Raw genomic sequence first — 132,259 nt, forward strand, 5'->3', positions numbered from 1 at the left:
CTTCATTTGACTATAATTGCTTTTATATCCTTTTATATGAAATATTCTAAATCTAAAGTAAAATTATATAATGGCCTTCCATTAGATCTTCCTAAAAACATCCAATAACATTACATCTTTATAACATGTTCTAAGTAGACTGTGGGAGCGCCTTCCCTCTGGAATGAGCTGCCCCCGGAGCTTCGTATAATCCCTGTCCTCCAGTCCTTCCGACGCACTCTAAAAAGTTGGCTTTTCCAGCAAGCCAGCCTGGCCTGAACAAAACAAAATAAATTATTGATCATTGTTAATTTTAATCGATTTTTAAAAAAAATGTTATTGTTAATCCTAATTGGGTTTGTTTGGGCTATTCTATTTAATTTTTTTTAACTTTTGTAATATGTGTTTTTTTAATCCGCAAAAGCGCGGACTCTGTATTCTTGCTGCCTAATCTTGATCTCTTTTAGACCATCCAACCCCGTATTTTATTCAACAATACTTCCAAAGTTATAATGAACAATAGTGGGGACAAAGGGCAGCCCTGTCCTCCGATTTGAAAAGGATCTGTTAAACTTCTGTTGACTATGATTTGGGCTGTTTGCTGTTGGTATATTGCTTTAATTGCCTGTAAAAAGCTATCTCCTATCTGCATTTTTTGCAATATCTTCAACAGAAATTGCCAGTTAACTCGATCAAAGCTTTGATTTTTTTTTAAGTAGTCTCTTTTCTAATAATAAAATTTCCTCACCAATTCAACATGCTTTCTCTTTCTGCTTTCTTTCCATTCTGGAGCTGTCCCAACTTCAGCAGCTTCAAAGGCTGCATTTCTGTCCTCAGAAATAAGAGCTTTTCCTGGATCAATCAGGGACTTGGCGGTGTCCCTGAGATCAGCAGGATGTACTCTTCACTATCACCATTTCTGTGGGACGGTTTAGGTCCAAAAGGATCATCCAGTGGCAGAAATATCGACTGTGATCTTGGAGCTCCAAGATCAGACGTCGTCCCGTTGTGATGTCAGCTCCCATCTCCCCACCAAACAAACTTTAGATACCTTGCAGATTTCTCTAGGAGAAAGCCAGAAGAAGAGGAAAAATATTTCTCTAGAACTGGATTGCCTATCTCTCTTATGGGTTGGGATAAGATGTCAATGTCATAGCAATATGGCCAGGGCACATTTATACCATGATCAGAGACAAGTGATAAAGGCCCTCCATCTGATTCAGTTTGTATTTACCATTGGTAAATTCACACACCATGCCCTTTTTCTAGATTGGGTTGGTAGAAAAATTGAGCCATCTCCTAAATTTATTAGCCAGCCTAAATGTCAGGTTAATATCACCTGTAGGTTATATACTGAATGATGTACTTGGATTCATTGGCCTGATCACTATCTGTTGCTTAACCAGTACTCCAGGGGTGGGTTCTAGCTGGCGTTACTTCCAGTTGGCTCGCTGAATGTGCGCTGCGCACGCATACACAGTTCAATAGAAAATGTTCTGCACATGTGCAGAACTCAAAAACAAGATGGCGGTAGTGACTGTGGCAACGGAGTAACTGGTTTGGAGGCATGGCCAGACTGGATCGCTGCCGGTTCTGCAATGCAGGCCAGCATACCACTACCGGTTCAGCCGAACTGGGCCAAACTGGTAGGAACTCACCTCTGCAGTACTCTAAATAAAACAACCAAAACATCTTGTGCAGCAGGCAAAAAAGCTTCCTTCGGCTGCTTGGTTTCTCTTTCAGATTTTTTTTTTTTTAAAGAACATTCTGCAGGACACCTGCAGCCTGAAGTGGGGAAATACGTTTGATTACCTCAGCTTTTTCCTACCTCACGTTGCTTAAGGTAACCAATAAACTGGGAAAGGAAAAACAGCGACAACTGGACCAGCTGTTTTTCTCTCAGGCTACTTCCAGAAAAACAAGGAGCGAAGACAGTGCTGTCTCTTTGCTCATAACTCCCCACCCCTCATTTTAAGTAAAAGCAGCAAGCCAGCTATGGCAATGGGCTAAACTCTCAGGCTGGTTTTAAAAATAGCTATGCTTTTCTAGGCTCCCTTCCCACTTAGAGTAGTCACATGCTCCATCCCCAAGCCCATCCCAAGATACTAGGCACTGAAAATCTGAAATACGTTACATAATGCGGGAAGGCGTTGCTTAAGCTGGCCTTCCCTAAGCATATGCCATCCAGATGTGTTTGAACTGCATTCCCAGTAATTCCAATGGAACCCTACTGCAAAAGTTTAATCCCTTTTCGTAACTTATATTTTGCAGATTGTAGAGGAGAGATTTATGCTAAGCTTTAAGCTATGCAAGTTCCTGTAATACCTCTGCAAGGAAAGCAAATTTCTGCTTTTATGAAATTCAGTAGTGGGGGTAGGGACCAAGTTTGAGAAACCTCAGATTTCATGTAGTGTTAAAGCAGGTCGTTGCAAATGTTCTTTGTATGTTATCAGTAAGAAAGATTAGAACTGCTGGCCAGGAGTCTAATCCTTTTCTATGACAGTCCTCATGATTATACAGGTTCCTACATTGGGATGGAACCAAAGCGCCTGGGAAAAGTCAGACAAAGACAGGGAGAAGAGAAACAAGCCATTTGCACACCAGAGGTTTCCAAATAGAATTTATTTTTATTTTCAAAACAAACACAACACGTAAAATCTTCCTTCTTTACATAATGTAAAAAGTGTATCAGTTGGTTTCAAAAGGTTTTCATGCATCTCTTCCACAGTCTTCAAGCATAATTCATATTAACTCAAGTATCTTAACTCAAATATTTATACATGTTACCCTTACACCTCCATTTTTATTTGACTATAATTATTTAAACGTCCTTCATCATAAAATATACCAAGATTTAATACATAACCACATACTGGCATTTCATTTAATATTTCTAAAATCCTCCAATAACACTGAATCCTTATGTCCTATTTTAACTGAACACACACCAGAGGTTTCTGACTTACATCCGAAAGTCAAGGACATACCTTTAAAAATATTTACTGAATTCTGTTTACCGTTGATAGTTTATGAACCTGAGTGTGTGTCCTCCTAGGTCATATTTCCCCCTCGTCTCTTTACCTTTCACCCCTTGAATTTCCCCAGACAACATGATTTGTGTTTTGATAGTATTTTTTTTCTAGGAAATTTAGTGGAACTATATATATCAGACCCACCCAAACAAGGCTATAGCATGTTTTCACAACTATACCATGGTAATTGTTTTGTACATATTACACCAGAAAACAGTATGTGATCAACCAAATTTATAAACAGTTGTGTCCATTTCTAATCTCCTCAATCCCAGTTTTCCCTTGCTACGCTGAGCTAATAATTAAAGTATGAGAAGGATATGTATATTTCTTCAGGTTTTTAAACACGTCTCTATCATCACAAATGAAGATTAGAGACATATGTTTAAAAACCTGGAAAAATACATCCTCCTCATGCTTCAATTATTAACTCAATGTAGCAAGGGAAAATTTGGATTGAGGGGACTAGAACTGGACACAACCTTTTAAAAATTTGGTTGGTGACATACTGTTTTCTGGTGTAATATGTACAAAACAATTACTATGGTGTAATTGTGTTTTCCACAAAAGAAAAAACAAAAAACCAACAGTGCTTACAAAGGGTAGTTGTAAAGCCATCAAGCCACCTTTCCCCTGAAAAAAATGAAACCAAGAAACTAGCATAATCAAGCATAATTCAAGCGTAAATGAACATAGAACAAGCATAAATGGGACAATGAACTATTGACATGACCTTTAATCTTCATTTGTGATTTTTTTTTAAAGGTCCTATAGATAGTTCATTGCTTCACTTATGCTTGATCTATGCTTATTTATGCTACCTTCTGGGTTTCATTTTTTTCAAGGGAAATGTGGTTGATGGCTTTACAATTCCCCTTCATAAAAATGGCTGGGATTTTTTATTTTGCCCATAACTGGACAAATGGACTCAAGTAAGCATATTCTGTATGATGTACGCGCATATTCTGTGCGCGGGCACTATAAAGCAGGATCTCTGGGAACTTGCAAGATTTGCTCCTTGGCAGTATTTTGACATTACTCATTTAGGATGATCATGGTTGCTCAGGGAAGAAATAGCAGCTGGTATAACAACTGTGAAGAATTTCCCATACAAATGAAAGAGACTCCAGTCCAATATAAATCCTGTCAGGATCTTATTAGCAGACGAGATTATCCCTGAAGGTGAACTGAGGGATTCACAGAAAAGATATGTGTATCCATTAAGCCACTACGTATTGTTTAACCATGCTTGCTGAATTAATCATAAATAGCTAGATTTGCACAACATGCTACTCCCAAACCAAACCCAATTAGGTACTTTTGTATGAACCAGGCCAAGATTTCCCCATTTTGACTGAACAGTGACATATTCATTGCTTCCTGCTAGCCTCAGTCCAATCATGCCCCGTTTTTTAAAAAAATGAATTCTTGCAATTATTAATTGACCATTGCTTTGTTCTATTCATCTGAATCCGTTCCTGATTTCTCATCCCTGGTTAAATTACTAGTGTTGTATTTGACAGACAATATTATTAATTTATAGACTCCAGATGAATTTATATTTTGCCCCTTGTAGAATTGTTCTGATACATCGTTCAGCTTCCCTGGTCAGGAAATGCACAACAAGTCAGCCTACCAGAGGTGGGTTCCTACCAGTTCACACCTATTCGGTAGAACCGGTTCGTCAAATCTACCGAACCGGTTAGAAGAGGTTCCACTAGTGGACCCGGAAAGCAGGCCACACCTACAGAAGAGGTTCCAAAATTTTTTGAAACCCACCACTGGTCCTTGGATATGATTATTCTGCACTATCATGCTCATATTTATAAAACTCAGTGCCTCTGTGAAAGGTAAGGATGACTACTGCGTTTGTGGTACAATCAGAACATTACGTGTGCTGAAGTTGTTTTAATGCAAACCAAAGATGCCTTTTAAAAAACAAGTTTACATCATATTCTTATGCATGCCAGTGCTGTGTGTGAGGTAATTTAAGGTGGTTCTGACAAGTGTCGTTGGCATCTTCATATCCGGTCACATGGGCGGCAAGCCACTCCCACAAAGGAGACCACACCCACAGAGTAGGTTCGAACAATTTTTGAAACCCACCACTGCAGCCTACCCACTGCTAAAAGTGTGAGCATCTAATCAAGCTGAATAAAAAAGGAGGTAACAGGCCAGTGAAGCAGGATGGAATAGTGGCCTCAGCTGCACAAATCAGTAGTTACTACACATCCTCTATGCTTGTTTCACTATGCATGTAGCCAGCCAATTATAGTTGTGTGTGCGTCTGTGTGTTTGAGCATTAGAGAAAATAAAATAACATACATTTCTTAGAATATAAATAATGTGGTTCCAACAGAACATTGCTATGCTTTAAACTGAAAGCTTTAATCTTCCACAATTTCGGGGGGGGGACGGGACCCAAACATTTGCATAAAAACTATTAGAAAAAGAATGAGTATGCATTGGGGAACAGAAATCAGAAATGTGAATAATATTGTTTCAAAAATTGACAGAAATACAATAAAATATTTCAGAAGCCCCAACAATTTACTATGGACTGAGAGCGGGATATAGTACAAGTAACACAGCCTAAAACACTCAAAGCTGAAACTATTTTGGGTGTTTCAGCTAAACATATCCCAAAATGTAATAGTAAATACAGCAATTTGAAATGCAAAAGCTATCAAAACGCATCCACAGCAATTATGTTTCAGGTAGTCACAATCGTTCATTTAGTGATTGTTCCAAATTACAACAGCACTGAAAAAAGTGTCATGACCATTGTTCACCCTTATAACTGTTGCAGCATCCCCAGTCACGTGATCAAAATTCAACCGCTCAGCAACTAGCATGTATTTATGATGGCTGCAAAGTCCTGAGGTCATGTGATCACCTTGTGCAACCTTTTGACAAGCAAGGTCAATGGGGAAGCCAGATTCACTCAGCAACGTTGTTACTAACTTAACAAAAGCAGTGATTCATTTAATAACTGTGTCAAGAAAAGCCATTAAATGGGGAGGGGGGAATTCATTTAATGGTTGTCTTGCTTAGCTACAGAAATTTTGGGCTCAAATGTGGTCATACGTTGAGGACTACTGGTACTAAGCCGAAGTCTTCCCGATCGTGGGACAATGAAAGATATTACCAAGTTACATTTAGGCATTTTTCCTCCCACAAACAAGTAGTAAATCGCTCCTTTTAAGAGGCCTTTTCAAATCGCATCTATGAACTTGCTCTGTGAACTTTTTATTCTGCTGCAAACCCCATGATTTGCCTTCGTCTTGTTTTCAGCTCATGAGTGAAAAAGACTTACGGTAGGTTATGTTTGGTTGCTTCTGTTTGAAAGGAGAATTTGCCCTCTTAAGCCAGCAGCAGCCTTTGGCAGCTTCAAAGCATGTAAAATCTGACATATTTCACAACTGACAGGTGTCCCCATAAGGGGTGGGAACATCCTGGCACTTATTGGCCACTTCAGACTGATGGAGACTCTCCCAAGTGCTCTTCTTTCTTGCCATTACCTTTTTGGGGGTGGGGTGGGGTGCTTTAGTTCGACATCAATCATGTCAGATAAGACCGAGTGGCTGTTGTGCTTCCCTCCCACTAATTGGCCAAGTGCTCCATCTCTCAGGCTGGGGGGTCAAATACTACGCCCCAGATAGGGTCCGCAACTTGGGAGTCCTCCTGGACCCACAGCTGACTTTTGAACATCACTTGTCAGCTGTGACCAGGGGGGCATTTGCCCAGGTTCGCCTGGTGCACCAGTTGTGTCCCTACCTGAACCGGGAGGCTCTCACAACAGTCACTCGTGCCCTTGTGACCTCTAGGCTGGAGTACTGCAATGTGCTCTACATGGGGCTGCCCTTGAAGAGTATTCGGCGACTTCGGCTGGTCCAGAATGCAGCCGCGCGAGCGATCGTGGGTGCACCTCGTTTCACCCACGTAACACCTATCCTCCGCGAGCTGCACTGGCTGCCTGTTGATCTCTGGGTGCGCTTCAAGGTGCTAGTTGTCACCTACAAAGCCCTTCATGGTATTGGATCTGGGTACTTGAGAGACCGCCTACTGCCAATTACGTCCACTAGGCCAATAAGATCTCATAGATTAGGCCTCCTCCGAATTCCATCAGCCGGTCAATGTCGACTGGCAACTACCCGGAGGAGAGCCTTCTCGGTGGCTGCTCCGACCCTCTGGAACGATCTCCCCGTGGAGATTCGTACCCTCACCACCCTCCAGACCTTCCGCGTAGCCCTTAAAACCTGGCTGTCCTGACAGGCCTGGTGCTGAAGACTTCAACCCCACCCGAATAGTATGACTGTTGCATTTTTTAACGATGTATTGTTTTCATGTATGTAACGTGTTTTGTCCTTCCCTCCCCCCGAATTGTGAGCCGCCCTGAGTCCCCTCAGGGAAAAGGGCGGCATACAAATAAAGTATACAATACAATACAATACAATACAATGTTAATTTCAGCTCCCCTAGGAAAATAGTTTAGCTCCATTTTTATTGATTTGATTTCCCCAAAACTCTTTTTTTGGGGGGGTCTTCTGTCTTTCATTCTAAGTCTTCTCCCTGCTTTCTTCTTCCTCTTCTGCATTTTGCAAGGCTTAATGTGGACTGCTGCCAAATGAATGGGGAAATTCTGATAGAAAATTTAAGTCAGTGTTTCTTAACCTTGGTGACTTTAAGTCCTGTGGACTTCAACTCCCAGAATTCCCCAGCCAGCTATGCTGGGGATTCTGGGAGTTGAAGTCCATAGGACTTAAAGTGGCCAAGGTTGAGAAACACTGATTTAAATGGATGCTTCCCAGGAGGTTTGAGAAGAGAAACATTATTTTGTTACACCTCACAGCTTGTGTCAGCAGAGCATATAGTTAAGTCACCTAAGATTATAACAAGGGGAGAGGATATATTAAGCAATTATAGTAATAGCAACCTTGTTAAGAATGAGCTACCTGATATGGGATAGAAGCAATAACAGTGCACTCTCAAATGCAAGTGCAGGCTTGCATTGTTCCAGGAGAAAGCACCTGCAATTTACCCACAGGATTAACCCATGGATTCCCAAGAGATAGGCCATCAATGTGTTTTCTAATTCACTCTGCCTAATTCGGAACAGTTAAAATATGCAAAAAAAAAAAGAGAGAGATAAATGTTACCAGTATGTATGTAAGAGAAAGTCAGCTGGTAGCTTGCAAACTATCTTTTTCTGATCCTGGGAGACCTCTCACACCTTACCACTAAAAGTTGGTGACATAAATGTTCACCAGTTTGAAGTGGGAAATTCAGGCACATAGTAATATCTATGCTAAAATAGGCTAATTAATTCATTGGTTGATTGATAGGCTTTGTAAGGAGGGAGGGCAAGAAATTCTTCACTTGCACTTCAAATCTGAGAAGTAGGTATGATGAGATCTTGCCTCCTCTGCATCATAGTTTTGCTCACCATGATCATCCCTCCCAGGGGTGGGTTCCTGCTAGTTCTAACCTCTTCTATAGAAGAGGTTCCACAAATCTACAGTGCCGTTTAGAACCGGTTCCAGCTCCCTCCCCCCACCTGTCCGCACATCATCAAGATGAAGAGCGAGAAGAGGAATTCTGGGAGTTGACGTCCATAGGTTTTAAAGCTGTCAAGTTTGAACACCCCTGGATTTTTTTCTAATGGGTTAGGGGTGCAAGAGTCTTGCAACTTGACAACTTTAAGACTTGTGTGCTTCAAATGCCAGAGTTTCTGAGCCAACATTTTGGTTGCTAAGCAAGAGCGTTGTTAAGTGAGTTTCACCACATTTTACAAGTTGGCCACGCCTACCCAGTCACATGACTGGCAAGCCACTCCCACCTGGTCACATAGCTGGCAAGCCACTCCCACAAAGCAGGCCACACCTATAGAAGAGGTTCTAAAAAAAATTGAAACCCACCACTGATCCCTCCCACCAAAATGTTAAGGATGAGCTCCAATTTGTCATGTTTTCCCAAAAATGAGAAAGAGTCTTATTTTCTTTTGTCCCCTGAAATAAGCGCTTGGCCTTACTTTCGGTGAGGTCTTATTATTTTTGAGGTGCAGGAGGCAGTGAGCATGGTCACCTCATGGCTGATGCTGTGTTACAATATTTTGGGGGAAGGATTATTTTCAGGGGACGGATTATTTTAGCACATGTGCTCAAAAGCCCGATTGGGTTTATTATTTGGGGAGAACTTATTTTCAGGGAAACAGGGTAGTGTAAAGCTGCCCTCTTTCAAAGTAGAGGTCCTTCCTTCCTTCCTTCCTTCCTTCCTTCCTTCCTTCCTTCCTTCCTTCCTTCCTTCCTTCCTCTCAGATTACTATTTAAGATAGTTTATTTAAAAACACGGAAACACTAAAAACATTAATTCAATTAACATTGACTAGTATTTCAGAACCTAATTAAAGAAATGGGTCTTTATAGATTTCCTGAACACTGAAAGAACAGGGGCGAAAAGCAATTTCAGAGCAAATGTGTTCCTTAATGTAGAAGCATGGCCATCCCATCAGAAATATTTTGTTCTTTAATCAAAATTACCTTTTTCATTTAGGGATGTGTGATTCAGAATAAATCAGTACCCTTTTTTGCAGTCCTTATCGTGCCTTTCATATTAGAAAGATGGCAAGATAAACTGCATTGAAAGAACTCAAATAACTTACAATTTGATATTCCTAATCCAAGCAGTATCAAATATTTTATGGTTTATGTTAATCTTGTCCTTCACACAAAAATGAACAGGATGGTTGATATGTAATAAAAATGATAATAAATGTATGAAAAACTTGAGACAGAAAAAAGTAAAAGAAGTTGATAAAACAGATGACATAAAAAATTAAACCCAACTTCCTTTGGTTAAGAGGGCCCTGAAAATGGTTTAAATAAATAAAAAAAAAATGCCTCGTGGCATGATTAGACTCGTGACTATGACTTTTTGCCTGGAGGCAAAGATTCATAGCCCTATTTAACTGAGGAGGAGGAAGTCACCAAAACACACATTTTAAAGTAAGCTATAGTCTCTCTGAGATGCGGGTTATCTGACTTTGCGGCCTGACCTTCAGCATCCAAGTACATCACTGCTAGGATGAAAGGATGTGAAAATCCAGGAAGGAATACTTGCTACTTCTCTAGCCAACGTATTTCCTGGAGCTCTATGGTACTGGGTCATCTTTTTTTATAAAAGGAGGTGAAAAAGGCGGCGGGTGGTGGTGGTTCCGTTTTCTTGCTTTAACATTTTAATATCTTCAATGAAAGTACTGAGACAGAGAGAGGGATTAGACAGGGTGTCTTTTGTCTTGCCCCGGTTAGGATTTCTTAAGCAAATCCACTGGGTTTTCAACATGAAGCCAGAAAATCGGGACTTTTTAAAAACGCCCCGGGACACGGGACAAATTGTTAGAAATCGTGACTGTCCCGCCAAAATTGGGACGTCTGGTCACCTTAACCTAGAAATAAGGAGAAATTTTCTGACAGTGAGAACAATCAACCAATGAATCAGCTTGCCTTCGGAAGTTGTGGGAGCTTCATCACTGGAAGCTTTCAAGAAGGGACTGGACAGCCATCTGTCAGAAATGGTACAGGGTCTCCTGCTGTAGAGGAGGAGGGGATTGGACTAGATCACTTATACACTACCTTCCAACTCTGTTCTATTCTATTCAGTTTACATAACAAACTGGCTGATTAATTTGAACAGCAACCAAAGTGAGCATCTTCTCTCCATCTCTTGTGGCTGGATGCCCCTGAAAAGGATTGCATTGATGCATGAGGCAATCATGCTTACTTAATTGTAATATTTGGCATCAATTAAAAATTTACTTTTAAGTTGGTTAAAAAGTATCCATAACTAATAAAGATTTGATTATTTATCCAGAAGGCTTTTATTTGAAAACAACTATTGCCCTTCTCTCTTTTTTTTAAAGGAGTCTGTTCCCAGTTCTGAGATGTTTGCCCTTTAATATATCCCTTCAAGTAGTACTCTCTGCCAATTTAATTGGTAGGTGACTTGTTTGTCCGAGTGGTGAGGATTTTACTTTTTAGGCAGGGCCTAGCCTGCCCTCTTAAAGGATCAGGCTAGTGATCAAGTGTGTTGGTAGATCCAGCTTTGTCACTGGAGGCCCAGGGGAAGTATATGGGTTGGTGCAGCTGTGACTAATAAGCTACACAGGGTGAGCCTTGCCTCATTTCTCTATGTCTGGGTACTTACATTAGGCTGATGAAGCTGGCTCGGAAAACTGCTTAGAAATGGCCCCTGTGAAGCTCATTTCGAAAGCGCTGTTTCTTTCCTTCAAACAGGCCAACATCCATGAGCCCTGGGCTGTGTGCAAACCTCCAAAGCGTCAATAGTTATTCCCCCTGGGTTCTTCCAAAAGGTAAACAGGTATTTTTTTAAGGTGATAAAGAGAGTGATGATTAAATGCTAGAGGAGGAAACAATCACATTAACCGCACTGAATTAATTTAATTTTAATTAGATTGCCATTTAAATAAATTAAATCAACCACATCTAGTCTCAGGTCTAGATCCACCCACTTCTGTGCCCTGCTAACTTTGGAAGTGTGTGTCCCTTCTTTCATGATACCCCCCAAATCGAGCCCCACCCTTGGCTTTACTCCTGCTTTTGAATCCCAGAGGTAGTTTAGGAATCAAACAAGCAAGCAGCATGTGCAAAATGAGCTTATTTGCTGATGGCGTTTTATTTAATGCCTATGATGTTCTTATTACATGCCCACGTACACAATCAGGAAAAGAACCTGTTTAAATCAGAATATTGTTCTTTTGAGGATCAAGCAAGGTATGTCTTGTTTGCTTTTCCTCTGTTTCATCACCCATTGTCCAGATTGACAATCCAAGACAACCAGATCATTTAGAGTTTGGGTCGCAAATGGGCACGTTGTGTAAATCTTCTTTAGAATCAGATCCACCGAATAAAGACTAGGAGGAAATGATGCCAAATGCAAGTCGGTTTCCCTTTGCCATAGAAAAACCTCAAGTAATTAATTCTAATTAGCAAAACTGGAACAAGGGACACATTAAAACATGGTGTGAAACTAATTAATATTCATGGACTAAAAACCCCAAAGCTTGCATCAGGGATTGAATGGTCAACAGGTAGTTGTCACTTTACAGATTTACGTCCTAGCTGTTTCATTTCGATGAATGGGCTTAAGAAATATGAAATGGTGTTGGCCCATTTTCTGGTCATATTTGTTACTAAATGCACCAATACTGAATATTCATTTGCTATCCTGACCTACATACCATAGTGATTATGTCAGCATTTCACTTGCATCCATGAGGGCAGACTGGTTATACCGGAAATACTCTGTGTTTTTCCATGAAGCACATACAGTAGTGACAAATGACCTTCCAGTTTTCAACAGCCCATAAAAATAACATCTGCGATAATTGCAAAAATGCACATCTTCAGCCAATTGTTGGCGGTAAATTAAACATAATAGGCTTAAGTGCAATGTTAAATCTCCATTACTGTGTTTCTCCAAAAATACAACAGGGTCTTATATTTTTTTTGACCCACAAAATATGGCCTTGGGCTTATTAGAGCGGGAGGGCTTATAGTTTTGGGGTTGCCGGGCGGCTGCTCCCTTGCAACCGGGCTCCCGAAGAGCCGGGCACAGCCTCAGGGCGAAGCAGCCATGTGGTGACCATGCTCATGAGCAGCCACCTGGCAAACCACTTTGTCCGGCAGCCTGCCCGTAACCATAGAAAACACTCCTAGAGCGGCTACTGTTGGAAGAATCGGAGTTCCGGAGTTTGGAAGCCGGACAAGAAGTTTCACTCGGAGCTAAGTGGCGGCTGCAAGGACAGCTGGCCCAGGGCATGGTGAGGCTGGGAGGCATGAGAGCTGGGGGTGGAGCAGGTGCTCACGCAACCCCCCTCTCCAGCCTGTTAGAGCTCCATGCACTGACCTAGGGGGTATCCCGAATGTGCCAAGCCGCAGGAGCTGGGAGGCGGGCAGAGCGCCACATGGCTTGGCGCCTTAGGGATACTCCCTAGGTCAGTGAATGGTGCTCTGCCCGGCTGGAGAGGGGGTTTGCTGGGTGGCTGCTCGTGAGCATGGTCACCTTATAGCTGCTTCGCCCCTGAGGCTGTGCCCGGATCTTCAGGACCCCGCTCGCAAAGGAGCAGCCGCCCAGCACCTCCCCCCTCCAGCCAGGCAGAACGCCACTCCCCAACCTAGCGGTATCCCAAAGGTGCCAAGCAACATGAGTGCCTTTCTGCCTCCCCCCGGGCTCCCGCGGCTTGGTGCCTTCAGGATACCGCTAGGTCGGTGAATGGTGCTCTGCCTCGCTGGAGGGGGGGATTGTCCAGGGGGCTTATTTTCAGGATGGGGGCTTATATTTTTGCCCACCCCAGAAATGTGGCAAGGCTTTAGTTTCAGGACATGTTGTATTTTCGGGGAAACACGGTAGATGCAATGTACTTCTAAAAGTGAAGAAAAAAGCAAAATCATCACATCATTCTGCTTTCAATCACTGGAACATTGTTAAGAATCTCTCAGCTGAAGAATCACAGATACACCTTCCATGGTTTGTTAATTGAACAAATTGGAAATGTAAGAATATTCCTCCATTTTTGCTCCTGAATATGCTTTCTGGCCTGCTTAGGAGAGACAGATCTGAAATACTGATTTGTACATCGTAGGTAAGGATAATTATAGCGACACTATTATTTGATCATATATGAAGTGATAAACCTCATAGAATTCTAGGATCATAGTATGGAAAATTGGATGATATCCTGAAGAACATCTCACATAACCCCTTGTCCAGTAGACACATCTACTATAGCAGCCTCAACAAATGGCTATCCAATCTTTGCTTGAACCCCTCTAGTTATCATTATATCATTTATATAAAAGAGACAGACCCATGCTGGTTCCTACCAACTATTGTTTTCTTTTCCAAATGATCACAAACTGTCTGGCTAGTCATTAGTTTCAAAATTTTGTTGATGATCAATGTCAAGCTGATTGTGTTGTGGTTACATGGGTCCTTTTTTTGTTATCTTTTTGAAGGTAAGACACATTTGGCGACTTGTCCTTCTCCAGTCCTTGAGCATTCTGACCATTCTCCATGATTTCCCAGAGGTTACAGTAGAGACTCCAATATGACATTCATAATAGCAATAGCAATAGCAATAGACTTATATACCGCTTCATAGGCCTTTCAGGCCTCTCTAAGCGGTTTACAGAGAGTCAGCATATTGCCCCCAACAATCTGGGTCCTCATTTTACCCACCTCGGAAGGATGGAAGGCTGAGTCAACCCTGAGCCGGTGAGATTTGAACCGCTGACCTGCTGATCTAGCAGTAGCCTGCAGTGCTGCATTTAACCACTGCGCCACCTTGGCTCCTACAAGCTCCTACAAGACTCTCAGACCAAGGTGGTTTGGTTCTGGAGACTATTCATTCATAGTAACCAGGTGCTTCCTAAGCCTCTCTGTTTATTTATCTTCACGTGGTGCTCGCTCCTTTACTCACTTGGTTGGGTCCATTTGAACAAAGGTCTCATTTAGAGAGAAGACTGAAGCTTGAAAAGCTCTGTCCTTCCACTTCCACCTCTTACCCATCTTGGTGGCCGTTTCAGCCTTTTCTCCCACACCCCACCCCTTTATCTATAGCTATAATTTTCCTTGCCAGCCTCAGTTCCTTTTGCATTTTAATCTTTCGGATTTTCCTCCTATGGATATTAGCTACTTGGTAGTACACTGCTTTGGTCATTACCCCCATTTTTCCATTTCTAATACACATCCTTTTTAATTTGTGTGCTCAAAAGTTCCATGAGTTCCCATATTTTCCCCCCTCTCTGGAGTGATGTGTAATTATAATTTCAGTCTCTTATTTTTGAAAACATGCCAGAGGTTAGCTAACTCTTTCTCTGGCAGGAGGAACCAAGCGGCTAGTTCAAAAACCAACATTTTTCAAAATTCTAGTTTACAGTGATGTGCAAATACAGCCATTGATACATATGTACATGAGCATCACTATATAGTGATCAAGTCTCCCCTCCCATTTTCCCAAGAGTTTTCCATGGGGCATCGAATTAAAAAGGAACCATGGATATTGCCACTGGTCAGGATTCAAAGACCACTGAATCTGCTGCATCTTCACACCGAATCTGAAGATCATCACACGGAGAGACCAGTCTGCCCCAATTTCGGTTTTAATTATTTGGAGTAGCTATTCTCCATTATTCAACAGCCATTCACCCAATGATGGCAACATTAACTGGAGTGATAAATGCTTCCCTCTGTTGCTAGGGCCTAAAACGTCCATACAAGTTCCAAATCAGCAGCTCTAAATCAGCTCTGGATTTTAAACTGTAGGAAGTTATCACCCAGCCCTCTCCCAGAAAAATGAAAAATGAAATATCCTAGGAAATATTGAAAAGGCAGAATATTTCTCTGGATGTGAACAGAAAGAAACATGTTTTAAAAGACAGAGTAGCTGCCTGTAGCTTCCTGCCCATCCCCACTTTGTCAATGGGCCATTAAGAAGGCCAAGCTAGTCCACTTTACATAATAAAGACTTCTCCACTTCAGCTCCAGGGGGATGGGATTAAAGCATGATAATATTGGCCCCAACTGACCACATGGCATCTGAGAACTCAACCAAACCTGGATTCAAAACGCAGCCCAGAGAGTTGCCCCTGCATGGCCCCATGGAAGTCTGACAACCAATCAGAATGCATTGCTTACACAGGAACAGGAAACAGAGAGGTGGGACTGAACAGGTTATAAAAAGCCTAGCAAGCCCCTCCCTCGGCCCTTCTCTTCTTCTCCACCAACATTGAAGCATGTGATCACTTTTTCTGTTCAGGGCTCAAGCCGTGTGGTCCTGTCCACCAATAAACCATCTTTCCAAGCAGCCTCCATGTCTCCCAGTGTTTTTCCCCACTTGGAGCCGAACCCAGAAGGACATTTCTTTCATCAAAACGATCAAATGATCTCGGCTCAATTTGAAAGCAGAGTCAGCATTTTTCTGGCTTTATGCTGGTTTATTATATCTAGAACAAAGCCGGTCTTGTTAACAGTGAGAATTGTGGGTGGTCCGTTTTTGCATGGGTGGGAACTCCTACCACTCCCCACCTTCTGGCTCCAGGCTCAAGCAAGCTATGTCATTTCAAGGCAGTCATTCAAGAAAACTGACACTTTACATGCCTGGCCCCCAGCCAGATTCTTGTTAATTAATTTCACTCCGCTGACTTTGCCTGGAATACTGTGCACAGAGGAAGACTTGCAAGGATCTGAAAACTGTCAGGACAGTCCAAATCAAGCCTGAATATATATATTTTAAGTGGTATTTCTAAAGCTTCTTTTTATGATTTCCTCTCCTGCATCATCTAGAAGCATGAAATCATGGTTAGGAATATTGCTTCCTTGCAGAAGAGCAAGCATGTCATTGCATTTTATTTTCTTTTTTAAAATAACTTTTATTAAAAGATTTTACATGGAGAATAAGAAATACATTCAAAGAAAAAAAAGTGAAGTGTAGAAAGAGAAAAGAAAAGAAAATCCTTCTGCCATAATTGCGAGCCAAGGTGGCGCAGTGGTTAAATGCAGCACTGCAGGCTACTGCTAGATCAGCAGTTCGGCTGTTCAAATCTCACCGGCTCAGGGTTGACTCAGCCTTCCATCCTTCTGAGGTGGGTAAAATGAGGACCCAGATTGTTGGGGGCAATATGCTGACTCTCTGTAAACCGCTTAGAGAGGGCTGAAAGCCCTATGAAGCGGTATATAAGTCTACTGCTATTGCTATTGCTATTGCTCTCTTGATTTAATTTGATTTAGTTTTATACTCTCCTTATAATTCACCAATCATTCCTGGTTCATTAATTATGTTTCTCTTTTATAAAATGCTTCTTGCGCTGAGATCCATAAGGCATCCATGCCATCCACACCTCAGGTCATGGCCTAATTGTAAAATGTTTTCTTCCTCAGCAACACCCATTTCTCCCTCCAAACGAAAGAAGCTCAAAAAACAAATTTAAATCTAGTAAACCCAATCTTTCTCTTTCCTTTGCATCATGAAACACTTTAATTTGTGGGTTTCCCCCCCTTAAAATACAAATTTTGATATATATATTTTTGGCATCGCTTGAATGGTATGTGGTCATATTCGGCATTGTCTAAAACAAAAATATTATTCTAGGCAAAGCATTCATTTTTTTCATACAAATTCTCCCTAACAGTTACAATTTTAATTTCTCCCATCTTAATATGACCTTCTTAATTTCATTCCCCATCTTAACATAATTATTGTGAAATCACATACAGTTCACATTTGTCATAATGCCCAAATATTTTACCTTTTCCTCAATCTTTTGTAGGAAGTTATCACCTAGCCCTCTCCCAGAAAAATGAAATATCCTAGGAAATATTGAAAAAGCAGAATATTTATCTGGATGTGAAAAGAAAGAAACATGTTTCAAAAGACAGAATAGCTGCCTGTAGCTTCCTGCCCATCCCCACTTTGTCAATGGGCCATTAAGAAGGCCAAGCTAGTCCATTTTACATAATAAAGACTTCTCCACTTCAGCTCCAGGGGGATGGGATTAAAGCATGATAATATTGGCCCTTTACTCAACTGACCACATGGCATCTGAGAACTCAACCAAACCTAGATTCAAAACGCAGCCTAGAGAGTTGAAGAAGAATACATTGCTTACACAGGAACAGGAAACAGAGAGGTGGAACTGAACAGGTTATAAAAAGCCTAGCAAGCCCCTCCCTCAGCCCTTCTCTTCTTCTCCACCAACATTGAAGCATGTGATCACCTTTTCTGTTCAGGACTCAAGCCATGTGATCCTGTCTACCAATAAACCATCTTTCCAAGTAGCCTCCATGTCTCCAGTGTCTTTTTCCCCACTTGGAGCCGAACCCAGAAGGACATTTCTTTCATTACTTAAAACCAGTTTTCTCTATCAGTTCTATATGGTCTTCTTTTTTCATACTTTTGTTAACAGCTTTTTCTTCTGATTATTAACCTTAAAAACCTGCTGGCATACCAAAGTCTTTTAATGTCTCCATTAATGTTCTACTCCTTCTAATACAGTGCTTCCCAAACCTGGGTAAATTTCCCAAGTTTGGGCAAAAGTTTTTTGTTGAATAACAATACCCAAACCCAATACCCAATCACAACAAGGACATTTAACTGGACTTCGAGTGTTTTACCCAGATTGGGTAAAATGGATTTTCTCATAAGCACTTTTGGTTAATGAAGAAAATGTTTGGGAAGCACTACTCTTTAAGCTACTCTAAGTTGTAAGTTTCTTTTTTAAATCTTTAAACTCCCACAATTCCTTCATCTTGTCTTACGTCTTTATATTCAGTACCTCAAGGATTAAAGTGAACACAATTGGAGCAGAGGTAGTATTCAGCCAATTCTGACAGGTTCTGGAGAACCGGTAGTGGAAATTTTGAGTAGTCCAGAGAACTGGCAAATAAGATGGCCCCCGTCCCCATTGCCTTCCAGCCTCTCAGCCCATCTTCTTTTGTTGCCTTGAACAGGAGGAGATGGAAAGCAGGTTAGTGAGGTGGGGAGGAATGGGGATTTTGCAGTATCCTTCCCCTGCCACACCAACAAAACCACTCTCACAAAGCCACACCACACTCACAAAGCACGCCCACAGAACTGGTAGTAAAAAAAAATGAATCCCACCACTGGATTGGAGACAACAGGCATCCTTCTCATGTCCCTTTTTGAATCGCACAAGGTTTTGTTTATTCCCCATTAACAATTATTTGGGCTTTCTGTGAGATATTGACTGTACCTACTTAATAAAATTATCTCCAAGGCTCATACATTCCAAAACTCTAATCAAGAAAATTATCAAACTATCAAAGGCTTTCCCTGTATCTAAGAAGACCAATACAACTTGTTTTTCGTGTGTTGCTCCAAACACTCCAGAAATATCATTTGTAATATTATCTTGCAATTGTCTTTTAGGTAAAAAAAAAATCCATATTGGTCTTCATCAATAAAGTCCTTAATTTTTTCCCAATCTTTTAACCAAAACCATTGTAAACAACTTATAGTCATTATTCAGTAAAGATGCTGCTTGGTAATTTCTTGTTAAAGTCAGGTTCTGACCTTCTTTAGGTTTTAATGCTATATTAATCTCTTTCTAGCTTTCGGAAATCTTTCTGTCCTCTAAAATAATATTTATCACTTGTGGTAAAGGTTGTAAAAGTTCATCCTCAAAGCATTTCTAGTAGGAGGCTGGCAGACCATCTGGACCAGGTGCCTTTCCTGTTTTAGTCTTTGTAATAGCTCCACACAGTTCCCTTATTGTTGTAAGTCCATTCAAAATTTGTCTTTGATTCTCTGTAATCTTTGGTAGATTCTTTTCTTGTAAATAGTCCTTCACTTATTCCAAGGGAAATTCCTTGACCCTTATATAAAATAGAATAATACTGGTGAAATACTTTTTGCATTATCAGTTGTTTCAGTATTTCCTTCTTGCAACTTTAACATCACTTTCTTTTCTTTTTCTTGTCACAATTTATATGCTTACTATTTGCCCAGTGTGTTTGTAAATTCAAAATTTCTTTGTTTTGCATAATTCATCTTTATTTCCATTTCTTTCACTGTTAACACAGATAACTGCCTCTGCGGAAGGCAATTTGGCAACTGTTAATTTGATGGGTAACGGTTGTCCTCTCTGGGGATTTTTAAGTTCTTCTTCCTTTTTTAAAAATACAGTTGCTTGTATTTTCTCTTGCTTTTTTAAAAAAAAATATCACTGTCATGTTGTCTAAGATGATATGCAAGAGATATGCATATAGATATGCAAGCTCCAGGCCTGCATCCTGGAGACGCTGCTGACCATGCAAAGTGGCATTCAAGGATCCAAAAAGAGAAGAAGAAGAAGAAGAAGAGGAGGAGGAGGGGGGGGAGAAAATGAAGAAGAACAAGAGGAGGAGGATGAAAGAAGAAGAGGATGAGGAGAGAAGAAGAGGAGGAGAGAAGAAGAGGAGAGAAGATGAAGAAGAAGAGGAGGGGGAGAGAAGAAGAAGAAGAGGAGGAGAGAAGAAGAGGAGAGAAGATGAAGAAGAAGAGGAGGAGGATAGAAGAAGAGGAAGAGAGAAGAGGAGGAGAGAAGATGAAGAAAAAGAAGAGGAGGAGGAGAGAAGAAGAAGAAGAGAGAAGAAGAGTAGGAGGAGGAGAGAAGAAGAGGAGAGAAGATGAAGAAAAAGAAGAAAAGGAGAAAAGAAGAAGAGAGAAGAGGAGGAGACGGAGAGAAGAAGAGGAGGAGGAGGGAGAGGAGGAGAAGAGGAGGAGGAGGAGGAGGAGAGAAGATGAAGAAAAAGAAGAGGAGGAGGAGAGAAGAAGAGGAAAGAAGATGAAGAAAAAGAAGAAAAGGAGAAAAGAAGAAGAGAGAAGAGGAGGAGACGGAGAGAAGAAGAGGAGGAGGAGGGAGAGGAGGAGAAGAAGAGGAGGAGGAGGAGAGAAGAAGATGAGGAGGAGAGAAGAAGAAGTAGAGGAGGAGGAGAGAAGAAGATGAAAAAGAAGAGGAGGAGGACGAGAGAAGAAGATGAAGAAGAATAGGAGGAGAAGGAAGAGAGAAGAGAGAAAAAGAGGAGAAGGAGAGAAGAAGAGGAGGAGGAGGAGAGAAGAAGAAGAGGAGGAGGAGGAGGAGGAGGAGGAGGAGGAGAAGATGAGCAGGAGGGAAGAAGAAGAAGAAGAAGAAGAAGAAGAAGAAGAAGAAGAAGAAGAAGAAGAAGAAGAAGAAGAAGAAGAAGAAGACCATCGTGTTGTCTAAAATATCCTCTTTGTAAAAAGGTTTGGCTCCACTTTCAAATGCCGTTATGTGCAACATGGTGATTTAAAAAAAAAAACCATCATAGCAACATGGATGCTTACGTGTTGTAGGCAAGACACCAATTTTTTTAAAGAGTTCAAGATGATCAAATGATGGATTTTAACTACTTGCTAGGTGCCTATTCTGTGTCCCCAGTGCTAGTCTAGTCACAACGATTCAATAGTGGGGTATATAGTACCACACTGGTTCCTGTTCAAGTGCAGGGTTTCCCCTGGTCTCAGCAGGTTGGGGATTGAAAAGCAACTGCAAGCCAATTTCAAAGCACAGTAGTCCTTGACTTACGATTGGTTGCTTGCCAGTTGTTTGACGTTCCAATGGATCATCCCAAAGGTACTTATGACGTGATTCCAAAGTTCCGATGGCATTGGCCCCACCCCCAGAGTCACATGACCACCTGTCAAGCGCTCAGCAACCAATCCTCATTTATGGTGGTTTGCAGCATCCCACAGTCACGTAACTGTGTTTTAGGATATTTTTTGCTGAAAACAAGCACCAACCTCTTGGTTTCAGCAAAACTGCCCCACAGTGAACAATGGGTTCGCTTAATGACTGCAGCATTCACTTTAATGACACAAAAAGTCACAAAAATGGGTCCGGTCACATGCTGACATGCTTTACAACTCTCACAACTTATGACCATAATAGGCCATTATGACAATATAGGACAATAATAAGTCAAGGACTAACACTTTGAAGGAGCTGGATAATGAAATTGCCAGTTAGTTGCAAGTTATCCAAGTTCACTTAGGTCAGTTCTACTATTCGAGCCAGAATGAATATCAACCTGTGTCCAGCCAGATACTCTGGTGTCATTGTCACACCAATGGGTATTGGCATTGTTGCCTTGTTCTCTCCGCACTGCGTTCCCTCCCCCCACCCCGCTGCTCTCCTCTTTTTAGGGTTTTATTCTTCCACTGGAGGGTAAAAGTTTGCTCTTTCTTTCGTTCTCTCCTTCGAAGCAAAAGCTTTTGGTGGAGCTATGTAATATTTTGGCACTCGATCAAGAACTTGCAAGGCTTCAGCATTCTTGCATGAAATCTTGCAAGATTAGAGTACTTTGGAGCCTTCAGGCACCCTAACTCCTGCTCTAGTTGCGTTAAGCCTGGGAGGGGAGGGGGAGAAACAGCTAAGATGAAACCACATCACAGATGTTAGGAGAAGCCAGGCTTCTACAAGGATCTGAGTTTAATTTGATTAATGAACAAAACTCTCGCCAGCATTTAAGAATTATGCTTTAGAAAACAAAGTAAACAAACGAAGTAAATAAACGGGGATCCTCGGTGTGGCGCGTTTCAAATCGCTTGTTCTCAAAATGCTTGGAAAGAATTGCCATCTGGTATCATCGAACCAGAGCCGAGGCAGGCAAGCAGATGTTTGGCAAGGAGGAGTAAAAATGGCAACCCCCTTCCCAGCAGCACAGGAGTGGCAAGGAGTCAGGGAAATCTTCAAGCTTGCAGGGGCAGCTTATGGGTGGAATGCCTGAGATAGGCTTAGCTAGGCATTCTGGCATGCAAGTAGCTTAATGGGGATCGCCAGCCTCTAAGGAGAACGTCATCAATGCCTCCCCCTGTGTAATACTACCCAAATACCACCTTCACCTGAGAGAGAAGGGGTGGGGAGGAAGGAGTCAGAGAGCTGTTGAAAGCTCCACAGTCTTTTGGAAAATTCACGGGAATTGGAGGGATGTCAAGACTTGCTAGTGAATTGGATTAAAGTGAGGGAGAGGTGCGCATAGTCAACCGAATTCTCTCTTCCCAGATTCTGTCTTGTTCCAATAGCAGGACAAGAGTCGAGACAATTGGCGATGGGCTGGGCGCAGTGGTTGACCAGGGCGTCTTTCGCGTCTTCCCGTGCTCTTAGTGTATCACATTGCTTGCAGAGACCATCTTCATGACCGTAGGGATGTATGGGGTGTTCGGGGAAGGGTAGGGGCATATCGTGCCCTTTTAGGGCAGCTTGTCCACCTTTGGTCCCCACCTGTCACTCAGCTCTCTCCTGTGGCTCCTAGTAGCTGTAGCATGCACAGTGGCCATACCCTGGGCAACAGCTTCGACAGGCTGGTCAAACCAGGTTGAGAGTCGCCGTCATTGACCTTCGGTGAGATAGGGACTTGTCTATCCCGAGCATGTGAAGACAGATTCTGGCAGATTGAGCGGATGAAAACGTTTTGGAAAAGGTGGGCAGAGGAAGAAAAGCCAAACAAACAAACAAAAAATTTGACAAGAGACCAAAATATGCCAAGTTGAGATGGATGTCTAGGTAGCTCTGGGGAACAGAAAGTCAAAAATTGGAGGAGGAAGGAATGGCTGGACATGTTTTCTTGACAAGCTCAAGTGGCTGGTTGGGTGGCTGGAGCCTTGAGGAGCAACGCATACACCCAACAATATTTTGTTGCAGGCCCAATTTATGATTGCTTTGGAAAAAGAATGGAGTGAGCTTTTCCAACTCCATCCTTCTTCAGTCTAGAATTTGGGCCACCCAATGAAAGTTGCAAACACGAGTTCTCAAAGGAGACAAAAGACAAACCTCCTTCATATAACTTATAGAGTTAATAAACCAACAACATGCGGTGCCCAAAAGCTGCGACAGTGACTCTTAAATGGATTGAAATTCTCCTTTGTGGATCCTTCTGTCCATTTTAACTGTGTGAATGGTTAAATACAGCTTCCACATCTGGGAGGTAATTGTATTCTCAATATAGATGCACCAATAGTGATGTACCAAGATCATTTTAGAATCTGAATAATAAATATAGTACAGTGGACCACATGTTCTTCAAGTTATTTTATGATCCCCCCCCTTTATCTCTTTAAATAACATTACATATTTTCTTCTTTGAGATATATCCACAGGGTGTGGGGGAGGAAGCTGTGTCTAACCATTTAACCAGCTGTATGTAGAAGCTGTATTTAACCATTCACAGAAGTAAAATGAACAGCTATGGGACCTGAGTGTTTGCCTAGATATCTGACAGGCATCATGTGAGGAAATCCAGGAGCAATATCTAGATAGCCATTGCTTTTCATTTCATACTTGTGAGTTTCTGTTGGTAAAAAATAAATAAAATAAGAGCCTCTGTTCTGATTCTTTCATTCCCTTGAGCAATTGAAGTAGGACTCCATTCTACCTACTCCCAGCTGAGATTGAGTTGACAATTGATCTATTACTCATGTTCATGACCCACCAAGTCATCTATGTATTCTACAAGCATACTAGAACCACTATATACATATTCCCATGTAGTCTGTGCATTCTGCATATCAAGAAAGAGGAGAAATTAAATGGGTTGGAGAGAAAGAAGTCTTCCCTTGGGGAATTTAAAAGCAGGCACGAAGAGATTCTCACACAGTGGATATTGCTGAGGAACACACTAGGACAATGTTTCTCAACCTTGGCGACTTTAAGTCCCGTGGACTTCAACTCCCAGAATCCCCCAGCCAGCAGAGCTGGCTGGGGGAATTCTGGGAGTTGAAGTCCACGGGACTTAAAGTCGCCAAGGTTGAGAAACACTGCACTAGGATATGTTATGTTTGAAATTAATTAAATATTGCAATTTCCCCCCCTCTCCTGCCTTCTTGCTTCTCTGAAGTGGGGATCTGTTTTTATGACCAATAAAGAAAAGTGGAGATAAAAACAGTGAAATCATATCTATTCTGTCAGATGATGGTTTTATGACAACACCAGCACAGACTACTTTGGAAGTGTTGCTTTTAGTGGAGAATATGCTCAGGTTGCAATGTTGAAATGTTAGTTACAAACTAAGCCAACTGTAACACCCTTCATCAACACAGGTGGGACAAGCTACCCCATATCTCCATCCCTGTATTAACACACAGACAATATTGCCTTGTTTGTTGACGATATATTTTCCAAGAAGAAAACCAAATTCAACAAACACCGACATCCTAAGAGTTGCCTTTATTTGAGAACTACACTCACCACATCTACTTAGTTTATTTTATGTTAGTCCCCAGGGGGGGGAAGTATATTTTTCCAAACCAGAATAATAGTTAAGAAAGAATATTTCTCATTTATATAACCAGCCATGTATCCACCATTACAGATACATATAATTTTCCAAGTATGGAAGCTAGAAGAGCCCAAATTTATCAGTAAGTCTGGAGGAAAAACAGCAGCTTCCTGTACTATCCTTATGATTTATATTGATATTGTTTCCTGATTGCTTATTTGTACCCTATGACTATCATTAAGTGCTGTACCTTATGATTCTTGATGAATGTATCTTGTCTTTTTATGTATCCTGAGAATATATGCACCAAAGACAAATTCCTTGTGTGTCCAATCACACTTGGCCAATAAAGAATTCTATTCTATTCTATTCTATTCTATTCCTAGGTTGAAAATGAATGGATGAAGCACTTTAAAAAGTTGGAAGACAGCCCACGTTTTGGTGAAGGCCAATATGAGTCATTTTGGTCCTAACACAAAGGATGAAATGGGACCTCCCCTCTTCCATAGATCCTAAGGAAGAAGAGTAATGATGGGGAAATATTCTGTGTGGCACCTGAAGGCATTATCCCACCTTAGAGAGCAAAAAACTCCACTGGTAGTGTTATAACCCAGCAACAGCCTGTGCTGCGTTCTAATTGGTCGGGCGAAGCACAGCCTGTGATTGGTGGTTGTAATGACAGTTGGTACCTGAGAGTATAAATACTGTGACAGTTGTAACACATTCTGAATCGCTTGTCACCTACTAATAAACATCTTACTCTCTGATTCCATGGCTCCTGCTTCGTTCCCTCACAACACAAACATATACAACAGGTAGCACACAGTACTTTGTCATTTCTGGTCGAGAAGTCAGGTGCTGCCTTCATCTCCCACCTGGTGAAACCCGTCTTGGCTTTGCTGGTTGAAAATCAGAGGCCATTGTAGAGTCAGTGGCCCATTGTGGACTCTCTCCCCAGGTAGAGAAAGGAGGTTGTTCTTTTTTTGGGCCCACTGAGAGAGCAGGCTGCCCAGAAAATGGCCAGCACCTGTGCTGCTTTTGTCCTGTCTCTTTAAGGCCTCTCCCCAGGCAGTACAGCATCATTGGCTATAAAAGCTGTGCAGTAAAACAACTTTGTGGTGGTTTGCAGTAGGGGAGACAAGAAGGTAAGTAGGGAAGTAAAGTAGCGTGAAGCAGCTTAGAAGGAGATAATGTTCTCTTAAAAATACTCACAAGGAGGAGGAGTTGGAGTAGCGTTAGTCAGATTGATAGTAGGTATGGGGAAGAGTTGAAAAGAGTGAGTAGAGAGTAATAGGTGTGAGTACTTGTGTGTGTTGTCTAGAGAATTGTGTTGTTGGCTCTTTTGTGTCTTCAACCCACCAAATTGGGTACAGTTAAAAGAACTCCGTGATAAGCCCAGAATCCTCCCTACATACCACTCATGCCAAAGATAAAATATATATGTTTTCATTGTGTGATGAGGACATCATTTCTCTGAGGTGGAGAGGAGGTGGTTCAAATAAAAGCAGGAAAACCATGACCTGCTCCAAAGAATTTCCCCAGGGCCTGCGAGGCAATGCCTGTGATTCAAGATTCATCAGACAAAAGCAGCAGGGCATTTTTTCATCATTCTGTTTTTGCGCAGAGCCAAAAGTTTCCACATTCAAAAAGTGAGATAGAGCACCAAAAATGTGATTTCAAAAGAGACACGGTGACAGCATGTTTGTCACTGGGCTTTCCTGATGGAGATGATGGAGGATCCCCATGTGTGTACAGTATGTGGTTACTCCACGGGGAAAAAAACAGCATTGGAAGGGAGTTAAAAAAGCAGGATGATGGGTTGGATTTATGCTGGCGTAGGTACTGGGGGAGTGAAATTGCCCCTCCCTTACTGTGATGCAAGATCTGAGAACATGGGACGTCTTCTCCCTTTCCAAAGGTACAACTAAGCACAACATTTTTTTGTTTCCTTTATGGAATTATATGTTTTTAAAAGAGTTTAGAGTTTAGAGTAATTTATTTATATGCCGCCCTTTTCCCTGGGGGGACTCAGGGTGGCTTACAACTCGAAAAGGGAGGGAAACAAACAATTGACACATAAGACAATACATCATTAAAAGCACGACATTCATACTATTCGGGTGGGTTACAGTCTTTAATCCCAGGCCTGACGGGATAGCCAGTTTTTAAGGGCTGTGCGGAAGGTTTGGAGGGTGGTGAGGGTACGAATCTCCACGGGGAGATCGTTCCATAGGGTCGGAGCTGCCACCGAGAAGGCTCTCCTCCGCGTAGTTGCCAGTCGACATTGACCGGCAGATGGGACTCGGAGGAGGCCTAATCTATGGGATCTAATTGGTCGGGTGGAGGCTATTTTCCCAATATGTGCTTTTTCTAAAAGCTGTTTCATGCCATGCTTTATTGAAATACAATTATCTCAACCGTAAACCTTTTTTTTTTTTGCATACAATGTTTAAGGAATGTATAAATTATAGAATCCACATTCTAGAATTCTGGCAAAATCTATTATTAGCCACAAACCTGAAAATGCTACCTAAATGTCGAAACTGCTGCTTCGAAGTGGTTTTATTTCCCAACCTTCTCCAATACAGTGCCTTCCAGAAAATGTTGGCCAAGATGGGCCTTCTGGGAGATGTAGTCCAATATATTTAGGAGACAAATGCTGGAGAAGACATTTACTGTATACACACTTATTTCCAGAAGTAGCTCAAGCTGAATTTTAAATTTTATTTTATTCTATTTTATTCCTTGAAACAATTTAACTTATGCACCTATGCAGACTCACACAGAAACAGCCATTGCTACTGCAAATTGAAGCTAACATCTGCTACTTGTGGAAGAGTAGCAAACTGAGTCCATGCTCTGAGCTGGAGCAACCATCTCATTGCCCGTAAGGACCCTGGCTCTCCATAACAGCTTTCCACCCAGCCCAATGCAGACCTCGGGAATCCATTTCTGGGGAATTCTCAGAAGGTGGGTTGACTTGGCTGGTTAGTTAACAAATAAGGGAAAGTATGCTTGGAATAGACACTGGGGGACAGCAAGAGCATGTAAAGTGGCAGCTTCTCCTCCTTCCTTGGGAGGCAGGTATGGCTTTGCTTGTAGCTCCTGGAGATAAACTTCAAGATAGAAGTGAGAAATATTTTGTCCAGAGGCTAAATTCCATGTCCCACACCTTCACGTCAGGGGTGGGTTCCTGTACCAATTGGTAGCAGTTTGCTTCATGCATGCATGTGTGCACCACGCATTGTTCGCGCATGCGCAGTTGACTGTTAATTGTTCTGTGCATGTGCAGAAACATGCCAGCAATGGCAGAAGAGACCAGGGAACCAGTTCGGGGGCGTGGCTAGCCTAGGTCGCTGCTGGTTCTGCGACCCAGGCCGAATCACTACTACTAGTTCGGCTGAACTGGGCCTAACTGGGAGCAAGCCACCTCTGCTTCACGTTTATCTCCATGGTCTCTAAAATCTTATTTCTCCTGTCCCTTCAATTCATCTTGTTGGTCAAAAAGCTCTAGGGTGGATAAAGTTTTGGGTTATTTTGCAAATGTATTCATTTTAAAGGGGGGGGAGGGCTGGAAATTCTAGAGCATTTTTTGAGTATCTTCTAGGAACTATGTGGTAATTTTCTCTTCACCACCACCACCTCAATCCCTTGAGGCAGCTTTTCTCTGCATACACAAGTCTTACAACCTCCTTTCATATTCATTCTCTCTCTCTCTCTCTCTCTCTCTCTCTCTCTCTCTCTCTCTCTCTCTCTCTCTCTCTCTCTCTCTCTCTCTCTCTCTTACACACACACACATCCATTGGAATCATAGCTGTCTAAAGTGTGTAGCTCTTCCTTTGATTTCATAGTTGTAGAAGATTCTGAGTAGGTGAAAAATAAGACTTACACAAGTTTCAGCCTAACAGTCACTAGTATGGAGTAATAGCCTATTTGTCATGTTCAGACTACAAAGAAAAGTGGAATGCTAACACAAAAACTAATCCCAATTTTTCTTCTACCCAAGCATTAAAAAAACAAACAGATTTGGTCATACTATTTTTAACCTACCTGATGCATTGGCATAGTTTGTGTGGGTGTGCCTTTAAGCCCTGGCAATTGAATTAACTAGTCCCCGCAGGTTTTTTTGCCAAGGTATTGCGAAGTGGGTTGTCATTGCCTTGGGCCAGTCCATCTCCCTCAGCCCTGGGATGAAGGCAATGACAACCCACTTCTCAATATCTTGGCAATAGGGAGAATGGGGAAAAGGAGAAAGAGACAGCACTCTGAAGCAGAGAGTTCATCCAAGCCATTGGAGCAGCAGAAAATGGAAGATTATACTGCAAACAGACAGTCTGTTCCAGTAAGTAACTCATCTGCAGTTGCCATATCAGATAAATTTAATTTATGTGACTCATTGGAATGGGACTTACAAACCGAACTTGAAAGCAAACAGCATGTAGAACTATCCTCCTCCCTCTCGGAGAATGGTTTCCCTCCTTGGAACTCAGTATGATATGATATGATATGATATGATATGATATGATAAGTTTATTTATAGGCCGCCCTTTTCCCTGAGGGGACTCAGGGCGGCTTACAACTTATGGGGTAGGGAATACACACAATGACATATAAAACAATACATAATTAAAAATAGAAGCAACATTCATCATTCGGGTAGGGACGGATTATAATCTTTAACCCCAGGCCTGACGGGATAGCCAGATCTTGAGGGCTGTGCGGAAGGTCTGGAGGGTGGTGAGGGTACGAATCTCCACGGGGAGATCGTTCCAAAGGGTCGGAGCTACTACTGAAAAGGCTCTCCTCCGCGTAGTTGCCAGTCGACACTGACTGGCGGATGGAACTCGGAGGAGGCCTAATCTGTGTGATCTAATAGGTCGCGAGGAGGTAATTAGCAGCCTTCCTTGCACAGGAGGGAGATGTAATAAATTTAAAGGGGGTAAAATGTGACAGATTTCCTCTCTAGACAATGTTTTCTTACAGCTCAAACTGTAAACTCAATCTAAAAGGATTTGATTGGTTAAGACAAATAAAGGGACAGTAAAGGGGGCATTGATAGGTTCTGTTAAGATAACTTGATAATTTCAATAACAACTCTGCAAGGTCTCCTCCTTTGGAAGCTTCAAAAGATGGATGAGATCCTGATGAAAAGTAAAGATCCATCTGAATCAAGTTTAACTTCTGATAATGCCGTGGACATTACATATTCTTGGCAATTATCTAGAAGTGATTTATCATCTGTGAATATGTTTATTGTTCCATTTTTGTAGTTTACAGCCCTGGGATTTCTTAGTCTCCCATCCAGGTACTAATCAGACACATAAGGTTCCTTCTTCACCACTCACATCCCATTTTAATTCCTAATTGGCCTACCCAATCTAGGCACCTGATAAAATGGCTTTCAGATCACAAAGGTATATGTCTTTTATTGGTTAGGTGGAAAAGATGTTGCCAGATTCCTTCCAATAGTGAACTATTACCATAGCAGATGTTGGTTTGGCCTTGAAGACAATCAATACCATGACTACAGACTACTTTCATGATCCAGCAGAAGGTATGTTCTCTTTAATTGCATGAAAGTAACACTTGTATGACGGGGCTGTGGACATGGAAGCACCCATGGCATTTTGAGCCAAGGATCATGTCACTTGTTCTCTTACAAGTACATTAGGATACCTGATGTATGCAGGCAATAGGCAGTACATCCTCCTCCTTGTTCCCAATTTCTTTTATTACTGCGTTCCCTAGTTTAAATCAATTTTAAATCAATTTCCCTCTTTCCCTTTAGAAGAATCTTCATTGGACTATGCCCACCAGACTCCGAATAGTAGAACATCAATGCTAGAAGAAGCTGGCTTAGCTAATAGACTCCACAGATATGGTACAAAAGGAACCATTTCACCCCAATAAGACAGGGCCGCCACACCTGTGCTGGCAGAGGAGGCATGCTGCAGATCCTGTCAGTCAAGGAATTCCAGATGGTGGGGTCCAGGAGAAGAGCCTTCTTTGCTGTGGTTCCAACCCCTTGGAACATTTTGCTCCTAGAGTGAGATCTGCCCCCACGCTCCTGACCTTCCATAAGAGCCTGAAGATATGGTTCTACCAGTTGGCTTGAGTCAATAGTAGATCCCATCCCTCCCTCCCCATCTTTTAATCATAATTTGTATTTTTATTGTTAGATACAAACAAATACACACACAATGTTTTTTTTTACTGCTTTTAACTTTGTAAGCTGCCCAAAGTCACCTTGTGGCAAAATGGGCAGCAAACCAATTGAATAAATAAATAGGGACAAGAATCTGAAAGGATATCTTATCAAGCCAAATCTGACAAAAGCATGGAGTTTCAGAAGGAAAAGTATCAGCTCAACAATTTCACCGTTAGCCTCTCCTTTGAATGCTTTCCATGTTGATTACAGGAATAGTAAGAAAAATGTAATCAATCTGAAGAAATTGTTCACATGGGCTCCACAAACAGATTAAAGACACAACAAGAATGACCTAGGGACAGCCAGAATATACCATGGTTACTGTACTTATAAATTGCCCAAATCATAAACCTTAAACTTAAGAATGAGTAAGGGTTGGTAATTTAAAAAAAGAACATTTGAAATGCTCCTATAAAACCAACATCCTCTGTTAGAGGAGCATATATAAAGTAGTATTCATGGACAGAGCACAAATGAAGAACATCATTATAAAAAGAATATAAAAGTTTAAAGGAACAGTCACAGCACAACAACAGAAAGAAATAGGGACCAAAATCATAAAATATACCCTGGAACAATTTCCAAGATAGTAAAATCAATTATTAATAAACATTGAGAATGTCACGGAATTAGAATTAGAGCAAACATTTTAGTATTGGTAGTAGACATTTAAAAAAAACTCAAAAAGATATACCTGACACTATTTAGAGAATTTGGAAATTAAATTTTAAATTAAATCACATTTTTAACTAGGTGAAATTCCAGAATTAATTAGGGCATCTTTCGGAAACCTGGCAACATCAATAAGCAATGTTACAACTTACTGAGATACATACTTAACAGCTTTGTAAGAATAAAATTTGCCAATACTGAAAATAAAAGACAACATTGACAATATCTGATTAGGAACTTAAACTTGAAGAATGCACAGCAGTGGCAACGTTAACAGTATATATCCACACAGAAGTTTAAACAAAAATGGCTTCCATAAGTACAATGCGTCATGCAGAAAGGCAAATACAATCTAATTACTTTTCCTAATCTCTTTGAGTATGTTGTCTAAGGTTGTTTGAAAGTTCATAAATACTGCAACTCGGTTGGAATATAAAGAATGGAAAAGTTATCTATTTTACCAAGCAGCTTTTTTATTTTTACTTTTGTTTTCATGAACAATAAATAACAATACAGAAGAGACCTCAAGCACAAGATAGAAATTCTTACTATACTACACAATATTTCAGTGTGTTTAGTTGTTTTATTCTTGTTTTAACTGCTTCCTGTTGGAATGCAATATTTATATGATTTTTATCAATGCTACACTTAAACTGTACAATTCAAGCAATTTTTGTTGATGAACATCTCAGAATTACAGTTAACATTGACATTAATTTTCTAAAAACATTGACACTGTTTTTGTTATCTTTAAGAAAAACCTTTAAAGTGTAATATTTATAATATTAACCATTTTAGTTCATGTTGTATACGTATGGAGGTGACTGCTGAATTGAAGATAGACCCTCCCTTCTCCCTTGCTCTCTGTGCTCCACCCATCCATTTGTTATCATATTGATGTATTCTCATTATTTTCTTTTTCATTGTTTATTTTATTATCTTATTTCTGTTTTTGTTTACACTCTTTCCATTTCTTACTTTTTATAATTGTAAGCCATCTAGAGTAACTCTATACAGTGAGATAGATGGGAAATAAATTTAACAAACAAATATCATGGTACCCTGCTGGTTGTATTCTTTAGTGTATTACTTGCACTTTTAAGAACGCCCCAGGACACGGGACAAATTGTGCGAAATCGTGACTGTCCCGCGAAAATCGGGACGTCTGGTCACCTTACTTTATGATATAATAAAACAATTATAAACAAGAAACCGAAGGACTATTAATTTTTATTTATTCAGTTTCTACAGCTGCCCAATTCAGCCAAGTGATTCTGGGCAGCTTATAATTCTTGGTCTCCAGTCATTATCTTCAACAAAATGAGCGTCCGTATACCAATCCTCAGGCGATTAATCTATCTATTCAATCCAGTACGCCTCTTTGATCGAAGAAAAACTATATTCCACATCACAAATAAGCAACAAAGCGCTTAAAGTTGGTACATAGCCCAAACATGACCATAACAACCAGGGATAATGGGTAAACTTCGTATTAGCCTGTATCAATTAACATCTGTGAAATAGAAACAGTTGTTTCATTCTATTTTATGCTGGTTAGATCCTGGTCAGAAAATAATCAGAATGGGTCTAGAGAACGGTAACCATTTAGGGAAATCAAGACTCCTTCAAGGTGATTTTGAAAGAATGGGCATGTTCAACCTTGACATATAAAAAAAAACATTAGGAGGACATAGGAAAAATGGCTGGAGGGCTGTTACACAGAAGACCATAATCCCTAAAGACAAGGCATGGACTGATAATCAAGTTACAGAAAAACAGATTCTGGTTATATATTAGCAAATCATGTCTAATAGAGGAATTTGACAACACAACCAGTTACCTAGGGAGTGGAAGAATCCTTTCTCTAGGTGCGTTCAAGCAGAGACTGGAAAGCAAAGTGTTTGGGGTGGATCATATGACCCAAAGAACACCTTGCAATTCTTAACACTCCTCTGATCAGTCCAACACAGTAAGAGCCAGTCAGCCACCCTCACAGGAGAATGCCATCATAACCCAAACTGAAGAAGCATTGGCTTTGCATGTTCCAGAGTTTCCCCTTTTATCTATGACAGTGATGGCTAATCTTTTTGTTGCCGTGGGCCGAAAGCACGTGGACATGCCTGCACCCATAATGCAATGCACACTAACCCCTGTGCACCCCACCCCACACATGTTTGTGTGACCCCCCCCCCGCGCTCTCCTCCCCCCCCCCCCGCACATGCGTTCCATTCCCCTTCACCCATTTATAGCTTCCAGGTTGGTGCAGAAAGACTTCCAGGCCCAAAACGCAGGCCCTGCACCCCATTTTGGGCCTGGACGGCCTTCTGCACCAACCTGGAAGCCAAACTGGGACGCGGGGGCTCCTCCCCTCGTGCATGCATCCCACCTCCCCCACATGCTCCCCCCCCGCATCTATAGCAGAGACCCAAAGACCAGCTGGCCGGCAGGAGACACGTGCACATCTGGAGCTGGGCTGGGGTGACAGCTGGCATGTCCATAGGGGGGGGTCTGCATGCCATCTGGGGCATGCGTACCACAGGTTCGCCATCACGGACCTATAACAATCTAGATTTGAACGCAGGGATGGAAAGAGAGAAAGGAGAAGCAATATTTTCAAATAATTGTTCCTGTCTTCCTGCACTTAACTCTGTGCCCGTGGTGAGATTCAGCCAGTTCGCACCTATTCGGGAGAACCGGTTGGTAACTTTCTAAGCAGTTCGGAGAACCGGTTGTTGGAAGAAATCTTTTGTTTTTTTCCCACTTTACAGGGCTAATCCTGTAAGGAAAGCAGGAAGGGAACATTCTGGTGTTGTTTCTAGCCTAAACTTTATTGCCCTGCTTACAGAAACTGCCTCTTCGGTTAACCCTTATTACCATTGTAACAACTAAGGCGAAGTGCCCATCGACCTGAGAGACATTGACTTGGCCATGCCCACAGGATCACATGACCACCGAGCCCCGCCTACCCAGCTGGTCATTAGGGCAGAGAACTGGTTGGTAAATTATTTGAATCCCACCACTGCCTTCCATAATTTCCCAGGCGTCCCAGTTCTTGTAGCTTTTTGGCTTCTCTGAATTACCAAATCAGATGAGCTCAAATCCAGCAATATGGTTAACTCAACAGTGTGGGATTTGCAGGAAAAGTCACAGAACCTGTTTGGCAATATTTCCCGACCACCCTCTCTGTGTTGACCTCAATAAGAGGGAAAGGGATTTGCAGGCAGGAAATCCATGTTGGGTGTGTGCAGGGCTATTTTTTTTAATGCACAAGACTTCATCACTGCACAGTGGTGAATAATCAGACCTCCTTTATTTTAAAATCGGCATTGCTGTGCAGTTGTGGAGTTACACATACAGTTACGCAACACAAGGAAAAACTAGCCATTTGACGTAGCATTAAAAAAATAGGAAGGAAACTAAATCCATGAGTTCATATCGGCAACCAAGATTTCTACGCAGCTACTCACGGTACCTGAGTCTGAAGTAATCTGAAATAACAGGATGATTTTCTTCCACAGTCATGTGGCATGTGCTCACACACACTTAAGTAATAAAATACAATCTTTCTTGTGTTTCTCTTGTAATTAGAAGACCAGACACAGGATTCCGGTATACATTCCATGAATGCTAGAGTGATTTCATTAACAAGCTCACCAAACATTTCCTGCAAGGGGGGGAGGGGGGGAGATCTGTTGTAGCAATTCCTCAGGAACAAAAGGAATTTCTAGAAATATCCTGCTCTAGTTAAACTTTTTCCTTGGGAGAATTGACTGTGGGATCTGTCTTTATTCCAGTCTGACTGTTGCTGTCTATTTAAGACACAAAACTCTGGGATTGGGAAATATCCAACAGCCAAGACCGTTAAGGTGTTGTGGAGGACGGGACATTCATCTCCTTAAAATGGATGGATGGATGGATGGATGGATGGATGATAGATAGATAGATGATAGATAGATAGATAGATAGATAGATAGATAGATAGATAGATAGATAGATAGATAGATAGATAGATACACATACACATACATATAGAGAGAGATAAGATAGATGAAAGATACATAGATACAGATAGATGATGATGATGATGATGAAGGTAGGTAGGTAGGTAGGTAGGTAGATGGATGGATGGATGGATGGATGGATGGATGATAGATAGATGATAGATAGATAGATAGATAGATAGATAGATAGATAGATAGATAGATAGATAGATAGATAGATACACATACACATACACATACATATAGAGAGAGATAAGATAGATGAAAGATACATAGATACAGATAGATGATGATGATGATGATGAAGGTAGGTAGATAAGTAGGTAGGTAGGTAGGTAAGTAGGTAGACAGACAGACAGACAGGCAGACAGACAGGCAGACAGACAGGCAGACAGATGATAGAGAGATAGAGATAGGAACCTTGGAGGAGAAGTAAGGACCCACATACATATCTACATCAGAAGCAAGCCTTTTCTTTTCTTTGGCTGCATGCCTGTCAGGTTTGTAATGGGGATAGGAAATAGTTACCATAATAAGGATTCCTACCTTAAACAGGGCATTGGATTAGAAAACCTTCAAGGTCCCTTCCAGCTCTATGATTCTATGACCCATGTCCAGGGACTTAGCAGTTGCTTCCAGAGACTCGCAATAACTTCTTAAATCTATTTAATATTGTCAAAATAATTGCTTCTTTAAAGGCCTTTCCTCGTGGCTCAAAGGGTTATGTACCCACCTTTGCATTGGCAAAAAACTGCCACAGTGTAAAATTTGCTGTCCTAGCTGCCAACCTTAATTTTATAGTAATAGTGATGATGGTGGTTGTTGTTGTTGTTGTTATTGTTGTTGTTGTTATTATTATTATTCGCAACAACAGAATTGTATCACAGCGGCCAGTTGTTTCGCCAGATTTGGCATTGATTACTAGTTGAGCCCCACCCAGGGGCCTAGGACGTCGTAATGTATTTTTGTAATATGCGTGCAGATCCAAGCAGTGCGGCTCTTTGCATTTGACTGATGGTGATTTTGTCAATTTTTAACTGTTTTAAATGTAATTCCAGTGCTTTTGGAATAGCACCCAGTGTGACAATTACCACTGGAATTACCACTGCTGGTTTGTGCCATAGTCGTTGAATTTTGATTTTTAAGTCCTGGTATTTTGCGATTTTTTCACATTCCTTCTCATCGACCTTGCTATCACCTGGTATTGCGCTGTCTATGATTGTGACCTTGTTTTTCTCAACCAGTGTGATGTCTGGTGTATTATGCGCCAGTATTTTGTCTGTTTGTATGCGAAAATCCCACAAGATCTTGACCATCTGATTTTCGGTGACTTTTTCAGGCTGATGTTCCCACCAGTTTGTTGCTGTTTTAATATTATAATTTTTGCACAAATTCCAATGGATCATTTGTGCTACTGAATTGTGCCGCAATTTATAATCAGTCTGCGCGGTTTTTTACAGCAGCTGAATATGTGATCAACAATTTCATCAGTTTCTTTGCAAAGTCTGCATTTGGCATCATCAGAGGATTTTTCGATTTTGGCCTTAATGGCATTTGTGCGGATAGCTTGTTCTTGCGCAGCCAGGATTAGTGACTCTGTTTCTTTCTTTAATGTACCTGTTGTTAACCATAACCAAGTTTGTTCACTGTCCACTTTATCTTTTATTTTTTCCAGAAATTGGCCATGCAGTGCTTTGTTCTGCCAACTCTCCATTCTTGATTTTATCACATCTTTTCTGTATTCTTGTTTCGTCTGTTGGGCCTTCAGTAGATTTTTCTTCTTTACTTCGATTAATAGATGTTCTTGACTTTCTTTTAAATAATCAGCCAGTGCATGTTTTTCTTCTTCAACTGTTTGCTTCACTTGTAATAATCCTCTGCCACCTGATTTTCGGGGCAGGTACAATCTATCAGTATCACCACATGGATGTAAACTGTAGTGCATTGTCATTAGTTTCCTGGTTTCCAAAATGTCCAAATCAGCTTGTGTCCAGTTAACTATACCAGCTGTGTATCTTATAACTGGTACTGCCCAGGTATTTATGACCTTGATTGTATTTCCACCATTCAATTTAGATTTCAAAATTTTCCTAACTCTGTTGGTGTACTCTCGCCTGACAATAGTTTTTATTTCTCCATGCTTGATATTATCCAATTGCAGAATGCCTAAGTATTTGTAGGCTTCATTTTCATTGCATTTAATTAGTTGGCCATTGGGCATTTCAATTCCCTCACATGCAGTGATTTTGCCTCTTTTTATGAATACAGTGGCACATTTTTCCATGCCAAACTGCATTGAAATATCAGTGCTGAATACTCAGACTGTATTTGTCAATGATTGGATTTCTATTTCTGACTTTCCATAGAGTTTCAAATCATCCATATATAGTAAAAGCAAAAAAAATTCAGCTTCTTTGGCTGTTTGGTAGCCTAATTTCATTTTTTTTTTAAGATTACTGATAGTGGGATCATTGTGATGATGAAGAGAAGAGGTGAAAGTGAATCACCCTGGAAAATTCCTCACTTGATATTAACCATTCTGTAGTTCTCATTCCCTACTGCCAACTCAGTTCTCCATTGTTTCATCGCCTTTTCAGTAAAGGATGTAATATTTTTGCTAATGCCAGTTGTTTCTAAGCATTTTATGATCCAACTATGTGGCAGTGAGTCAAATGCCTTTTTGTAATCAATCCAGTCCATATTCAAGTTCGTTTTTCTCTTCTTACAATTTTCTAATATCATTTTATCGATTAGGAGCTGATCTTTTGTGCCCCTGCTCCTTCTTTTGTTGCCTTTCTGCTCTACTGGCAAGATGTTGTTTGTTTCCAAATAATCCATCATGTTATCTGCAATAATGCCTGTGAGTAATTTGAAGGTTGTTGGCAAGCATGTTATTGGTCTGTAGTTTTCATGTGTTGTTCCTTTAGTTGCATCTTTCTGAATCAAGTATGTTTTTCCAGTTGTCAACCATTCATCAATTTGGCCCTTTTGTAAAATTTCATTCAGTTGCCTGGCCAATATTGTATGTAAACTGGTCAGATATTTGAGCCATAAACCATGTAATTGGTTCTTTCCAGGTGAGGTCCAATTCTTTACCTTTTTTACTCAATTTTTGACCATCTCAATTGTTATTTCTAATACTTGCATTTGTTTGTTGCCAATGCTTTTCTCAAAGTCATGTATCCACTTTGCTTCCTTATTGTAGTCCTTTGCATTTTCCCACAATTCTTTCCAGAATTCAACTGTGGCCTGCTTTTCTGGTTTTTCACTTTTGGTGTCACTATTCACATTAAGACTTTGATAAAAACACCATTGGTCTGATCGAAATTGCTGATTTTGTTTATATTGGATGATTCGTGCCTCACATCTTTCAATTTTTCTAGCTGTTGCTGTTATCTGCTGTTTTACAATCTCTACAGCTTCATTGATGTTTCTTGTATCCAATCTATATCTTCTGATTAGCCGATCTATGGTTTTGTTTTTAACGGCTTGTTTTTAAGCTGTTGCTCATGCATGTTCTTTAAGTTACTAGCATCTGCCCTTAATTTTTTGACTTTTTGTTCTAATCGGATTTTTCACTTTGGCTTTGATGCTTTTTCTGTTGTGTGACTAGGTACTTTGATTTTAATGCCTAGTTCATTAGTGACTATTACAGCTGTGCTGTACATTAACTGGTTCGTTTCCAAGATGGATCCTGATTCAATTGTTGAAAACACTGCATTAACCATTTTCATGATAGGGGCCAAAATTTTCTTAGGCACAGTTTTTAGTGATGGTAAACGTTGCCTTTCCTCATTAAGCAGAAAATGCTCCATGATCTTATCCTTCAATTCTTTTTGTTTTTGAGTTAGTTCATCAGTTGGTTCAGTGATAACTGCTTCTAGTGGTGGTGGTGCTATTTCCTCCCCGAGAGCTTCTTCTGGGAGTTCTACTATAATGTCTTTAGTTGTGTCTTGAATATCAGTTATTTCTGCTTGTGATATTGTTTTTTTGGTTTTGCAATTTGTCTGAATTTCCTCAAGTTCAACTTCACTAAACACTTTATTCCGTATAATAAATTGCCTTTGATCTGCTAGTCGTTGTTCACTAACATTTGAATCTGGATATTGTTGTTTCCATAATTCATACATTCGCTTTAAATAACCTCTTTTTTCTGGCTCTGAGTTGTAGTAACAGGCCATTATGGCACGGTTTTCATCTGCACTATATTTTTGTCGTTTTGTTGGCTGGTCCACTTGTAGCCCACTTGTCGATGGATGTCCAGGGAGCCCAACATCCACCGCGGCCCTTGTTAACCCACGCGCCGACTGATGCAGTATAAAATTTTTATTCGTTTCTTTCACCAGATTGTATGGGTTGGCGGTTTTTTTTTTTTAAGGGGCCAGGTTACCAACATGACCCCAACCCTCCTCCTTTCTCATCCGGGCTTGGGACCGGCAATGGCAGAGTTGTTGTTGTTGTTGTTGTTATTATTATTTGCACATTTTGAAACTGACATTACTTGCTGTTGGTTTAAATGAAAAAACTTTGACTTTGAAAGCAGGAACTTAATGCTGCCTTAAGTATAGGCTGGGGAATTAGATGAAAGCAACCTATTGGGAACATGGTAGAAAAGGCATGGGGATTGGGAAGTTAGATGAGCCTGTACCAGTGGTGGGTTCCTACCGGTTCAAACTGGTTTGGCTGAACTGGTAGTAACTTGGCAACGTGGGTCGCTGGAACCAGTAGCGATCCAAGCCTGCCACATCCCTGAACTGGTTCTCCATCTTGTTTTTGGCTTCTGTGCATGTACAGAGTAATTTTCGTTGTACTGCGCATGCGTGCACAGCACACATCAAGCGTGGCCATTACATCCCTGAGCAAACCAGCAGTAGTGGCTGCGGGAACCCACCACTGGCCTATACATTATCATAATTAACACTGATGGTCTTGTCTACCATTTAACTCAAAGGTGCTTTTTCAAAAGGCAACTGAAGTTTCTTTGTTTTGCCTGAAGATGTTTTGCTTCTCATCCAAAAACTTATAATAATAAATAATTATTTTAAACAATTCAGTCATAACTGAAGAAGCTTCTTGGATGAGAAGTGAAATATCTTCAAGCAAAACAAAGAAATTCCAGTTGCCTTTGGGACAACCACGGCCTGGATGTCTGAGAATCTCCATAGATATCTACCATTTAAGTTGCTTTTTTCTTCATTCTCCCCCATCATTTGCTCTTTTCTTACAGACAGGAACTACAAATGCGCTTCTTATAGAGAGCAGATACTGCAGCTGGAGCAGTGTTCCAAAATGCAGGGAATGTTAATAGGCACCTGATAAAGACTGCCATGGAAGCAAAGGCAGGCACCAGAGAAATGTTCTTGACGATGATGTTATTCATTCAGTCAAGTCCAACTCTTGGCGATTCTATGGGCCAGGTCTCCCCCCCCCCCCCCATCTTCTGATCTTGCACTTTTTTTTTTTTTAGTTTTTCTGTGCTCAGGCTGGTGTCATCAGAGAAATAGAAAGGTGCAAAGTTAAATGTTTTCTGAAAAGCAATAGCGGTTATAATTGGGGGAAGGGTGATAGTCTATTTTTCAGGTGGTGAACATATTCAGACACAATCCCTTTATTTATTTGCATATGTACACTGTTTCCTTCAAGATCAATAAGAGAGTCTACCTATCCACAATTCCATGGGGGTGGGGAGTCATAGCTTTGGAGGTGATCCTTTCTTTCCATTACTTCATATGCCTGTTTATTAGTTGGACACTTTCCAGTATTAACACTGGACCCAATAGAGCTTGTGTCATTATCACTTAGATAATGACAGAATGCCAAGATAGGCTGTCCTGCTTATATAAGTAGCATGCAGCTTTAGAAGCACTGAACTAGAAAAAGTAAGAGGGTCACACCATACCCCAGAGCATAAGTCACACTTGTGTGAAAGACCTGTTCTAAAGGCAGGACAAAGAGCTTATCGGGAGGATTAGTTGAATTCAAGGGTCAAGAGAAGGCAGCTATCCATATTACAGGTGATAATCCTAGGTTGCTCCTTCCATAAAATCAGAATAAATATAACCTTCAACATCCCACAGCATGCATGGTACCACAGAACTGCCCAATGGCAGAGAGGGCTTGAGTTGGTTTTTTTCTTTGCACAAAGTTTACAAAATATAGGGACTACAGCATTAGATATGAACAAGTCGCAGTCCTAGTTTTTTGGTTGTAGGGTAGTTAGGGTAGGGTGTTCTCACCTAGGCTTCCCCAGCAGCGCAAAGCCAAGTCCTCGTCCCGATAAACTCCTTTTATTTAATTTACAATGAATTCCTCTCCAGCAAAATCCCAGCCCACAGTCTTTCAAGATAGTTCACAATTACCGATCTTTATCAGGCTTGGAGAGTGGCCAGGCCGATATCTTTCAGATGCCACAACATTTGGCAAGAATGCAGGAATGAACTAATTGTCTCCTGCAAACACCCCTCTCCTTTCGCTCCTCTTTTATTCCCTATGGCAGGGGCCATTCACTGTCCACCTGTGGCCTTACTCCCAAGTTGACCCTTGTTCCTGTTCCCTTCATATGGCAATTCTGCACATGCACACACTGGGAACAGGCTCCAGCTGTTCGTCTGCCTCACTGATGTCTGATTCTGAAGGCAGCTGATAAGTATCAGATGGCCCTGGTCCCCTCTCTGCCTCCGACACGGAGCCCTCATCAGAGCCTTCCCCAAACTCCAGAACTGGCCCATGTTCCTCCCCAACCTCCTCACTGTCCAAATCTGCTGCCAGCTCAGCTAGCCACTGCGGGCCACAACATAGGGTAGTTAGGGTAGTTTTCTGGCTGTAGGGTAAAAGCACATTTTCAAGCATCTTTTATCATCTTGATTTAAAAGTTATCAGCAGTGCATGAGTCATCCTTAGAAGAGGCCTATCTACATAGTCCCCAAGAGCTGACATTGACTTGATTGCACATACCGTATTTTTCGGAGTATAAGACACACCTTTTTCCCTCAAAAAAGAGGCTGAAAATCTGGGTGCATCTTATACACTGAATACAGCAATTTTTGCCTCACAAAACCCTGCCCCCTACACCAAAATGACCTTGCATAGCTTCTAGGAAGCTTTTAGAGAGCTCATGGGGCCTGGGAAGGGCAGAAATTAGGAAAAAACTGCCCATGTTTTGCTCAATTTTACCCCCCCCCCCACAGGCCCCTGGAGCACTCTGCAAGCTCCCTAAAGGCTATTCGTGACTTTTTTTGGGGGGGAATGGGCCAGTTTTCACGAAAAACAGGCCGTTTTTGGGAGGTTTGCAGAGTGCAATTTTTTTTGGGTTTTCCTCTTCAAAACCTTGCTGCGTCTTATACTCCGGTGCGTCTTATACTCTGAAAAATATGGTAATTTAGGGCATGAAGGGAGAAAGCAGAAGAATAATCATTTGTACTTTGGTACTGATGCCGAGAAGAGAGTGCTTAAACCTGCATGGGTAGACAGGGAGAATGTGAAAAGACATAAAACTTAGACCCACAGAAATAATTTCAGCTGTTCACTCAGGATGATGTTAGCATTCTTTCCCCCAACTTAATCACATGGTGATTACCTGCTTCAATCAGCATGCTTAATTTGCCAGGTGAAAATTCCCAGTCTAAGAGCATGGCTTTAATTAGCATTAAGGGATTTAACTTGAGAGCAGAATGCCCAAGTACATCTTCATTCTGATCAGCGTTTTTTGTTAGTGGTTTTTGGTTTTCAGGGGCTTCTATTCCCCCAAGTTAAGCATTTGTCAGATGAGGCTTACAAATCTGACATTATAAATAATTGTGCAACCTTATTACTAATTACAAACCCTTCTGGAAACAAGGGAAAATTGAAACTGTCCTCCTTGGCTGACTCTCTAATTCAGTGTTTCTCAACCTTGGCAACTTGAAGATGTCTGGACTTCAACTTCCAGAATTCCCACTGCTCTAATTAGTCAAGCTGCTAATTAATAAGACATGGGAAAGAATCACTGGGTTGTTTTTTTTTTGGTCTGTTTCATCTTGATTTTTATTTAATAGGTTGTATATTCTATTATTGTTACATCATTTGTATGAAAAGTGAAATCACATATGAAACATGAAATATGAAAACTTTATGTAATACAATTTCTCTTAGCCCCTTAGTTTTCCTCCTGTCTCTTGTTGGAAGAATGGCAAACATTTATTGTGACAATGGTAAAATCAATTTTCAACATGACAGTTAATGCAATGGTGGGATTAAAAAATATATATTACCGGTTCTGTGGGTGCAGCAGAGGAAGGATACCGCAAAATCCCCATTCCCTCCCTACTCTCAAAATTTCTGCTACCTGTTCTCCAGAACCTGGCTGAATACCACTTCTGAGTTAATGACAGATTAACTGGGATTAACTTCATAAAAACAGGATATTCTAGTCAGATTTCTGAAATAAGAAGACTAAACAAACACATAAGGGTTCAATCTGAGGGAAATCTAGTTAAATTAATATTGGTTCTCCGCTGAGGCCTTATTCTGTAGTCACTGCTGTGGATTGTGGCTTCTTTTCCCCGCTTACCCTATTTCTGATTTTGCCTTTCAATTCTTCTTTCTCTTTCAACTCAGGGGCATCTGTGAGAAATGAGCAAACAGCTCAAGATGGAGTCCTTCAATCAGGAGATCAACCCCCCCCCCCCTTCCATGGGTTATAAACAGTGGTGGGTTTCAAAAATTGTTCAAACCTACTCTGTGGGTGTGGCCTCCTTTGTGGGAGTGGCTTGCTGCCCATGTGATCGGATATGAAGATGCCGATGACACTTGTCAGAACCACCTTAAATTACCTCACACACAGCACTGGCATGCATAAGAATATGATGTCAACTTGTTTTTTAAAAGGCATCTTTGGTTTGCGTTAAAACAACTTCATCACACGCAATGTTCTGATTGCACCACAAACGCAGTAGTCATCCTTATCTTTCACAGAGGCACTGAGTTTTATAAATATGAGCATGATAGTGTAGAATAATCATATCCAAGGACCAGTGGTGGGTTTCAAAAAAAATTGGAACCTCTTCTGTAGGTGTGGCCTGTTTTCCGGGTCCACTGGTGGAACCTCTTCTAACCGGTTTGGTAGATTTGACGAACCGGTTCTACCGAATAGGTGCAAACTGGTAGGAACCCACCTCTGGTTATAGACAAGATGCACCTAACAAGAGGACTTGGATCGTGCAGTCATGGTCACTATCTTAATTGTTTTATTCTGCAAATACCTCTGCTCTTCCTTTCTTCAACATTCCTTCTCCTTTCAGCTAGCTCTAATTATTTGCCATTTTAATAGGCATACGGAGGAATGGATAATTTTGTCCATCGCTTTGATGAAGGCGGTTGAGAGAAAAAAATTCATGACTAAATAAATCCTAACTTTAGTAGATAGATAGATAGATAGATAGATAGATAGATAGATAGATAGATAGATAGATAGATATTTTATTTGTATGCCACCCTTTTCCCTGGGGGGACTCAGGGCGGCTCACAGTTCAGGGGGAGGGAGGACAAACCATGTTAAACACATAAAACAATACATCGTTAAAAGCACAACATTCATACAATTCGGGTGGGGTCAATATCTTTAACCCCAGGCCTGTCGGGACAGCCAGGTTTTAAGGGCTGTGCGGAAGGTCTGGAGGGTGGTGAGGGTATGAATCTCCACGGGGAGTTCGTTCCATAGGGTCGGAGCTGCCACCGAGAAGGCTCTCCTCCGCGTGGTTGCCAGTCGACATTGACCGGCTGATGGAAGTCGGAGGAGGCCTAATAGTAGTCCTCATAATTTTGGGAATGATGAGAAGTAGGAAGTGTTTCAAGCAAGGCAAGCCTGTATAAAGCAATGCCAGAGGCAGTATGAAGCCAAATAAATGGAATCAATTTCCATAATCTGCAGATCTAGTTTTCAAGATGCTGCTGTCTATTTATGTATATAAATCCCTAACTCCTTGCCAAAACAAATCTTCTCATTTTGATACTGCCCCCCCCCAAGGCATTGCTTGTGATTGGTAGTACTGTGTCTAAAAGTTTTTCATAAGATGTAAATCATACTGAATGATGGCTTTCTTGTCACTCAACATACATGTATCTATGCATATAATTTTTATACAGCACTCATGGCAAAACACAAAAAGGCAATGCAATAAAAGACAAAATTGCCATGAGTATCATTAAATGGAAAATAAATTCAGAAAATTAATCGATTCTTTTTTGAAAGCTTGACACCATATCCCCACATACTGTGGAGATGAGATAGTCAGGATCAGATACATCTTCTTGAGGAACATATTCCATGATTGGATAGTCCATTTAGAAGAAGGTCCTCTGCTATATAGTCATGAGATGAACTTCAGGTAGCAAAGACATCTTCCAAAGAGCTTCCCCTCCTACTAAAAAAATAATAATAATCAGGTAGGCTTGAGTGGTAGATCTGGTTTTTGAGATAGTCAGGGCTACTCACCCCATAACTATGCAAACATGAGCCTAACCGCAGCTGGGGGTCAAGGAGTAAACCCAAATTATGAATCTGTTCTCCTTGTGGGAGCAGGGAGTAAAATGTCCTGAAGCACTTTCTCAAGTAAATTATACAGAACAGTGCATATCACAGAAGTGAGTACACCCCCTCACATTTTGTTGCCAGCATTTTAGACAACAATGACTGTATGTTGTGTTATTTTGAGGGGACAGCACATTTACGCTGTTATACAAGCTGTATACTCACTACTTTACATTGTAGCCAAATGTCATTTCTTCAGTGTTGTCACATGAAAAGATATACTTAAATATTTACAAAATGTCAGGGGATGTCCTCACTTCTGTGATATACTGGCATATGCTATAAACCTGACTGGAGAAGCAAGGGTTAACTGATGCTGTATGTTCACTTGAAATAGGCAACTGTGTCCAGGGCCCAATGCCTTCATCACACCTTTCTCCCTTTAACCTTCTTTAGAGCAGGTGTGCGTTGTGAGGGGTGTCTATTTCCAAGTGTCAGCCATGCTAGCCATTCTCACCTTCTAAAAAAATCAGGAATCTGGTGCATCTTTTCCAGCTAACCTATTTTATTAAAAGGCATAAGCTTTTGGGAATTGCCATGTACTTCTTCAAAGCTGCAACTTATACAAGCTTATACCATTTATTGAAATTGTTTGGGCAGAAAAGATAGTACCAAGCTTCTCCTGACTTTTTGCCACCGTGGACTCACACAGCTCTCTTTCTCCAACACGGGGACATGGTGGCTCAGTGGCTTGTCGATCAGAAAGGTCCGCAGTTCGGCGGTTCGAATCCCCAGTGCTGCGTAACAGAGTGAGCCCCCGTTACTTGTCCCAGCTCCTGCCAACATAGCAATTCGAAAGCATGTAAGAATGCAAGTAGAAAAAAGAGGAACCACCTTTGGTCGGAAGGTAACAGCGTTCCGTGCACCTTTGCCATTTAGTCATGCCGGCCACATGACCACAGAGATTTCTTCGGACGCCACTGGCTCTTCGACTTTGAAACAGAGATGAGTGCCGCCCCCTAGAGTTGGGTACAACTAGTACATATGTGTGTGGGAGAATGTTCTCCAGTATCTTCCCAGAGGGCTTCTAAGCTCAGTAATTACCTGGAGAACCAGAATGAAGACATAGTAGTAGATCCTTCACTGTCCTTACTAAATATTTAGCAAAGAGAAAGGGCATTTTTGGAGAGCTCCCTCAAGTCTGGCACATCCCTTTAGACAGCAGAAGAGTAGAACCATGTGTGGCTCACTTGCCAACTGGAAGTCTTTCCCCCCTTCCTACAGTCTTCTGACTCCATTCCATCTTTCCATCTGCCTTTCTTCTGATTTCTTAAGCTCCACTCCAAAAAGTATATTTTAAACAGTAATTAAGAACATCCTTACTTTCTAAGTGTTTCAACAGGCCACTTTTGTTTTAAACAGGTAGCTCCCATTTTAGAAAGTGCTCCAAACTCAACCAAGGAGAAGTCTCAGCAGCTTCCTGCTAGAACTCCCCCATGGGCTGCTTCTCACCTCCAAAGGTGTCCCAAAAACTAATTTTAGGGCAAAGCATTAGGGAGGAATGTGAATTTCAGCTAAAATCTACTGCAAGGATATATGTTTGGATGTGTATTATTGTCATACAAACTATGACAGGTCAGTTGAAATAAATAATATGTACTTTTAAAATCTAAAATTGGGAAATTGGGAATATATTTATATTCATTCCTTCTGCCAAATATTTCATTTGGCTGTTTGCTTGAGGTCTATGGCTATGGAAGTCTTTTTCAAGATCAAAGAGACCAGTAGTGTATATTATTTTAAAATCCACAAAAACTCTTTTGTACAGATTCGCCAATGCCCATCTTTGCCACTTCTTTTGGAAGGATTGCAGCTGGGCACTTACTTTTGGGGGTTTCCTATTAGATGGTCCCTCCAGTCAGTTTTCCGATAGTTCTTAGATTTTTCAATTCAATCAGAATGGAGCTGGAAGGGGCCTTGGAGGTCTTCTAGTCCAATCCTCTGCTCATGCAGGAGACCCTATACCATTTCAGACAGGTGGCTGTCTGGCCTTTCCTTAAAAACCTCCAGTGATGAAGCACCTACAACTTCTGATGGCAAGCTGTTCCACTCGTTAATTATTCTGTTAGGAAATTTCTCCTTATACAGGTTGCTGCTCTCTTTTACATACATACATACATACCAGTGGTGGGTTTCAAAAATTGTTTGAACTTCCTTTGTGGGAGTGGCTTGTCACCCATGTGACCGGATGGGAGTGGCTTGCCGCCCATGTGACCAGATATGAAGATGCCGCTGACACTTGTCAGAACCACCTTAAATTACCTCACACGCAGCACTGGCATGCATAAGAATATGATGTAAACTTGTTTTTTAAAAGGCATCTTTGGTTTGCGTTAAAACAACTTCAACACACGCAATGTTCTGATTGCACCACAAACGCAGTAGTCCTCCTTACCTTTCACAGAGGCACTGAGTTTTATAAATATGAGCATGATAATGTAGAGTAATCATATCCAAGGACCAGTGGTGGGTTTCAAAAAAGTTTGGAACCTCTTCTGTAGGTGTGGCCTGCTTTCCGGGTCCACTGGTGGAACCTCTTCTAACCGGTTTGGTAGATTTGACGAACCTGTTCTACCAAATAGGTGCGAACTGGTAGGAACCCACCTCTGATACATACATACATACATACATACATACATACATACATACATACATACATACATACATACATACATACCAGGGGTGTGTTCCTGCCAGTTCTAACCTCTTCTATAGAAGAGGTTCCACAGTGCCGTTTAGAACCGATTCCTGCTCCCTCCCCCCACCCGTCCGCACATCATCAAGATGAAGAGAGGAGGAATTCTGGGAGTTGAAGTCCACAAGTCTTAAAGCTGTCAAGTTTGAACACCCCTGGTTTTTTTTTTTCTAAAGGCTTAGGGGTGCAAGGGTCTAGTAACTTGACAGCTTTAAGACTTGTGGACTTCAATGACAGAGTTTCTGAGCCAACATTTTGGTTGCTAAGCAAGAGCGTTGTTAAGTGAGTTTCACCACATTTTACAAGTTGGCCATGCCCACCCAGTCACATAGCCGGCAAGCCACTCCCACCCGGTCACATGGCCGGCAAGCCACTCCCACAAAACAGGCGACACCTACAGAAGAGGTTCGAAAATTTTTTGAAACCCACCATTGATACATACATACATACCATACATACCCCCCATCTTCCTCTCCTTTTCTGCAGGAGCTGAAGGCTGCTTACATGGGGATCTTCCTTCAGTTTACTTACTCAATAACATTTTCAGATGCAGGCTGAGCTGAGACAAACAGTATAACAGGACCAAAGTTGATCCAGTGGCCCAGATGGACACATGTCCTATACCAACTTCTTAACTACTATAGGACACTGGAATTTCCCCATCTCACTAACTCCATTTTTATTTTAATCCCAATTAAGTCAGATTCTGATTACTTTGTGGTGTGCCATTTTTTGCCATTTTTCTTATATGCTAAAAGGATTGCTTGTGTATGAAAAGGTCTGAGCTCTCTGGAGATAGATTTGTATCCACTTCCCACTCCTAGATCTACTGACGGTGTGAAAGAATATTCTGCTGTTGATAGCTTCTGTTGCTAGAGCAAATTCTGTGACCTGGAATGCAATAGAGTGGAGGTTCAAGTTGCACACTGCCTTGAATTAAGCAATCAAATTATTTAATGGCTGCTCCTATGGCTTTACTTTTGATGAAATTAAACTCCTGACTCAATGTTTTTTTCAAGAGCCGAGGTGGCGCAGTGGGTAGAGTGCAGTACTGCAGGCCACGTCAGCTGACTGCTAGATCAGCAGTTCAGCGGTTCAAATCTCACCGGCTCAGGGTTGACTCAGCCTTCCATCCTTCCGAGGTGGGTAAAATGAGGACCCAGATTGTTGTTGGGGGCAATATGCTGACTCTGTAAACCGCTTAGAGAGGGCTGAAAGCCCTATGAAGCGGTATATAAAAATCTGCTATTGCTATTGCTATTCCCAAAAAAATGTACGTGTAGAATTATACATATAAAATAATTGTGTTAAATACATATGTATTAAATATGTAATAAAATATCCTCAGTAACCCAGAGTACCAGACGAGCAAGTAGACAATATCACCATATTATAGTCCACATTGTTGTATATATCAAACTTTTTTGGTAGCCTGTATTATACTTATTAGAAAGGTGTCATTAATACTAATTATATCTTCCTATGAACCAGTAATTCTCAGTCTTCTTGACAACTTTCAGATTGAATAGCTATCACTTCCCAGAACTCTCAGCAATGCTATATTGGTTGGGGAACTCTCCAAGTAGCAAAGGTTGGGAAACCCAACTGTATAATATGGAATTTCCCATTTGCCATGATAAAAATTTCTGCGTTGCAAAACAGCAGGCACAAAGTCATATCTGTTATAGTTTCTTTAACATGAGTTTCTTGAATTCCTCCCAATTAGATATCAAACTCTGGTTAGGGATGGGTGAGGAGATAAGTCTTGTGATTTTAACTAGTCTGTTGGAGTCACACTCCACAGAATACCTGGTACCAAAGCAAAGTGAATGGGACCAGAACTGAGTTAAATTAAAATTACATCACATTGAGTCACATACATTTAATATTTTATGTATATAAAAATTGCAATTTCGTATTAGTGGAAGCATTCTTAGGGCCACAGATGCTTCAAAGGCTCTAAATAGATAGCTAAAGCTGAAGGTAGTTGATAATAAAAATCGTTTACTTGGAAAAATTCCCAAGTAAAATGTCAAAGAACGGAACACAGATTAATGCCCCAGAAGTAGGTGGCTCCATTGTTTTATGAGAAGATACGGTATATTGTGACAAAACTAAAACTGTTATTTTGGAAATCGTCTATGGTAGATAGTGAAAGCATAATTTCATGTTTCATTCTGCATTTTCAGGCGTACCAAGTGATGTTTTATTTATTGTGGAAAAATTCTTTGAGGAGACACTTTTTTTATTGAACTTACTGTTTTTGTTGGGTTAGTTTTAGACTTATGCCTTGCTATAAAATGTTTACATTTAAAGATGAATTCAAACAAAAACAAGTGTTAAGTATGAATCTCTTTCTTCAGTTATATCTATGCCTCTTGGAAACCAGAATAGAAATAGTCCATGTAACCCCCCAAATTCTATTCGCAGAGCTCTCTCTTCTTAAGAATGCATGTGGAAACTATGACGAAGGCCTCATTACTTTCCCCAGCAGCAGAGACAGAAATATAAAATACTATTGCAAGTACTACCCTGTTTCCCTGAAAATAAGACTTCCCTGGATAATAAGCCCAATCAGGCTTTTGAGCGCATGCACGAAAATAAGCCCTCCCTGAAAATATTGCAACACAGCAGCAGCCATGAGGTGACCATGTTCGCCACCTCCTGACCTCAAAAATAATATCTCCCAAAAATAAGACCTTGTCTTATTTTCAGGAAAACATGGTACATTATACTGGCTAAACCATACTATCTCCTATGACAGTGGTTCCCAAACTTGGCAACTTTAAGACTTGTGGACTTCAACTCCCAGAATTCTCCAGCCAGCAGAGCCCACAAGTCTTAAAGTTGCCAAGTTTGGGAACCACTGTCCTATGACAATGAAAGGGCAGTATTGATGCACCCCAAAAGAAAGGGAGGTGAAAGAGTTGCCAAAAAGAGTGTCTCATTATTTTCCATGGTGATTTGCTATTATGATATGAATACTGCAGAGACATATATACAGAAGTTTTAAAAGAAGTCCTATGTTAGCCATTGGCTTTGGGAGAGGAGGTGTTTTTATTAGTGATAAATGGTACTTTCCCATTCCACTAATTACTGTTAGTGCTTTTCGGTGGTTTTTTAAAAAACCCTTAGCATATTTTCCCCTTAAACTGCAAAGGAGAATGGTTTTGAAATCTCAGTTTACGTATATCTTACAGTGGCACTAAACCCAATTTCCTGGTTTAAATGCCGTGGGGAGGATAATTTAGAAAAAGGAAGTCTGTTCTGCTGCAGAATATACCAGAGGAGAAGTGAACAGACTTTAAGTCAACAACTCAATGTCCATGGGAACAACTTGCTACCTCTATTTAGGCATCTTAAACTTCTCTTTTTTTTCCAAGCACAGCTACAGCAGTGGCACTTTTTGGAATAAGGACACCAAATTAATGTAGACCAAGATTCCAGCTGTAGAAGTTGGTAACGCCGTTAAAATAAAATCTACAGTGGCATCATTTTATTGCTGGCTTTTGGTTGTGGGTGGTAAATGTTACAGCCTGAAACAAGTGTTTGTTGAGAAAGTTAGCAGATAAGGAACACAAATAATCCCATACATAACTGAGTGAATGCAGAATTGGGAATCAGAGCCAGGGGATTTATTTGGGTGCAAATAGGGCCACAGGCAATGACTTCCTAAACCAAATCATACCCCCTCAATCTCAGGTCCCCATATATTAAAAAGGAAAATAGTATTTATTTATTTTATAAAATATATTATATTTCCAATAAAAAAAATGCCCAAGTAGTTGTTTTAAAAAGCCTCTTCTCGTGATAATTCTGTAAAGACAGATTAGAAAGATTTTTAAATGCCTTTGCATTTCTGAATGAGTACAAACAATAACAAATAAACAGAATCCTTTATCAGCATACAGATAGCATATGAAGGACAAGATCATTAAAGTAATGCATATACATGTACGGGTTTATACAAAGGATTATTTTCTGTTTGGAAAAACATCAGGCACTTTTCCGCAAATATCCAAAAGGTAGTCTGAAGTGTTCAGCAATCAAATTGCCTTCTCTTTACAAATCGCAAAAATGATCTGAAATATTTGGATGTCAACATGTTGGTGAGGGAGATACAAGGGAAACCAAAGTGGAGGATGAGTCTTTTTATAATAGATCTAGTTATAATGCAGTTACATTTTCTCTGTTATCTTAAACCACATCATTAATTTCAGACCATATAAAGCACAAAATCATTTTCTTGAAATATTAATTATAAATTAATAAGCCTGAACTTTTCCTCTTATGATCTTAAGAATGTTTAAAAGTTGTAGCAACTAATTCATTGGAACAAGTGCAAATTTAAGATTGCAATCCTGAGACATGCTTGCTAGGATGTCACACCCACTGAATGGTCAGAATTATATCACAGCAAGCATGTGCAGAATTGCACTGTAAGACTTTTAAGGAACTGGTCCATATTAATAATCATCTCTTTTTTTTAAAAAAATGCTGTTGAGTTGTCACCATTCAACATTATAACATTAGCTTATCATTTCATAGAACTTGTCAGTTTATCAAAGCAGAGATCTCATTAATGCAGTTATTAATACATAATTAGAAAACAATACATTAAATTGGAACAGTTCTATTACATATTTCTTTTACAGACTGAGACAGAGAGTAGCCTGGCTGCTTGGAAAAGCAACTGACACAATTCACAAAGCCATCATTTGCTATTATTTAAAATTACAGAATATAAAGATATATGCAAAAACATGTATGATCAATCTTCACATTGATTTTTATAACACCACACTCCATTGCTTTTTTAATTTCCCTGTCCTCCTGCCCTGTAACAGCATTACTGGGCATTGGGTCCAGGTAACGCTAATTGTCAGTTGTTTTAAATGAGCAGAGGTGTTTTTTAACTGGGCAAGCAATATTCAACTAATATTCATACTGAATTGAAACATACACAGAGACATGAAAATATTTAACAGTCTTTCCCAGGATTCTTTGCCAGCATTATTAGAATATTCTTAGGTTATAATATGCTCATGGAAACATTCTCCTCTTAAGGGTATTCTGGTAGTAGTTAACATATATGCCTGCAGCTGTACACCTTGTGGTATTATATGAAAATAAGATCTTCAAACAATACCTTGTATGTGTCTTCCATGAGACAAGTGCAATTGAACCACATGATATATTGAATCATTGGAGGAGGGTTAAACCTTAAATGTCCCTCCGGGGCTCACCTAATGTCCACTAAATCATCCATGGCTATTCCTCATGACCTCACTCTCCAAAACATTGAAACAAAATGATTTGGCAATTTTGAGGGGCCAGTCTCCCTGCCTTTTCCTCAGGTGCCCCTGAAATCTACTTCAGAGAATTGAAAATTAAATTTGCTAGGATTTAAAGACTTTTTTTGAATAAATATTTTCTTTGCTTGGATTTTGGAGGGAAGAGATTCAATATCATATAAAAGAAAGATGCACCACACGGCTATTATATCAAAGAGACATAACATATAGCTCACAATTTCAATGATATTTATATTTATTTATATATTGCAAGCCTGCTCTTATCAATCTAAGAGTAAAATATTGGAACTTTTCTTGATCATTGTAAGATGTTGAAGCCAATGGTCGGTAAACCCCAGCAAAACTATTGTTACATTATTATGATCAAGATTTATTTCTACAAAATACATTATTACATCATAATTAGCGTAAACCAGTTTCTAGCTGTATGATCTCTTCAAATCAAAATAGGAGGCAGTAATAAAAAAGAAATGAGGGACCATGCAATTAAAAAAGGTAAATTAAAATGGATTATTAAAGAAAATATTAACACAAATGCCTAATAATCTTTATAAAACTTCATAAAATAAATACAAATACGATCTGTATGTACAAAGTATTTAACAACATTTAAGACTTTTGGACAGTCAATATAGTACTAAGAATACAGATCATCTTCATGCCAGATAAAAACCAGACATTTTTTATGTAAAAACCTTCTCTTATAAATCTTACAGAGTGCTAATAAAAATTCTCTCCTCTTATATTGTTAAAATACTGTGTATAAAATATGCTGAATGTTTTTAAAATATTGGATTCTGCATATTTTTAAGAAGCTTGTAAAACAGCTAATGTAAGAAAATAGTTATAGATGTATTACAAATTTTATGTTTTATTAATAAAATTAATCAATCTGGAACTCTATAATATATCTACTCCATATGCAAACAAAGCTTCTCAATATACTCTCTAATGTAGAAATCTGAATACCAAAACTTTGGTTGGGTTATACTCAATGGTTTGTCGCATATAAAATTTACAGCAACTTTAATTCGCCAAAAGAAAATTGATCAAGCTGTTCACCATGTTCCATGATTTTAATTAAATCTAATATGTTTTTGCAGAAACAAAGTTTACTTCCACAACTTATTCTATACACCATTTTGCCCATACTGCTGCCATGTTAGCAGGGATTATGGGATTTGAAATTTAATACATCTGGAAGCCACCTATTTGGGGAAAGCTGCAGCATAAAGTCAAGTATCTTCTGGTTTTCTATGACATAGTAGTGAGTTTGGCACTTCCAAATAAAGACACTTCCAATGGCACATTCCTTACTTACAGCAGCGAATAATCTGGCAGCAAACATTTTGTACAAAAAAAAGAGAGAGAGAGAAAGAGAGATCTGCAGCCAAGACTGACAAGAGAAAAAAAAATTCTACAAGAAATTGCGAAGAAGATGAAGAACATCTTTGGACGTCTTTATGCATATGCAGTTCTTGTAGTCAGAGATGTCTGAAGCACTTTAAACTGTAGCCTAGGATAATAGAAAGAAAACATAAAATGATAAAAGGCATTCTTGATTGATCTATATAAAAATGCATTTATGAATGACTTTTTTCATCAGCATCTGGCAAACTACACTACTTTGACATAAGTCTGTCGGGGGGGGACATTGAGGTATCTGCCTTAAAAACTGGTGGTGTTGACTTTCCAGTGGTTTTACTCAAAACAGGTAAAAAGATAATGCTATATTTGACTTCGCATGGTAGCTTGCTCTTTGATGTCTGCTGTTGCTGCTCTTCTGTGATACTTTGCTTAAGATCACATAGTGCGATTCATCATCTAGATACTTTCAAAATGTAATTCCACCCCATCCTTTCATCATATAACAATATGCAAGAATGTCCTACCAAAACCATTCATCTTTAGAAAACTGAGAATGAAAAGCATGACGGTAATTTCAAAATGAAGTCATTAAAATGCCTAGATGAATGGTAAAATAAGTATTCCTTTCTCTTCCATTTTTTGTTGCCCTTTCCACTCATTATTTATTGGCCAAATTGCACCTAAATGTATTCTACACTACTAAACCTTTATCATAGCATTTTATTACTATTAAAATTCAAGTTTTCTGTTTCGAGAAAACTAATGTATCTCATATCTCATAAGATAGCTTTTTAATAACTTCTATAATGATTTTTGAAGTACAGGTAGTCCTTGACTTACAACCACAACTGAGCCCAAAATTTCCATTGCTAAGGAAGTTGGTTATTAAGTGGGTTTTGTCCCATCTTTCAACCTTCCTTGTTACCGTTGTTATGCAAATCACTGCAATTGTTAAATTAGTAGCAGAATTGTAAAGTGAATCTAACTTCCCCATTGACTTTGCTGGTCAGAAGTTCACAAAAAGTGATCCCGTGATTTTGGGACACTGCAACTGTTATAAATATGAGTCCGTTGCCAAGTGTCCCAATTTTAATCACATAACCATGGAGATGTTGCAAGTGTGAAAAAGTCCCAAGTCACCTTGTTGTTGTTATAACTTTGAATGGTCAGTAAATGAAAGATTGTAAGTCAAGGATTATCTCTCTGGATTTATAAATCATCAAGGCAAAGTAATCAACTTTCTGATCCAGAATAAGAGAATTTATATGCAGCTTTTCATTCTAATGGAAGAGACTATCCCAAGTTCAATTTTTCCCTTGTATTATTGCTTTAAGATAATGAATGTATTGCAACATAGTCATAAAATAACAAAAAGAGAACTAACCTTCTAGTCTTATCCTGACACCCAGCTGTGTGTTGTCGTTTTAACACCGTGTGGCAAACTTTGGTTAGGTAACACACTGTCAAAGTTAAAATCTAACGTTTCCCCATCCATCAGATCATTACGGATTATTGATTCCATATCGCAGTCCAATCGTTCAATGAACATGTCATCTAAGTCACTAGGCAGCTTCTCCTGATGGAAAGAAACAATTCCCACTCTTCCATACCCATTACAGCTGTTCACCGTGGTGAAGGGGCTTATGCTATTCACTTGCATCGGGTGGCTCATGAGCCCCTGGACTGAGTTTTTTGCTGAGGTTGAATGAGTCATATTTGAACCATGAGACACAGCGCTAAGGGTGAGAGATAAAGTATGGCTGTTTATTACCGCTGTGGGTTGGACATGTCCTTGGTGAGAGTGAGCACTGGGGGCAATGATTTTGTTGTGGGGCTGCTGGTTGCCATATGGTGATATTGCAGAGTTAGAGACCATTAATATATTTTGTCCCAGCACTCGGCTACTAGCCTGGGAAACGTGAGTATCTACTGAGGCTAAGACGTCATTATGTGGTGGGGAATCAGAAGTAAGCAACTCCTTAAGAAGTCCTGGACAGTTATATTGGTTAATGGTTCCATAGCTCGATTTATTGTCCTGAATTGTCGGCATAGGCATCTGGGACAAAGAATTTATGCTAGGCTGAGCATAGCTGTACTTCCTGTAGTCTGCATTGGTTGAACCTATATTTGTATTGGATGATGTATATGAATAACCAGTAGATTGTTGCATCATGGTGGTAGGTGGCGATTGGGTAGACCCAGTCAATGATGCATTTGGAGACAAAAGATTGAGATTATCCAGTAGGTTTTCCATATTTTCGGAACTACTCATTTCAGAAAGGCTCGGCAGAGTGGAGGCCATTTTGGTTGCGGATGGAGGATAGACCATCGAATGCACGTCCCCTTCCGCGAGGTCATCTTGTTCTGGCAGAATTGGGGAAAGTCGTCCACTAATGGTACTAGCATTCGAACTGGCTCGAGGTCGAAAAGTACTCCAGTTATTATCAAAGTCATCATTGCTATGGTTGCTGGGGCTTGCTGGCCATTTCGAGAACTGTCCTCCTGGACTGTCGCCATTTCCATCTTGACCTGCCTGAAGAGCTGATTTTTTCTTTGCAGCTCTCCCTCTACTTTTTGCAAACTTGCTGCTGTTGTCCATGGAGGCAGCCCTTCTCCTGGGTGACTTGCCACTTTTTCCTCCTTCTGGATTAAGCATCCACCAAGAGCTTTTTCCTGTCCCTTCATTCTGTACTCTAATGAACTTGCTGTGCAAAGAGAGGTTGTGACGGATTGAGTTCTAAAAAAGGAAAATGTAAGAAAGATATTGAATTCCTCTGCCATGATAATATATCCTGGATTCCCCCACACACACAAACCCCCCCCCCACAAATCCATCAAGTCTATCAAATGAGAAATATAACAATATTAATAAAATAGTACCTCCACCTCCACATGCACACTTTTAAATTGTATTTCTATCAGCAACAAAACCTATCATACTTATAGGGTGAAAAGAGGATGAATCAAGGTCAGCAAATCACAGCAGTTGCCACACCAAATAATAACACTCTTCATTATTAGAATCAATAGGATTCTCAGTAGTTGTCAGGAAGCACTACGCACATGCAGGAAGCCACACCTGCTCCATCTGAAAATTACCATAGATTATCAAATGTCTGGAAACTAGACTTTCAGCCAGAGTGCTACGTTAAAAAGCCCTCCTCATGGGAGCATAGCTGGAGAGAGAAAAAAACCAGGATCTGCTAAGCTGGATTTTTTTTTCCCCACAAAGAGGAACTGGAAAATCTGGATTCATCAATAATTCCATCCCGTCAGTTCAAAGACAAACTTCTCAGGAAGCAGACTAGACTAATGCAAATGCAGAGAAAGGAGGAGGAGGAGGAGAAGGAGGAGAGGCTGCCCAGAGGAATCAAACAACACAGAACAGTGCAGATGGCACCTGGCTGCAAAAGGGTTAAACCCACTACAATTTCTTCACTTGCCAGTTGACTAGCTGAACAGAGAGCTGTTTTACCTCTGCTAAGAGAGCGGAAAGCCAACAGTCCATTCCTACTAAGCCATTCATCTCCTGGCCTATGAGAAACAGGGAAAGGGCTCAGGACCGCAGAAAGTACACAAGCCTTGTCCCAGCACTCCCGGGCATGTCTTTCTATTAGTAGAAGTCTTAGAAGGGACTGGAATCAGGTGGGTTGGCAGCAAAGGCACAGATAGCTATCACAGTGCCCAAACAAGCTTGGTGTCATTCATCATGTTCGGGACTCGTTCGAGTCCAGGCCCACACTCACAAGAGCCACACAGAATATCACCACCAAACATCCACAAAGAAAACAGACAAAAACACAAACTGATGAGGAGGCACGACCGAGGACCAGAAGCCAGACTGCAAATGCACAATTAGCCTCTTTAAACCCCTCCTATCCTTACATGAAACACAAACCCCCAAACAATCAGAACACACCTCCACTCAATCAGGACACACCTCCACCCAATCAGGACACAGCCAAGCTCCCACCCAATCAGTTCAAACCCCCACTGGCAATTAAAAGGAAGAAAGCCGAGATCTCACATTGCTCCTGGAAGCACCAAGCCTGAAGTAGCCTGAAGATGACGAATGAGACTTCGTCGAAACGTCGCCAAGACATCTCCAATTTTACGCGGGAGAAAACCCGAATAACTAGAGACCTATATATACATATACATATACAGGTGAAACTCAAAAAATTAGAATATCGTGCAAAAGTTCATTTATTTCAGTAATGCAACTTAAAAGGTGAAACTAATATATGAGATAAGACTCATTACATGCAAAGCAAGATAGTTCAAGCCATGATTTGTCATAATTGTGATGATTATGGCGTACAGCTCATGAAAACCCCAAATCCACCATCTCAGAAAATAAGAATATTACATGCAATCAATAAAACAAGGATTGTACATAGAGCAATATCGGACTTCTAAAAAGTATAAGCATGCATATGTACTCAGTACTTGGTTTGGGCCCCTTTTGCAGCAATTAGTGCCTCAGTGCGGCGTGGCATGGAAGCTATCAGCCTGTGGCACTGCTGGGGTGTTATGGAAGACCAGGATGCTTCAATAGCAGCCTTCAGCTCTTCTGCATTGTTCAGTCTCATGTCTCTCATCTTTCTCTTGGCAATGCCCCATAGATTCTCTATGGGGTTCAGGTCAGGCGAGTTTGCTGGCCAATCAAGCACAGTAATCCCACAGTCATTGAACCAGGTTTTGGTGCTTTTGGCAGTGTGGACAGCTGGGAAATGAAATCAGCATCCCCATAAAGCTCGTCTGCGGAAGGAAGCATGAAGTGCTCCAAAATCTCCTGGTAGACGGCTGCGTTGACCTTGGTCTTAATGAAGCACAGTGGTCGAAAGTCCTGTTGCTCAGTGCTCTTTTCTGATGAGAGCAACTTTTGCCAAAAGCACCAAAAACTGGTTCAATGACCATGGGATTACTGTGCTTGATTGGCCTCTCCATTCTTCTTCCATACTCTGGGTCCTTGGTTTCCAAATGGGATGCAAAAGTTGCTCTCCTCAGAAAAGAGGACTTTATATATACGTATATATATTCGTAGATTTTCACGGGTGTAGGTATGCTGGTCTTGTTGTATTCGGGTCTTTTCCCATGAAAGATTGAGATTGTCTTGGCAACATTTCGGCGAGGTCTCACTCGCCATCAAACAGCAGCCTGAAGATGGCGAGTGAGACCTTGCCGAAACATTGCCAAGACAATCTCAATCTTACACAGGAAAAGACTCGAATACAACAAGACCAGCACATACATACATACATACATACATACATACATACATACATACATTATAAATGCTGGGAAGAATATTAGACGCCACTTTATTATAACTTTTGTCATTTTTTTCCCTTTTCTTGCACTTTTTTCTTTTTTTTTTGTCTTTTTCCTCCTTTACTTTATATGAGCTCGTGTTAGTTTGACCTTTTTGTTTAAAAAGTATGTATGTGTATGTACCTATGCATAAGATTAGAATAGGATAATAAGATAAAACCAGAATAAAAGTATTCAGATTTCATTTGAGCAAGTATGGCAAGCCCATTAGAAATATTAGGGGAATATATGGTTGTCAATTTATAATTTGCTCTGAATCCCCCTTTTTGCAAGATGCAAGTGTGTGTGTGTGTGTGTGTGTGCATAAGATATAGGTTAAAGGCCAAATTAGTGTGTGTTTTGTACTGGGGGGGGGATTTTGTGGCTTTGTGTCAAGGGAGCAGAAACCTGACCTCTTTCCCTACTTTCTTGCACTTCACCTTCCTTGTCTGGTTCACATTTGATAGTGCAATTAGACAGCAATTAGACTGTTTAAAGAAGTTAGTGAGAAATGGGGTGTGTGTGGTGTCAATTTTTACCTTCCTCCTTTGCATGCACTTTTTCGGGTGAGAAGTACGACACTTCCTCTGTTTCATAATTGAAGGGGGGGGGAAATACACTGTTGTTCTACATGTCTGTTTTATCTTGTATGATGTTTCTAGCCAAGGCTTCTGTAAACTTGCTTCATTCACCCAATGTCAACTCCAGAAATGATCACTTTCTAATTCGAACCATCATCTTCTGAGCTAATGTAAATTCCTACTTCCTACTTCAGTATACAGTATTCCTACTGAAAATAACTTCAAGAGGGACTGGCAGAATAATAGTACTACACCTTCACTCTGGCAATATCAACAGCTAAGAACTTTTGAAGCAACTTTAGATAATTCAGTGTGAGAAGAACACGAGGCTGGAAAACCTTACAAAAAACACAACACTCTGGATTGTTCAGACTAAAATCCACTAACACATTCCAAAAAGAATTCGATACCAGAGATGTTTTCTGGCCATCATATATCCCACCTTACCAAAGCTTAAAATATGTTTACGCTGAAAATGTAAATTCTGTGTGCAGACCTATTTGTGCAAATTATTCACTCCATCCATAAAAGAATCATTTAGTATTTTGCAGAAACTGCAGAGGCCTCCTTAGTCATCAAAAAGTTACAATCTAGTATTCTTATACAAAGGACATCCAAGGTCACTTTTGGAGTAGCTAAGCCATCTCCGAATTTTGCCAACAACAACAGAAGTTCCAAACAGGAAAAAGTTTGCAGCAGAGTGCCTGTTACATAAATTCCTGTTTTTCACAAGCCGGGGGGAGATTAAAGAAACTACAGTATGATTTACTACTTGGAAAAAAGTGTGGAAGAGAAATAAGTATTGCAAAAATATTTAGCATAGTTATTGATGTTGTGTCTACAAATCTTTGCCAAACACAGACATGACTTGATAATGGTACAATTTTAAACACTGGAACTTGGCAACTGGGACACCAAGTGCAGTGACTGAATTTAGAGTCTGTCCCTTATGCCTAGAAAGAACATGAGCAACACTGAAAATGAAAGGTGGCGTTTTTTTCTAAACTAAGCAGGAGTTTCACTTCAAAGTACGTGCCTCAACTCAGTGTGTCAAATTTTATTGCTCTATTTCTTGGCAGGATTCATTGCAAGTTCACCCACGATAAATCTTCAATGGAGTCACCAGGTTTCTCTCTAACTTTGCAAACTTAACACTGGAAGTATTTCTGCATGAAGGCATAATTATTCTATTGCTACTTTCATAGATCTTTGTTTCTATTCCCCGATCCCCCCACTACATTTGGAAGATGATCTGTGTGACCCTTTTTCCTCCTGCCAAGCTTAGAAATAAATGCAACAGGTAGGATATAACTGAGGCAAATCAGTGTCCTTTCCAGTCAACCAAGCAGAAAATCAAGACTACTAGCAACCTGTATCCATCCTCCTCCTTACAGCAACTCCTGAGGTAATAAAATTCCCCTTGTGCCCCTCTACAAAGAGAAAGGGGAAATTTAAATTTTTAGCCCACATTTCAAGTCCATGCTATGGGTATCTGGCTAGTTAGGATACACAGAAAGACAGATCTTAGGCTTTTGGTATAATGGAAAGTTGTTTATCCATCAAGACTTTCTGCAAATAAATCCCCATTGAATCTGTGATGAAGGCATAACAGAATTATGGTCTATTTTCCAACACTTATAGGTCACACTGTAGAACAGTGTATGGAAGCAGAGCAGTGGTGGGTTTCGAAATTTTTTAGAACCTCTTCTGTAGGTGTGTCCTGCTTTGTGGGAGTGGCTTGCCAGCCATGTGACCGGGTGGGAGTGGCTTGCCGTCCATGTGACTGGGTAGGCGTGGCCAACTTGTAAAATGTGGGGAAACTCACTTAACAACGCTCTTGCTTAGCAACCAAAATGTTGGCTCAGAAACTCTGGCATTTGATGCATGCAAGTCTTAAAGCTGTCAAGTTACAAGACTCTTGCACCCATAATCCTTCAGGGGAAAAAAACCCCAGGGGTGTTCAAACTTGACAGCTTTAAGACTTGTGGACTTCAACTCCCAGAATTCCTCCTCCAGTCATGTTGGCTCAGGAACTCTGACAATGAAGTGTGCAATTCTTAAAGCTGTCAAGTTACAAGACCCTTGCACCCCTAACCCTTTAGGGGAAAAAACCCAGGGGTGTTCAAACTTGACAGCTTTAAGATTTATGAACTTCAACTCCCATAATTCCTCCTCTGGCTCTTCATTTTGATGATGTGCGGACGGGCGGGGGGAGGGAGCTGGAACCAGTTCTAAATGGCACTGTAGGTTTGTGGAACCTCTTCTATAGAAGAGGTTAGAACTGGCAGGAACCCACCCCTGTAGCAGAGAGAACATAATTGAACAATTGGTCACAGCCAACTCGCTGCAGTCAACTCACCGTGGTCAACTTGCCACAGTCAATTCAACAAATACAAAAGTTAAATTAATTTCAACAGAAACGTGGCCAATAATAATAAAGTCAATCCAGAAATATAAGAGTTACAATAATTTCGACGAAAATGTGGTCATCAATAATAAAAGTAGCTGAATGAAACAGTTAATACAGTGTTGAATTATCCCATGGCGAATTGGCCATGGGGAGTTGTCCTAGACCCCAGAGAGATAGCAAGGCCTTGCTTAAATCCAGACATTTGGATATGCGACACAGAAGAATTTGATAGCAATAGCAGTTAGAGTTATATACCGCTTCATAGGGCTTTCAGCCCTCTCTAAGCGGTTTACAGAGTCAGCATATCGCCCCCAACAATCCGGGTCCTCATTTTACCCACCTCGGAAGGATGGAAGGCTGAGTCAACCCTGAGCCGGTGAGATTTGAACAGCCGAACTGCAGAACTGCAGTCAGCTGAAGTAGCCTGCAGTGCTGCATTTAACCACTGCATTTAACCACTGCAACCCCCTCCCCCAAACCCCCACATGCCAGGCATTTATTGAGATTGTGAAATGGACGAGAAGGATTAAATTGAGTTCAAGGCTCCACTTTGCAAATCAAGCTGCACTGTTGTTGGTTTTTTACAGGAATTGAAAACTCAGGGGTCTCCAACCTTGGCAACTTTAAGACTTGTGGACTTCAACTCCCAGACTTCCTCAGGCAGCAAGCTGCCTGAGGAAGTCTGGGAGTTGAAGTCCACAAGTCTTAAAGTTGCCAAGGTTGGAGAGGCCCTGCCCTATAACATTGCCTGTAAAATCTGCTAGAAAGTGCTGAGTTTAAATAATGGAACTGCCCAGGCAACTATTTTCCTGAATGGGAAAATGCCTCTGTCTGATCTTTGTACAACTCCAATGCCACAAAGTGCAACTGAATCAGGGAATGAGAGACAAGATTTATCACTATTTACATCCTTTTCAAATATTATTCTGTGGTGGCACAGTGGTTAGGATGCAGCACTGCAGGGCTAACTCACTGCTCACTCCAGGAGTTCAATTCTGAGCAGCTCAAGGTTGACTCAGCCTTCCATCCTTCCGAGGTCGATAAAATGAGGACCCAGTTTGTTGGGGGCAATAGGGGCTAACTCTGTAAACCACTTAGGGCTGTTAAACACTGTGAAGCAGTATATAAATCTAAGTGCTATTGCTGTTCATTTGAGTAATAGTTATTGTTTTGCTGTTAGCAATTTGCTACCAAATGTTTGTGGGACTTGAAGCATACTGTATCCTGATCAATGTTTCCAGATCACTAAATCACATATGTTAATTTTCCATCTACTGTTCATTCAGAAGCCCACTTATGTCCATCCACAGCAAAGCTAGCATCTACTTCTTGTTACCGGAAATATGTGTATAGGAGGAGATGCTCCGAAATTTGGAAGCCGAGAGCTCCACAGAGATAAATCTGACCCAGTGAGGTCCCTGTGGCTTAATACAGGTTGTTGATTTCTAATGACTATTAGCAGCCGGAAACCAGTGGTCTGATCCTCACCAATCTTTTGAATAAGTAATCAGCAAGCAGTTGGGACACCAGATTGTTGGGCTTCCTGCCTTAACAGCAGCAGGAAACCAATGATCCATTTCCTGCCGGCCAGCTGATCGTGCTGATTAGTTGGCCGGCAGGAAAAGCAAACCAAGTTCCTAAGATTCCAGGAGGTCACACTTTTGGTGGTTTAGGACTGACTATGACCTCTAGATCATAGCTTGTCCATCCACAATATATTGGCATTTCAAAGTTTCAGTTAAACCTGAAAGTCTTCTCCATTTCCAGCTATAGTACCATCTATGGGGAAAGACATTGCTATTCTATCAAAAAAAGATAAGGAATGTCTGCTTAGGCGTGAATGTAGTAGGTTTTTTTTATAATGGTATTACAATATCACTTACTTGTTAAATCTTTCATACTCCATTTAAAATCTATTTGAGGCATTTTAAAAGAAACAAGCTTGAATCCAATCACTCACAATAACTATATAACCAAATTAGCCCATTTAGAAATCAAGAATTTCTAAAGTTATGTGCATCGTCAAACTATGGGAAAGCTTATGTAAATGTTAGTTTTGAAGAGTTTCTAATGTTGATGGATTTAATTAGAGGCTTATCAAAATTATTTAGCAAAAAAATCATGGATATATTGATATGCATATAATGGTAGTAAAATGTTCTGATTTTTTCCTGTATTTCAGGATTTGGTAACTGTTTTCTGATATAACCATTCTGATACATAGAAAAGAGTTTTCAGGGGATATTTAAAATTAGAAAGTTATATTAGTGATCTTTTGTACTGCTTTTTTCAGAGGACAATTCACTTTGTCAAGATTTCAGGTGATGTCTTTAATACACTAATATTTTTTGAAATCAGTTATGAACCACATCTCTGGGGAATTGAACATCTGTTTCATTAGCTATTGTGCACCCTATTTATAGCAGAATTGAGATTACACAGAAATTACAAAGCATCTCAGAAAGTGTGTTTGTCTATGTTTGTGTATGTGTCTATGAATCAACGAAATAAAACCTTAGCTGCTCATTTCTTAATTTTCTATCTGTTTCAATATATTGTTTACATTCTGGTTTTTGGGTTTGGTCTTAGAAAATAAAGGAAAGTGAAATGTACAGTGTAAATGGATTTTTTTAAAAAATATCACACGTAGATTTAAAAAGAAGAAATTTAAACTCAAGGTAGCAAGAAGCGGCACAAAATCTTACTTAGTAAAAAGTCAAATCATAGAAGTGTTCTTAAAAGAACTCAATTACTGCATTCAAATAATATATTTCTCCTGGTTTAATTAAAATATTTTCTGAGCATCATAGAATACACTGTGCTTTGTACAATCAGGCACACAATTTTTATAACATGCTAAGCCACGAAAACAAAATAGCCTTTCCCCTTCAAAGCTAACAAACTTTCAGCTCATTCTCATGTTTCCTTGCTGTAATACAAAGACACCCCACTGATATATCCTCACAAGGTTGCCTCTATCTTACTGAACAGCCAGGCTAAAATTGGCGTAAAATGTTGTGGTCCAAAAAGTAATGTTTTCCCTCATAAAATGACACGAAACCATGAACATTCTAAAGCACACAGAGAAACAGTTGTGGGGAACATGTTCAGGCTCAACAATCTGCTTGGTTCCAATTGACCAAGAAGATCAGCTATGACACCATCACCTCCTATATGGTTCCTGGTCTCGGCATCTTCATGGACATTTTTGCTTTGGCTACAGGAGAGACAGGATACTTCCTGCAAGTGGCCTAATTCCTCTTCTTTTAGGAAGAGTGGATATGAGAATATTGATCTCATGGAGGAACATAGACAGTCTTCCTTTTTTAGTAGCCAAAATAAAAATAAACCTAGGACGAAGCTTTTGAGAAAGAAAAGTAGAACCTCAAAAGTATTGTTCTTAAAAATTTCTAAAGGGCTGCTGAATTTAGGAGGGGTAGGTTGCACCATCCCAAATACCGACACAATCAGAAGGCTGGGAGAGATGTCAAAAAAACAAACAAACCCACAGCTTGTGGCAGGCCTACAAGTGCTAATGTTGCAGCATGGACAATATTGTGCTGATTTTGGCTGCTGGAACTAGAGCTCCTCAGGAAACAGCTGAACAGCCTATGCTTGTTCACTAGGCAAACCTACCTGACAAAATCATTCCAGCCACAATTGGCACAGGCACTAGCGTTGACCAGAAGCAGTGACCTAACCTCGACCATAAAGACACAAACCAGGACACAAGTAGTTTTCTCTGAGTAGATCCTATAATTTATCAAGCTGTTTTGGTCCTCTGTGGGATTAAGGAGAGAGCAAAGAAAGCAGATGGGGGATCGGGGGCTCTAATAACTAATGTTGAAGGTAAGAACCGTGTCTTTATTATCATCCCTGAGCCTCTGATCGGCGAGAAAGAGGAATCAGAACTACTCTCCTGATCATCTACGTACGCACCCAAGGTCTAAGGAACAGAGCAGTTCTTGAAGACACTTGAGAGGACAATATTCCGATCGCTAGAACTATTGGAATATTGAACATCCCATTGTTTTCATCCCCCATAGAAAACCACCCCATTCCCTGGACCAGTGTTTCTCAACCTTGTCAACTTGAAGATGTCTGGACTTCAACTCCCAGAATGCATTCGCTGGCTGGGGAATTCTGGGAGTTGAAGTCCAGACATCTTCAAGTTGACAAGGTTGAGAAACGCTGCCCTGGACAGTCTGCTTTCTTGCCACAATAAGAATAAGGTAAGAAAAAACAGTGACGTAATAAAAACGAAAGCTCAAACCTGAAACCCGTCCCACGACACATATGAACAATTTGCTGGTAGTTTGTTTTCCTACCCAGTGACTAAGGCTGGCAGGAAGGAGAAAGGTAGCCGGGAATCCAGCTATCACTGCTCCAAGGTTACACCCTCTGAGTGAGAGGGCAGCAGTTATTGCTGAGGTACAATAAAACGAAGCAGCAGAAGGAACCCTTTTCATACTGACCTACTTTCTTCTCAACTCAAAGATGTGAGGAAAGAGCCCTTAGCCAGCTATATTGTGTAACTGCCAGGTTTTGACCTGGTTTGAGTGGAAAACTCAAATCACGGGCATTTTTCACATTCGTGCCCTCCTGGTATTTCAGCCTCTGGATCCTGGTATTTTACTATTATATTTTTATAATGTTTTTCAAATACAGGTAAGCCCTTGATGTTCGACCACAATTGAGCCCAAAATTTCTGTTACTAAGCAAGGTAGTTGTTAAGTGAATTTTGCCCAAGTTTTATTATTTTTCTTGCCACAGTGGTTTTCTCCATTGACTTTGCTTGTCGGAAGGTGCCAAAGGTGATTTCATGACCCCGGGACACTGCAACCGTCCTAAGCACATGGCACCTGCAAAGCACCTGAATTTTGATCACGTGACCACAGGGATGCTACAACGGTAGTAAGTGTGGAAAAACGCTCATAAGTCCCTTTTTTTCCAGGGCCTTTGCAACTTTCAACAATCACTAAATGAATGGTTGTAAGTCAAGGACTACCTGTATCTATTGCTATTACGAGCAGTTCTCCTTTAAATACAGATCAGAATTGTCCATTAAGAAGATCTCTTGCAATCTGTCATATAGGTGGATTCAGGAAAGTCCTTTGAATTGGGAAATCTCCAGGACAAATAAAGACAAAATGATGGATTTGATAAGTTAAAAGTAGAATCATCATGCATTTCCTGGAAAGTAATGAAAAGCCAACATAGTTTGGGAAATAAGTACTTTGTTTAACCCCAAAGACAGGAATCCCTAAGTTCAAGATGCTCCCTTCCTGGAATACCAGAATATTGTAAACTGGATTATTAGAAAGCCAAAATATATCCCAAAGTGAGGCTCCTCCAGGGGTGGGTTTCTCGCCCCATTCCAACCGGTTCAGTTGGAACGGGGCCGGCGTCGTCGTGCACGTGCGCGGTGCACGCATGCGTACTAGCGTCTGCGCGACACTCTAGCTGCTCCTGGATGATCGCGCAGGCGCTGTATGCGTCCTGCGCATGCATGGAAGCGCAGAACTCATCAAAACCGGGTAAGGACCGCGGGCAGGCGCGCCCTTCGCTGTTCCCGGAAGTTACTTACTTCCGGGTTCGGCAACCAACCGGTTCGCAGGGACTGCCGCGAACCGGTTGAAACCCACCCCTGGGCTCCTCCAAGAAAACTACATGGACGTGTCCACAAAGTCATCAAGCATCTTATGTGATTAGAAAGGAAGATTAAATAGAAAAAGGGATATAAAATTTTAAAAAAATATTTCCTGTCTTGTCAATCAGAGTTGCCAATGGCCATTAAAATCAGTCCTGGAGATTTCCCAATCCAATAAATGCATGCTTGTAACCCATCTTGTGAATCATGACTATGAATGAATGAATGGGAAAAAAACCACACACACACACACACACAAACAAGAAAATTGATTAAATTAATGATTAATAATTAAAAGTGCCTGTAAAATAAAGCACCATTGCCTGTACATGCAGTGCCTTATTTTTGCAAGCATGAATTACAGATTATGACAGGTAATTTTGGGGAGAGGAAAGGAAAAACCAATGTATTCTCACTGTTTTCTTTTTCATTGTTTATTTTATTGTCCTTTTATTTTACTTCTGTTTCATTTATTATTATTATTATTTTCATTTCTTGCTTTTTATTGTTGTAAACTGCCTAGAGTAATCCTATGGTGAGATAGGCAGCAAACACACACACACACACACACACACACACACATTTTCATTGTGAGTCACACTTCTTTTATCAGTACATATCATAAACATTGAAGTCTGGCCTATATGTTTTTAATTGATACCTACAGTATCAATAAATCCAACATTTATTAGAATTACAGATATTTAGGTATCAAAGGAAACAGTTGTTGGAATCGGTGATGAAAGCTGTCATTTAATAGTCCCCCTAGGCCACCTAAACACTTTTGAAAGGTCACTGTTTAAAAGCCATCTGAGCTGACAATAAAACGCCGCCAACTCCTTTAGCTTATATTTTGTTCCTATTTAGTATTTCCTGCAACTTCAGAATCATACAACAGGAATGACAGGGCCCTAAGCCAAGAACCTCCATTGTTTTTAATGGAGGCACTCAAGAATTGGCATAACAGGCTGGAAATGACAATGGAAGTGGAACTGGCCAGGCATCCATTCACACTGCCTTCACCCGCTCTTTGTCTCCCCTTCCCCTCACAGGATGAGTTTTGCTCAGAAATTCCAGTACTGTATTACAAATACCAAGGGGGGAAAACATGCCATGCACACTATATATTGAGAAAGACAAATAGCCTGTTACATTTGTATTCCACCCAACCTCCAAGGAACTCAGTGCAGCCTTTTGAAAGTTTCCTGCAGTGCCACAAACACTAGCTTCAAGTTTATGAATGAGGCAGGCAGCTACTGAGATCAAAAGACACGCAAACGGGCCCAGAGGGATTTATCAAGGCAACATGCACCAGACTCTAAAGTTCTGCTTAGCATAAGTAGTTTCTAACTGCATGGGCATGGTGTGATTCTACACAAAGAATTTATTTCACTGCTGGCAAAACAGTCCAATATCCCAACTTTCATTCTGCTGCTCAGAACAATTCTACTTTTTAACATTTCTGCAAGACGTTTTCTTTTAAAGAGAGGTTTGTCCAGGTTCCTAGTATTTATTTGTTTACACATAAACATGCTAGGTATGTAATTTGTTTGCCTTTCAGAATGTTTGTTTTTCTTCAAGTTACTGTCAATCTTGTCATAGTTTCATTCCAGACTATTTTGAGCAGTTAAAAGGAAATACTCACCATTTGTGCAGTGCTATTGATAAATTGCAATTCATCAATAGAGTGCCTTGTGATTCATTTAAGCACTTTTTACATTCTGAACTTAATTATCTTACGGAATTCTCCCCTTGCAAAATTCCTCAACTGTGAAACACTCAACAAATATTTCTCTTCTCTGTTCTCTTTATCATTCCCTGATTTTATTTTTTTTAATAATCCCTGAAACAGAGAACACAGCCCCAAAATGTTTGCCAGCACAAGACTTAAAAACAAAGAGAAAAAAAGGAAACACGGTAAGCATGTGCAGTTTCACATTTTAAACTTACAGTACTTACATCATTGTAGCTCCTTTCTCATAATCACACTGTAGCTACAAGATTTAAAACTTTGCTTCTGCCAATGCTAAACATCCATACTTTTTTTTTAGAGTGATCTTATTCCTAATAATGCACATTAAAAATGTGTCGTCCCCCCTCTCTACATACATACAAGCACACACAAACACACACACAGGTTCATAAATAAGAAAATAACTGTTTTTATACAACAGATTCAATACACTTAGGGAAAAAACAGTAGGCTTTTCTTGAATTAAATGTCTTTACATCAAAAGGTACATAGATAACATTGTTTAATGTTAACATTGTTTAAAGGCCAACTCTGTTGACCTAAAATTGAATGTTCCAATTCCTGTTCCATTGTTGCTGCAAATTACTGATACCTACCTGGAAAAAAAATATTTATGTCTATTTAATAAAAGTTGGGCTTAAAATTTTCCAAAACTATTTACAATAAGAGTTTTGTATGCTCCTGGTGCAAGTCCAAACTGTATAATTAAGGAATATTTTAATTATGTACTCTGCCATTCCACACTTTTAGCCCCACAAACATTCTTTAATTGAAAATCAACTAATCTAAGATATTAACACTATTTCTTTAACCACGAATTTTCTCCAACACTCTTCCCCAAAAGATTTAACTGAAATTCTCAAAACAGTTATCTGATAGATATATTTACTTGGGAAGTAATATTGTTTTATTGTAGAAAATATGATGGCATATAAAATAAATGTATATGACTGGCTAACTACTATTTATCTACGTTCGCAGGAGTGAATGAAAAGAAAAACACAGACCATCAGTCCAGTATCCCTATACCAATTCAGCTACTGATGCAAAATTCTGAGGTATCACTTTTTGAGTAGTTATCTGGGGAACAAGGAAGGTTTGGACTCAGTCCCTGAAATGCCAGGAGATGCTGTTTGCTAAATGTTTTATAAAACTTTTGATCTGGCAGGGCCTTCTTGTAAAATGCCAGTGCAAACATAAGCTGTAACTTCAAATATGAAGGATCATCCAGACTTAATGCTATCACTGACATTATTTGGACTTGCATGTTATTCAGGCTATGCTGCTAGATGACTAAACTCTCAAGATAATTCAGATATTCTTACTATGTAGTCTTCCTCTATAACAACGAGAATGCCAAGAATAAAAAATAAAATGGACAGCATAGCACTGAAGTCAGTCTACTTACATACAGTAAGGTGTGCTATTTTCTAAGAATCCAATTTGCTAATTAAAAAAGAATGGAAACATTTCTATCCAGTATGTTTTTAATTAAACAGATTGGTTGACTGACTGAGTGACTTGTAGGTTATGTTCTCTCAAACTGATGTTGATTCTTAATGACCGCATACATATTTTCTCCTCTTTCCTTCTATCTTTGCCAGTCTTACAGCCTTCTGCAGTGACTGAGTCACATGAGGAAATCACTAACAAATTCATAGTACCTGGCAGCTATTTATGGCCTTAGAGTCAAGAATTAATCTCTCTGTTCTCTAATTTCATATTCAACCACTGAGGAATGGATTTTGCATTGGTCATCTTGAAATGGAATTGACTTAGAAGTTGTTAATTATCAAATTAATAGATGGACTTTAGTAGAAGTGCTTTTGTCATGCTAGTGTTATCACAGTCAATGTAGTAATATAATCTCTCCCTCTCTTTCTTTCCCTTTCATGGACTCTGTGCAGTCATAAGGAACTACTGATCAAAAAATTGGATTGATGAGATTATACCCAAAAGAAACTTCATGTTTTCTAAATGACACAGGCAGTAATTGTTTCTCCTTAAATCTCATTGGAAAAGCTACCACATCCTCAACATGGTATGCAAAACAACTGATGTCATCCATTAGTCCTCCTACCCAATAAGTAAAAGGAAAAAAGAAAAGAATCTTTCCTATTCACTCACTTGGTGGTAACACAACAGCTCTGAATATACTGCATACTGTGGGGAGAAATTTTGGGTAGTAAAAGCACAATCAAGGCCATTTTAATTCTCAGATATTTCTTAGTCTACTGTTGAATTCAAAGCAAATACTTTCTGGGATCTTCTTAATCCAGGTTAAAGTCAGAGTGAGTCTGAAACCTGTGTAAAATGGGCTCTGTATGAGATTGAAACTGGGGCTTCTGTGTCAGCGCAATTAGCAGATGAAGAATCAACTCCATGTGAAGGTTAAAATTAATTTTATTGACATTGGTTATACTATCAGAATCTTGCAAGTCTGATTATGTTGTAAATTTTCTCCCAACTCCCCTCTGGCACTTGTATACTTGTACTGAATTAGGGAGGCATTTGCTTAATTGAATATTGTATAGCAGATGAAAAATCAACACCACATAAAGGAGTTCTGAATATTGTACCTCAGGATTTAAAAAAATTGAGCCCTCCTTATTTGGGTGAGGATTTTTGCATATTTCTGTCAAGATAAACTTTCTTATTCTCTACATTCTGCATCTTAAGTTTTCTCCCTTAACATGTAACCCAACAAGGGTTCATATGCTTGTCGTTCCCAATTGCTTTCATTAGTACTTTAATCCGTTTGTGATCCTTCAGTTGGATAATGATTTCAGACACTGTAAGTTGAAGCCAAAGTAATCAGGAAATGCTTATAACTAGTCTACAACTTACACCATTCAGTCAGTGACCATTCAAAATTACGATGGTGCTGAAAAAGTGAGTTGCGGTCATAGCCAATGCAGTGACTATTGATCAAAAATTGCAGTGACTATTGATCACATGACAAAAATTCAGGCACTTGGCAACCTGCTGATCATAGAGAAGCTTCAACTTCCCTCACCTGCCTCCTTCCCTCAATTGTACCATTTTGGCTGCCTGGCAGAGCAGCACTTACCAAGAACAGTGGTGGTCTGGGGTTGAAGTAGAGGCCCAGGATCATGAAAAGTCTCAGTCAGCTACCACCTCCCCACAAATCCCCCCCCAATTCCATAGGACCTGCCATACCCAGGTGACTTTCACCATCTTCCTTCCCCTGCTGATCAGGTATGGCTAGCAGATCCCTATGTGAGGCTTCGACTAGCCATACCAGGCCTTCTCCCTGAGGCTGCTTGCCCCATTCACCAAATCACAAGTGCCATTCTCTAAATTGTGTTCCCTGTTCTTGCAGTGCTTTGAAAAGCCTTCAGAAAACTTCTGAGATCTTCCAAAACATCCCGAGAATGGGCACATGTCTTCTTCCATTCTTGTGATGCTTCAGAAAACCATTAAAGGAGAATATTTGTATCTAAAGGTTGAAATGAGAGGTGTTTAGTACTCTCTGAGCTTGGTTGTTTTCTTGCAGACGTTTCGTGCTCTAGCACTGATGGTGTTACTTACTTTGGGTAATGAAGCATCTGCAAGGAAATAACCAAGCTCAGAGAGCACCAAGGACTCCTTGCTTCAGAAAAACTTTGGAAAGCTTCAGAGGTTTTCCAAAGCTTTGTGACAATGGTGCACTTGCCATTCTCCAAATAGTGCACCTGTTTTCATGAGACCTGAGGAAGCCTCCGCAGTAGAAACAGGATAGCGAAGGTCATCTAGGGTGTTGGGATGCAGGATGGCAGGGGACCTGGACAGCAAGGGCTGCTGGGATGTGATGGCTGAGGGTGATACCCTCAGAGCTGGGGGCAACTCCAGAGCTGGAGCATGCCAAAAAGCCCCTCTGTGCCACACTGCCGGGCCAGGCTGTGGCAGCTGGGGTTTCCAGGGTGGCTACAGCTTCAACTGCTCTGAGACTTCTTTCAGCCCACAGCCCCAGTGCACCAAGGAACCCCTGAACCACAGCATATTCTTTCCACAGCTTTCCTGACCTTGTGCCGCACCACAGCAACCCCTCTCCCAACTTGTGCACAGCCTGAACTGGGTTTCCCAGGGACTCCCTCACCGCAAGGCAACCCTGTGTATTGGGACTCCCTCTACTTCTTGCTGTGTCCAGAGTTACAACAACAACCTGGATTGCCGTTGCTATGTGATGCAGTCATGTTACATTGTGCTCTGCGACCGCATCACTTAGTGACGGCCATTCTGGTCCCCATTGTAGTCTTATCGGCCTATTGTAGGATTATCAGCTATGTAATAGGTTCAATGTTTTTATTATGATAACTATCCTGTTTCCCCAAAAATAAGACCTCTCCGGATAATAACCCCAATTGGGCTTTTGAACGCATGCCCTAAAATAAGCCCTACCCCCAAAATACGCCGTCCCCCAAAATATTGCAACACATTAGCAGCCATGAAGTGACCACGCTTGCCACCTCCTGCACCTCAAAAATAATAAGACCTCCTCAAAAATAAGGTCAAGTGCTTATTTTGGGGGGTCAAGAGGGAAACACGATAGTTTTATGTCAAGATGAAAAATCTAGAATGCTCACCACACAAAATACAGCCACTTGTTAGTTACAGCTGAGTAAAAATAAAAGCAAAAGGAAGAGTCACAATAACCATTTTGAGGTTCTTGCAAGAACCTGCATGAACCAGATGACACTGTCACTTTCACTGACAATGAGCTGTACAGTGTGACCCAGCTGCCTACATTATATTAAAAATAAATACCTTCTCTTAGCCGGTCTGGTTAGATAAACTTTCCTATTCCCTTCCCCCTCACTGGTGGGTTTTCTAAAAGTTTGTGCTAGGGATGGAAATACAATTTAAATTGAATAAACTAAGAAGGCAACAGTATCTGACCCAATCTATCTATTCTATACTTTTCCTGAGAGATCTAGCCTCTTGTAAGAATTCAGAAATATTATGACAACCCTTGTTTTATCTAAATAAAATTATTATATAATTAAATAAGGGGGGGAAATCCTTAAACTTCCACAACGTAGCTATGCCCGTGCCATCTGCCCACACAGACACAGGAGTAAAGCAAGAATAAAATCTGTGACAAATATAAAAAAAACACCAAACCCACAACATTTAAAATTAGGAAACCAGAGGCCCCAAATTCATTCATCCTTTAAACAGGCCATCAATTATCACCCATCTGCTTCCTGCAATATGTAAAAAAATAACGTTCACTATTCTCAGTCAACCATGTATTCTGTAAAGATAGATGGAAAGAAGCAAGAGACTGCAACGTTCAACCCCCCCAATCTTTTTCCAATATTATCTTACTACCTCCTACTTGTACAGAGCTCTTAATTATTTAAAATTACTTGTTGTCAGTTATAATTTGCTCACCTGGTCTTTGAGGTGATTGTATGAAGAAGACCTGCAGTACATGATCAAATTACTTATTCCATAAAGCATACCCTGGTGGGTAATGAGGAATAATGAGGAATATATTATTTATTTGTACCTACCGTGTTTTTCGGAGTATAAGATGCACCTTTTTCCCCTCAAAAAAGAGGGTGAAAATCTTGGTGTGTCTTATACACTGAATACAGCATTTTTGGCCTCCCGCAACCCCTCCCCCTTCACAAAAATGTCCGTGCATAGTCTTTCGGAGGCTTATAGAGTGCTCCTGGGGACTGGGGAGGGCAGAAATGAGTGAAAAATGGGGCATTTTTTGCTCGTTTTTGCTCCCCCAAAACCCAGGAGCACTCTATAAGCCTCCTAAAGGCTATGCATGTTCTATTTTTGACAAAAAATGGGCCTGTTTTAGCAAAAAACAGGCTATTTTTGCTCATTCCCCCCCCCAGCCCCCAGGAGCACTCTATAAGCTTCCTAAAGGGTATGTATGCCTTTTTAAAATGAAAAATGGGCCCATTTTCATGAAAAACGGGCCATTTTGGGGAGGCCTGCCTCTTCAATATCTTGGTGTGTCTTATACTCCGGTGCATCTTATACTCCAAAAAGTATGGTAATAATTAATAATGTACATATTCATCTTAAGTAATGACTATCTGCAAACAAAAGGCTTTTTAAAATAGAGTTTAAATATTAAGATTATCAACAGCTACTAGTTCAGATGTCTAATATGTGATCGCTTGTATTATGTGGAGATACGCTAGAACAAGCTTGGATGGTGCTAGAACAGGACAATTAATTTTCCCAAGGGGCCACATGAGAAACTGGGACTGTTGTGGAAGGCACAACAAGGGGTGTAGGCACTGATGCACACAGATATGTAAATTTTAAAAAATAGCAGTCATCTTCAAAAAAAAGTAATGCAGCTGTATTGTGTGCATGGTGTACACTTACTTACATTCGATTTCTAATTTCCAATTGACCTCACGCAGGCTAGACAGGAACAGCCAAAGAGCCATAAAATACCCAAGTCTGTGCTAGAAGATTTGTGTCTTTGTTAATACTGAACTTTTCTCAAACATCTGGGTGCAAAATGTAGAAAATAAAGAACATCATCACAGCATCTTGAACAATTCAGACTAGTTCCAGATAGACAGTCCATAATTGTTATTTCTCAAAAGATGTCCTGCAGCTATTTCATCTTGTCCATGCTGACAGATGGGGAAAAAATATGGGAGAGACTCATGCACAAAGCTATGATTGAGGTGGGGATAACTTCATAGTAAAAAAATTTAAATTATCATCATCAAAGTTCAGTCTAATGCATAATTCAGATGGTTAGGTTAGGTGTTAGGTTATTACATACAAATTACATTATAACTTTAGACTTCAGCAGAAGCAAAGAAGGAAAAAGGAAAGCGATAAAAGCATGATTATATCAAACGAGAACATCATCAACAGATATTTTAAAGGAAAGTAATACTCATCTTATTCACGCCTATCAATGATTAGAAACAGGGCAGGGCAGCCATATAAGCAAATGTTATTCAATCCCTAATGCCTTTTATAAGATACAATCATACCCTATTAACCTCTCCTTGTTAACTATCTCTTGATCTTTACTTCTTTTGCTTTTTTCTCCCTAGTTATTCACAGAGTCCACAGCATGAAATTCGCTTAACTTATTTCATAGTGCTTATGAAACAGAATAATCCTCAAAAGAAGACCATGTCATAAACCAGATTTTTCCCATTTTCAATTATGCTCCTTTGACACACATACATTTCATAAATATATAGTTCTGTCAACTTATGGCTTCTAATTATCAGTTATGATTCTTTTCCCAACAGAATGCTGTGTCATTATTTTCCTTTCAGCCCCACGTGATTCCTCAGAAATCTAGGGAAAGAAAATTCAAAAGGCCCCTTTCCTTTGAAAAGAAAAGCTGGGACAATAATGAAGATTGGACATGTTACTGACCAGCAAGCTTGTAGGAGGAATTCCTTCCTTTCAAGGCTTTGCTTCCACACGGTTTCATTTTTTTTCTTCAACTGGAGGGCAAAATTTCTCAGACAATAAACCATGCTCAGTCCTCGCTGGGTGATTTTTGCTTTCCCCTCTTTAAGCTTTTTTCCTTCTAAAACTTCTTTTAGCAGGCATGGTTCTAGAATACATTTGGGTTTCCCGTGTCAGTGGATACCTCCTGCTTGCGTGTGGCTGCTGCTGTTTTGATTTCATAATTATGGTAGTCACAGAATAAAATTGGGACAACAATATTGGATGAATCAGCACTGTGTTAGGGTGGGGAAAGTTTCAAAAAGAGATACTTCGAATTAAACCTCTTTAAAAGGCTGTTGAAGTTGTGGAGTTATCAGAAACATATAGAGGATACATATGTAATTCCCTCTATGCCAGTAATGGCTAATCTTTTTGTCATTGTATGCCAAAGCGCATGCGCACGCCTACACCTATAATGCAATGCGGGTGCAAACTTCCCCACATGCCCTCCCTGCATGCGCGGGTGACCCCTGCATGCGCCCCATTCCCCGCATGTGCACATGCCCCCCTTGTGTCCCATTTTGGCCCTGGAAGGCCTCTCGCACCAACCTTAAAACCAAAATGGGGCACGGGGGCGCTGTGAGAGCCCCCAAAATGCCATGCAAGTTTCCCCCATGCATAATCTCTGCCCGCCATGCATACCCGTGCATGTCCCCCACATGTGCCCCATCCCCCATCATGCGCAACAGAGATCCGAAGACCAGCTCACCAGCAGGAAGCGCGCACCCATGCATTGTGGAGCTGGGATGGGGTGACAGCTGGCATGTCCACAGAGAGCTCTATATGGCACCTGTGGCACACTTGCCATAGGTTCACCATCACAGCTCTATGCAATTACAGAATTTCAGATTTTCTGGATAACATCAATTACCATAAATATCCCTTTTCCATTATAAATTGCAACTTTCTATATGATTTTTGATGTAATTAACTCCAACTGAAGGTATTAGAATTGTATTTTTAAGTGGAAATGCCAGGCTAAGGGAATGGCACAAAGTACCTTAGAGGGCAGCACTGTTGGAGCTATTTTGAAATGAATATTTTAAAACGGCTGTGTTCTCTTTTACCTTTACATGCAAGTAGAACAGGAAGCAAGTGTAGTAGAGAACAAAAGTAGATTTGCCGAGTTGTTATTAAATACATTTTCAAAGGGCCATCACTGAACATTAAGGATGAGACTGAAGCCAAACTGAATGTATTTTATGTGCATTTATGTAATCAGAATTTAAAGGGAGACTTCCTTTTAAAACTTCCTTCCATCCCATTTTTGATTCTTAGGCTGTAGCATGCATTATTTTGTCCTTAGAGATAGTGTGCATAGATTGGATTAGAATAAGAAGTAAAAATTTGCTTGAAGTATCAATTTGACTTTAGCAGCAAGGCTGATAGAGTAAAGTTTAACACTGCTCAATTTACCATATTGCAGCCAAGAAAACAATGTAACATAGATACAGTAATAATCTTCAGTGGCACTGTCTTTTGATAAATAAATTGATATTTGTTTTAATAAATAGATAGATAAACAAACAAATAAACTGCTGTCATTCAGATACATTTTTTCAGACATTGCTGAAGATACTGTAGTAAAATCTAACCTTATCTTATTTTGTGCTCAATGATGGCATATTCATCTAAAATTCAATTCATTCTAACACATGGTTTATTTCCACATATACTGCTTGTACCTCATTCAACATCTCTATCCTTCAACTTTTTACCATTTCAACATTTATAACCTGAGTTTTAATTCCATTCTTTAACATATAACTATAATTCCTACACAAATCTCTAAAATACACCTTCCAGTAGTCCTTCATTCAATTTCATCTTAAATGTTTTATCACCTTTCTTTCTAGAAGCTTTCATTGTGCTGGAACTGCTTGTTTAGCCCTCTTTAGCCACTTCTAAACTTTTTTTAAAAATCCATCAAAGTCAATCTGCATTTTCTCTGCATCTTTTAATTTTAATCTTTCCTTGCCTCTCTTTCACGTTCATTCTTATACACATTATAAAGTATCTTATTTTTTGTAGCAGTTATCTCAAATGTACATTATATTTTCATCTACACCGTTTTTAAATTTATCATTCCACCAAGGATCTTTTCTTATTCTCATATTAATATTTATTAATAATATTAATAACAGGTCTGCAGCATGTAATTCTTTTTACTCTGTTACAAGCTATCCATCTTGACCTTTGCTATATCCACATTTTCACTCATTCTTATGGGAAATTAATATTTTGCATAAAAGAATCATATCTCTCCCTTCAGATGTTTTATTCTTATTCTAATATTTTAATAGTTTTTCCTGTTCATTTTTCTTAAGATCCATTCTTGATACTACCAAATATATTCTATATTCAGAACCTATCATTATCTATATACAGTATTTCTGGTTCTTCTGTTATCACCTTTTACTGGAGACTATTGCAAAAACCTATGGATTCCTATTTTCAAATATTTAAAAGAATCTAGACTACAACTATTAGTACTTTCTGATATACACTTTTTCTCTTAAATCCAACCTTAACTTTTCTACATGTATTAATTAGCCTTCTATTAATCAGAAAACTTCCCATTGTATTTTAATTTCTGACACCCTTCCTTCCTTCCTTCCTTCCTTCCTTCCTTCCTTCCTTCCTTCCTACCTACCTACCTACCTACCTACCTACCTACCTACCTACCTACCTACCTACCTTATTTATCCTACACTTCAAATTGTAATCTATATTATTATGATTTGGTTGTCATCAGATGGGCCCACTATTGACCAACACTAATCACTGTCATTTTAGTCAATCAAAGTTTTCATGTAACACATTTTGGTAAGATAAAGGATGTAAACCATTTTTACATATATCATAACACATGTTGCATTAACTACTAATGTTAAGGACAGTCAGTTTGGTATACTTTAATAATATCTCACAAGCATAAACAAATCTCACTTGTACTATAAGTTGTATCCCATGCTATTCCATGCAAGCTAGGATCTCTAGCCAGTAGATTACCTTGTACACCAATGTACTAAAACCCACTGACTAAAAGATACAAGCAGCATACTAATATACATTCATTTGTAAAATCTAGTGAATGAAGGTCATGATACTCCTCTCCATCAAAAAAACAAATCTGGGGGTATGAAGTCTGCCTTGGTGAGGACTAATAAGAGCAGTTATTTTGAATAACTTCCTAACATGGGTTTTTTTTAACACATTAGACCTTTGTGCATCTTCTAAAGTTCAAAAAACTCAATTGATAATCCTTCCAACATGTTGATAGGAGGATCTTAACTGAAGAACAAGTTCTTCAGTTAAGATCTGCTGAAAGTTTTTTTCTGACTGAAAATAAAAGCCTTTGTAGATACAGTATAGGATTGTCCTCAATTCTAGCATATGTATTCACCGGTTCCATCTGTTGGGGATCTTCTGAGAATTGAAACTTTTTAAAAAATAAATAGGCTTGATTTTCCAAGAGTCCCTTGCTCAACCTCCAGACATTTATATTTAGGAATTATCTTTTCTGGTTTTGACAAGCCTGGCTTAGTAGATATTTCCATCAGGGGATGGAATCAATCGATTCAGCAGAAAACAAGAATTGGAAACTATAAGTATCTTGGTTACTTCAGAGTTATGAAGATCTTTTTTAGCCATTAATTTCTTTATTTGTATGATTTTGCTTATCAGTGCCAGAGGAAAGGAGGCACAAAAAGTCCATTACACCAATTCAACATTAGACCATCCATTACTGTCACATCTTCCTCTTGAAGACAAGTCTTGGTGCCTTAATCAGTGTTTCTTAAACCTGGCAATTAACAATGTGTGGACTTTAATTCCTAGCATGATGGCTAGAGAATTTTCATCTTCCCCTGATGTCAACACTGACAATTAACAAGGAGAGTGAACTGAAGCTAGATATGAAGGAGATCAGCCTCTAAAGTCATGGGGTCCTGGAACCCAGAGATTTGCCATCTCTAGAAATCAGGAAAATGGGGCTCCTATAATGAATTAGAAAATTAGAATTGTTCTGAAAGGCCAAAAATTTTTTTGCTTTATCTACATGCATTATACTGTTCCTGCAAGAAGATACTGTATATTATATTTTTCTTAAGCCACAAGCATCTTGCTTATAGTTCAATATAATAAAAAGGTGTGATTTGGTACCCAGGTTGCTCTTCTAGCATCCTGCATTATTTTGATTTAAAAGACCCAAGAGTCAAAAAGTCATAGCTGAAATAATAAATGACTTATTTTTCATCCTGGTAAAGGAAATACATCATGACCCATTGTGATACACTCACAGATGCTGTTTTCACAGGAAAGTTTAAAAATAACTGAATCAATCTGCCTTGCTACTAACATAAAAAAGCACCTTCCCACAATTCATTGGGAAAGAAAAGACATGTTTTCAATACATTGAGTGAATTTAGAAGGAAACTGCATCTTAAGTGGAGAAACAACATATCCCCTAATTAATTTTAAGAAATTTTTTTTTGGGGGGGGGGAGATTTGGGAAAAACATAATCTGATAAGGCTGAACAAACCAATTCTTCCTATAAACCATTGTACTTTAACTCTAGAAACAAGGCATACATTGAGGTTGTATTTATACAGAATTCTTCTGGTTCTCCTGAGAAAGTTTTCCAAAAATCAATGAGCACACACTTCAACATGAAAATCTAAACTCCAAGGGGTGGAAATCAGCACAGCTAGATTTAATGGGGCTACTGAGAAATACACAAGACAAGATTCTTCTATGATCTTTAAACACATTATATCCTGCAGGATTTCCTGCAAAACAAATTGAACTTGTCCTTATTGCAAAGTTCTACTCATTCATCCTGGCCAGTTATCCATAATTGGAGATTAAGTATGATTAGTATTTAATATTCCCTTAATTGGTGTTTCTTTCCTGCAGGAGATTTTTTTAGTTACTAGTTTCCTAGTATCATTGCTTCCTTTTACAGTGAAATACCACTGCCATGAAGAAATGAATACATTATGCAAAGTACGACAGTAATTAACACCTGCCCCCCCCACTATATGCATATATAAAGAATTAAGCCAACTAATTAAGAAGTAAACAATCACTAGTCAGGAGGCAAAATCCATATTGTAAACTTTTAATTCAAGAGTAGAGAATCTGTGCCTTAATGATGTAGTTGCAACCTAATTCCAATAGTCTTTCTCTGCTCATCAATCTGGCTGCCATTTCATGGAGAACATAATGTGGCCCAAGGGCTCTATCATCTCTCCTAAACTTGCTGGACCAGACTGAAAGCTCTTCCACGCCACAGCTTTAAGTTGCATGAATGACTTCCATGCATAAACCAGCTAGAAGCTAAATTCATTCAAGAAATCCCTTTTCTTATTTCAGCTTCCTCCACTTGGCCAAGGGGATGGCCTACTGTTGTCTTTCGATTAAAAGACTTTGACTGTGATCATATTTCTTTGCTCCACACATTCGTGCTGGGAAAGGAAGCTGGACAGATCTTAAAGGATGTGGCTTCTACTGACACGGACACCATGTGGCTTCTACTTACACGAACACAGTGTAAGAATCCCATTATATCCAATGGACTAATAGGAGGGGAGGGAGGGAAGAAGGAAGGACTTCGATTACATGGTTGCAGCTGCTATCTTTACTTCCTTGACTCCCTCTGGATGCCCAAGACTAGCAATATCAGATACAGAAGTACCAGAAAATCATGTTACCAATGTGTTTAATTAAAATGTAAAGTCAATTGTATTTTGACATACAATTTCATTAAACATCAATTATGTCCCTGCTTCCCTAAGAAAGGTGATTTCCAAGATAACGGCGTTATGTTTAATTTTCCCAAGATAATTAGTTTTACGATTCTTCTTGTCACTTAGTCAAAAAGGGGAAGCTGGCAGAACTGTTGTCAATTTCATCAGATTAACAAAAGGCCTACCCTCAGCTGCTCTCTCTCTCTCTCTCTCTCTCTCTCTCTCTCACACACACACACACAGAGAGAGAGAGAGAGAGAGAGAGAGAGAGAGAGAGAGAGAGAGAGAGAGAGAAACACCTTAATCATTCCACCAGTGAACTTGTAAAAGAAATGAAAATGATCCATCATTTAATTGGACCACTAGAAAAGCTAAAAATGGTCCACTGGTTAAGGTCTCTTTAGAAGGGGGCATACAGCCAGGAGATCAATCAGTGACTAGAAGGAAAAGGATATCCTTCACTAACACTGAACCTAATATTGAAGATGCTACCTAGTCTGGTAATGAAATAACTAAGCTTAGAAAGCACTCTGGGGTGTCCTTTCCTCCACCAATTGTAGTGGAGATATCCGTCTACCACAAAATGTAAGACAGCAGCTGAACCCTAACCTAACAACATTGTTTGCCCCAGAAGAAATCAGAAAGCACATTTTTTGATGCAAAAGTCAAGTGGAAGTTGCCTTCCCAGTGACCTGGAACTGGGTATATAATAATGACTGTATATCTATGTCACCACTAAGAGTTAACAACAACCTGATAGTACATTTCCAATCAATCTGATGTCAATGTGAGTTCCTGCCCTTGAAAAATGGCTAGTAGGTCATGCTCGCACTGGGACTGCCCACCGTGCAGAACAATCCCAAATCAAAGAGAGGAGCTTCTTCTCATGAGAAACAGTTTGGTCTAGTGGTTAAGACACCAGGCTAGAAACAGGAGAGTGTGAACGCCTTAGGCATGAAATCCAGCTGGGTGATCTTGGGCCAGTCCCTCTCCCTCTCGAAGCTCACCTCACCTCACCGGGATTTTATTGTGGGGAAAATAGGAGAGGAAGCTGTGCTGAATATGTTCTCTGCCTTGAGCTATTTGTAAAAAAAAATAAAGATGTGATACAAATAAATAAATATGGTAGAGACAAAGAGTGACTGTCAGCAGTTCAGCAGTTCGAATCTCACCAAGCTCAAGGTCGACTCAGCCTTCCATCCTTCCAAGGTGGGTAAAATGAGGACCCAAATTGCTGGGGGCAATAGGCTGACTCTGTTAAACTACTTAGAGAGGGCTGTAGAGCACTGTGAAGCAGTATATAAGTGCTGTTGCTATTGCTGTTGGTACCTGGTTCAGTTATCAGTGGAGAAAGGAACCTCTTTCTCTATAAAGAGGAATGGGAATGCTCCTGACTTTTCATTCTGTGAAAAATACAATTTTTGTATTTAGACAAAATTGCTTTTCTTTGATTTACTGCTGAGCAGAAGCAACAGCAATAGTCCTTAGACTTATATACTTACTTGAAATTACAGGAGATGTTGGCTCGGTGGCTAAATTGGACAAGTGCTCTTCTTGTCTATCCTACTACTTAAAACTGATTATACATAAGTGTGTAACACCTGTTATATATTCTCCCTATATATATATTATCCTGATGTGTGTGTGTGTTTGTGTGTGTGTGTATACATACACACGCACGCACATACATACATACATACATACATACATACATACATACATTTCTGATACGTTACGTTTTGAAAAGCAGTTTATAAATTGTTTAAATATAAGATTTGGTATCTTACCTCTAGTTGCCAATGTTTCAATGTTGCTAATTACCAAATTCTGAATGTGCTATAATTTCAAACAGGAATCTGTCACTTTATATATGCCATGTAAAATGCCATTCAACAATGGAAGAAAAGGAATTTGAATGTGTTCCCTGCCATAAACCAATAATCCTCTTTAACTTGGATTAGTGATAATACAGTGACGCCTCAATGCAACAAAATTTCCATGGTGCCAATTTGCCTAATAATGTCATTTGCAAGTAATTACAGATTATATACTCTTCAATTTAATAATTTTTTTCTTTCCAATTTGTGGTTTAAATCAAGGTTTCATTGTATTTGCTATTCAGACGAGATCTTTACAGTGCCAGAAATATACAGAAATATAATGAGGTCTAGCCCCATCTAGGATTGAGTGTATGGTGTGTTGCTTTTAAATCTATCTTTTCTTTTTCCTATATTTTAGTTTTTATTTTATTCTTGTATTTGTAAGCCGCCCGGAGTCCTACGGGATTGGGCGGCATATAAATTTTATTAAATTCAAATTCAAATATTGTGTGTGTCGTTCCCGATTCTCTACTTGAAGGGCTATTCAGCCCCACTATCTACTCTACTTTTCCACTTTCCCTATTATTATTTTTTTACTTTCCAGCTTCCTCTTTATTTGTTTCTCCGAAATGGCTTTTTCAACTTCTTTGACTTCCTACCTTGGGTTCTGGCTTGAAGTTAGCTATTCTATATTTTAGTTTATGTCACCCTGTTTCAGTGGTGGGTTTCAAAAATTGTTCGAACCTACTCTGTGGGTGTGGCCTCCTTTGTAGGAGTGGCTTACCGCCCATGTGACCGGATGGGAGTGGCTTGCAGCCCATGTGACCAGATATGAAGATGCCGACGACACTTGTCAGAACCACCTTAAATTACCTCACACACAGCACTGGCATGCATAAGAATATGATGTAAATTTGTTTTTTAAAAGGCATCTTTGGTTTGCGTTAAAACAACTTCAACACACGCAATGTTCTGATTGCACCACAAATGCAGTAGTCATCCTTACCTTTCACAGAGGCACTGAGTTTTATAAATATGAGCATGATAGTGTAGAATAATCATATCCAAGGACCAGTGGTGGGTTTCAAAATTTTTTGGAACCTCTTCTGTAGGTGTGGCCTGCTTTCCGGGTCCACTGATGGAACCTCTTCTAACCGATTCGGTAGATTTGACGAACCGGTTCTACCGAATAGGTGCGAACTGGTAGGAACCCACCTCTGCCCTGTTTTCTATTGCTTTCTCGGCCCTGCCATGGGACATCATCCATTGTTTCAACCAAACTCTGCAGGGGCTACTGCCCTTAGCATTCTATATACTTTGTTACCAACAATTAAAATAACATGTTTCATTTTAATCCATCGCACTTAAAGGCAGCAAAAGAAAGTGTGAGAATTTATATATTTATTCATTAGAGCATTCATCAATGCTCTTCCATCACAACTCTTTATATAACGTAATTCATTCTTTACTGATGGGTCCCTCAATTTTTAAATGCAGTTGGCCCAATCGCCATGTCTATTAAGCGGATACGCATCTGTTCTTATGGTTTTACTCTCTTAGGCTATTATATTTTTAATACCCACAGAAATGTATTTTTAATAAACTAAATTATTTCTGCTCTTCTAATGCTTCTAAATGCTTGTTTGCAGGCTCACCCTATTTTGCTACTTCTTGCTAGTCCAAGTTAAGCTATTATCAAATCGCTACTCATTTGATTCTTGAACAGTCTCGTTAAGATTGAGCCATATAGGACTCTTTTCTAGAGTTATATAGAAGGAAGGCCAGAACAATTCTTGGGGGAAATCTTAGAACGTTTTTCGTCCCTATCTCCCGCCTCATGTTTATATATTCCTAGGCGTATAACTGTAGAGTTATACGTATATATAGAGTTAAAACTTCAATTATTCCTTTTTTCCCCCTTAAAGTGATGAATAAACCTACTAAAAATAACAACGCCTTTAAAAAATGAGAGTTCAGTAAAATTCCACACCCCATCCCAAATAGGAAGAGAAAGTTACATCTGAACAATGTAGGGATTCTGTTTAAAAATCACATCAGAATTACTATTCATTTGTAATTGCCTCAGCTCAGTTGAAAAAAAAAAATAAGAGGGAGAAAGAAAATCACCAGAATGTGAACTGCAAGCAGAAAAGCAGTATTTAGTTTTGGGCAGAGTTCAGCCTATTTTGCAATCAGTTGCCCTCCCATTAAAAGATCAGGTCTGCAAGGACTCCTTGATTTTCAGCTGCATATAAATTTACTACTACCGGTGGTGGTAGAAATGTTTCACTACGCCTAATAGAGAAGCTACAAATATTACTGAGTGAGTCTGATCTAGCAACCGTGAGGAGTCCCTGGTGCTCACAGAGCTTAGTTGTTTCTTTGCAAACGTTTCATTACCCAAACTAGGTAACATCATTAGTGGTACGGTAGTAAGTAGTAAGGAGTGGGGTTTGCTCTCACGTTATATAGAAGTAGAATAAACTGAGAGCAAATCCCACTCCCTACTCACCCTGATGATGTTACCTAGTTGGGTAATGAAACGTCTGCAAGAAAACAATTAAGCTCAGAGAGCCCCAGGGACTCTTTATTTCAGCCCTGAGCTAGAAATATTCCCTTTTATTGGCCTAGCAACAGTTTTTACACAATCATGATTATATCACGGCAGTGTGGTCTATGCAGAAGCATTCAAAAGTTCCACTGGAAAAAGATGCAGTGGTTAGACTGCTAATTGATATACAGCGTTGGGGCCCTTATCCAATGGCGGGATTCAAAAATTTTTACTACTGGTTCTGTGGGCATGGCTTGGTGGGCATAGCAGGGGAAAGTTACTGCAAAATTCCCATTTCCTCCCGATCAGCTGGGATTAAGGAGGCAGAGAATAGATGGGGGTGGGGCCAGTCAGAGGTGGTATTTACCGGTTCTCTGAACTACTCAAAATTTCCGCTACCGGTTCTCCAGAACTGGCCAGAACCTGCTGAAATCCATCTCTGCCCTTATTCTCTCCACCAGCCAATGCCATCTGGCTACGACCCGGGGGAGGGCCTTCTCTGTTGCAGCTCCGGCCCTTTGGAACGAACTCCCCGCGGAGATTCGGACCCTCACCTCTCTCCCTGCTTTCCGAAAAGCCGTTAAAACCTGGCTGTGTCGGCAGGCCTGGGGTTGATTTGCTCCCCTCCCCTCTCGACAGGTGTGGTTGTTGGTCATTTTAATATGTTTATTTTGTACTTGTATGTTTCCCCTTCCCGTTTAAGTTGTTCGCCGCCCTGAGTCCCTTTTAGGGAATAGGGCGGCATATAAATAAAATAAAACTTAAACTTAAACTCTCTTTATTCAGAGATCAGGGAAAAGGGCATTGTTTAGGAACTCTTCAAATGGGTATTTTCTAACATTTGCTCAAATCCTATCTAGTGAGATTTCCTCTTCCTTGGGTCCTAGTATTTGTAGATAAAACATCATTTCTTTGTTTGTTGCACAAAAATAACCTCTGAAAAAATTCGTAAAGAAAGGTGCAGGGCTAAAAAAACAAGAAACTATGAGTTCTAATCCCACCTTAGACATAAAAGCTGGCTAGGTGACTGGGCCAGCCACACTCTCTTTTTCAGCCCAACCCACCTCTCAGGGTTGTTGTTGTTGTTGTTAAGGGGGAAATAAGAGGAAGAAGGAGTATTATGTATGTTCACTGCATTGAGTTGTTTATAATGTAATAAATGTGGGATTTAAAAAAATCTAATAAATAAATAAAATAAATAAATAAGAAAATCAGTTTGTTTTTAATTGAGTGCACACACCTTTTATTCAGCTGCATCGATCAACTGTGCCTGAAAAATAGAAGAGACTGCTTTTCTTATCCAAAAATACATTATTGTTCCTTGCGTGCCCTTGTATTAAGAAGCAACCTGAGTTTATTATATTCAGATTATATCCCTAAGATTTCTTTTATTGTTTACTATGTTCTAATGTTTGTCATTATCTAATGGGTTTTTCAATATTATTTTACTATTTATAATTATTTACTATAGATTCTCATAACTACTTTGCCAATTTTATTTCAGTGCTTTTTATTTTCCAAAACCACCACTTGACAGGAGCTAACAGAATGGCACATTTTAAAAATTAAATGCACCCTTTAAGTTTAGATGAAATGCTAAACTAAAAAGGACCAAGAACACATAGGGTATGTTTTCAAACACTAGTATTGCTCAATCAGTGATTAAATGTTTAATCTCTTCGAGTCACTTATAAAATGAAGGTGGAATAAAAAATCTAATAAATCAATAAAAACAAGAGGAAGTTTAAAAAATAAAAAATGGTAATGTACTGTAGGTTTATGAAATGTACACTTGTGAATTTAATACAAACTTTTGAAGAATTCACACAGTATTTCTGTTCAGAAGGATATTTGTTTAACATAAATCTGGGCTTAATATTACATTTAAACACTGAGATTACCTTGCTTTTGAAATAAAGCAGATATTCATCTTGGTCTTATCAATGAAACTTATATATTATATGAAAGAATGACTAAACCTGACTCATTTGGTATTTATGACATTCTTTTTCCAAAATGTACTGAGTCACAGGGTTACTATCAAGAAGTAAAATTTCTTTTGAAAATACGTCTCCTTTTGGATGTGGGGTTTTTTTTTTGGCATGCAAAAGAATGCTTCTTCTGAATCACTTATGTGTTCTTTCTTACAGGTGTGTCTGTTCCCCAGGCTCATAACTTTTGGAAAATAAATTAAATTTTGATTCTTCAATCAGGTCTTTTATGATGTCATTTTAAAAAATGTAATCCCACCTTCGAACATTGTTTTGTATCTCTTTATGCGAGTCAGCCTCATCATCCTCTAAAAAAAGGGGGATATAAATTAAGTGTGGTAATTAAAAAAATATTTTTTTAAGATATAGAGGCCATTTTACAACACTGCCAGAACTTACTTGCACATAAAAGCTATACAAAATACAGGAAGGTTATTTTTATAAACTTGAAAATGCAAATGGCCAAATTGACATCATTTGAGTCAATATAAATCAAATAACATATTACATATTACACCCATTAAGAGAGATTTTGATCAATGGCTGCTGCTACCATCTTTATCTCTGTGTTTAGTTAAAATGTACACCCAATTGCATTTTGAGGGAGGGAGGGGGAAAGGGATAGAGAGGGAGGGAGGGGTAGGGAGGGAAGGAGAGGGAGGGAGGGAGGGAGGGAGGGAGAGAGGGAGGGAGGGAGAGAGAGAGGAGAGAGAGAGAGAGAATAAAATGTAGAGAAAGCATAACCAGTAATTCTTGTAATTTCCATCTAACCTGACTGGCTTTAAATTCCTGGGCAAGCATATAAAAGAAGAACCATTACAGTAATCAGTAGGAGGAAATGTTGAGGCAGTAAAACATGGGAAAGCACATCCTGAAAAAATATTTTTAAACATGCCTCTTGGCAGTCAATTATTGAATGGTAGCAAGCTGTCGTTTCCAAGCTATTTCGTATTAATAAATTCCCTTTGGGGTCTGCTTTTAACATTGCAGCTCTTTAAGCTATACACTGGTCAGATGTCAAAATTACACATGTCCTCAATTAGCATTTAGACATGCAAGTACAGTTTTCTTGCCACTTCTCTAGTAATGTGGGAAAACGTAACAAATAGGACCACGGAGTAGAAAAGTATCGCTCAAGATTTTGTTCTACTATTGGGGCAGGAAGCAATACATTCAGAAAAAGAAATGAAAAAACTGGGAAATAACAGGGTCACTGGAAGTTGGGTGGCATATTATTACTACTTATATTGGAAACAAAGGTGAAAAATGAATTGCAGACAAGTTCCTCCCTTTTTGGTTATAAGAGGATATTCTTAGCATTAGTCTTATTAGTGCTAGTGTCATTAATTTGTTGTGGTTGTTTATTTTTATATTGTTGTTGTTGTTATATACTTTATTCATTAAACATGAAACTCAGTCAACTGATCATTTAAAAATGTATAACAAATATTATTAACTGGCACTATGGTTGATAAAGGTTGCTGCCAGCATCCTAGGTATCAACCAAGTATTTTGTTAAAATTATTATTATCATCATCATCATCATCATCATCATCATCATCATCACAATTGTATCACAGCGGCCAGTTGTTTCGCCGGATTTGGCATTGATTACTAGTCGGGCCCCACCCAGGGGCCTAGGACATCGTAACGTATTTTCGTAATATGCGTGCAGATCCAAGCAGTGCAGCTTTTTGCATTTGACTGATGGTGATTTTTTTAAATGTAATTCCAGTGCTTTTGGAATAGCACCCACTGTGCCAATTTCCACTGGAATTACCACTGCTGGTTTGTGCCATAATCATTGATTATTATTGTACAATTGTATCACAGCGGCCAGTTGTTTCGCCGGATTTGCCATTGGTTACTAGTCGGGCCCCACCCAGGGGCCTAGGACGTCGTAACGTATTTTCTTAATATGCGTGCAGATCCAAGCAGTGCGGCTTTTTGCATTTGACTGATGGTGATTTTGTCAATTTTTAACTGTTTTAAATGTAATTCCAGTGCTTTTGGAATAGCACCCAGTGTGCCAATTACCACTGGAATTACCACTGCTGGTTTGTGCCATAGTCGTTGAATTTCAATTTTTAAGTCCTGGTATCTTGCGATTTTTTCATGTTCCTTCTCGGTGACCCTGCTATCACCTGGTATTGCGATGTCTATGATTGTGACCTTATTTTTCTCAACCAGTGTGATGTCTGGTGTATTATGCGCCAGTATTTTGTCGGTTTGTATACGGAAATCCCACAAGATCTTGACCATCTGATTTTCGGTGACTTTTTCAGGCTGATGTTCCCACCAGTTTGTTGCTGTTTTAATATTAAAATTTTTGCACAAATTCCAATGGATCATTTGCGCTACTGAATTGTGCCGCAACTTATAATCAGTCTGTGCGATTTTTTTACAGCAGCTGAGTATGTGATCAACAGTTTCATCAGCTTCTTTGCAAGTCTGCATTTGGCATCATCAGAGGATTTTTCGATTTTGGCCTTAATGGCATTTGTGCGGATAGCTTGTTCTTGCGCAGCCAGGATTAGTGACTCTGTTTCTTTCTTTAATGTACCTGTTGTTAACCATAACCAAGTTTGTTCACTGTCCACTTTATCTTTTATTTTTTCCAGAAATTGGCCATGCAGTGCTTTGTTCTGCCAACTCTCCATTCTTGATTTTATCACATCTTTTCTGTATTCTTGTTTCGTCTGTTGGGCCTTCAGTAGATTTTTGTTCTTTACTTCGATTAATAGATGTTCTTGACTTTCTTTTAAATAATCAGCCAGTGCATGTTTTTCTTCTTCAACTGTTTGCTTCACTTGTAATAATCCTCTGCCACCTGATTTTCGGGGCAGGTATAGTCTATCAGTATCATTATTATTTGTAATCAGTATTATTATTATACAATTGTATCACAGCGGCCAGTTGTTTCGCCGGATTTGGCATTGGTTACTAGTCGGGCCCCACCCAGGGGCCTAGGACGTCGTAACGTATTTTCGTAATATGCGTGCAGATCCAAGCAGTGCGGCTTTTTGCATTTGACTGATGGTGATTTTGTCAATTTTTAACTATTTTAAATGTAATTCCAGTGCTTTTGGAATAGCACCCAGTGTGCCAATTACCACTGGAATTACCACTGCTGGTTTGTGCCATAGTCGTTGAATTTCGATTTTTAAGTCCTGGTATCTTGCGATTTTTTCATGTTCCTTCTCGGCGACCCTGCTATCACCTGGTATTGCGATGTCTATGATTGTGACCTTATTTTTCTCAACCAGTGTGATGTCTGGTGTATTATGCGCCAGTATTTTGTCGGTTTGTATACGGAAATCCCACAAGATCTTGACCATCTGATTTTCGGTGACTTTTTCAGGCTGATGTTCCCACCAGTTTGTTGCTGTTTTAATATTATAATTTTTGCACAAATTCCAATGGATCATTTGTGCTACTGAATTGTGCCGCAATTTATAATCAGTCTGCGCGATTTTTTTACAGCAGCTGAGTATGTGATCAACAGTTTCATCAGCTTCTTTGCAAAGTCTGCATTTGGCATCATCAGAGTATTTTTCGATTTTGGCCTTAATGGCATTTGTGCGGATAGCTTGTTCTTGCGCAGCCAGGATTAGTGACTCTGTTTCTTTCTTTAATGTACCTGTTTTTAACCATAACCAAGTTTGTTCACTGTCCACTTTATCTTTTATTTTTTCCAGAAATTGACCATGCAGTGCTTTGTTCTGCCAACTCTCCATTCTTGATTTTATCACATCTTTTCTGTATTCTTGTTTTGTCTGTTGGGCCTTCAGTAGATTTTTGTTCTTTACTTCGATTAATAGATGTTCTTGACTTTCTTTTAAATAATCAGCCAGTGCATGTTTTTCCTCTTCAACTGTTTGCTTCACTTGTAATAATCCTCTGCCACCTGATTTTCGGGGCAGATATAGTCTATCAGTATCACCACGTGGATGTAAACTGTAGTGCATTGTCATTAGTTTCCTGGTTTTTCGGTCCAAAAGGTCCAAATCAGCTTGTGTCCAGTTAACTATGCCAGCTGTGTATCTTATAACTGGTATTGCCCAGGTATTTATGGCCTTGATTGTATTTCCACCATTCAATTTAGATTTCAAAATTTTCCTAACTCTGTTGGTGTACTCTCGCCTGACAATAGTTTTTACTTCTCCATGCTTGATGTTATCCAACTGCAGAATGCCTAAGTATTTGTAGGCTTCATTTTCTTTGCATTTAATTAGTTGGCCATTATTATTATTATTATTATTATTATTATTATTATTATTATTATTATTATTATTATTATTATTATTATTATACAATTGTATCACAGCGGCCAGTTGTTTCGCCAGATTTGGCATTGGTTACTAGTCGGGCCCCACCCAGGGGCCTAGGACGTTGTAACGTATTTTCGTAATATGCGTGCAGATCCAAGCAGTGCGGCTTTTTGCATTTGACTGATGGTGATTTTGTCAATTTTTAACTGTTTTAAATGTAATTCCAGTGCTTTTGGAATAGCACCCAGTGTGCCAATTACCACTGGAATTACCACTGCTGGTTTGTGCCATAGTCGTTGAATTTCGATTTTTAAGTCCTGGTATCTTGCGATTTTTTCATGTTCCTTCTCGGTGACCCTGCTATCACCTGGTATTGCGATGTCTATGATTGTGACCTTATTTTTCTCAACCAGTGTGATGTCTGGTGTATTATGCGCCAGTATTTTGTCAGTTTGTATACGGAAATCCCACAAGATCTTGACCATCTGATTTTCGGTGACTTTTTCAGGCTGATGTTCCCACCAGTTTGTTGCTGTTTTAATATTATAATTTTTGCACAAATTCCAATGGATCATTTGTGCTACTGAATTGTGCCGCAATTTATAATCAGTCTGCGCGATTTTTTTACAGCAGCTGAGTATGTGATCAACAGTTTCATCAGCTTCTTTGCAAAGTCTGCATTTGGCATCATCAGAGGATTTTTCGATTTTGGCCTTAATGGCATTTGTGCGGATAGCTTGTTCTTGCGCAGCCAGGATTAGTGACTCTGTTTCTTTCTTTAATGTACCTGTTTTTAACCATAACCAAGTTTGTTCACTGTCCACTTTATCTTTTATTTTTTCCAGAAATTGACCATGCAGTGCTTTGTTCTGCCAACTCTCCATTCTTGATTTTATCACATCTTTTCTGTATTCTTGTTTTGTCTGTTGGGCCTTCAGTAGATTTTTGTTCTTTACGTCGATTAATAGATGTTCTTGACTTTCTTTTAAATAATCAGCCAGTGCATGTTTTTCCTCTTCAACTGTTTGCTTCACTTGTAATAATCCTCTGCCACCTGATTTTCGGGGCAGATATAGTCTATCAGTATCACCACGTGGATGTAAACTGTAGTGCATTGTCATTAGTTTCCTGGTTTTTCGGTCCAAAAGGTCCAAATCAACTTGTGTCCAGTTAACTATGCCAGCTGTGTATCTTATAACTGGTATTGCCCAGGTATTTATGGCCTTGATTGTATTTCCACCATTCAATTTAGATTTCAAAATTTTCCTAACTCTGTTGGTGTACTCTCGCCTGACAATAGTTTTTACTTCTCCATGCTTGATGTTATCCAACTGCAGAATGCCTAAGTATTTGTAGGCTTCATTTTCTTTGCATTTAATTAGTTGGCCATTGGGCATTTCAATTCCCTCAGATGCAGTGATTTTGCCCCTTTTTATGGATACAGTGGCGCATTTTTCCATGCCAAACTGCATTGAAATATCGGTGCTGAATACTCGGACTGTATTTGTCAATGATTGGATTTCTATTTCTGACTTTCCACAGAGTTTCAAATCATCCATATATAGTAAATGCGAAATTTTTTCAGCTTTTTTGGCTGTTTGGTAGCCTAATTTCATTTTTTTTAAGATTACTGATAGTGGGATCATTGCGATGATGAAGAGAAGAGGTGAAAGTGAATCACCCTGGAAAATTCCTCGCTTGATATTAACCATTCCGTAGCTCTCATTCCCTACTGCCAACTCAGTTCTCCATTGTTTCATTGCCTTTTCAGTAAAGGATGTAATATTTTTGCTAATGCCAGTTGTTTCTAAGCATTTTATGATCCAACTATGTGGCAGTGAGTCAAATGCCTTTTTGTAATCAATCCAGACCATATTCAAGTTCGTTTTTCTGTTCTTACAATTTTCTAATATCATTTTATCAATTAGAAGCTGATCTTTTGTGCCCCTGCTCCTTCTTTTGTTGCCTTTTTGCTCTACTGGCAAGATGTTGTTTGTTTCCAAATAATCCATCATGTTATCTGCAATAATGCCTGTGAGTAATTTGAAGGTTGTTGGCAAGCATGTTATTGGTCTATAGTTTTCAGGTGTTGTTCCTTTAGTTGGATCTTTCTGAATCAAGTATGTTTTTCCAGTTGTCAACCATTCATCAATTTGGCCCTTTTGTAAAATTTCATTCAGTTGCCTGGCTAATATTGCATGTAAACTGGTCAGATATTTGAGCCAGAAACCATGTAATTGGTCCTTTCCAGGTGATGTCCAATTCTTTACCTTTTTAACTCGATTTTTGATCATCTCAGTTGTTATTTCTAATACTTGCATTTGTTTGTTGCCAATGCTTTTCTCAAAGTCATGTATCCACTTTGCTTCCTTGTTGTAGTCCTTTGCATTTTCCCACAATTCTTTCCAGAATTCGACTGTGGCCTGCTTTTCTGGTTTTTCACTTTTGGTGTCACGATTCACATTAAGACTTTGATAAAAACACCGTTGGTCTGATCGAAATTGCTGATTTTGTTTATATTGGATGATTCGTGCCTCATATCTTTCAATTTTTCTAGCTGTTGCTGTTATCTGCTGTTTTACAATCTCTACAGCTTCATTGATGTTTCTTGTATCCAATCTATATCTTCTGATTAGCCGATCTATGATTTTGTTGTTTTTAAGCCGTTGCTCATGCATGTTCTTTAAGTTACTAGCATCTGCCCTTAATTTTTTGATTTTTTGTTCTAAACGGATTTTCCACTTTGGCTTTGATGCTTTTTCTGTTGTGTGACTAGGTACTTTAATTTTAATGCCTAGTTCATTAGTGACTATTACAGCTGCGCTGTACATTAACTGGTTTGTTTCCAAGATGGATCCCGGTTCAATTGTTGAAAACACTGCATTAACCATTTTCATGATAGGGGCCAAAATTTTCTTAGGCACAGTTTTTAGTGATGGTAAACGTTGCCTTTCCTCATTAAGCAGAAAATGCTCCATGATCTTATCCTTCAATTCTTTTTGTTTTTGAGTTAGTTCATCAGTTGGTTCAGTGATAACTGGTTCTAGTGGTGGTGATGTTATTTCCTCCCCGAGAGCTTCTTCTGGGAGTTCTACTATAATGTCTTTAGTTGTGTCTTGAATATCAGTTATTTCCGCTTGTGATATTGTTTTTGGGGTTTTGCAATTTGCCTGAATCTCCTCATGTTCAACTTCACTAAACACTTTATTCCGTATAATAAATCGCCTTTGATCTGCTAGTCGTTGTTCACTAACATTTGAATCTGGATATTGTTGTTTCCATAATTCATACATTCGCTTTAAATATCCTCTTTTTTCTGGCTCTGAGTTGTAGTAACAGGCCATTATGGCACGGTTTTCATCTGCACTATATTTTTGTCGTTTTGTTGGCTGGTCCACTTGTAGCCCACTTGTCGACGGATGTCCAGGGACCCCAACATCCGCCGCGGCCCTTGTTAACCCGCGCGACGACCGATGCGGTATGGAATTCTTATTCGTTTTTTTCACCATATTGTATGGGTTGGCGGGGTTTTTTTTACGGGACCAGATGCCAACCTGATCCCAACCTTCCTCCTTTCTCATCCGGGCTTGGGACCGGCAACGGCGGAGTTGTTGTTGTTGTTGTTGTTATTATTATTATTATTATTATTATTATTATTATTATTATTATTATTATACAAAAGGAATAATAAAACTAGTGCTAACAATATAATTGTTAAATTGTACAATAGACAGGTTTTTAAATCAAATCCACATCCTCAATTACCATTCTTAAACTTGTAAGGGAAGTCAAGTTGAGATCAACTGCTAATGATGTGTGTGGCACATCCCCATAGTTTTCTTGGCAACATTGCACAAATGGTTGTCACTGCTTTATTTTATTTTATTTTTAATTTCCCAGCCTCTTATAGGCCTGCTCTTTTGTAGTGACCTCCCAATCAAGTACTAATCAAATGCAGTCCAACTTACATTTTTTTGACATCAGCCAAGGTCCACTGATTTCCAGATAAAAAGTGATTTCATATGCATAAATACAAACCTTTAACGGTCTATTTTTAAGAAAATATATGTAGGAAAAAAGTACCCGAATTACCCTGAAAAAGTTCAAAATAGTTTCTACTGAATAAATATTTTCTACTGAATAAATATTTTCATTAGAAAGGTGTTAGATTACATATATAAAGTCATAATAAACTGTAAGCCACCCCGTGTCGCTGCATCAGTGAGATGGACAGCATAAAAATTTTAAAATATAATAATATAGTATTAGTATTTTGTGTTGTGTTGTGTTGTGTTGTGTTGTGTTGTGTTGTGTTGTGTTGTGTTGTGGTATGGTATGGTATGGTATGGTATGGTATGGTATGGTATGGTATGGTATGGTATGGTATGGTATGGTATGGTATGGTATGGTATGGTATGGTATGGTATGGTATAGTGTACAATACAGTATAATATAATTAAAACAATGCAAATAGTGTATCCAAGTAAAAAAATACTCCAATTCTATTTTTGACATTAAAAGCAGTTTTCCAGATATGAAGTGCTGGAAATTCACGTGTTTTTCATAAGCTTGCAAAGTGGATAGCAAGGCATAGTATACAGGTGAAGGATGCCAGATGTTTTGTTATTCTTTGGGGGGGGGGGGGGAAGGTGGTGGCAACATAAAAAAAACCAATCAATTTGCCAAAGAGGAAAGCTCTGAAACTCAGCATTTTTCATGCGAATAACTTATATGGGTAAAACTGACATACTTTTCTCATTTAATTTAATTGGTAAAAGTGCAGAGTCACAGTCCCATGATAGGTGGCCACATAAATCATTTAAATCAGGGGGTGTCCAAACTTGGGAACTTTAAGACTTGTGGACTTCAACTCCCAGAATTCCCCAGCCGGGGAATTCTGGGAGTTGAAGTCCACAAGTCTTAAAGTTCCCAAGTTTGGACACCCCCTGATTTAAATAAACAAGCAACATCCAATGATTTATTTACAAATAAGAATTTAAGAAGTTCTAAATATAGCACTTTTTTTCTACTTCTGTGAATCTTCCTATCAGTGGGTTTTGAATTAACATCACAGATCAACATTTTTTCTGCAGATAAGTCTATTCAGGAATAAGCACATTTATTGTCACCACTTCATTATAAAACTTACGTTTAGCGTTGCAATGATCATGGAGCTTAAGCAAGTAATAGATCCTAAAATATTTTATTTAATATTTCATTAATATTTTATGAATGAAGAGTTGTTGCGAGACATTAAGAATTTCAGCTCCCACCTGAACTGGAAGTCCTGACTGTGAACTCCACCTGAAACAGCATACATCCATGCAAGCATAATAAACAGACAATCTGATAAGTTCGTGTTGCATGTATGAACCAATAATGCAAAAATAGTATCTTCAATGTTATAATACCGGACCAGTGATTTCCATTTTTCCAGCATAGGAAACATATGCATGACCGTTTAAAGGAAAAATATAATTTTGCAGCATAGGATGGCTGGGATTTAAAGAAATACAAGCTGCTTTTTTTTTTTTACTTTTTGAAAACAGAATGAGGAGGAAACATTGTTAGCACATCACTGAGAGGTCCTGAGTTTCTACACTGTTTCCTATCATAGGCTGTCATTTTTTCCACTCTAATGAGAGATCATCAAAGTGTCAAATGAAACCAGGAAATCCGAGCTGCAGACAAAGAAATTATTTCTTATATCTGTGCTTCAGACAAATACAGATAATTCAGAATTCCTTTCTCACTTCACTTGTAAAGCACATTTGGAGCTTCACAATAATTCCACTGTCCAACTGATCGTGATGTTCCTTTTTAGTTCATGCAGTACAACTTGGAACAGTTGGTCACAATGCGGATAATTTTTTTAAATCTTCTTGAGGCAACCCTAGTATTTCAGAAAGCCGGTGCAATGAAACTCTGTTATTGTTTTTTTTTTAAATGTGTATATTGTTTAAAAATATTTTATTTAATGGTATATTGTTATACCAATTGTATCTCTTTAAAAACTTCCTTTTAAGAAATCCACTCTTATGTGTATTACTTCATCCTTCTGGATTGTGGTGTGGAGACTTATTCATGTGCTTCAGAAGCAGAGCGACTTCTATACTTTTTCACTTTTCAGAATTACTAAAATGACCCCCAAGGATACAATTGTAATTCCTGGATATTTCTAAACTTCGGGTTACCTCTGACCACTGACTATCCTGGCATGGCTTTACGGGAATTATAGCCCCAAACAGTCAGTTGCCAACTTTTGCCCAAAAGTTTAAGGAACATTTAAGAATGGGAGAGTCACAGTTTTCATTAGCAACAAATGTAGCACTTTAAATTACCAGAAACTAAAAATACTCAGGAAACAGATGATCTCTTTTCTTAAAACTGAGAAGAATTGCTGCTTTGTTTGTATATTCCTTTCTAATATGGAATATCTAATTCACATGGATAGGCTGAAGCTCCTATTTTATTGGTTATAACATTGTCTTCAATTTTGACTCCAGGAAACAAGTAAACTGAATCAACTACACAAATGTCACATACTAATTTTCACCAGCAGTAACAGGTAAGTTTGTCATCAACAGTCTGTACACTGACTTATGAATATAGAGCACAGTGCAATCTGCATTATCACTTTGACGTATGGATGAGTAAATCTATTTTATTTGATTTACTTTTTGAGTAAAACTTATATTCAAAATCAAATTGACAAATCCATCAGTTCAAGCAGAGGGCATTGAGGGGTGTGAACAGCTGTATCTCTCCAAGCTTGTTTGCAAAGCTAAAACACTGATAAAGACCCACATCCTATACTAAGAGTCTCCTTTTAATCCTATCATACCAAACCATCTTTCCACATCTCTATAAAATGGAACAAAATTGTTATTGACATGTAACCTGGGCAGGTTACAGTTCATTTTTTAAGATTCAAATAAACTGACTCACACAAATTTCTTGGCGCTCAATATCTTTCTCCAGAATTAACAATTAGAGATTGTTGAGGATTAGATTTATTAGATTATATCACCAAACCACTGAAGGAAAGAATTAGAATTTTAAATACAAGTTTTTATCCATTTTTAATCCATATTTGTACCGAAGACACCGTGAGCAGAAAAATATATATAGCATATTTGGCAATTCCTCTTCTCTGTACAATTCACCACACCATTTTCCATGTTGTTTTGAAGCCCTCAGAGCAGATTGGAAATGCAAAAAAAGAAGGCAAATCACTGAAAACTACTTCTGGCTGCTTCTACTCACAGAAATCGCAGATAACTCAAAGAGTATTTCTGCAGCACAGGGAGCCAATAGGCTGTGATCTATATGCAGATTTTACAACAGAGGTTGCTTATTTTTTCTAGGGTCACCAGATGTGGCCTGCAAAACCCAGGACAATTACTAGATGGGAGCAAACAAAATGGAGTTTTCTGTGTCTCTTTCCTGCCATCTACTGGTCACTGGGATTCTTACAGCTCAGACCTGATTTCTCTAATTTTATCCAAAGACAGGTGTTTTTTATTATCATGTATAATTATTTCAAAGTAAATATATTACCAAGATTTATAAAAACTAGATTTTACTTGAATATTAAAAATTGCTGAATAGAAATGTAATGGAATCAGTGTAAGTCCCATTTAGTTTTGAATTAATCAAATGCAAGACAATTATTTGTGTCTGGGAAAAGGATATATTTATTTGATATAAATTTAACCAAATTAATCTGAACTTTAAACAAGAACACAGTAGTCCTTGATTTCCATTTTTTTTAGAATGTATATACTATTAAATGTACTCTCCAGAGAATTATATAAAAAGGGCATTTCAAGGAAAAGTACTTGCCAAATAATGCAAATATTGAGGAATACACAAATATTTGTATTGACTTCTTAAGCAATTCAGACACTGAATAAGACACCAGATGCTTATTACAGAATACTGAATATTGTACATATTTTTCATGCTAGCCTATTCAGTAGGCATCAGCAGCTAGAACCTTGCACAGCCATGCTATTTAAAAAATATTCATCAGCACACATTTTCCTGGGTAAAAAAGCTTCACCAAGAAAAGCATTTTTTTCTCTAAACTAGTTAAAGGCAGGAACACTTCCTTCTTTCATACTGTGTTAGTACATAGCAGATTTCTGTAGAGAAGTTCAGTATTTGTGACATACTCAAATTATAGCTGTCTACATAAACAACAGAGATCAATTATATTTGAAATTACATCCAGACAAAAGGAAACTGGAAATAGTTTCTTACTGAACATTCAATCTCAACAATCCGTAAACATTTGAACAGCTACTTAATGCATTGCCCATGACTTCATTGAAGTGTGTTTCCTATATTCCGTTCCTGAAAATGAAAACTATTGGTCGGTTCATTGTATTTATGGGGTCTATTTATTAGAACTGCAAATATTGAATTAATTAAAACTAACAATATGAAGCTAAACTTTAAATCTGGGGGTTATGCTTTGTTTAATAATATGTTAGCTAAGCAAATGATGACCGTTAACTAGTTTTTTTCCAGAAATGGAGATGGGAAAGCTAACAAACTATTTCTTTTCTCAAATGACATGCTACCAAGTTCTACTGCTCATATATTTCCATAATATTCTTCTGGGATTGACAATTCTGGGCACCACCAAAAGGCTAACTTTGATGAAGATTGCCACCGCTCTCCCTCAATACATTTGTCCTTTTTTCTACCAGTAATTATCACATTATAACATTGGGAATTTGTTGTGAATTAACAGTATATCTCCTTAATATATTAATAATTTATCACTTGCTTCTACCAAAAAATGTCAACTCCGTGTTTTTCCTTTTGAAAGTATGCAGATAATATTTGTACGCTACTTTACTGAATTTAAATAGCGAGTGAGAATTCAGGAGCCAAAAAAACATACCCACTCCCATGAGAAATTCTCTCAAATGTTAGTAAGCTGTAATATCTTGCCCACTGCAAGGACCCCCTCTCCAAAACTAGTCATTTCAACTAATCATTTCCCTCCATTAGGTAACATCTGCACCAAGATACATTAGTAAAATATGAGTGTAGCAGTACCTTTCTTTTTTAAAAAAAAAAAAACCCACCAAACTATACTGTTGAGAACTGTTATACAGTATTTGTTTCTCCTAATTTGTACTTTCTCAAAGCTATCAGACATAGATGCTTAACGTGAATTAACTGACTATGGCTATGAACGCTGGTAGATTTCCGAGAAGGAAAGAAAATCTGCCTTGGTATAATGTGGAAGCAATATAGAAAGAAGTCAACTTTGCACTGCAATACAGCTAGACCTGTAAATATCCAGTTACTCCTCAATCCAACCTTAGCCAACATGACACCCTCCAGATGTGTTGGACTACCGTGTGGGAGCGTGATAGACTCGAAGAGCATCACGTTCAGAAAGGCTGCATTAGTCAAGCAAAACTGCTCAAGTGCCTGGATCACTCAAGGGCCTCTCAAAAATACCAGAGGAAATGACACAGCTGTGCTTGCAACCAGCTGTCTAGCGAGTTATGTATAGCAACTGGGACAAAGACAGGAAAGGAGCAAAGGATCTGGGGACCCTTCTTCAACCTAACACTGCCCAAGCGGCTCTTCATCCGAGAACACCAAGAAGAAAGAGGAAGCAGTGGGAAACTGAAAATCCGCGAAAAAACCCACCCCAGCATCAATAGCAAGGGGGGAAAGTGACTGCATACTAGCCAACTACAGGTAGTCCTTGATTTACAATAGTTCACTTGGTGACTGTTCAAAGGCTACAAAGGTACTGGAAAAAAGTGACTTGTGGCCATTTTTCACACTTACGACCATAGCAACATCCCTCAAGGTCACGTGATCAAAATTCGGAGGCTTGTCAACTGGTTCATATTATGACCTGGGGTCATGTGATCCCCTTTTGCGACCTTCTGAGAAGTCAAATCAATGGGGAAGCCAGATTCACTTAACAACCCTGTTGCTAACTTTTAACAACTGCAGAAATCCACTTAACAACCACTCAAATGGGGCAAAACCCATTTAAGCAACGAGCCCCAATGGGCTCAGTTGTGGTCGTTAAGTCGAGGACTACCTGTAGAGATGATCCCGCTGGCTCTCTGCAGGTTTGGGGAGGCAGGAAACGGAGGAAACCACCAGGGTCTTGAGCAGCTAAATTGCTCGGCTCTTTCCACTTCCCTCCTCCTCTCCTCCGCCGGCCTCACGTTACCTCTCGGCGAGGCAGAGTCTGTGTCTTTCCGCATTTCCTCTACGCCGAAAGCAAAGTTGGCCGGAGTTGGCCGGGCGGGGGCGGGCGATGCCCCCGACCACAAAGCCCCCCTCCCCAAACCCCGGAGCCTGCTAACCTTCCATCCGGCGGAGCTGTTGCTGTCCCCCTTGTCCTTGAAGTACGGCACGTTCTTGACCATCCACTCGTAGATCTGGGAGAGAGTGAGCCGCTTCTCCGGGGCGCTTTCGATCGCCTTCGTGATGAGGTCCGCGTAGGACAAGTTGCCCCAAGCGTTGCGGCGGGAAGAGCTGCTCTTGCGAGGGCCCGTCACCGAGGCCAAGGCGGCGGGCCCTGCATGCTGCTGCTGCTGCTGCTGCTGCGGGTGCTGAAGGCACGGGAACTCCCCGCAAAGGCAACCGCCTGAAACTCCGAGGTCTCCGGCTCCGGAGCTGCCCGCCTCGAAGCTTTCGCCTCCGCCCGCTTCCAGCAAACTCAGCAGGTCACCGCCGGCGGAGGAAGAGGAGGAGGCGCCGAGGGCCGTGACCAGCCCGCAGCGGGACGGAGACGCGGCCCTCGCCGGAGTTGCAGTGGGCGTCTGTCCCGGACTGGACGGGGCGAGCTCCGGACGGGGCAGAGGCCAAGTGCAGGACCTCGGCCGAGCCAGAGGCTGGAAATCGGGGTCGGTCTCCACGGGGTGAGGCGCCTCGGCCATGGCGAAGGAGGAGAGGGGCTGCGGGGGTGGGGGAGAGAAGAACGAGGTTTCTTGAGCCGGGCGGGCGGCTTCCTCGTCTGGCAGCGGCCTCCTGTTGAGCGCCAGACGCCACTTGACAAACTCCAACTCCGTCCCGCGGCGGCCGCTCGTTCGCTGGCTGGCTGGGCGACAGGCGGGCAGGGCTCGCGCAGTTAGCTCGACGTCCTGGCTGGGGAACGAGCGTCAGCCCCGCCCACTCCGCCCGGGCCTAAGGGACGAGCGCGAGGGGGCGGCCCAAAGAGCCGAAAGAAACGCCCCTAAGGCTTTGCCCGCCTGGGTGGAGGGAGGCGGGTGCGGTCTCCTCTGCCCTGGGGAGGGAAGCGCGTCGGGGCATTTTCCCCCGCCCTACACACACACAGACACACACGCACGAACTATCGCAGTCCACCCCCACAACGCACCACACAGCTGGACTTTCGCAGTCCAAGCCCCCCCCACTACACACAGCTGGACTTTCGCAGTCCAAGCCCCCCCTTACACACAGCTGGACTTTCGCAGTCCAAGCACCCCTACACGTTCACAGCGGCAGTTCCGCAGTTCAACCCCCTCACAGCTGGACTTTCCACTCCAAGCCCCCCCACTACACACAGCTGGACTTTCGCAGTCCAAGCCCCACCACAGCTGCACTTTCGCAGCCCGACCCCCCCTACACACACAGCTGGACTTTCGCAGTCCAAGCCAGCCACAGCTGGACTTTCGCAGTTCAACCCCCCACAGCTGGACTTTCCAGTCCAAGCCCCCCACTACACACACAGCTGCACTTTCGCAGTCCAAGCCCCCACCACTACACACACAGCTGGACTTTCCCAGTCCAAGCCCCCCACTACACACAGCTGGACTTTCTCAGTCCAACCTCCCCACTACACACAGCTGGACTTTCGCAGTCCAAGCCCCCACAGCTGCACTTTCGCAGCCCAAACCCCCCTACACACACAGCTGGACTTTCGCAGTCCAAGCCCCCACAGCTGCACTTTCGCAGCCCAAACCCCCCACAGCTGCACTTTCGCAGTTCAACCCCCACAGATGGACTTTCCAGTCCAAGCCCCCCCCCACTACACACACAACCGCACTTCCGCAGTCCAAGCCCCCACCACTACACTCACAGCTGGACTTTCCAGTCCAAGCCCCCCCACTACACACAGCTGGACTTTCGCAGTCCAAGCCCCACCACAGCTGCACTTTCGCAGCCCAAACCCCCCTACACACAGCTGGACTTTCGCAGTCCAAGCCCCCCACAGCTGGACTTTCGCAGTTCAACCCCCCACAGCTGGGCTTTCCAGTCCAAGCCCCCCCCCCCCACTACACACACAACTGCACTTTCGCAGTCCAAGCCCCCACCACTACACTCACAGCTGGACTTTCCCAGTCCAAGCCCCCCACTACACACAGCTGGACTTTCGCAGTCCAACCCCCCCACTACACACAGCTGGACTTTCGCAGTTCAAGCCCCCCACAGCTGGACCTTCGCAGTTCAACCCCCCCACAGCTGGACTTTCCAGTCCAAGCCCTCCCCCACTACACACACAGCTGCACTTTCGCAGTCCAAGCCCCCCCACACAATACAGCTGGGCTTTCGTAATCCAAACTCCACACACACGCGCACACACAACACAGCTGGATTTCGCAGTCCACCCCGCCCCCAAGCTGGACTTTCGCAGTCCAAGCTAAAGGGGGGAGCGCTGCCCGCGCGGGTTGTGATGGGGGCTTCTTGAATTGCCCCCCCCCCGGCCGCTCAGGGCCAACCCAGCGTCTCGTGTTCCTTCCCGGTGTGGCCCGCCTGGGGACCCTGCTCCCCTTTCACGTCGTGGGATGGAGCCACCGTGTGTGCCCGCGGGAGAAGCCGTGGGAGGGGGGGGCGCGAGGGGTGCGGCTGTGGTGAGCCAGGCAGGATGTGCGGGTGGAGGGTGTGAGCGCCGAGCGCCGTGAGAGACATCGAAAGCCGCGTTTTCGATCGGTTTAAAAACTCGAGAAACGCGTTCCGATCATCCGCAAATCGTGGCGGGCCCTTGGAATGAAAGGGGAACACGAAAATAAGAAGATAATATTATTATCTGCAAGAAGCACAGCGAAAGACCGTTTAAAGAAGTTTAAAGGCCGGTTTAAAAGTGGGTTGTTTACTCGCAGAATGGAGATCCGCTGCGGTAGGTGGAAGGCTAAGAGGAGGAGACCCTTAATTCAGTGTTTCTCAACCTTGGCTACTTGAAGATGTCTGGACTTCAACTCCCAGAATTCCCCAGCCAGCGAATGCTGGCTAGGGAATTCTGGGAGTTGAAGTCCAGACATCTTCAAGTAGCCAAGGTTGAGAAACACTGCCTTAATTAATCTGCTGAGCAGGTTAATTAAGATCCTCACAACACACACGATCTGGAATAGGATCTCGCCTGAAGGCTTTTGGGTGCAGCAGAGACCTTCAGGCACAATAAGAATAATGTATGCGAAGACTAGGGCCATGTAAGACCAATTCTTTTTTTCAAAAAAAAAAAAAAAAAAGTATATACTGGGCACACACTCCTCTCTCAGAATAAACTCATGGAAAGCAAAAATAATAAAGTATGGTAAAGCAAATATATTAAAAAGCACAGGATTTTTTTTAAAAAAAACCCCACCTCTAAACCAAGTTTACAACATTCACCCTGTCTCTCCAAACTCATCTATACTTACAAACAGTACTCCATCACACGAACAGTACAAACTAAGAGTCCAGGCCTTCCTGCCTTTTGGAGGGTCTCATCAATTGCTTCCAAATACTCCTTCCTCAGTATTCACCTTCCTCTCAGTCCCCAAAACTCTTATTTTGGCAATTTAATTTCCTAAAAATGTGGGGGGGAGGGGGGAAGAAGTTCCAGATAAAATTTTTTCACGAATGATGAGATCATTGGCATGCCACCTACTTACAATACTCAAAGTGCCCTACAATCAGGGGTGGATTCCTGCCAGTTCTAACTTCTTCTATAGAAGAGGTTCCACAAATCTACAGTGCCATTTAGAACCGGTTGCAGCTCCCCCCCCCCGCCCGTCCACACATCATCAGATGAAGAGCGAGAGGAGGGATTCTGGGAGTTGAAGTCCACAAGTCTTAAAGCTGTCAATTTTGAACACCCCTGCGGGTTTTTTTCTAAAGGGTTAGGGGTGCAAGGGTCTTGTAACTTGACAGCTTTAAGACTTGCACACTTCAATGCCAGAATTCCTGAGCCAACATGACTGGAGGAGGAATTCTGGGAGTTGAAGTCCACAAGTCTTAAAGCTGTCAAGTTTGAACATCCCTGGGGTTTTTTTTTCTGAAGGGTTAGGGGTGCAAGGGTCTTGTAACGTGACAGCTTTAAGACTTGGGTGTTTCAAATGCCAGAGTTTCTGAGTCAACATTTTGGTTGCTAAGCAAGAGCGTTGTTAAGTGAGTTTCACCACATTTTTCAAGTTGGCCACTCCTACCCGGTCACATGGCCGGCAAGCCACTCCCACAAAGCAGGCCACACCTACAGAAGAGGTTCTAAAAAAATTTGAAACCCACCACTGCCCACAATATAAATATAATAATAATTTAATAACAGTAATGCAATAATCAACTAAAATCTATAAATAAATTCCATACTCTCCCTGAATTGGGAGATTTCTCTGCGGAAGAGCATTGTTTGCAACTAGGGTATTAACTGGAAGGTTAATACAACCAGAGTATTATTAAGGGTAGATGGCTTTCTGACTGGAGTAGACAAACTCTTCCAAGATGAGAAGGCTGCATCAAAAAGACCATGATCTGTCACATAATCTCTTAGATGCTGCTTACCATTATGGTGTATATTTGGCAGGTAGTTTCTACCTGAAGCAGACCACCTCAAAGGTAGCAAAAAGCTAATCCATAAAAGGAGTTATAGGTGACATCACCTTCATGAGTTGGGCCCAAAAGCTTACTGGTGAACTGTACTGCTCCCACAGGATGGAGATGACTTTGCTACTAAGCCTGTTAATGCTAGTCACAAACTAGGCAGCCACATTCTGTGTCGTTTGTAACTTCCAGACCAGCATCAAGGGCAACTCCATCAGTAGTGGGATTCAAGAAAATTTACTACCAGTTCTGTGGCCGTGACTTGGTGGGTGTGGCAGGAGAAGGATACTATAAAATCTCCATTCCTCCCCATTCCAGGGGAAGGATACTGTAAAATCTCCATTCCTCCCCACTCCAGGGGAAGGATACTGTAAACTCTACATTCCTCCCCACTCCAGGGGAAGGATACTGTAAAATCTCCATTCCTCCCCACTCCAGGGGAAGGATACTGTAAAATCTCCATTCCTCCCCATTCCAGGGAACAGATACTATAAAATCTCCATTCCTCCCCACTCCAGGGGAAGGATACTGTAAAATCTCCATTCCTCCCCACTCCAGGGGAAGGATACTGTAAAATCTCCATTCCTCCCCACTCCAGGGGAAGGATACTGTAAAATCTCCATTCCTCCCCACTCCAGGGGAAGGATACTGTAAAATCTCCATTCCTCCCCACTCCAGGGGAAGGATACTGTAAAATCTCCATTCCTCCCCATTCCAGGGAACGGATACTGTAAAATCTCCATTCCTCCCCACTCCAGGGGAAGGATACTGTAAAATCTCCATTCCTTCCCACTCCAGGGGAAGGATACTGTAAAATCTCCATTCCTCCCCACTCCAGGGAACGGATACTGTAAAATCTCCATTCCTCCCCACTCCAGGGAACGGATACTGTAAAATCTCCATTCCTCCCCACTCCAGGGGAAGGATACTGTAAAATCTCCATTCCTCCCCACTCCAGGGGAAGGATACTGCAAAATCCCCATTTCCTCCTGATCAGCTGGGACTCGGGAGACAGAGAATAGATGGGGTGGGGCCAGTCAGAGGTGTATTTATCAGTTCTCCGAACTACTCAAAATTTCTGCTACCGGTTTTCCAAAACTGGTCAGAACCTGCTGAATACCACCTCTGAACTCCATGTACAACGAATTGCAGTAGCCCAACCAGGAGTTGTTAACAGCATGTTTCCCTGTGTTCAGAACCTTCTCATCTAGAAAAGATAGCAAATGGGGCACCACACAAGCTGGCCAAGGACTTCCCTAGCTACCGTTTCTACCTGCTGCTCTAGCAGCAGCCAGAAGTCCAGAAGAACCAACGTACTATAGAGTTGATCTGCCAAATGAAGTGCAACTCCATCAAGACCTACAAATGAACCATCCATAGTACCTGTTCTGCATCAATAGAAACCAGAAGTCGCCACAAAATCTCCATGCTCCAGGTCAAGAGTTTCACCATCTCTTCTACTCAGCCTGGGGGTGCAGATATATAACAGAAGACTCCTCTCTCCCACCAACATCAAATGGCACCACCTACTCAGAAAGAGCAGTGTCCTAACTCCAATCTTTAATAAATAGTCCAAAATAATACCATGGTCAAGAGCATTGGATGAATATCATTTAGAGATGCAATAATAGTAAAAGTGCACTACGCTCATCTAGGTCCCAGTAAACAAATTTTGGGGGACCACCAGCTTGGATATGAAATAAAAGCTCTTGGGGAGGAGGAACCTACAGGATATTACATAGACCAATATACTAGTAGTACTCCCACTTATGGTTGTTAACCAAAATCACTTATATTAACTTCAGATTTAGAGGAAAAATACATCTAATTCTCACAGTATATCATGGCCATCCCTCCTCCATTTCGTAACCCTGGTGTAGTGGCTGGTGTACAACTTGAAATCTGTCTCCCAGAGCTTGTTGAACCAAGGCTCTGTAATACATTCTAGCTCTACTCTCTTCTCCATTACTGGTAGTCCTAATTTAGTGACCACCATTTGGACCGGCAACTCAATCATTAAGTAAGAGATTGCTAAATGCAACTGCTGCTGTGCTTACAATCTTATTTCAGCTTCCCTTTGCTTTAAAGATCTGAAAATGTGATCAATGGAAAGATTGATTGCAAAGTTACTTTTTTTTCATCATTGTCGTAACTGCAAATGTTTCTGTCCACGGCAGTCACTAAACGAGGACTACCTGTAGAGAAGCAGGGGCTTATCACCAACAGACCTACCATTTAGCAGAGCCAACTTCAATCCGAGGTCTTCTTAAGAGATTGTCTACTGCTAGTACATGAGTTTACTTCTGCATTTTCTACACTGCCTTCATAGGCTGACTTTCTTTTATTCCTAGCATTGTCTCGTAAATACAGGGGCACTCACCCACCCCCCCAGATTAGGGGTTTATTTCAGTATTTTAATCTATTGTACACTAGAATATAAATAAAAGGTTCAGGGTGCCCACGTTTTGGCAGCAAACATAGTTGTATCACAACAACTTGTGGAACAATGAAGCTTAGAAAGAGGTATTGACACAGCCATACGAGGAGTTTATGATTTGTGGAAATGTTAATTGTATGCTTTGTTTCCTTTATTTATGTATTGGCTTGTTTAGAACAGTGAGCCTAATGCAGTTAATTTCAACCATAAAGTTGGAAAGCTATATACACTGCAGGATGTCAGGTCCTCAAGCTCAGGAGAGATTAAAAGTGCAAAAGGTTGTATTGCCAGAAGTCTAAACCATTGTTCCATTTCCCATATAGGAAAACACACAAGTTTATCCAGAAGAACACCAAGTCCCTGTTTTCATGCTTGAAGCGAATAGCAATGTCAAGAAACAGCATGTGTGTGTGTATCCACACGTACAAATATGCTGAAAGAAGGAATAGTTTTCAGTGGGGTTAAATTTAATTCACATGAATATGCCCTCATGAAAATCTCATGTATTATAATCACTTCATTATCATGCTTAATTATTTTTTTAAAAGTCTATAGCAAATATTTAAAGCAGGCTGGTGAGGTACAACTGACTTGGTTATGTGCAGGAACAGACCCGCCTTTTGTGACCTGAAGAGGCCCCTACAACAAGTTTGATTCCAGCCAGGCTTGGAAGACACAAAAGAACTGTGGTAGTTAAAGAAAGAATTTTGTTTTATGGTCCAGTCAGAAGCCCTGACTAAGAAGGAGGTCCTTACAGTAAAAATACCTTTCCAAGTGAATTATAGCAAATATGCACAGGCAGCTTAAGAATTGCCCAGAGGTGAGTTGCTCCCGGTTCAGACCGGTTCGGGCGAATCAATAGTGGTAATTGGATTTAGGTCGCCAAACTAGTAGTGACGGCTGGCTGGCCACGCCCCTGAACCGGCCAGCTCAGACGCTCACCCTGCCTCGCCAAGTGGATCCACAGAGCTGCCTCCACCTGCCTACACACAGGTAAGCATTTGTGTTAGCCTAGTCCCCCCTCCCCTCCGGCCAGCATCTCCCGAAGCCACCGGCATTGCACAGCTTCATAGAACCCCATCTATGCAGTCCAGTAGTTTTCTGTTCTCCTTTTTATTTTGAATTTTCCCTACAGGTGGGGACAACAACAATAACAGCAAAACTTGGCTTTACTTATTTATAACATGGTATCTCACCATGGCAGCTTGCATTATATCTGAAACAAACATTGCAATTTTTTTAATTGAATAATATATTTATGATCACTTTGTTGTAAAGTCTCTGTTTCCATTTTATAAGAAATCCAACTATAAAGGTGCATCGTCAAAATTTCAAAATTGGGAAATGTATGTCTTCTTGATAGAAATGACTGAAAAGAAAACCCCAAAGGATGCTTCTTAAGGGTGAAATAAGCTGTCACTTCCTTCCTGTGCGTTTTTTTCCCCAGAGAGGCACCTATACATCTGGTCAAGTTGCTTGCTTTGCAGACTCCCCGTGTAAACCAAACACACAACCCAAAGCGCAGATTCATTTCCTTCAGAAAAAAAAAATGCACACGAAAGCATTTTGATTATTAAGAAGTGAAAAAAAAAAGTTATATGAAGAACTATTCCCTTTTTGCAACATTATCTTTCTGTATTAAAGAATAGACGCTTGAACCTTACAGTAAGCTTTGTTTCCCTTCCCCCAATATAGCTTTTTCTCATCAGAAAACCAAAACAATAGAAAAAGACATTAAAATATCTTAATAGCAATGATTGGCAAACTAAACCTGGCGAAAGGTGTCCCATGTTTTGCAAAGATGGCTACAGCCTTTTCTTCCCCAAGATAAAACAATAGCAGTTAGACTTATATACCGCTTCATACGGCTTTCAGCCCTCTCTAAGCGGTTTATAGAGTCACCATATCGCCCCCAACAATCTGGGTCCTCATTTTACCCACCTCGGAAGGATGGAAGGCTGAGTCAACCATGAGCCGGTGAGATTTGAACAGCCGAACTGCAACTAACAGTCAGCTGAATTAGCCTGCAGTGCTGCACTCTAACCACTGCATTCTAACCACTGCGCCACCTCGGCTCTCTCACAAGACGATGGAGCTGTTGTAAAGGTTAAAGGTTACAGGTTTATTGCATTTATATGCCGCCCTATTCCCAGAGGGACTCAGGGCGGCTAACAAACCCAGGGGGGGCGGGTAGTACACACAAGGTAACACAACAAACAAAATACAGAGAAAAGTTTAAAAACCCTCAACAGTCACACAATTCGAGTGGGGAAGGGAACTCATCAACCCCAGGCCTGCCGGAACCGCCAGGTTTTAACGGCTTTACGGAAAGCCTGGAGGGAGGTGAGGGTCCGAATTTCCGTGGGGAGATCGTTACAGAGGGCCGGAGCAGCCACAGAGAAGGCCCTCCCCCGGGTGGTCGCCAATCGACATTGGCCTGTGGATGGAATCTGGAGGAGGCCTAATCTGTGGGATCTAATGGACCTTTGGGAGGTAATTGGCAGCAGGCGGTCTCTAAACAGTTAAATATTCAGGGCCTACGACTGGCTTGGCTAAGATCAAGCTAGTTGGGAGTCAAGGAGCTGCTGGGAAGCACAATTCTGTCCAGGGAGCTTAGGAGACGGCTGTGCCTGCCCCAATGGGTAAGGCAGCTGCTTTACTGCCCAACATGGACATTATTATAATGTCAACTCTGAAGCCAACCTGGCTGAAGCCATCTTTTGCTGCTCCATAATTGCCACAAGCTCTGAGAGGGGGAAGGGAGAGGGGAAGTAGATAGACCGGCTGATCCGTCAAAACAGAGATATGTTCTTTGAGGAATCTACCTGCCTTGGAGTTCTACTTTCAATGGCTGCGTTACTTGGATCACTGACATATTAAAGATATCTTAAAATTACAACATTGTTATTTTGTACTTGGGCTCCTGAGGTAATGACGAGGCTCAGTACTAACACAACAGCTTTATTAGAACAGTAACTAGACAGGAACACGAACAAACGCTCTGACAGCCCTTTTATACTCCGAGCTGTCAGCACACTAACCAATAGGAACCTTCCAAATCTCCCGCCTAAACAACACGTGAACGGACCAATCAAATAACACCCTACCAATAGGAACCTTCCAAATCTCCCGCCTAAACAACACGCGAACGGACCAATCAAACAACACCCTGCCTGATTGACAAGAGAGGGCGGGACACGCAGATGCGTGACAATTGTCAATAAACTTACAACAGTTTATTTGGTGACCATTCGAAGTTACAACAGCACTGAAAGAAGTTACTTATGACCATTTTTCGCACAACCATTGCAGCATCCCCCTGGTTCACGCGAATGAAATTCAGATCCGTGGCAACTGACCCATATTTATGACAGCTGCAGTGTCCCAGGGTCATGTGAATGCCTTTGGTGACCTTCTGACAAGCAAAGTCAACGCGGAAGACAGATTCACTTCACAACCGCGTTCCTGACTTAGCAACTGCAGTGATTCACTTAGCAGCTGTGGCAAGAAAGGTTGTAAAATGGGGCGGCGCTCACTTCGAACTGTAGCAATGTAGGCAAGAGTCACACCTGCTGAATTCCAGGCTTTGGTGCAGGGGGTGTCATTTTAATTACATTTCAATGAACCGTGATTCTGTTTATCTCTGCTCTTGGGTACATGCAGCTCTTGGTCTTGGTGGGCCTATCTGCAGTTCCAGCTTCTCATTCAAAACTCTGACACATAACCCTTTGCTCCAGGTTGGTTAGGCAACTCTGTTTCAGTGGTGGGTTGCAGGCGGTACGCCCCGGTACAGCTCCTTACTTGTCCTTTAAAGCCTTCGGCGCTTCCACCGAGCAGCTGGAGCATCGTGGAGGCTTGCAGAAGCATTTCTGGCAGGTACGACGCATGCGCGCATTGCGTGCATGTGCATGTGCGCTGCACGCGTCCATGTGGGCGACACCGGGCCGGTTCCAACCGTACCAGTTGGAACGGGATCCGGAACCCACCACTGCTCTGTTTCAGCTCTGGTCTTGAAAGGAGGATGACCATGAAGGAACTGTATTATAATCCTAGCCCAGGCGTCAGCAACCTTAAACACTCAAAAGAGCCACAAAGGTCCTAACTGGAAGCCCCACATTCAATTCTGGAGCCAACCGAAAGTCTGGTTTCCCCACCATAGTCTCCTCCTAGCGCGGCATCCTTTTTCCTCTACCTGTCCTAACCGAAAGCCCTATCAATTGTGGAGCTGACCAGAAAATCCACTCCTTGCCATAGAGTCTCCTCCAGATGCGCCATGCTTTCTCCACTCCCAACCGGAAGCTCCTCTCAAAACTGTGGCACCAACTGGCAATAAGGAGCCACAGCAGAGGGATGAAAGAGCCACATGCGGCTCCAGAGCCACAGGATTGCTAACCCCTGTCCTAGCCTTTCCTTGGTCTGTTTGATATCGTGGATGAATGAATGGATGGAACATTTCATGTCAGAATTGCTCAGCCAGTCTTCCAACTGGAAAGGAGCATCTGTAACATGAGGCGATTGACAAGTCACTGCTGACTATTCAGAACCATATTTTGTATACAACCTTAAACCGAATAATCCATTTCAGTAACAAATACATAATTTATGGCGGTTGTTTTAATTAAACATTGTAGAGATTTGCAGCCTGGTTGTAGGGATTCAAAGCGCACATTAAATTATTACTATTCCCCTGGTTAACCAATCACCTCACTCCCCCCATCATTAAGACTTCACCATCTGGCAGTATCAAAACACCTAAAAATACATTTCTGGAAATATTGCTTCAGCTCATTACTTTCCATGTATTGTTCATCCCTCTGAGTTAAAATGAAGTGAAACATTTTATACATAAATGAAATAAACCTCCTTTTAACAAAAAACAAACAAACACCCTAACTCATCTGTTTTCATAAAAGCCAGGACTGGTCACAAGACGTAAAAGTAGATCATGTTTCAGCATTGGTTGTATGATGTGGGTCTACCCATATGCAAAGGGCAATGTACCTGGGAATAAATGCAGCACTAAGAGCTATGTATTTTTCTCGGTATCATGTTGCTGTTTTGATGTGCAGGGCAGCTATTGTAGTATTGCCCACATACCACCTCTGAAAGCCATCCTTTATTTATTTTTGTATTGCAATATGCTGGAAGAGTTTAATCGTACACAGCGCCTTTGTATATTAATTTTACATTAATTTTAATGCTTGAATAATAACCTGGGAATAATATATTTGACACATTACACCCCAATTCATTTTTAATTTTAAGAAGTCTCAGGTCAGATCTGAAAGAAGATTAGCATTTTAAAAAAATTCGTTTTCAATGTTTTACAATCCTGTTTACTTCCTTGACTTCTTCCCATTTTCTGCAGTATATAATCCACCAAATCCTGATGTAAAGATGTCACTGTGCTAATCACTTTTAAGAAGCATGAAGTTGCTGGAATCGATCCCCACTATCCTTCAAAACACTGTTCATAGCCTGCTTGCAGAAAGTAATCAGCTTTGACACACTTTTAAAGTTTATAACAGACTGAGAGAGGCTCCAGAAATGTAACAACCAACGCTTTATTTAAATATGGCTATGAATTATTATTACTTGTGTCATGGCCAATAGCAATTCCCAACCAATCTTGGCACAGCTAAAAGACATAAGCAGAGCTACACCTGGGTGGTATTTAGATGAAGATTGCAAGGAAATTCCAGAATTTTAAAGTTGCAGAAATACTCTGGAAGTCAAGCATTTATGGCAAGCATTTCAATATTATTGCAAATCACACTACATGTTTTTTGTCTAGGTAATGCCCAGAGTCATGCTTGATTCAAGGGTCTTTTCATCTTTTTATTGTAGGGGAACCTTAAGTTGATAGTAATAGCCAAAGGTGCCCTTTATTCATTTAGACCAGGAATGACCAGTTTCTTCTAGATTTAAGCCTAATGTACCCTTGGCCTTTGAGCATCAAACTCCTTGTGGTGATGAAGAGAAAAACTAAATTTGACTTAATATATTTACATTAAGTTTAAATGTGTATAATATCTTCAGCCATGTAGCCAATACTTCTGGCACATTAAAAATTACACATTTATAATGACACTGTAAGGTTTCCAGAGATTGAAGGCAAGTTCTAGATTTCACATACAAGCTAAAGAGGTCAGCTTGTACACATGTGATTTAGCTCTGCTCCCTCAGAATGGGCCTCATTTTTCAGGCTCATGGGCACACGGGGTGCCATCAGCCTGAAAAAGTGGGTTTAGCCAGCTTTGAAACATCCATATTGCTGAAGATAAACAAAGCAGGCAGTTCTAAGTCTCCCAAAGATTTTACTTTTTGAGACTGTCTGTGTTGGTGAGCACATTGTAGTAACAGTCCTTAGCTCCTTCCACATGGAATTAGAGATGGATGAAGTCAACATCACATGAAAATTTATATTTGAATAAATACGTTTCAAACCTTTTGCATAGAACTAGAACATACATATAAGCCAAAATTAATATTTTTTCCAGAATTTGCAGTAAAGTTTGTTGTGTGCTCCTTGTGTATCACATGCTGTAGGAGAATATACACTGTAAATATCAATTTTGTGCATTTATTCTCTGGTACCCATAGAAAGAAGTATCACTTTTCCAAATGAGCTCACAAACAGTGTAGCAGTAATGAGCCACTGCATTTCCACTCATTCCAGTCCAGCAATGAACTGCTTCAACAAATGAAGGATGAAGCTGTAAAAACTCAAGAGATCCATGCAAACTCAGCATCAATTTGTATCTTGGTTAATAAGCTTTCTCCTCGTGTTTTCTCATTTTACCTTCACTTCAAGTATCATCCGCTCATATTAAAGCCGTTGTTTTGTAATTTCTCCCCAATTCCCCTTCTGGAACCCTTACACTGAAGTTCATTGTGGTCTCTATACCACCACCACCCTGTATACAGTATATGCTTTAAAATGTACACATTCTTGCTGCTGCTTTTATCTATCAACATACAGAGTGACATATACAAAGCCAGCAAGTTTTGTAATTAGTCAGCTTTGCTCTCTGCGTTTCAACTGTCAGTTTCCCTTTGCATGTGAAGGGAAGACAAGTAGATAATTGCTTATGTTGCAATTTTATCCTATCAGACTTTAATGGTTCAGAAGTTCAGTAAGATAGCAACATTTGCCACTCAGAATTGATGATTTGGTTAGAAAAACTGCAGCTGTAGCAACTGCCAGGGATATCTCCCGTTGTAACCATTTCAAAGGTGTAGCTCTTTCAAGGCACTTATTGTTGCTGGTATGTACACACCGAGAGGTTATGCGCTAGAGACAAATTCCTTGTGTGTCCAATCACACTTGGTCAACAAAGACTTATATAAGTTTCTAATGCCTATCCTTCAGTCAAAGAAGGCTGCATGACAATGTATCTTATGAAATTGGCCTGACCATCAAACTCAGATCTTTAGAAACTACTCACAGGATTTTAAAGCAATTGTTTTCGAAAGATTGTTGGCGATTATTTTGGGATACGGTGTTAAGCAAGCCTCTATTCAGTATAGTGTTTCCAGTAAAAGCTGTAAAATCCTACGGCGTTGTTAGCATTGCCAGAGCATTTACAAGTAGATTGTAAATGTAGGGAAGGATTGAGAATTGCTGCAAAAGACAGAATCCGAGAGCAGCATGTGACCCCTAGCTCATTCTGTAGCCACAGTTAAAATTTGCCACACTCACCTGAATTTAGGTATAACAAGGAATTTCATTTGCAATCATGGCTATAGCATAGAAAGAAAAAGGAGCAACTTGAAACCTATAGGGTGTTTTTTTTTCTTTCTTTGTTTTGTTTTGTCCCTTTGATTCAGTCTTGATTCTTGGCTACTACCTGGACTAATCCCTGCAATTTTATTTATTTATTTATTTTGGCAAAGTTTGTCAGAAGTGGTTTGCATTGCCTGCTCCCGAGAGCTGGGAGAAAGTGACTGGCCCATTGACCCAAGGTCACCCCACTGATTCATAATCTCCAGTCTGGTGCTTTCACCTCTACACCCACAGGTGAGATTCTACCAGTTCAGACCAGTTCGGGTGAACCGGTAGCTCAGACGATCAACTGGGAACGAACCGGTTCACTCCGAGGATCAAATGGGCCCACTCATTCACCCCTGCGCTTTACTAACCTTTATCATCTCAGCTGAGTCACACGGCAGAGCAGATTGCCGCGCCACAACTATTTTCCTCCCCAGCAGTAATGCAAAAGGTCAGTTTTCTCAAAACTGCTCACATGGGCACAGTGTGCATCAAGCGTGTGTGCGAGCAACGTGTGTGTGCAAAGTGAGCAATCACAGAATCGGTTGTTAAACCGGTAGGATCCCACCACTAAAGTGACTCATGTATATGTATAACTGTATGTCCAGATTCTTTGACTTTTCAAGAAAATTCTAGGCTTCTTGGTGAAAATTATTTGGGGCTACCTTATACCATTTCTATTCCACCCCTCACTGTATTGATTCCAATGGGATTTGATCAGCTCAAGAATCTTTCAAACAATGTGCCAGAGAAATAGCCCTGGAAAACAGCAATAGCACTTAGACTTATATACCACTTCACAGTGCTTTCCAGCCCTCTCTAAGCGGTTTACAGAGTCAGCATATTGTCCCCAACAATCTTCATTTTACCCACCTTGGAAGAATGGAAGGCTGAGTCAACCTTGAGCCTGGTGAGATTTGATCTGTCAAACTGCTGGCAGCCGGTGATCGGCAGAAGTAGCCTGCAGTTCTGCATTCTAACCATTGAGCCACCATGGCTTTAAAATGTTCTTAGTTGGACTCCACCAAATCTTAATTCAACAAAACCACAAAAAACTGGGGAGCCTACACATTACCTCTACAATATTGTCCTGCCAATATCAGAAGAGCTTTTACTCTTGCCCACTGTAGTTTATAGTATAGTATAGTATAGTATAGTTTAGTATAGTATAGTATAGTATAGTATAGTATAGTATAGTATAGTATAGTATAGTATAGTATAGTATAGTATAGTATAGTATAGTAAGTATATTAAACTATAAACTGTAGTTTATAGTTTAGTATAGTATAGTTAGTATAGTATAGTGTAGTGTAGTATAGTATAGTATGCATATTAAACTATAAACTGTAGTTTATAGTTTAGTATAGTATATATAGTATAGTATAGTTAGTATAGTTTAGCATAATATAAACATATTTTATACTATGTTATATGTTAACGCTGTATTGTCTTTTCAACCACATGGTGTTTAAAGCAACTAACTACAATAATGCAAACATAATTAAATGGAATAAATACAAAACAAAAGTAAAAAGCATAACATATATTAAAAGGCAGATAGCTCAAAAATAAATAAAAACCCAGTTAAAATTCCAGAACCTTTAAAACAGTTGCTGTGCCTCAGCTGCTTACCAAATAGGCTTCAGATGTTTGTGAAATTTTATTGGTACTGCATGTCAAATGCATATTTTCCCCCGTTTGATTGGATCTGGAAAGTTACTTTTAATGAGATGAAATAAGGTCAGCTTATTGTAACCCATTTTCTGTTGTTTTCATATTTTTCTTTGTATTTTCTAAAAGCTTCAGCTCTGCGTCTGCAGTCCTAAATATTAGCAGATTTTGGCTTTGAAGAACAATGATAAAATCGTATGATTCTTTGGAGTCTGGGAGACAAATGTTGAATTTTAAAAGCATGTCATGTGCATTCTCCCAATATGGGTGGTGTGGTAGACTTAATCAGTCACAAAGCTGACTCCTTGTGATATTCTCTGCCATCCCAGGTTACTTTTATTTTTTCTAGGCTACTTGTCACAGTTCCAAAGACCACTGTTTAGTTTATTGTTTAGCCCATAGGCCATATCAGAAGTTCCAAACATAAATTATTAATAAAACCCTATAAAACAATTTAAAATGAAATTGGAGTGAAATACATTAAGTTGATATATAAATAAGTAAATAAGATAAAGTTATATTTCAATATCATCACTACAACCTACCACAATCAGTCCCACATTTGCTGATCTCAGCCGAACCATTTTACTCAAGTACTGTGCTGTATTAAACATTGTTTTCAGATTCCGGCTGCACATATGTTGTTTTAATATGGGGTTTCCAATGAGTCATTTGTTTAATATATGAACCAAAGTACCTGACTATGGTTTTCCCAGTTGCAATGTATGGCTGTGAAAGTTGGACCATAAGAAAGGCTGAGCACCAAAGAATTGAGGCCTTTGAACTATGGCGCTGGAGAAGACTCCTGCGAGTCCCTTGAACTGCAAGACGATCAAACCAGTCAGTTCTAGAGGAGATCAACCCTGTCTGCGCTTTACAAGGCCAGATCCTGAAGATGAAACTCAAATACCACCTAATTAGAAAGAAGGAGTCATTGGAGAAGACCCTAATGCTGGGAACTATTGAGGGCAAAAGAAGAAGGGGATGGCAGAGAATGAGGTGGCTGGATGGAGTCACTGAAGCAGAAGGCATGAGCTTAAATGGACTCCAGAGGATGGTAGAGTAGCAGTAGCAGTAGCAGTAGCAGTAGCAGTTAGACTTATATACCGCTTCATAGGGCTTTCAGCCCTCTCTAAGCGGTTTACAGAGTCAGCATATTGCCCCCAACAATCCGAGGATAGGAAGGCCTCCAGGAACATTGTCCATGGGGTCCTGATAGTCAGACACGACTTCGTAACTAACAATGATAATCTATCTGTCACCCTCTTAGACAAACAACAATCAAATAGTATATGAGCCAAGTCTTCTACCTCTACAATATAATTTTATATAATTTTATTTATTTATATATCAAATTCTTGTATTTTACTCCAAACTAGATGTGGGAGAAGACATTTGACAAAAGAACAATTGAGTTAGTTAAACTACTATGTTTAGGTTTTAGACATTCATGTTTACCTGTTGTCATTGATATCAAGCATGGGTGAAATTATCTTAACCTCTGATTTTTAGCAGAGAGACATTTTAAGGAGCTCCCAGACATCTAGGTGAGCAGCTGCTGTGACGTTATCTCCATTTTGATGTCAGATGTTAGGCATTTTTTTTCTCTCCACAGATCTCGGGATATTATCACCTTTCCACGGTTGCATTTGAATGATGCATCCTGAATGTTATTGTGAGTGTGAAAGTTGATCTCCTCAGCTTATGCTTGCATGAGGATACTTAATTAAACCCATCCAATCGGTCAGAAGCACACTGTCAAAGTAGTAACTGGATGTCCTTCCCACCCCCACCCCACCCCCACCCACTCCAAAATCCCAGTGCCTTGGCAACCGTTGCCTGGAGCTATGCAAGCTTCACTCATCCCATTACTCCTTCACAACAACCAATGGATGATCCCACCCGCCCCTGTACTTGCCCAGAATTATTACTGCCACCCATCAAGGATCCAGAATTGGTTGTAGCTTCCCACTACTGTTAAATGATATTTGAATGAACTTCAAACAACATCTGTGCAGGGCATTTGGCTCTACGTTTAGTCCTTTGCTATGAAAACTATGAAATTTAAGATTTGTCTTAAATATTCAAAGCATCATTGTATCAGGCTTTTTTTTTTGTAAATGGATTAATCCTGTATTTTGGTTTTAACAATGTTATCAAGAATGGAGCAGGAAAACTGCCACCTGTGGTTATATGTAAACCAAACCTACATATAACCATTTGGCAGCTACTGATTAGTTTAAAAAGAAAAAGGAAAGAAACAAAACATCTATTCTTTTGTAAGAGCAGCCAGAAGAGTAAAATATGATGTTTACCTTACCCCCGAATTTAGTTTTTATAGATGGAAAAATGTTTCTAAATGGCATTCTTGCTTATCATGTATTTGCCCCAAAAGTCCATATGGCACAGAGTGTAAGATGTTGGGCTAGGCCTGAGGAGAAACAGGTTCTAATTCATCATTAGCCCTAGAAGCACCCTGTGACTTGGCTCAGTTTCTGACTTTCAGCCCAACCTACCTGGCAGGGATGTTGTGGGGAAAATGTGTGGTTGTTAAGTTGATGCAGCACGTGACTGGGCCCGATTTTTCAACATTTTTTGTAGTGATTAAGTGAATACTCAAATACTTTGGCCACCTAAAGTGAATATTCAAATACTATCTAATGAGAAGGAAGGACTTACTGGAGAAGAGCCTAATGCTGGGAAAGATTGAGGGCAAAAGAAGAAGTGGACGACAGAGAATGAGGTGGATGGATGGAGTCACCGAAGCAGTAGGCGGGAGCTTAAATGGACTCCAGAGGATGGTAGAGGACAGGAAGGCCTGGAGGAACATTGTCCATGGGGTCACAATGGGTCGGACACGACTTTGCAACTAACAACGAAGTAAATACACGATTGTTAAGTGAATCGGTTTTCCCCAATGGGTATTTTTTGCCAGAAACTTGAAGTAAATACCGGAAACCAGTGAAAGACATTGCAAATCATGGTCATGATAGGACACTGCAAATAAAGGTGAGTGTTTGTTAAATGACTGGATGTAAGTTGAAGACTACCTGTACACTACATAGTTCTTCTTCAAGCTTGCACTCAACCCCGACAAGACCGAGTGGCTGCTGTTTTTCCTTCCCAATAATTGGCCTTGTATTCCAACTCCCAGGCTGGGGGATGAAATTATACGCCCCTCAGACAGGGTTCGCAATTTGGGAATCCTCCTGGATCCACAGCTGACTTTAGAGCATCATTTGTCAGCTGTGACCAGGGGGACATTTGCCCAGGTTCGCCTGGTGCACCAATTGCGTCCCTACCTGAACCGGGAGGCACTCAGAACAGTCACTCATGCCCTTGTGACCTCAAGACTGGACTACTGTAATGCGCTCTACATGGGGCAGCCCTTGAAGAGCATTCGGAGACTGCAGCTTGTCCAGAATGCAGCCGCGCGAGCGATTGTGGGTGCACCTCGGTACACCCACGTCACACCTATCCTCCGCGAGCTGCACACCTATTGGACTCCGGATGCGCTTCAAGGTGCTAGTCATTACTTTTAAAGCCCTACATGGTATCGGACCTGGGTACTTGAGAGACCGCCTTCTGCCAATTACCTCCTCACGACCGATTAGATCCCACAGATTAGGCCTCCTCTGGATTCCATCAACTAGCCAGTGTTGTTTGTCGACCCCCCAGGGGAGGGCCTTCTCTGTGGCTGCTCCGGCCCTCTGGAACGATCTCCCCGTGGAGATCTGGACCCTCGCCACCCTTCAGGCTTTCTGCAAAGCCGTTAAAACCTGGCTGTTCCGGCAGGCCTGGGGCTGATGAGTTCCCATCCCCACTCGAATTATTGCGGCTGTTGATGAGTTTTTAATCTGTTTGTATTTGTCTGTCTTTTCGTTTTTTGTATTTCCCCTTTCCCCTATTTAGTTTGTTAGTCGCCCTGAGTCCCCTCGGGGAAGAGGGCGACATACATGTTCAATAAAAGCTAAAGCTTCTCCCTCCTGGACATAAAGGGTGGCATTCTGTGCTATATTATTGAAAGTACAGTCGTATTTCAGGAGCTGAAACCATGAGATGGAACATTATCTCAGTACTGAATTGAAGATTCCAGTACCTGGCAGATTATTGTCATTGTCACAGAATATGTATTCTGTATAAACTCTTGTAAGCCAGTGCTGACACTAATAAATATTATAAACAGTTTCTTGTTAAATGTTGCCGTTGTTGGTAGTATGAAGATTTTATTTTATGCATTCATTACAATACACAGGATCTGGCTTTGAGCCTATCCAAAACACAAGGAACATCCCACAAGAAGGCAAACTATCAATCTATGAAGAGAAGATAACTATGAAAGATCAGAACCAAACAGCCTGAAATCAGACTGGCTTATTACAGCAACAATATCCAGAGGTTAACTGTTCCTCTCAACTAAAGACACAAGGCTTTCATGCTGTAATGCCCCATAGAATAAAGAAAGAAGCATTCAAATTGAATCTTGCTTCTAATATAAACGGGGCTTGTATTTTACTCTGGACAGTTGCTGGATTTCTACTTTAAGGGCTTTAATTGTTCTCGCAATAAACATAACTTATCAAAGATCCACGTTCTTGAATCACTGCCTGCAAGGCTTCTAATATCGGTTGGAAGAAACCTGACACCGAAACCAGCAACTTTATGTTCACGTTTATGGGAGGAAAGAATAACATGAGTTCATTGACCCAGGCTATGCTGACCGATCCTCTCGCAATGCTGTTTGCGTCTGATCAGGTTGCTGGCCTCGACAGAGCAATAGAACTCAGCTAGCGCAATCGGTGCATTAGAGTTAGGTTTTCACTGGTCGCTATGGCATCCCTTCATTCTTAAGATGCTGGAGTTGTAGCTCTAACAGCCATTCTCTGACATTTCCCTGGTTGATTGGTTGGTTGGAAAGATTTCTAGGCCACCCAACTCCAAAGTGACTCTGGGCTACTTAATAGGATTTAATTATTAAGGCACCTTCCACCCTGTAAAATGTGGGTGGTTCTCACTCTGCTGTTATTCAGAAGAGCTGTAAAGACCTGCTTCATCACCCAGGTGTTTGGCAAAAAAAAAACTGGCTCCTTGCTCCATTGTGCTTGTCATCTTTTATCTTTATTTTTAAAGCTTTACTTAATGAAATAGGTAAATGCCAAACTCACAAACTCTGCAACCCCTTTCTGCTTTCCATGTAGAACAGGGCATTTCCAGCTGCTGGAAATTTACCAGCTGCCCCATAGAGTGTTAAAAATACTACATAATTCTCTTTACACAGATGAGAATTGTGCTGGGATTCTTTTTTTCAATAAGTCACAGCATCTGAATATCTTTTTCAAGGTTTCATTGCGAATCTGCCAAGTTTTAATCTGTGAGATATATCTTTCTTGGTTATTCTTTATGGTCTATAAGGTAAAGGTAAAGATTCCCCTCACACATATGTGCTAGTCATTCCTGGCTCTAGGGGGTGGGGCTCATCTCCATTTAAAAGCCGAAGAGCCAGCACTGTCCAAAGGCGTGTCCGTGGTCATGTGGCTGGCATGACTAAATATCAAAGGCGCACGGAACACTGTTACCTTCCCACCAAAGGTGGTCCCTATTTTTCTTCCTGCATTTTTACATGCTTTTGAATGGCTAGGTTGGCAGAAGCTGGGACAAGTAATGGGAGCTCCCTCCATTACATGGCGCTAGGGATTCAAACCACCGAACTGCCGACCTTTCTGATCAACAAGCTCAGCGTTTTAGCCCCTGAACCACCGCATCCCTTTATGGTCTATAGGCAATCCTAAAAGGCAGAAGCTATCTACCACTTTAGTATCTTCAGTATCAGTTCTAAGGCTACAATAGGTGCTATGCCTGTCAGTACTTTGGCCTTTATATTTAATCATAGTCCCTTATTTTCATTAAGCTCCTTGTCTTCTGCAAAATTTGGAGATCATTTGCATTTTAAGCTGTGTCATCAGCACAGTATAAGTTGCTGATGTTTCTTCTTTCCGTTTTAAAACAATGTTTATCTTCTTTCAATCCAACCTCCTTCAATTAATGTTTAGGATATAAATTGAATAATAAGGAGAGAGTGTACAGCCTTGTCTCAGTTCCCTGCTGACTTGAAACCAGTCTGTTTCTCCATGTTCTCCATCCAGATTGCGGCTTCCTGTTCTGCCCTTAGGCTTTTTTGGTTTAAATATCCCCTATGCTTCAACAAAAAATGTACTTTGTTCTCTGACCTGTTCTAAAACCATTTTGAACATCTGGCATATCCCTTTTCTTCTGGAGTTCTACTCTGCATTGAGTAACCTAAGCACTATTTTAATAACATATAAAACTAAGGATTTTATATGGTAGTTTGCACACCATATTATGTCTCTTGAAATATCTCGCCATAGATTCTTCATTAATTCCATCTTGGTGTTAACCAAAGTATATTCTAAGGTATCTTGAATGTTGCCACCTCTACAATATATCCTTCTTTCTTTGATCTTCATTGAACCAATAACGATCCATCCAGTGGTATTCTTTAGCATGCCAGCTCCTTCTGAGTTTGGAAATGAGTTTTGTAAGAATTTACCTGTTTTCCCATGTCTGTTTCCATTTTCAATATTTTTACGGATGTTGTAATACCGCTACTTGTCTCAGCTCTCTGAAATTTAGTGAATTTGTCTCGCATCTTAGTTGCTTATGTTCAGTTTCAGATTGAAAATAAAACCTATCAACCTCCTTTTCTTTGCATCATCAGTTGGAGCATAAATTTGAGTGGTTGATATATTAAAGGGTTGTTTGTAAAATGTGATTTATATTATGCAGTGATTGAGTTGAATTCAAGTACTGCTTTGCTATATTCTTCCTTACTATGAAAACAATGTTGTTCCTTTTTTGTGTTCTGAGTAGTAAATATCATGAGTGAAGATGTCCAGTTCCAATCCATTTCAACTTGTTGATGCCTAAGTTGGCAATATATAACTGATTCATTTTATCTTTCACTATGTTGAGGTTTCCCATGCTCATGCTTCTTACATTTCATCTTCCCATTGCTATTCTCTGTGCACTTCAGATGTTTTTCTCCTGCATGGCAACTGATCAGCAACTTGATGTCCTCAAAGCCTTAATTTAACCGCATCATAAACAGCATTAGTAGGTACTTTGAGATCCTCAGTTCTTGCTCATTTTTAGAGCCATACAGGGGTGGGTTCCTGCCAGTTCGAACCTCTTCTATAGTAGAGGTTCCACAAATCTACAGTGCCGTTTAGAACCGGTTCTAGCTCCCTCCCCCCTGCCTGTCCACACATCATCAAGATGAAGAGCGAGAGGAGGAATTCTGGGAGTTGAAGTCCACAAGTCTTAAAGCTGTCAAGTTTGAACACCCCTGGGGGTTTTTTCTAAAGGGTTAGGGGTGCAAGGGTCTTGTAACTTGATAGCTTTAAGACTTGCGTGCTTCAAATGCCAGAGTTTCTGAGCCAACATTTTGGTTGCTAAACAAGAGCGTTGTTAAGTGAGTTTTACCACATTTTACAAGTTGGCCACGGCCACCCAGTCACATGGCTGGCAAGCCACTCCCACCAGGTCACATGCCGGCAAGCCACTCCCACAAAGCAGGCCACACCTACAGAAGAGGTTCTAAAAAAAATTGAAACCTACCACTGGAGCCATCTGACCTGAAGGGCCCCATCATCTGGCACTATATTGGCATAATCTAATATTTTCTATCCATGTGGGAGGTTTTTTTAGGAAAAAAATATAGGAGTGGCTTAAACTGCTTATCTCATGCAAAATTAAATAATGCATTTGCTATTGTCACTAAAATTATTACCCACCCACCACCACCCTCTTCCCAATATAGGAGCTTGCTTGCTTTAGCTGGGCACTCGCAATGCCTTTCACATCTTGGAGTATATTTCTGGTGTTTTATTCATTTCTGCCAGGAACATCCCCACCATAATGGAGCATAACAGGACAGCCAGGTATTTAAAATGGATTTTGGCATTTTTGTCTCCCTATCAAGTCCTTCCCAAGAACCTGGGTTAGGCAGATGCTGTTTAACATCATTAAAGGTATTGTCATGGGATGTAAGCTGTTCCAAGTGAAGCTGCCTTTTGCAACTGATTGGTGGTGATTTTGTCAATGCCGATAGTATTGTAAAGTGGTGCTTCAGATCTCAGTGGACTTGATTTGTAACTGCCATGTGTCACTAAATGTCCAGGAACTCCAACACCTAGCGAGGTCCATGTTGACTTGGATGATGACCGATCTAGTAGGTTTCTGTAATTTACATCTCACCATATTGTTTCTGAGAGAGACCCTTTTTATCTGGCTCCTCTGATAAGACTTATCCAGTAAGATTGAATTGGTCATTATTATTTTATCTTGCTCCTTTTATATATACCTCAAGGTGGCAAATATACGGCACCTTTTGTGTCTAAGGAGGCTTCCCTTAAACACAGAAGGTGACTGAGTGATTTTGGGCTAGTCATTCTTAGCACAACCACCTCACAAGGGAAACCCCTCATGGGGAAAATGGGAAGCAAGAATATTAGGTTTAGTTATATCTAAAAAGAGCAGGATAAAATAATGGTTCCTTAGCCAGCACTTTAACCACTATACCAAACTAGATTGCCAGGAGGTAAATTCAAATGTTTGTGCCCTTGTTTTAGAAAAAAAGGCTAAATTTAGAAACAGAGATAAGAGTTATTAATTTTTTTAAAAATCAGAAATATTTTCATGGTATCTTGCTTTAGTAGCAAGATATTTTTTTTGCAAGCTATCTTAATTGGAGTCTGGGAAGATGTTTAGTAAGGTGAAATAGGTCAACACTGACATCTTGTGGGTGAGAAAATATGGTACAGTATAGCTTCTTTTCCTGTAATAATCAAACAAATGTTTGCATATAATCCTCAACTATATTAGATCCCATTCTCTAAATGTTTTTGTTATGTAGTTAAGTATATTTAACTATTGGCTTAGATTCAGCTTTCTTTGCCGGTAATATTGACAGATGGTTTTCAATCCAAATGACAATCATCCTTTAGGCATGCACTGCCCAAGCTTAAGTTTAGACCATCTTATCTTCTCCCAGAGAGTTACGATCAAGCAATACTATTTCTTAAATCATGCATTATGGATATAAAATGAGCCTGACTTAAGTAGATTTCCTAACCTTCCCTAATCAAAAAGCAGATTAACACCTTCTAAGCAGCTTACAAAACTAACAATCCCAGCCACATAAGATATTTATAGTAAGTTATATTCAGTTATATTAAAGGGAATATAAGAATACATATGGTGCTTATGTCCATGTGAAGATGAACAGTTGAGTATGTTTCTGCACTCTAGTTCTATAGTGATATTAGCAGTGCTCTTATTTTCTGAATACCTGATCACTCAACCTAATTCTATCTTTTAAAAAAACCTTTCCAATGATTTGTGTTGTTGCAAAATTCTTTGCAAGAACACTGATATTTCTACCTTATGCTGGTCCAGCACCATTTTAAAAATGTGATTGGCTTTACTCGATCATTCCTGATAATCTATGTAGTATTTAATTATGACTTTAGGCCATTCACATCATTCTTAACTTAATGTAACTTACTAGGATCTTATTGTGCAGAAAAAAAACGGGGAGGAGGCAGATACAGTGGTTAAGATGCTGGCCTAAGAAACCAGGAGGCTGAGTTCTAGTCTGACCTTAGATATGAAAGCCAGCTGGGTGACCTTGGACCCAGTTACTTTCTCTCAGCCCAACCCACCTCAGAGATAATAATAATAAGAGGAAGGAATATTAAGTATGTTTGATGCCTTGAGGTACTTATAAAGTGATAAAGGTGGGATAAAAATTAATCAAACACATATGTCAGGGTTCCGAGTGATGCTCCCTGCCTATGGCAACTCTGGAACAGGTTAGGGAAGCTTCGTGAGTTGACAACATACAGACAAAACACACACACACACACACAAACACACACACACACACACAGACTTGGGCTCCTGAATGAAAAGTAGGATAGAAATCTTAAAAACCAAGCAAATAAACCACAATATCATGTTCAACAACCAGCATTTTCTTTGAACTGAAAATACCTAATTTGCATAAATTAATGCCATTATCTTGTCCTTGTAAAACAGTAAACTTACTTGGGACTGTTAAGAAAACTGGAATGTTATTTAAACTTGTCTATTGGATGTGATTAAAATATATATACATTGATCTCATGAGAACTCGCGAAAAGATCTTGGATATAGAAACATTAACTGAAGTGGTATAGTTAGCCAAAAAGTGGAATTTACAATACAGGTAAAATGATTTTTTTAAATTATATTTAAAAAACATGGAAAAGAATGGGAGAGATGAAAAATCAGGCGACACTGATAAATACATGGGATTAGTAATTCAGATT

General features: G+C 40.3%; 2 protein-coding genes across 2 annotated transcripts; both read right to left on the reverse strand.

Annotated features, from left to right (window-relative positions):
• Window positions 1–52,843: 52,843 nt before the first annotated feature.
• Window positions 52,844–106,259, reverse strand: FOXO1 (forkhead box O1). Its single transcript, XM_014061809.2, has 3 exons — window positions 105,558–106,259; window positions 57,032–58,384; window positions 52,844–55,795 (listed from the first exon to the last, which is right to left on the reverse strand). Exons 1-2 carry the CDS (start codon window positions 106,131–106,133, stop codon window positions 57,041–57,043), a joined length of 1,920 nt encoding a protein of 639 aa, XP_013917284.2. The 5' UTR covers window positions 106,134–106,259; the 3' UTR covers window positions 52,844–55,795; window positions 57,032–57,040.
• On the reverse strand, window positions 92,822–105,455 carry LOC148045650 (uncharacterized). Its single transcript, XM_087715257.1, is given in 5 exon segments — window positions 92,822–93,381; window positions 93,384–93,803; window positions 94,332–94,632; window positions 95,709–95,989; window positions 105,422–105,455. Coding segments are annotated over 5 exon segments (1,596 nt in total).
• Window positions 106,260–132,259: the final 26,000 nt, after the last annotated feature.

This window comes from Thamnophis sirtalis, unplaced genomic scaffold (genome assembly GCF_051295495.1).
Source record: "Thamnophis sirtalis isolate CommonGarterSnake01/CBP01778 unplaced genomic scaffold, rThaSir2_p1.2 scaffold_5, whole genome shotgun sequence".
NCBI classification, from domain to species: Eukaryota; Metazoa; Chordata; class Lepidosauria; order Squamata; family Natricidae; genus Thamnophis; species Thamnophis sirtalis.

Excerpts from the sequence above, each read along its gene's own strand:
- FOXO1 (XM_014061809.2), bottom strand. The coding sequence starts at position 106,133 with ATGGCCGAGGCGCCTCACCCCGTGGAGACCGACCCCGATTTCCAGCCT. Across the intron at positions 58,385-105,557 it reads ACAGCTCCGCCGGATGGAAG|AACTCAATCCGTCACAACCT; the intron begins GTTAGCAGGCTC and ends TTCCTTTTTTAG.